General features: G+C 37.7%; 1 protein-coding gene and 1 long non-coding RNA gene across 2 annotated transcripts; one reads left to right on the top strand and one right to left on the bottom strand.

Annotated features, from left to right (window-relative positions):
- Positions 1–64,046: 64,046 nt before the first annotated feature.
- On the bottom strand, positions 64,047–76,539 carry LOC146762360 (uncharacterized). The gene is made up of 2 exons (XR_014942997.1): positions 76,428–76,539; positions 64,047–64,307 (listed from the first exon to the last, which is right to left on the bottom strand). It is a non-coding gene; the product is annotated as an uncharacterized LOC146762360 (long non-coding RNA).
- A 7,533-nt stretch (positions 76,540–84,072) lies between these two features.
- On the top strand, positions 84,073–121,461 carry DCN (decorin). Its single transcript, NM_001323188.1, is given in 8 exon segments — positions 84,073–84,202; positions 88,314–88,543; positions 106,488–106,600; positions 114,954–115,167; positions 115,382–115,495; positions 116,767–116,860; positions 119,755–119,893; positions 120,667–121,461. Coding segments are annotated over 7 exon segments (1,071 nt in total). The 5' UTR covers positions 84,073–84,202; positions 88,314–88,341; the 3' UTR covers positions 120,862–121,461.
- Positions 121,462–140,379: the final 18,918 nt, after the last annotated feature.

Raw genomic sequence — 140,379 nt, 5'->3', positions numbered from 1 at the left:
ATTTGTTTATTTAGCCTGTAAGGAGATCCTTGTTGTGTTCTGTTGGTAGCCCTGATGTGCAAGGATTGGCTGTCCTTGGGAAAGCCATTCCCCAGATCTTGGGGCCTCAAGTCAGCACTTTGTGTCTCTTGCCTGGGGGGTGAAGCTGAGGAGCTGTTGTGTGACTGTGACTATGCATGGCTCTGAGGTGAGCTGGTAAAAAGAGATGCTTTTCTTTTTAAACCAGCCTGCTTTTGCCAGGTATTGTCATAAGACCTTTTTCTTTCTTTTTTTTTTTTTATTTTTTTTCCATCCCATCAGAGTTCCCCTAGACACCATTTGCATAATTTTCCCTGCTTATCAGCTTGACATCTTAATTGCAGAAATAGCACCAAAAGGGAAAAGCTGCTAAATAGCAGGTGCCAACACCACAGCAGGTAAAAAAGGGGTAATATTGTTGCTCAGAGAAGACCAAGTGTTGAAAACACTCCTCTCAAAAATCAAGCTGAAACCAGACACATTCCCATGCTGAATGAATGAAATCTCTTTCCAATTAGACATCTTTCATCCAATCCTGCAGCCAAAAAAATCCCTCAAAAACACAGCAGGGTGAACAAGGGGAGCTGGTGGTAATGATGACATACAGCATCATGGCCTGGGGCTGCCTGAGCCTGGTCCTATGCACTGTGCCTGCCCTGGGGAATCAGAGGAGCAGGGCAGGCACTTTCCAGCTGAAGCTTGGGTGTTTTTTCTCTCTGTCGGTAGCTGAGTTTGTGATGCTACCCCAGCCTGGTTAGGGGGAGGTTAGAAAAGCGATTGTGTTCCCATTAATGACAGCATAAATCCCATTTTAAATGTGAACTTCATATCCACAAGCCTTAAAGTCAATCTTGCCTGTGTGTTTTATGATGACTGATGCTAACATTGATGCTTCTCTATGCCCTATGCCTTTTCCTAAAATTGTCATTTGGAAGATGCTCATTCTTCTAATTAAGATCAAATACTATGTAGAGTGTGTCATATAATAGATTCATCATGTCAGAATGCGTACATCACTCTGACTTATGCATGGTGTGGTCGATCGGCCATATGAGTGGAGGATTTTGAACTAGCTTTCCGGATGCTCTGGGGCTTCAGCCCTCTGAGCAGCAGATCACAGATGCTTTCTGTCATATATTAATAGCTGGCTCAGGATGAGGCCTGTAATGCCAGAGCTGCCATAAATGCAGAAAATGTTTCACCTCCAGGACATAGAATACATAACTTAATGTGCTGCTGAATGTTCTGGAAGTGGTTTTCCTTCTTTTTCTCTTAGCCACTTCTAAGAGGAATTTAAGCTTATAGGAACATTCATGTGTCCTAAAATTTAAAACCAGTATGGCATTCTGTTTTATTCTTATTTATTTATTTATCTATTTATTTATTCATGGAAGTGTAGTAACTGGTTTCACAGTCAAAATGCATTGTTTCAGTTTTCTAAGAAGAAATGCCTATTTCATGTTTGTGGTAAAGCAGTAGGAGATGAGTAAACCCTGACGTGCTGTTGATTACAGCATAGGTTGTGCAAGCCTACAATGGTTTGCCTTTAAAATGTCAGTGAGGTGAAAGTGGCTTCTCTGATGGAGTCCCTGGTGAAATGAAGTTATAGGCCATTAAGTCAATAGCTCCTTGTCCCAGTCCTGAGTCATCACAGCACAGCGTGAGAACTTGTTAGTGTCTGCAGCCTAGGCCTTGGAAGATAGAAAATACTCCTGGTTTTGTTGTTGGTTGTTTGGCTTTGCAGTTATTTAGTGTGTGTTTATCAGGGGCATAGTATCAGGGCTTTGTTGTGACCAACTTGGGCTTATTTTCATTATTGCCTTGCAGGATGTCTCCTGAAGCATTGATAAGCATTTAGCGAAAGCAAACATGGATCTCTGGTTGCATTTAGACAGTTTGGTACTAAAAATGGAGCAGTAGAGAGGAAAGGTAGTTTCTCCTCTTCTCTTGGCACACAGTTCTTTGATGGGGGAGTCACATCTCCTGGAGAAATCTAAAGATGCGTGTTCAGTCCACAGCCCTGATACACAGCCAACAGATTTGGCCACAGCATCTAACTATCCTCATTTGAGTGTGTGTGATAGTGTGCTCCATGTTGCAAACTCGGAGGAACATTTGGGTCTGGTCCTGTTTTCAGTGGATTTGAGGAATTTTTCTCTGTAACGTGTTACACACGTATCTGCTGAGCTTCCAATCTATCCTACTTTGCTTAGGGCGTGCAGAAGCAGATTCTTCTTTGAATGTCTGATCATACTCCTTTCTTGCCAGTATTTCTTTTAATCAACAAATAGCCAACCTACCTTGCATCTCTACCTTCCTTCCTTACTGCTTTCATGCATCCATTTGTGAACTGAAGAGGAGGGTAATCAGACCTCTGGGTGTATGCTTCCTTAATCTGCAGATGACTTTAGGCAGAAGCAGGGCACACAGTCTCATGTGGGTTGTGATATATCATGCTACACCATATGGGAGAGGCAGCTGTACAGCAAGGTAACAAATGAGCTGCAGACAAAATCCATCACTATTGCCTGTGGTGCTGTGGGTCTGGCAAGCTCCTGTCCTCCCCCTGCCCGTGAAACATCAGCTTTTAGCCACTGCCGGGGGCACTGTCATTGGGCTTGTTTGTCATTCTTGCTGCTGTTCCAGGTCAGTAGATCCTGTGTTCTCCCAGCACTCTAATAAATACGTTCTTTCCCAGAACTGTAGAAGTCTCCTTGTTTTTCCTTCAAGTTTATGGTAATCAAGTGAACAAATACCAAAACTTTTCATATTGATACAGTTTCTTAACTCACTTTTAAGACTTGCTTTGGCTTCCACACTTGCTTGAGGTGGGATTATGCATTATGTATTCCATGGAAACCAATTAGTTCAGATCCTGCTGTGTTGCTTTGTAGGTGTTTAGTCCCTAACTGAAACAATGATTATGTAATTACAGTCTTTTTTTCTGTGACTTTCAGTAGTGGTTTTACTGTGAAGTGACTATTACTTGTGAGAAGGAAGCAGTCTATTTTAAGGATAATGATTACACTAAGAGGAAGAGAAACACAATTACAAATAATGTTCCAAAAGTCAAATATATCCTGGTTTTGCTTGGTACTTGAAGATACTTGCCCGGCTTCATTAATGTCTGAGCAATTAATAACTGTATCTGTTACTCTAAGAGAAGACACGGGGGAATTCTCTCTGGATGTTATTCATCTCTGGATCCAGGTGACCTTTAAAGATAGTTTTGAAGAAATGGCTATTCAGACTTCATTTCATTTTCCCTCATTATCTCTAGTACTGTCTTGCCCTGCTTTAGAATGTAAGCTGTGGAAAAGACTCCCTTTGTGCCCTTTGAACTTCTAGCTAGAATGGTCCCTTCCTTGGTACAGCAAACCTTGGAGGGTCCCTAATTTATTGTAGTCGTGTGAGGCATGCAGCTGGAGAACTGTGGGTGCCTCATCCCTGGAGGTGTACAAGGCCAGGCTGGATGGGGCCCTGGGCAGCCTGAGCTGATGGGAGGTGGCCCTACGTGTAGCAAGGGGGTTGGAACTGGATAATCTTTAAGGTCTCTGCCAACTCAAACCATTCTGTAATTGTGTGGTAGTTGAGGGTATTGAGCTCATAAGTTCTCTATCACAGCGTGTGATATGGAGAAGAATGATATTTAAAAACAAATGAAGCTGAAAGCAGCCGAATAAACAACACACCTCCCACCTCGGCAAATACAACTTTGAGGTGTAAAAGGACTTAACAAGTCCATATGTACTGGTAAGACAGCATTTGAGTCTTTAACGCTTCCTCTGTTATTTGGAAAATGCTCTGTATTCCACATTGACGGTATCTCTCACATATCTCTGGTGTGATTTTCATAAATACATCCTAATCACAGTTTTTAAAAGTGCATGAGGGAGGAAGAAGTCAGTATGTTGTTAAACAGCAGACAGAGTCAGAAATTCATGAAGTAAATGATCACCTTAAGCTGCTGCTTTGAAGTTTCACTGCAGTTTTCCAGCTCGTTTCCTACTGATGGAAAACTTGCCAAAAGTACTCCCGGCAGAGATAAAAATTATTTGGCCTGCTGAAATCCACACACTTGGAGATTATCTGCAGATCAAAGCAAAGAGTCAAACTGTGTGCCATAGACATTTTACATAGAACTTGTATATTTATGAATAACTGCCTGTGTATCTCTAGCTAATTAATGCATGCATTACTTACATTGGTCGGTCTAAGCTGAATGTGGAAAGATGTGCCAGTGAGGGCTATAATATGAAGAGCATATTTCAGATGATTGCTTTAGACTTGAAGTACTTGAGACTGGTCCTGTTGTGGTTTTATTTTCTTCCTTCTGAAAACTGATTCTGAAGTACCTCTGTCAATTTTGTTGTAGTGGTTACAGGGTTTATAACATCAAGAGTGTGACATGTTTTATTTTGCTATACAAGAGCATCTGGATGGTTTACCTCTCATTAGATCATGGTTATTTGGAAAGTATGCATTGCCCAGAACTAACAACCAAAAATGAGTTTTTTATTAACATGAGTGTTTGAACTGATAACAGCCCATTGAAGTTCATGCTTCATTAATTTTCTGCAGAAGGAGGATGTTGGTAGAAGTTGGTCTTTCATGCAGATGTGTTTGTAGTTTGTACCCCTTCTGCTTTACTGCGGCCGGTGGTCTCATCACAAGTGGGTCTGTGGGAGTCCAGGGCTCGGGTGGTGGGGAACAGTGAGGAGGTGTGACACAGATGTTCCCCCCATCTGACCAGACCCCACATGACAAAACAGATACGTACAGATCTGCTCTTAAATTGAACTCGAAAACAGTGTTAAGCAGTGAAACACTGAAACTTTCAAAGTTGCTGCAAATTGGCATTGTCTTCGCTTACCCTAAATGCAGCATGTCTTCAGACCCTCACCCCTGGCTGGGTGTTGAGAGACATAAAAAGAGCCAGAAATAGAACAGATTGGAACATTTCAACAGAAAAAAAGTAATTCTACTCAAGGCGGTGCAGTGTGAAACAATCACACATCTCTTTAACAGTAAAACCAGAAACACTGCATGCTTCCTGCTCTGTGTAGTCAGAATAGTCGGCCCTGAGTTTCTGCTCATTACTCGCTATTAGATTGGGTTCGGAATCTGTAGGAATTTGTTGTTCTGTTTTTGTTTTGTTGTTGTTGTTATTTTTTTAACTTGGGTTTCTCAGAGCAGTGCCATTTTGTCATATTTCAGTTTCAGTTCCTGCACCTATTTGCTACACAGTCGGCTGAAAGTACAGCTAAAAATAAGCTGCTTTTTCCCTCGCATATGTTATATAAATTCAGTCTCTAGCTTTTACACAGTGCTTACCCAACGATGCTGAGCTGATTTCACTCATACCATTTGTAACTTTGATGAAACCAACTGAGACAAAACACACCAACTGTTCTTTTTCCAACAAGTATTCGTGTCAGATCTTTTCCTCAGTCTTTCCCCAGCTCACTGCCCAAATCAAACACATTTTAAAAGCACAAGGGGCCCTCAGTCTTTTTTGATGTGGTTACTATCATTGCATGTAAGAGAAATTTCATTTTCATCCCTGGAAACTTCTTTTGGATATCAGTTATATTTAAGCCAGTCCTGTTTGAGCTGCTCCATGTTATTGTTCCAGCAGTTTGAGCTGCCCTCCCACAGCCTGGTTTGCTTGTTGGATCCTTCTCTTCCATTTTTCTGTGTGGCTGCTGAGAACAATGTTCCTGTGCATTTCTTCGTAGAAAGTATCAGGTGAGGGTCTTTAGGACGGTCATTGCATTCTGCTGAACATACTGGCCTTCGCATTCTTTTCAGATACTTCTGAACTTCTGATACTTCAGATACTTCTGACTAATGCATACAATACGAATGAAAATAAATAAATAAATAAAATAACCGAGTCAATAAAATACAGGTGCCACTGCCTTGCCTCTGTGTAGATATAAAACTTACATCCTTAAAATCCTTGCTCAGCTGCTGCTTGGATCCATGTGCTTTTTTGTCTCCACTCTCCATAGGCACTCATGGGGAACACTAACAAAAGGTGTTGTCTTGTGAAAAGCCCAGGGCTTGCTGCCAGCTCTGTAGGCTCAGCTGCTAGAGGGCTCATTCGGGTGTGGGCTCCAAATTTTGTTGAATCCTTGGCTTGCAGGAATAGAGTTTATTCAGCTCCAGACCATCTGTTGAAATTTTCCATGTGGCAATAATTAAGTAATTATTAGGGCAGAGAAAGCATGACTCTGTGGCCTGGGGAGATGGATGGGGTGACTTCTGCTGAAGCTCTATTGAATACTACACATAAAGCACTCAGACACTTGTGGGAGAAGAGGCAGCAGCTCTGCCTCTCATCTGTAACTCGGAATATCCCTTTGGCTAGAGCATCCATCTGCCACTGTTGAGATGGACCTTCAGATCTCTGCAGGCACCAGAGAGTGGTACGCCCTAGGTTCTTCCTGCTGAAGGAGAGCCAGGCAGGGAATAGCTGTGCAAGCAAAAGAGGCATGTTCATTCATCCTTTTGGCTTTTTGTACATGAGATCAAGGTCGATACTCTACATCATTATCTCAAGACCAGCACCTCCTGCCTGCACCAAACAGCACCATCTTGCAGAGAAGTTTGGATAATGCACCCGAACAGCTCAGGCTTGTCCTCAGTCAGCCTATAACTTTTCCATTTTGCTTCTGTTCATAGGATGCCTAAGTCATTACCCTAAGTTCAGTGTGAAAAAGGTCCAGGAGGTTCCTAAGTTCCTTTTAACAACAACAGCTGGTCTCATAAAAGATGCCCCTTTCTCTCTGAGCCCTCCTCACTGTGTTGTTGCACTACCTGTCTGATTCTGGGCTAGGGATACCACCAAAGAATTTGGAAACTGACCTGAATTTATTGATTAGGATCATCTTATTCATGACGAAATACCAGTGGCAGATAAAAATGGTGCATGGGGCTGTGAAATAATGGTATTTCTGGAAGTTTGATTTTGCAGACCTTCTTAAAATTAATTTTTGTTAACGCTGTATCACAATGTAATATGACTCCAAAAGATAATTTAATAAAGCCAATGCAGCCCAGATTAATATCAAATAAATGTACAAACTGTCAAATCTTCATGAATTAATCAACTTCTTATTTTACTGAGGGGAGGTGATGTCAGTCCAATTGTCGTAGAAACAATTACCCTGAAATTATAGAACTAGGGACATAGGTAGGAATGCTCCCAGTTCTGTAATTTGGGAATAGAATGAACTAGTATACCTCAATGTTTTTTTCACCCCTTTTTTCTTGAGTGATTTATTAGATTTTTGTTCATGAAAGATTTATATTTTAAAAAATATTCCTATTATAAAAGCACTGCACATATTTTCAAAAGCTGTTTGAGATATAGAAGCCTTATTTTATTTTATATTATTTGTTCTTAGCTTTAAGAGTCATTTGTCTCCAAGAGACCTCTCTTCACTGAAAGCTTGGTAATCCTCCTATACAAATAACTTAATAGACCACTTGATGTCACCCTTGCGCTCCCCTGAAACAAACACAGCAGTAAAAGAATGTAGTTTTAAAGTCCTGGATGTGCTATGAGAAGGCAAATGACAGTTATTACCAGAATATGGATATTCTAGGATAGTTTATATCCAACATGTGAAAAAGTCTGCTTTTAATAGCTTTTATTACGTTTTAGATGAAGAAATCTTTGACCCCCAAACTTCTGTTTGTTCATTTACTTCTACAGTCCCTGCAAAAGTGGCACTGTAAAGTTGGAGCCTGCAGAACCTTCTGTAACTCAAATAAAATTTGGGATTCAGCGCAGAGTCGCCACCTGCTGATTTTATCTTTTGTTATATGTATTTTGTATAAGTTACGCTTGAGTTACCATTAGGTAAAATGAGATGAATAGATTGTAAGCTAAGGCAAGATATGTCAATTTTCTTATTGTAGCCACTCAGTTCAAATGTTGTCTAATAGAACTAAACTGTATATATTTTTTTCTATCAATGTCTGCAGTAGCATCCTATCAAAAGATTTTGCTCTTGTCAGTCTTCTGTGCCTGTGGTCATCACTGACTGCTGTTTCATAGCTGTCAGGGGGAGTCCTATATGATTCAGGAGTGTATGATATGAATTAATTACTAATAACTCTCTGCATAAGCTGACTGGAGGAAGAGAGGAGTTGCATAGATTTTGTGGATTGTCCTAATTCCATCAGAGATGAGCAGATAAACATGTAAGCTAAGAGTCTGGCCCAGGAAGTTCAAACAAACGTGTTTAAATTTGCCTCTCTGAAACATCCTCAAGTTGTTGGCAGGTTGAAGATAGCCACGACAGTATGGCCCTTTCAGGTTCCTCAGCATGATTGCAAACAGGGATGGGCTTTCAAGAAGGTTTGCACTCCTATTCATTACTCATAAATTATCCTGCAAAAATATTACAGTCCTTTTGAGATACCTGTAATTTGATGAATCACTATCAGCAAGACAGAAATGAAAGATCAGAGAATATTGGCCAGCACATAGAAATGTCCATGAAATATTTCAGTTAGTTGTGCTTCAGAGACGCTGTCCCACACTTAGAAGAGAACAGGTTGTGAAAGTGGCACTCTAGCAGTGCTATTGTTTTGTAGTGATTTCTTTGCATGAACATAAATGTCTTTTACAGAGGAACAAAAGCAGAGGTCATTGAAAATAGAAACTACTTTGTGAATACTTCCGATAGCACTGATTATCCATCATCCCACAAGGAGTGAGATAATGAAATAGAAATAGCATTTTGCATTCAATTTTACAGTACCTAGTGTACTGAGCAATCTATACTGTATGGATTAGGTAGGTCTTAAGACTAGTATACTATACTACCCCAGGGACCCAAAATGCTCTAAAGTGAGGCCAGAAAAGAAAAAGAGGAATCTAAACAAAACCTTAGTGGGTCTATACAGAGGTAAGGCACAGTCCAAAGCCAACAGCATTAAAGGCTGTCATGATCTTGAAAAATGATGAGAAAGAGGCAGTAGAGAAATCATATTAAGCTGGTGTGTTATCTGTAATGACTATATATATATATATATATATATATATGTATGTGCATATATACCAAATTCTTTTTTTCCCCTAAATTTCTTTCATCAAATAGATTTTTCGCATTAACATGAAATCTTATCGATCATGTAAGTCATATCTCCTTCCCTTGTATTTCCCAAGTTTGAATATAATACTTTCTATTTTCAGAATTACAGTTGCTTGCGAATACTGAATTCTTCCTTCATCCACTAGATGGTACTACAGCTTTAAATCTACCATTCGAGGCTGAAATTACAGAATCACTTTGTTTCTGTTCAGCCCAGGTTACTGTTTTCAAGGGCTGCATTACATTGCATGTATTTTCCAGTGTAAATTAATTTTAACTCTGCTAGTTTTACATCAGTTTCTGTAGGAACATCCACGCATAACCGGAGATACTGGTGCCAGACCTTATAATGAGATAGAGACATTTCTATCACATAGGAGTGTTTGCAAGCAGATCCTATAGTTAATAACCTTATGTAGTGAATCACAGTTAAACGACTGGCTGCAAACCACTTCTTCCTCAAAATTCAGCTATGAACCACAAATGACTGAGAGTTCTTAACCTTTCTACAAGTGGGAAAGCATTCTCATTGCAAATGAGATTCAATAGCCCTTTTCGTATAACTATGCTATTTTGTTGTCAGAAATTTCAAATAATCAAAATTGAATGTGAGCACATGATCATGTCTAATTGATAGTATGAACAATTAAGATCTGATTTTTATATTGGTTTTAAACACTGTTTATTTTACCAACCATCATAATCCCTATAAACTGTATGTTCATTTCTGCAGATTTTTTTTAGGGATTAGCAGAAAAGAAGGCCAGAGTCGCTCTTTGAGTCAAAAAACTAAGCCATCATTACTAAACCTTTCCCTCTGTTCTTGGTTAGAGAAAAGTTATTCATCAAAGGAGTGAAAGCTGCTCCCATAAATCTTCATCGTAATGCATGTAAATGAATTTCAAGTCATGGAGCTGAGGGGGTTTAAGGAGCAATAGGAAATAGCAGAATAGTAAAACTCAGATGTCAAAATAAGTCACCCTGAATCATCACTGCCCTGGGAAATGGGAAATATGTGACATCTGTAACAGGAAAGACAATCCATGGGGATATGAACAGCTGCATAATCCTGCATATGTGATGCAATAGGAAATATCACAAACATATGCAATGTGTGCAAAGGCTTTTTTTGTTTACTGTACTCCATAGAGTTATTGTTGCAAGGTGCTGTGAAAAATGATATGCCAGTGAATAAAAAAATTAACAGATTATTACAGGTAAAACAGTAAGAAGAGAAAGGAAGATGCCAGAAGTATATGTCTCAGTAGAAGTCATATTCCGTCGCACTAGAAAGGAAGGTGGAGAGTCAGGAAGTGAAGGCCACCAATTAACTGTCCTCCAGAATATCCATGCTGTAGTGCTTAGGTCTTTCTGACAATTCATGGAGTTCATCCATATTTAAGGGCTAGAGCATTTCTTCTATGAAGAAAGGCTGATGGAACGGGGCCTGATCAACCTGGAGGAGTGAAAGCATTGGAGAGACTTCATTACAAACTTTCAGTACTTAAAGGCAGCTTATAAACAAGATGAATACCCAACTGTCTACACAGCATGACAATGATAGAACAAGGAGAAACAGTTTTAAACCAAAAAAGGATATTTAGATTATATGGTAGCAGGGGATTCTCTACCCAAAGGGTGATGAGGCACAGGCACAGGCTGTCCAGGGAAACTGTGGTCGTCCCCTCCATGGAGCTGCTCAAGGCCAAGTTGGATGGGCAGCCTGATCTGGTGGGTGGCAGGGAGCTGGAAATGCAGGTTCCTAAGGTTGCTTCCAACTCACTATGATGCTGTTTTCACATGAGACAAATGTGTTGGCTTTGGGAAAAGTTGCAGTGGTTGAACCCCATAAATGTTGATACATTCAATGTCTACATCCCCCGTTCTTCCTGAATTTAGATCCATGACATAACCTGCATCTAGACGCTTGACTGTTCTGTGCTCTGCACATCAAATTATGTTTCTTACTGTTTGTTTATTTTGTGTAGCTTTCCCACTGAGCAACCATTGCATTTGTCCTGGTTTGATGAGAAAAAGTGACTTGTGCACAGAAGCTGAAACAAATTACAAGGCATCAGTAAAAACTTATGCTCTTTCAGTCAGGAGAAGACACAATCCACAACCTGAAAAATACAGAACTACAAGAACTCTTGAATCCAGATAATGTATTTTTAAATTCAGTTTCTGGTTGTTAGAGTCTGTTAACAATGTCTGTGAACTGAGCTAAAGTTGAAAAGCACCTTTTGAGGTGTGGCAGACACCATATGTTTGATAATCAAAATAATTTTTCAGGAATATTTTAAGGTTGCACACAGAAAATAATTTTCTGCATTAAAAGTATTGTTAAAGGGCTTATTTTCTGTATTGACTGTGGTTTGTTTGTATTCTGTAAAGTGACATTGCTGGAAAGCATTAGGAGGAAAAAAACATTCCAAGGGGAATTTCCTACTGGATCACTAATGTTGACCTTGATTTTCTTGCTCAATAATTTTACAGATATATGTTTTACACAGTAGTCGTATCTTTTACAGTCATAATGTAATTCTTAGAAATCACTCTGTTGAACACAAAATAAAAATTAAGTCCAAATTCACAATCACTGCAATGTTGTCAGCTTAGTACAGAAACAAGTGAACAAAACCATTTGAAATTAAATTCATTAAAGAATCACAAGCTGGAAACTTGGACTTGATAGGGTATGCTGTTATCAGATGAGAAAAAGTAAGAGCTCACTCCTGGAAAGTTCATTCTGTGTTAAAGAGACTTCAAGACCACCTTAGGAAAATATACACATTGTTATTAGTTTTCCATCTGCTTATATTGAGTATGTTCAATTCATCATGTACCTTTAGTACAAAAAGATTTCAAATTATCCTGTCAGAATTGGATGAATATAATAGATTTTCCATTGATATATATCTATGTATTTTAATGATATCTTCATATTTCCAAGGGTGCAGTGATGGGTGTACTAATATTGAAATAACACCAGATATTGGTTATCATTTTATGCATCTGTGATGTAGCATAACTGACAAGATTAAGGCACTGGCAAAGAAATCATTGTGATCTCCATCCAAGCAGACACCAGCACCCTTTCAGCCATTCTTTACAGCTTGTCACATGAATGATGACAAAGTGGAACTAGTTCCTTACTTGATGACTTTACCTTTAAGCAGTGGGACAGTGAGTGCTGCTCAAAGCCGATTTACACAGGTACTGTTAATAGACAAGTATACTTGTATTAATTCTTTCACAGCAGTTATCATTGGAGAAACTGAAGCTATTGTGGACAAGAGATGTAGTTTCATTGAACAGAAGTATATAGAAGAAATAAAATGTAAAAATATATTTTAAGTGTATTTGCCATATTAAACAAATCATGACAGTTCATATTGAGATTATTGTTTCACCACTTGGATTTCCCACCTGAACGGGCTGGAGCAATTTGTATAAAGAGATACAAGAATATTCAGTTCAGAATTGAACTTGGAGCAGAGGTAAGAAGTTTTTCTAGATGTTTAGAATAAACTTACCCCAGTACTAACAAGGGCTGTGAAAACAGCCCATAGAAATAAGTAACTTCTTGGCTCTCTTGTCATAGATGGGAGCTTCATATTCTTTAATTTACTATTATGTGGTTCATTAAAAACAACCTCATGAATTTGGATCACAGACACTGAAAGTAGATAAAGCACACAGAAATATGAGATAGTGTCAGTTGTATTCAAAGAGTTGTCCATAGTCTGTGGTCCAACATCTTTCTGCAGGTCCTGAACTTACCAGTAGTAAACAAAAGAATAATTTAGTAGAATATGATGGAAAAAAAGGTACACAGTGCATCTCTGTTCCAGGTATGTGTTGTCTCTCCGATACTTTTTATGAGAGATAATAGGTGTGCTTTCATCAGCTGGAAACTAAACAGATGAACAGACTGAAACAGTTAGGAAGGATCCATAAATCCTTCTCAACTTGGAACTTTCCATCAGTTCCAGAAAACTGGTACAGCAATACCTCATGAGGTGCAGCTGGTAGATTTGGCAAACTGATCTCATATTTAACAAAAGAAAGGTTATATCTTTTAAAGTGTCATCCAGAGAACGATCTTTCATCACCTTTTGCCTGGCAGTAACACATCACTGATGTAGTGAAAAAGGAAAAAATGAATCAGGTTCTTCAAAATCCATTATTTAAACTGATGTTTCATTCAGGAAAGACACTATAAGCTTAAAAACTGTGTTGGAAAGATGTTGGAAGTTTCTACCCAAACTTCAAAGAACAGAACAATGTACTCTATTATAAATTCAGCAATAGATCTTAGAAAGCATTATTGAAATAGAGAATAAAGGCTCTGACCTATAGGAAACAACTAATTGAAATTACTTTCCTTCCAGATTCCCTATTCCTCATAATTTTTCTTGGTATTCTTTAGTAGTAAGATGGAATTCTGATCAGTATTTCTGTACGTTTCTTAATCTCTCTGTTTGACCTTGGCTGAAAGATAATGTGATGCTTCTGTGAGTCAAATGCCTTACTCATTAGTGGAGTTTTATTGCAGCTGTAGAAGATGGTTCAGTTTGAGGGAGGAGCTGTTCCAGTTGTGTGGACAGCCGTGGTATTTTATTCAGCTTTCAGATGAGGTATGGCCAAAGAAAGAAAGATGTTTGGCCAGTCCATGAATATCTGAGTAGTACACAGATATTCAGTGTTTTTTGTCCTCTGAGAAAATTCAGGCAGCTGTGCCTGAATTATCTGTGGTTCTTGGCTGGGAAATTATTTGGACATTCTTGGTATGGCAAGTACAATCCAAGGTTATGCCTTGATACATGGGAAAGAGCAGGCCAAAATAAGGAAATGGTTTGATGGGTCATTTGTATTGGTCAGCTGACAGGAAAAAGGAGGAGAAACGGAGGACTAAGGATATCCCCTCAGACTATTCATATTGATTTATACTTCAATTTAGTGCCTAGAGGGAAGCTTCAGGTGTCAGTAACAAAGGTTACACTGGTCAGGTAGATACAGCTCCATAAGACAACCATAAATCTTACTGTGATAAGGAGATACAACTAAAACAAGTGAAGGAAAATGAGAATACATTAGATCAAACAGAAAGCTGAAGGGGAAGATAAAGTGAATTAACTTATCAGTCCTCAATCACTACTCTAGAAAAGACTCAATAGACTGGAATGTGGACTTTGGTAAAAGCAGAACTACTTGCCAGTTAGTAAGAGTTAAAGCCAAAACACGATAACCCAATACTTATAATGGTGGAATTGAAAATTCTGAATCTCAAATAAAGTTTTCTCAAACTTTTGGACCAATTCTTTGGTTCTGGTTTTCCTCTGTGTCTTCTAGGTACAAAAGAGATGATACGTCTAAGCTGCCGAGCTGAGATCTGATAACAACAGAAGTCATATTATGGCCAATATAATTATAACTATAATATAATATAATTTTATTTTTTTTTTTTATCATAGATCAAAAAGTTGTCTGTTTGAAGCATGAGTTTTTCAATTTAAATAGCTCTGCAGATCTCTGCTGATTTCTTCTACATGTCCTCAGATGCATTAAACCAGTTGATTTTGTAAGATTATATTGTTAACAGGCAAGTTTCAGTGCACTCATTCAATAGTCAACCTGGATTTTTGTTCATGATGTGTCGGTTTTGTTGCTTTTTATTCTTCCTTTGAACTTATTAGATACAAAGAAACCCATTATAGGATTACTGTTGTCAAAACATCTCTGGTCATTATTTGCCTGATAAATAGAGAAGCGTTAATTCTCATTGGTGAGTGTACCAAACTAAATGACTGAACTAAGCCTAATAGATTTTACTTACATTTGGCAGCTCAAACTTACTCTGAATCTTCAGAAGTTCATTGTGTTAGATTCTCATTTTTTTACATCTGCGTGCTTTAAGCTTAAGGCCTCTCTGAGAAGGAAAGTGCTATCATCTCTTTGAAGCTCTGGCATGCTGCTGAGCAACATTTAACAGACTGTTTTCTACTGTCAGGGAGCTTAATGTGCTGCCTCTTTGTAAAGAAACTGGTGTAAATTTCTAGGTTCTTACTTTTTGGAGAATAAGTGTTAGACCTGAAAGAGGAAAAAAAAGGAAAAATAAAATCTTTATTCTACTGTTTGCACTGACAAGCACTGGGAATGTGGAATAAAATTGAAGTTAAATCTGCTCTGTACTCTGGTATATTGATACATCTTACTGCTCTACACTCAAAAAAAAAAAATGTGGACGGATGTGCTCCCACACATGCACACTCATACTTCACTTTATAGTCATTTGTGTTGTCTGAAAGCCTGGTCCTGGACCAGACAATGCTGTGCACAGCATGCACTGCACAAAAAGGCATTTAGAGTCAATAAAAAAAGCCCAACTGATTTATAGGAGTGAACTAAGAATACTTTACCTGGTAATGGATTTGGTAGTGGCTTCAGCACATCATCAAGGTAATAATTTCCAATGCTTCAAACTGATTTTGAAGCAAAGTTAGGCTTTTAGGGAGGAAAGAAAATGATGTAGATTTATATATAACTACTGGACATGCTTCCTTAAGATGAGGCTCAGAACAGAAGAAAACTGGAAATGCTGGCTTGAAAACTTTTCATCTGGGCTGTGGAGACTGACTGTAATGAAAGGGCATTGCAAATGATGAAGTGATGAAGAGAACTGAATGGAGATAAACCACTGGGGTCTTCAAAAGTGAAGATGTAATTTGAATCATTTCAACTATCCAAATTTAAAGTTGTTTAAGAATGCAGGTGGTTTCTGTGAACTTATGTGAGTCTCAGTATCTCACACACAGAAGCAGAAAACACTCTTATCACCCATTGCTTGCAGCTGTTATTTGTGGTTAATGATTTACCTGCCACAGTACTGCAGAGGTATTAGAGATAATTCACTCCTCTACTAACATCTCAGAAATCTTCATGGACCTCTGGACTAAAGAAGAAACGCTTCCAGTCCCTGGAAACAAACTAATAATCTTATCATGAACAGCAGCACAACTGTTATGAGAACATCTGCACCACTTCTGCCCAGTCACCTACTCACTATCAGACTCATTTTTCAGGACTTTTCTTACCATATAGGAAAAAATACTGTCTTTCTATAGGTATCTCCTGGTAGATTCACTCATTCATAAATGTTACCATTCATCCCTATTCCCCATCACATGCAACTGTTTACACTTGTACAGACTCTAGAATCGAAATAGTTAAAGTGATTTAATCCTGAGTTTTTAGTATTTCTGTACTTCTTCATACTGAGTTATTGATATGCTTAGTGACTATTTCACAGCTGAAAAAAAAAAAAAAAAAAAAAAAAAAAAAAAGAAGAGTAGACACTTGTGTGACCTCTACACCTATTTTAGATTTGGAACTAAAAACAAAATCAGACGTGTCCAGATGGATAATGGAAAGCCCATGGGTAACATAGACTTTCTGTGTAAGTCTGCTTGATAAATTTATTCTATCTGAAGCTGAATTGGTTCAGCCAAAACCACAAGGAGGAGAGAGAGAGCTGATACAGACTACTATGGGCTTTTTGCATCCCATATTTGCACAGATGTGCATGATTACACAATTCTTTGGCTCAAAAGACAGGAGGGTGAGTAACCAAAAGTGGAAGGAATACAGGTGGTCTTTTGCTCTAACATCCCCATGCAATTGCAGTGGATATTTCTGTCTTTCTGTCAGCAGCGGATTTCTCCAAAGCTGATGCATGAGGAGGTGCTAAATCCCAAAAATCTTTTATGAGATTTATCAGTTGGAAGCAAATTTTGCTCGAGTGGGAAAGAATAAATGCGGTGATAAAGTGCTCAGAGCTGGAAAAAAAACAGCTGTGGCAAAGCAGCTATATAACACACCATTTATGATGGAGAAAGCAGACTCAGAATTATATAGTAGGAGTTGCCATGGACTATATTTATTTTCATTTCCATGAGTGAGCCACAAGGATGATGTAGGCAGTGCTGAGAGGAAAGTGAGCAAGCAGAGGCCTTAAATTTATTCTCTGAGTTGGGGTCAGTGGGATAGCTATGTTTGAGCACTGCTGACTTCAGCTAGAAGATCTCCCCAGGGCTTTGGAGCCTCTAGGCTGGCAGATGGGTTTCTATGCTAAGCTTTGGTCTTAAATCCTTTCTGTGCAATCCAAGACAGTGTGTGAAAGCAGAAGACTTTCATCTGCCAGAGAGGTTCATTTTTAAAGGCAGGGAAAAGTCTGTACACTGTAACTGAATGGTAAAATATGATTTTACTGTGAGCCCTTAGCATATCCTGGAAAGCAAGACAAAAAGAGGGCTGTGGTTAGTAAAAGAAGTTTTGGAGCGAGGATGAGTACATTAAAGGAACTAGTTATGATCTCTACAACCGGTCTGTAGTATTATGACCCTCAAATTTAAAATATATAAATTTGCTACATGGAGTAACATTAAAAAAACACACATGACTAAAAAGGCTAATGAACAGGGTAACTTACCCTGTTCAACAGGATAAGACTGAAGTTTGAACTCTTGAGATTTCTGGGGAGAATTGACTTCAATACTGTCAAAATAAGCCTGGAGATGGTTGCAATATGTGTAGCCAGGGTTGTCAACATGTAAACAATTTATTATCCTGAGATTTCAGTGAAGAGCCACGTCGTTGTTATTTACTTATTTTTTTAATGTTATAACAAAAGTAAACAAACAAAGACACTTAATACGGCAAAACAAAACCTCAGCAGCATCTGAGAAATACTTTGCCAGAACCATATGTTGGATAGATGCTGGGAGAAGCAGGATCAAAGATTAAAAGAAATGTATGGATCTGAGGGAGAAGAGTGCAGTTGTCAACAGCAATGGAGAGAAGGAGGAGGGAAGATTTATAAAGAGAGATGAGAGGTTTAAATAAGATGAAGTTCAGCTTGTAGCAGAAAGTTCCAAAACAGTAGGTCAGGAAGACTGCTTTGTATGATATGAGGGAGGGGATGGAAACTGTGGGGTTCATTCCTTAGGGATAGGTGTAAAAAGCTTAGAATGATCAAATGACACTGATGGAAGGGGAACTTATTACTGTGCCTGTAGAAAGACTGGTAACAAGACAGCCCAGAAGGCCACCTATGTTCTGGGCTGTGTTAAAAGAGGAGTGGCCAGCAGGGAGAGGGAGGTGATTGACTCCCCTTTACTCTGTTCTTGTGAGGCCTCATCTGGAGTACTGTGTCCAGGCGTCAGCATAAGAAAGATGTGGAACTCTTGGAATGAGTCCAGAGGAGGGCCACTGAGATGATTAGGGGGCTGGAGCGCCTTTCCTAAGAAGGAAGATTGAGGGAACTGGGCTTGTTTAGCTTGGAGAACAGAAGGCTCCAGGGAGACCTCATTGTGGCCTTCCAGTATTTGAAGGGAGAATATAAATAGAAGTGGGAATGACTTTTTACAGTGGTGGATATTGATAGGACAAGGAGGAATGGTTTTAAACTGAGACAGAAGAGGTTTAGGTTAGATATTAGGAGGAAGTTTTTCACACAGAGGGTGGTGACACACTGGAACAGGTTGCCCAAGGAGGCTGTGGATGCCCCATCCCTGGAGACATTCAAGGCCAGGCTGGATGTGGCTCTGGGCAGCCTGGTCTGCTGGTTGACGACCCTGCATATAGCAGCGGGGTTGGAAATGGATGATCATTGTGGTCCTTTTCAACACAGGCCAGACTATGATTCTACAATTCTGTGACATATGGGAAGAGTATTGGCCCTTAGATCAGGAAATAAGACTATGGGGATCTCATAAGACTATGAGCAACGCATAATTGCTCATTAAATTAAGAGCTGGTGAATGTAAGTTACATTGTTAATTAAAAATTGAAAAAAAGTTATAAAAACTTCTCAAAGTGGACATGGTGATATTCCAGTGCCTTAGAGAAGTACATCAAGGAACGGCAGATTTTTGGGGCACAAGTTTCCCCTGTGCCAGTGAATAATGGCTTGTAAGGAACTTATGGTTCCCAAGTAACACCAAGGATTATATAATCAGGTTTCTAAGAATGGAAACATTGTGAAGATCTTATCAGAACTATTCTATTACATGAAACTTCCATATTATCTTGTATGAAACAGACTGTGTCTTGTAAAAAAGCATCCAAGTAACACATGGGCCTGGTAGGGTCTTCCACTATTCTTGTTTGATTCTTTTCTCACTTGACATATGCTGCTATAGACATGGTGTCTTGAGAATCTGCACTTTGGCAGAAACCTTTCGGAGAAAGACCAAGATGTGTGAGCATCCCACACTACATAGACCAATGGCATTTCACAGAGCCCTGTGTGATTGTGTCATACAGCAGTAGGGAAATACTAAGTGGGATAGTCTGTCTTTAATAGGCTGAAGTGTGATGATTTAATTTTTACTCTGTTTCACATCTGGAAGTTCTTCAGACATTAACATTATCTAAGTGTGTGAAATAACAGCTAAGATTTTCACAGCATTTAATTGTGCTTACCTTACTGGTATCATTATAAAAACTTACTTCTCTGGTCTTTCTTCTATCATGAAGTACATGTAATTTTGGGGACAATTCTCTTGTTAAAGAAGGCAGAAAAACATTGCTGTCATGCTAAGCACCATCATTAAACAAGAGGTGCTTCTGATTGCTAACAGCTCTTAACTAAGCCAGTTTTAATCCCAGCAAAGAATATTATCAGACCAGAGCATGCTCCATTGTACAACTCAGGCAGAGACATTAGAAAAGTAACAGCAGTAATAGCAGAAGAATTTAGCCTACAGTGAAAAAGACAGGCAGAGCTAAGAACAGGCTGAAACATATAACATAACGTGTAAATGTCAGCACATAGTTGACGTGGAAATGATTATAAAAATAATACACAGTGGAATAATTGCAAAGTGAAACCTTGAGGCAATCCTCAATCCTATTTCAAGCATTCAAGAGGAAAATTACTGCTGGGTTTTCATCTTACCTGAATGAAATCAAAACTGTTTTAGGCAGAGCTATAATTAGTTCAGAATTATTTCAGTCGATCATTTATATATATATATATATTTTAATGGAGACATGCAGTTGAGAAAAACATGTTCTTTTCTTTCTTCAGTTCAGTGACAACCCATGCAAAGATTGAGTGAAATAATATGTGAAAATCTTGCTGATCTTCAACACTGACAAAATGAACCTCTTTTGTACTTACAACTGATACATTCTGAAGTTCCTTTTTTCTCCTAGTCTGGTCTTTGGATAACCTGCGTTTAAGTTAGTAACATTAGGAGTTGTGCAAAAATCTAACCATAGCTTGTAGTTGAGGATAAGAGTTTTCAAAACAAATTCATGGGTGCAAAGAGGAAAATGTTATGGTTCATATTCTGTTTAGTTTGAAATCTCATCACAAAAACTGTTTTAAACAATCTTCTTAAAGGATAATTCACTTGGAAGAATTTTCTCAGCTTATAATAGAATTGTATAGATTAACTCCTACCAGACAATTGTGTCTTTTCAAATTCTCTTACAAGACTGCAGTAATTACTATCTTGCTGCACATCCTTAACAAAGGTGGTGACGTCACTGTACCGCTTTATTCATTCTCCAGCCCTTCTTGAACTCCTAAGTTTGTTCCAAGTCAGCAACAAGGTGAGCCAGTTCCAGGCAAACACCTCATGTGAGTAGGGAAGTTCAAAGCACATGCCCTGTGCTGTCTATCCATGGGGCAACTGGCAGTGCCAAGCAGCACTCTGCACTGCGGTGACTGCAAGAAGTTGCACCCATAGGATAGAAGTAAGAATGAAATGAAAGGAAAAGGTTGTAAGAAAAGTTGTCCTAACTGCAGGTGTAGTCTAGTGAACAGACTGTTGTCGAATGATGGATGAATGGATGGAAAGACAATGGAAAAAAATAGAAAGTAATAATTTATTAATTATAACTTTATTTATATCAATAATTAGCTGCCATAATTTTTTCATTCTTTTACTTTTCTGAGGTAGGCAGATAAAACAGATGTGGATAAACTATTTTAGTTCGGCACGTTTTTACTAAATCTACACCTCCTCTGGAAATCTGTCTCTCTAACACAGGAATTCTCACATGCCATTTGTCTAAAGGCACTGAAACTGTTCCAATGTTAAAAGATGGATTATACAGAATGTCTAAATTAAAGAGCCATGTTATTCTGATTCATACTGAAATACAAATGTATTGAATAGCTTAAAAAATCCACTGGCATTTACAGTGGAAGAAGAAATTATATTCTCCATTACTGGAGGATCCATGTCTCAGGGGCTGGTATCAATAAAAAAAAAAAAAAAAAAAAAAAAAAAAAAAAAAAAAGGAGATATTAAGCAAAATTTTCTTAATTTAATTAAAATTTAACATAAAAATTTTCTTAATTAACAGATCAAAAGTTTAATCCACAGGCTTTTATCTAAGTTAATATGTTTTATTGTTTATGTATCTCTTTTTTTTTTTTTCTTTTTTCCTTGAAAGAGACAATGGGGGATAAACAGGAAAAAAATGTGAAAGCAGGAAAAACTGCAGTGAAGACATTCGAATCAGTTCATAAGTTCAACGAGGAGTTTAATAATGCAGTTTTGCCTTTGAAACACAACAGCATTCTTTCAGTCTTAAAATGCAGTGACAGAAGCTGCAGAAGATTGTGGAGGTACAGTGTGTGTGTTGCTGAGTGATCCTCTGGTTGCTGCCACATGCTTGATGGATTCTCCTGCAGAGGTCAAGGATGGCCTGTTGGATAGGAGCGCAACTGGTGACATCCAAGGAGAGCAAAGAGAGAGGCCTTCTGTCCCAGCATACCCATGGACAGGCAGAGTGCCATGCAATCTGTCTGAGGTATGAATCAGAAACCAGGCCAAGATGTGTATTTTCTTGCACCAGAGAGTCAGGCTCAGTCCAGAACAAAATGTTAGGAGGGAAGGGAAGGGAATGGAAAGGATCAGAACAGAAGGGAACTGAAGGGAATGGAATGGAAGGGAACAGAAGGGAATGGAAGAATTTAAGGTTTAAGAACTATTAAAACAGAAAAAGCAAAGAGTAACATCTTTGAAACTAGAAATAAGCTTGCAAAGAGTGTGGAAGACAGAAGAATAATATAATGAAAAGCAATCATATCACTATAGGGAAGTGGAAGATAATACAATCAGATTGACAACATTTCTTTGGAGATCAGTTCTGCCCTGCAGAGTGTGCTTGCTCTAGCAGTTGAGTCCTCCAGATAAAACAGGTTGGTTACATTCAGAGAGTAAACTGTTTGAAAATAATTGTCATAAGGTATTTGTGTAAACATGTTGAGGATATATGGTAGAAAGTCAAAATAATACTTGTTCCATAGGATATAAATTGGTAGTGCCAAATTAATATGAAATTCCTGTGCAGTTATAAACCACATGCATGTAATCAGCAAATGAACAATCTGATATTCAGCAATATCAGCAAATAAGATCAGTGATGGAAATACAAAAAACCATTTGAAGGCTTGCAAAGGCTCACAATAATCCTAGGAGCATCCCAGCAGATCCAGCAACAGCAGAGCAGACTTGCACTCAGTACAGGAACCTGAGTAGTGCTGAGTTTTCTCAGTAACAGGTTATCCCACCAATCCTCCTCTAAGGAGGCAGTTCTTTCCCTGAAATCTTTGCATATTATGACAGTGACCTTCAGTCAGCTGAGGAATAGTCCAACAATCTTCCATCTATGACTTAAGAGTTATATTTAGCAGCCAGCAAAATGTCAGTAATTCCTACTGATGTCTTCTGAGAACTGTCAGAGCTAGAAAAGCTTGATCTCAGTCACAACCAAATTACTGGGAAGAACACTAAGAAGGCAGCTTTTGGTAATGTGACCAAACTGGAAAACCTGAACTGGGCAGAGAATTTGCTCACTGGAGCACCACAGCAATTGCCTTCTCTCTGAAGGATGTCTTTAGTGAGCCAAGAGGTATTTTTAAAGCTGGAAAACTCACTCGTATTGATCTGTAAAGCAATAATATACCTCACATAGGATCCAGAATTTTTCAAGACAGGGAAGATTTATTTCCTTGAGAGGTATGATGTAATATGTTATCATAAATACTTCAGCAACTTCCTATCACATCACAATTTCTTTTTGTCTTCACTACACATATTCAGTCTATGCCAAAGGACCCATTCTGTGGCAGTCATAATGCTGAAAACATCGTTTTCTTGTACACGTGAACCTTGATAATTATTTGCATGCACTCATATGCCTGAAAGACTAAGCCCATTTTTATTAAAATACATTAAAAAAAAGCAGAGAGTTCACAGAGAGCAACCAGAGAGTGGAACTTCCTTTGGGTAGAAATAATAGATAGATATTGGATAGATGTTAGTTTTTGACCTCTGCCTATGCAATAATGAACTGCAATAATACATGAAGTTAACCATAGTCACAAGAATAAGAGAATGCTGTATGTATTTTAAAGAAGTTAGAAGTAGTTTGTTTTTATAAATCTCTGTATTCACAATCTCTGTGAAGTAGCTAAAGCGAAAATAGCAAAACCTTTTTGTTCCTTGGTGAAAAAAGACCTCCATCATGTTATCAATACGTTCAGTGCTGCAGTATGTCATTGCACAGATTCCTGAGATTACTTTTTTACTGCAATTTATTTTCTGTTCAGCTTTTCAAAGTAAAAACAATACATATGGCAGGAAACTGTTATAGTAGGAAATATTCCAGACTTGTCATGAGTGCATTTGATGCTTACAAAAAATTTTAGCTCATTGTTTTGTAAGCATTTCACACACACACATACACATAACACACACACACATAGTTATTTCAATTTATCTGTCTTCTCTATGATGCTCTCCAATACATGTATCCAACACTTAAGCCTCATGCTTCCTGTAGTAGGGCACTTGTCCTCCTGTGTGCTGCTCCTCCAGCTCCAGTGCCACCTTGCTGGTGCAGCCTCAGACGTGCTTTTAGTTCCCTAGAATGCAGTTAATTTCCAGCACCATTGAGCAGCAGGGGGATGCTTTACTATCTGCTGAGAATTGTTCTGTTTGCCATTAATATAAGACATACCCTTTTAAATATGCTTTGTGAGTGTCTGCACAAAATATAAGATGGAACATCACTTCTGGAAAGAATTAGATATGCAGATAGATAGACATAAATGGTTAACTGGAGATTTACCTGCCTAGAGGGAAAGCTGGTGGGAAGAAAGAACCTTTGTGCTGTGATTTAATACCCACAGGAGCTCAGCTCTCAGCAGTTGTTCCGATCGGCTGTAATTCTGCTTATTTTGCAGTCTGAAGCCAGGTCAGATTCTCAGGTGCAGCTTCAGATGCAGGCAGCAGAATGGTGTTAAATAACTCTCCTTGGTTTTCCTAAAGCTTGCTTGGGTGCAATCTTGCTTTTTGATCTCATACATAGACTGGATAGAAAGAAAAAGTTTTTTACAATTAGGGTAGCAAAGCACAGGAGCAAGTTGCTTAGAGAGGTGGTGAATGCCCCATCCCTGGAGATATCCAAGTCAGGCAGGAGCAGATTCTGAGCACCCTGATCTAACCGTAGTTGTTTCTGTTCATTGAAGGATAGTTGGACCAGATGACTTTTAAGGTCCCTTCCAATTTGAAAGATTCTGTGATAATGGTTCTGTAATACCAAAGAAAGAAAACGTCCCAGGTTCTCCTATCCACTCCCACAGGATGGGTCTGTGCTGTGCAGGGCCCTGCCTCCCCTTTGCAGCCCAGTGAGAGCCTTCCTTGCCAGTGGTTCAGAAAGGAGTCCTTTGGGATTTACTACACCCCATGCTTATAAGCCAGTTCTCATTTGCCCTTCCCCACAAAAGCATAATGTAAGGAAACTTCAGCAGCCTCTGCAGACAGAAAAACCTTAAGACAGCCAATATAAGCTGTTTTGCTAGCCGGCTGCAGGGCCTGGGAGAAGACGGGTAACATACTGGAGGCAAACAGAATGTGTGCAGCACTGCTGAAGTCTATAAAGACTGGGAACCTGAGCCCGGAGCATAGAAATGGTGGGGTGTTGAAGCTAGTGCACCCAGCTCCACTTCTTCACCCTACCAACCACCACTGACTAAAAACAGCAGAGCTGCCTCTCCCTTCTTATGGGGTGAGAGATTTGGCTTTCGTGTGTGCACTCCTCCTCTCCTTTTAACCTTTGACATGGGCAATTTCTGTGTGCCTCTATCTGACTGGAGATGGAATAAGCATGGAAGGGAAATTGATTCCTCCTTCCCCAACAGCAGGTGGTGGTGCTGGGTTGTGCAAACCACTGAGAAACTGCTTACAGATGTTCCTTCTTCACTGAAAAGATTGGATTGCTAAACATTTGTCCTCTGCTTTCCCCTCCTCATTGGAGGGTCACTTACTGTTTATCCCTTTTCAATAGGCAGTTTAATGAATGTTTAGAAGTGTGTTTTTAAAATGAATCTTGCTAAAATAAATACTCCGAGGCTTGGAATAAATATAGCTCACAGTATAATATGTCATTAGTCCCCTAAGGATCCTGCATATTGTCTGTCAATTTTGTGAAAACTGACAAGGAAATTTTGTGTTTCTTAACTTCTGGAACAGTTTGATTACATTTCTTTTTTCTTATATTTTTCCCCATATATTTATATGTATAGTTCAGATTGAGGCTGTGAGAAATGAAATGTATTTGTTGTTCTCCTGTCTCATGTCACTTACAACACTGACACTCTCAATACAATGCCTTTTCCTAATTAAATATAGCGCAGCAATAAACCGAGTTACAAATCAGTTTTCATCACAGTTTCTTTTCCTGTTACTTCTGACTGATTGGTGCCATGTTGTTTCTCACCAGTATCATTACTTCAAATTAGCATTGCAAGCATGAACATTAAAACAAATTAACATTGTAATATTATGAAGCCATGCCTGGAACGTCACAATAACCCACCAATCAGCCAAAATACTTCTGTTGCTTACAATAGCTGTTCCAGTTACAAAGTGGTTGTGCTTTAATAGCCTACTAAGGTACACATGTGATTTTACTTACACCTTTTGTATTACTAATAATTCCCTCTTGCTTGGGAAAAGACAGCGATGAAAATGTACATGTGCCTATGTTGGGCTTAAATAAAACCCTTGATAATAAACTAATGTTTTCAGGAAAACACCTCAACAGTGATCTATTGGTGCTAAGCTGCTCCTAGACAGTATTGTACAGGACAGAGGCAAAAGGGAAAACAGATCTGATCTGTAAGATTTTGACAGACTCTTCAATTGACTCTGAAAATTGCTTATCTGTGTCTCTGCTTAGAATACATCTGCAAATGCAACAATCCTCTATTTTATATATATTTTTGTACAAATTAATGCCATATGCAAAGTAACCAGAGAAAGGCAGCTTTGTCAACAACATAAGCTAATGCCAGCATTCCCTGCGTTCAGTCATTCACATAATTTCATCATTGCTTTGCCAAGAAGTTACAAAGAAGTTACCAGAGACTCCTGCACCAGAGCAACGTGTATGCAAGTTACAGGCAGACAGGAAGGAAGGAAGGTCCTAGGACTCAAGCCCTGCAGTGTCCCAGATGTGGCACAGATGTCTCTCACAACCGACTTTATCTTTTTGGGCCATGTGTTTGGCTGGTATAAATCAGCACAGCTCCACTTAGCTGCCCATATTTTTTGCAGCTAAGGTTTCTGACCTCTGGTGAATCAGCTGCTCATCTATAAGGCAGAGATATTAACGCTTCCCTATCCCTTATGCTGCAAAAGGATTGGCTCTGAGTTTGCAGCTCACATAACACAGTTTGAGAAGCTACAGAAATACCCTCACACCAAGCAGCTTGGCATCCCAAGCAGGTCTTGAAGAGGTCTGCTGTGGATGTAGCTAACATGGGGGATGATGATGGCTGCATCCAAAAATATCCCCAAACCTCCAGAACTTGTCAGTTGGTCATTGTTCAAAGGTGGAGGGGAAAGAGAACTTTAGGCCCCCAGTATCCTGATTAAAAATAAGTGCTGCTGAACATGGACCTCAGCAGGAGATGCAGCCAAATGCGGGCTGATGTAGGCAGAATTTTAGCAAAGGGCAGCCATCCTGTAAGGCTGCCTTTCTTCCTTGATTTGGCTTGGGATCTTGCAGAGTTTCATGCTGGCAAAGCCCATTTCAATATTGAGTAATGCAAGGAAACCCGATGTCCTTTTGCAGCAGTTACTGAGCAGTAAAAGCCTTAATTCTCAAAGGAATTGTACGGCAGCGGGTGGTCTCATTGATTTCAAGTCTATTTGTGTGCTTTTAAGTAGGCATGCACATGTGTAACTTGTCCAGCTGAGCCCTCCTAGATCTGCTGGTGAGATTTCCATTTCAGAATCACTTCCCAGTCCTTAAAGTTATTGCTGGAATGGCTTCCTCCTCTGGGCATCGCACACACCGGCAGTCTGCCTCTGCTTTCCCACTGATTTAATGCTGTGACACTGAGGCACAGATTCATGGCAGCATTTCCACTAACTCCGCACTGAGCTGCACATTTCCCAGTATTCAACATTAAACTGCCACAGCCATTCCAGATTATGAAAAGAAATATTGAGATTGACTTTCTTTAAAAAATGCTTATTTCACCTCAAGCAGGGCAAAGGCATGAAGATACGTATGCATCAAGTAAAACAAATCACCTGACAAATCTTTTGCTTCCTTCAAAAAGTTAAATGTAGCTAAACACAAATTCCTATGCGGTTAAGTGTATTATTGGGCTTTAAACCGGTGCACATGGAAGAGGCTGAGCTTCAAGCAAAGAGAAAACTTTGATTACGTATGTTCAGGTGGCAGTGTATGCTTTTATGGTTTCCAGTGTACTGCCGGCTTTCTAAGAAAATATTTACAAGATGCAAATAAAATGTAAACGAAATCATGTTTCCATGAAGAAAAATGAATGAACAACATCCATGCAGCTCATACAGCTTTATACACTGCACCAATGTTGCCTTATGATCCTCAAGGACCTTTCTTTGCACAGAAATCTGATTACCTGAAATGTACTGCTGCTTCCTCATCCCTTTTTTTTTTTTTTTTAAAGCAGACATTCTGTTCGAGATTATCTTGCCTTGCAACACATGCCTTTAGATTTTATCTCTTCATCATGGAAACAAACCCTGTTTTCTGAGATGGCTTTCCATTTCCACAGGTGTTTCTTATCAGTTCCACATTTTCTTCTGACAATGTGAAAAAAGAAAATCATATGTCCCTGTTTAGTAGCTGCTGCCTGACCCAGCCCTGAAAAGCTTTCCTGAACCCAGAAGTGTGTTGCGTGGCTGCTGTAATATCTCCATAGCCCAAGGGTCTGCTGCTGCTCTCTTTTACAGCTACAAACAGGTCACATGCCTGGCCCTAAGCTCAGAAGAAGATTGGATTCAGACTGAGAAGAAAGATGTGACCTATTTAAAACCACCAAAAAACAAAACAAAACAAAAAAAACCCACCAACACCCACAGTTATTAGGTATTGTACCTTATTATCTTGCCAATCCACTTATTTATTTGCCACATAATGGGCTGTGGAGTATCTCTGTTGCTAGTGCTGCTTTTCCTGTGTGGAAGCACACTCTGTACAAAGGCAACAAACCAGGTCTTAACAGCAGCCACATGCAGTTTGACCCACCATTACTTTAAAGGTTCAAGCTGTTTTCCTGCCCCAGTCGTCCCTCACCTCTTGGTGCCTCAAATCTTCTCCTTCCATCCCTCTGAGAACATAAAAAGACCACTTCATACAAGTGACCTGATAGATTCTGGGTTCTGATACAGCAACTGCAGTGAAGGACACAAGGACCAGTGACACCACTGTTTGGATTTACAGCATCTGTTATCTCTGAACATTCAGAGTCCCCCTTGAATGTGGTAAGAACTGTTGCACAATTTGGCACCAACAAGCTGAGGAAAGAAGGGTACTGTAACTTCCAGTTTGAAGTCTGAAAACTTTGTTGTCATTTAAGATCCTTAAAATTACTTTTGAAGTTGATTTGGTTCATTTTAATATAAAAAGAGGAGGATATATTTGGAATATGCAAGTCTTCAAATAACTTTTATATGATGCATATTTCCATCTCAGGTGATCTCTAATAAAAATACAATTTTAGAGAAAACTGTTGTCTATGCAGCACCTGAAATTCCTTGTGTCATTTTGAATCTTCGGCATGTATTTAAGGTACTTACTAGGGTATTTGTCACTGAAAAAAGACTGCAATACTCTGTTATAACTTTTGGAGTAATACATCTAATTACACAGGAATCTTCTTAGAGCGAATGCTGGTTTTACTACCAGTCGTAAATACCTACGAGGCTTCAGCCCTAAAGGGGGCCCTAAGCTGCTGCGCTGACTGAAACAAATCAACATTCTCACTCAGATCACACTCCTGAAGGTGAAGTCACAGAAGCAGTGTTGCTACAGTACAGGCAGGGCTGCAGGCTCTGAGGACAGCCATCCACCCTGCCTAGCCCCATGCTGCTGCCCCATACATAAGTTCTCGCAGGGGCAACAAGAAGGGGGCCAGCAGGTAAAGCTGCAGGCTGCTGTTAGCTGCGTGATGTGGCTTGCCAGGATGTACAGCTGGTTTCTGTGCAATTCTACAAACCTTGCAATCAAATTTGCTGTACCCCATCGTTTAAAACACAAGAAGCGCACTGTTTCTATTGGCTGCGCTTTCTCTGCCCACATATTAGTGTCATAATCTCTTTACACACAGCCGCCAGCAGAGGGTGCCCGCGCAGCCCGCTCGCCTCCTGTCTCGGGACCGGGGGAACCAGGCGGACCCGGGGCCGCCGCCAGCCGCCAGCCGCCCGCGGACGTGGCGCTGGGCGGGGCAGAGGCTGTTGCAGCCGGGCGGGTGGTGGTGTGAGCGGCAGGCCGAGGCCTGTCCCCTCGGCTTGCTTTAATTTGTTTGATAAGAGCGAGCGGGCATGTTTTTCATCCTTAAAATAAACAATTAAGGAAAGCTAAACAAACAGAAGGGAGAGACAGAGCTCCTTCCTGTTCTCACAGCTAATCTCTGTGAAAGTTAAACATGCTTATCGGTCAGCTGCGCTTCACTGTAATCTCCGGCTTCCATCTTCTGTCCCAGGCTTCAGCAGATGCAGGCCGTCTGCTCTGTGTCACCCAGCAGTCGGCTCTGGCTGGGCCTGATAACGGAGCCATCAGCCCTTGTCTTGAAAAAGGGTAAATCTGATAGCACAGAGCCTGCTGCAAAGAGCAGCACAGTGGTGATATACGGCCCCACTTGGGAGTAAGGAGTGCTCCCACCTGGGCTGGCAACGTTGCTTCTTTATGTGTCGGCTCTGTTATTACTCCCTTTGCTGCTGCTCCACTAACAAGGAGCGTGCTGTGCTCTGCCTGATCCCGAGGCTTGGCCACATCTGGTTGCTCTACACATGCCCAAATGTTTGGGATTCAATGGAGAAGTGAGGCCTCAGAGGACCAACTGATCACCCTGCCTTCGTACACATGGCGGTGACTGCGTGACCAGTGCTGGTGGCCCTTGGTGACTGATGTGTGCATCGACAAGGAGAGGGAAAATGGTCCTAGTGCACACAGCATCCTTTGCCTTGCGGTCATGCTCAGCCTGGCAGGTGGCTGTGTGCAGAGTATTCTTGGCTGTTGCAAAACACAGAGCAACTGTGGAAGTGCTGTGATTGTAGTGGGGCCATGCCAGCACTGTGAGGAGGTACAGAGGTGTGGTACAGGCACCTCTGCCTTGCTCCATCTGCTCCTCTTCCCACCTCTCACATGTGCACTGAGTCTGCTGACTCCACATTGTCTGGGGAAGGAATCAGTTATGTACCTCAGCACTCCCTTGCTTTTCAGTTAACAAAATTAAACTCATGCAGTGCACTAAAGGAATTGTGGACCAGGCAGCATGTCCGTCTGTGTGGACCAACACATGGGTTCAGGGTAGGGTAGGCAAAGGCTTAATTCGGTGGGAGGGCACAACACATCCTGCTGAGTCCAATCTCATGCTGGAATTCCTTCGGGATGATGGGGGAGCTTGCACCTTCCAGGAACACCCTGGTGTCCCCCGTGTTGCCGTGGTATCCCGCATGAGGCGGCTCCAGCCACCAAGGGGCGGTGTTGGGGCTCGCTAAGCTCCAGCGTTGCAGCAGCAGATCTGGGGGAGATGAGAAGGGGAGATCATTGATTATTCCCTCCTCCAGTCAAAAGAGACTGCTGTATAGGCAGTCTGGGTCAGAACTGAAACAGTTTAGAGGCATGCTGAAGGTTTCGTGTGCGGTATTACAGGTATTAGCAAACTCAGGCCAGTTTGCATCTTTGAGTGGAAAAACCATTCTCGGGTTTGCTGCTGGAGAAATGTCTGAAGTTGCAGTGGGGTACGGGTCACTTAGTGGGTGTTTCTGTGGGGGTGATGGTTTTTTTTCAAGCCCAGATTATTCCCTTCGCATTTCAGGGTTAAGCAAAACCAGACCTCAGAATGAAATGCGGAGTGGGAGAGAGCGCACATGAATTTCAAACAAAAGAGGAGAAAATGGTTCTTTAATACTCAAGACTGCACAACTGTGGTATCCTGATGAGCGCCAGAGTTTTCCAGCCTGCTGTAGCTTCTACCTCGGTGTGCTGGTGGTTGCACTGAGCCAGGCTGGCTCAGGTCACTGGTGGCCAGGAGCAGCTGTGTCAACTGCTCAGAGCCTGCTGGGCCCTGGGCAGCAGGAGGCAGAGGGCAGTGAGATCCTACCCAGTGCTGCATTTCTGGCATTGACTCAGCTTCTTGGTGTCTTGGTGTCTGATCAAAAATCATAAGTACGGATATCTGAGCTACACACTTCTTTGGGTAGAGCTTTCAAATTCTCTTTCAGAATTTTTTATACCAGAATTCAGTGACTGTTTGTTTGTTTTTTCCTGTAGACTTTTTCAGGCATCTACAGCTGTCCAGTTTTACCAGCATTGTAACCTCGCATGCTGTCACCCTTCAGTGTATTTTATAGTAGGCCTTACAGTCACCACATGCAGCAGAAACACTGTTGACCACGTTTAACATTCAAACAAGAGAGACTGTATTCATCATCCTATTCTGGGAAGACCTAAAGAATGGAGAGGTCACACATAGTCTTTAAAAAGTGCAGTTTTGAAGTGTGTCTTACCACTGCTTTGGATAGAAAGGGATTGTTAATATACCACGTAGCAGGGGCTGGAAAGAATTCTACATGAAATGACAGAGGAAGGTTTCTGATAAATTGCCGCCCATGTTATAACTTTGTGAGATAAATATGATGCTTTTTCATGTGCTCTTTCTTTGAAATGTTCCATGCATTCAGCTTTGGAGAGCTTGTAAACTACCACTTTATTCATTAGTTTACAGCTAAAATAAAAAGAAAGAAAGAAAGAAAAAAAAAAGACTGTAATTAAGCATGCAGTTTGAGAAATCCTCTTCAGCAAATATATCAAACCCCTGGTTTCATCCTGCTGCCAGAAAAGTTCTTTCACCCTGCACCAGGAATCCAGTTCTGTTGTAACTACTGCTAGCAGTAGCTGAAGGGTGATCGTGGTTATCTTCAGAAGAGTGGTCTTTTTACAGGTCACCTGCAGGATACTGAGAAGGTCTGAGGATCAGAAGGGAAGAAGGGATAGACACTGCTGTCTGGTGCTATAGGCGCTCCATGTCCATGGAAAAGAAATGTTTTTGTGTATGCATCAGTGCACAGAAGTGTGCATCTTTATCTGGGAAATAAGACTTCATAAAACAAAACAAAACAAACATGAAAAAAAGCACAAGAAAAAGTGTTGCTGGGTCTGCTTACTTACGTTGATGTGTGGCCTGGTGGGGTTACATGCTACAAGAAAAAGGGTGCTGTGAAATCCACCATTGTTGAGAAGGCTTTGTCATTGCCATAAGATTGACAAAAATAATAAATGAAAACACCCAGACCTGCAGATGAAAATTTCTTGTGGTTGTTCTGGCCTTCAGGACCCTGCCTGCAGGGTCAAAGCAGGATCCTTCCTGAGGAGCAGCCCCAGACATTCCTGTGGAGGAACTGAAATGCAGAAAGTTCTCTGTGCCATGCTCAGTGTTGCTGCTCAGATGGATTGATCAGGAATCTACACCAAAAGGAAAGGGCTTTCTGACAGGTGGCATATCAACCAGCAGGCAGAGCCAAACCTCTATAGCTGAAAAGATTTCCATGAGGCCAGACTCCGGCAGCCAGCTCTTTGAAGATTTAGCAAAAACAACAACAACAACAAAAACAAACAAACAAACAAACAAAGCAAAACACAACAAAAAGCCAAGTATGGTAATTAGGTGTTTGAGCTTCAGAAATGCATAGGGTGTCAGTGTAGATTAGACTTTGTTTAGAAGTGGTACAAACATATTTGAAACTAAAGGGTCAACATATATATTTTTTTTCATATCTGATATTGTCTAATTAGGTTTGTGAATATAGTTCTTTAAAAAGTCATTGCATCCACTTAAATGGTTGCTGTCATCTCCCTGCTCCCTTAAATATTCAGCTGTTGTGAGCATGCTATGATCATACTTAACTCTTGGTTAAGCTGACTCTTAGATGGTCTCTTGGTTGGCTGGATTGCAGGCTTTTCTGGGCAAGTGAGTGTAGTTCAGATATGGATTTGCTAGAGTTAAAGGCGTAGAAAAGCCATTGTTTCTCTCAGCATAATCACCTGTTACAGTCAGCTCAGCTTGGTCCAACAGACCTGCCATATACTTCAATACTAGAACAGCATTTTAGATATCTTAGTGAGCAACTAATAGTTTATGCAGTGTTATATTTTTGGAGGAGAGCTGGAATGGTATCCTTAATGTCTTGAAGTCTGTTGGCAATGTCTGTCTGTCTATTTGTCTTTAGTGTGAGAGCTGTCATACAGCTTTTTAATCAACATCTGACTAACATGGGCCTTCCAGGCACTTCAGGAATTTTTTTTCTCAGTCACAGTACACAGAATTACATCCATGACTTCTGAAGAGAAAATAAAAAAAACATCTGCCTTCCCCAGTGGCAGTTTTTGTTTACGGGATTCAGAGCAGGCTGGAATCTCTTGAGGAAACAAAACTCAACCCAAGTGGCTTGTTGCTATGTGTTTAGACTCTACTGAAGGCCTAAACATTTATCTCCAGCTTTCTGTAGATGGATTTTTTTATTATTATTTTTTTATTTTATTTATTATTATTATTATTATTATTATTTTCTGGAATTTCGTCACATAAAACTGACATCAAATGGAAACAACATCTTCCTCTGAGGGCCTGTGAAGCCTCAAGCCCAGAAGGGACTTAGAGCACTCCTAGATGCTCTCCTCAGGGTGTTCAGTCCAAATAACAGAGTCTGTCCAGTCAGGTGAGTTTTGCTTCCTGGTTATTTGAGCAGGGTGGCTGAGGGCCAGGAAGGGATTGTCTGCAACGTGGCCGCCCACCAGCCTCTGTGCCAGTCCTGAGCAAGAGGAGAGCATCAGGACTTCAGACCATCTCCCAGCGCAGCCCATACTTCGTCTGGGCATGTATTCAGACCATGAGTTTGGAAAGTACTCCTTGGATCTGCCAGCAAGGGCTAACCACTGCCTGTCTGGGAAGGACTGTGTGCATTTTTGAGAAGGAGTGGGTTTATTCTTATTTAACCATGTCTCACATATGGGAGGCTGCATAATAGCACAGCATGGCCTAATTGCTCACATCTGGATCCCTGCTGAAATTGTACAGTGGTGTACATGCAGTTTCACTGGGAGAGGCATGATTTACTGAACTGTTCTTGGAAGCTGCAGGAAGGTTAGCGAGCACAAACCAGACGTACTCCAAGAGGCAACTGCAGCCCAGAGCTCCTCTCCTCCCTTTTATTCCATGCACACACACACTCGCACAGGCCCTGGCTGCCATAGCGGTATTGCTTTCACAGTTTTGTTGTTATAGTAAAAGCAGACAATAAGTGCCCGTTCAGAAGTTACTGTAGCCACTGTAACTGCTCATCATAGCTGTGTAGCTCTCAGTCTTGAAATTTAAACAGAACAAAAGCACACCACATCATTCTTACTGATTCTACTAGTGTAAGTCTCCCTCTAGCACCTAATTTTCTTCCAGAGTGCCTCTGTGAAACTGGTGCAAGCTTCCGTAGCATGTACAAACGAGACATTTCATCTCCAGTGCATCCACCCCATGCAAGTAAAGCAGCTGTTAGAGGGAAGGAGTGTGGGAATACAAGAAAAGCTGTTCAGAGCAGCAGCTGTGGAGCAAGATAAACAGCAAAGGAGAACTTGAAGTTTTGTGTAACCCATGTGTCAAATCTTGAACACTGTTTGTTTGTTTGGGGCCTTCGAGAGTTTGGAGGATCTTAAACTTGTGTGATCTGTGTGAAACTGAAAATTGTATTTGTTTGTGTGAGGGATTGAGGGGTGGGGAGGATCTATCTTGACATCAGTTCATTTTATGAGTGAGTGTTAAAGACTGAAATTAGATTGTTCAGTCTAGCAGTGAAAATTGTATTTGAAAGCAGGAGCATCCTCTCCATCCCTGTTTCAGTGTGTAGATGAATGCTCCTCCCTTTCCTCTTCCTATCTAATCAGTCCCTCATGAGTATTTTCATAGTCCCATAAATTTGTTTAGGTACACACTAACTCCACTCTTAGTTGTCTACTTAAATCTCACTTGCTTACCTGATTCTCATTGTCTTGTTGGAGGACAAATTATGTAAGAGAGAAGGAAGGCAGTGGTTAATAAAAGCGTACCTTAGTTGCAAAACTGTTTCAGAGATGAATTTCTAGAATATTTTGTAACCTTTTTTCTTGTTGTGATATTTGGAACACTATTCAATACATCAGTTCAGACAGCATCTGTCTATACAGTCGAACCCTCATCCCTGCAATCCAACTTTGTTTAATAATCAGAAACTACAAAACCCATCCTGCCCCTGATCTCTCCTGTCTCATCTTTCACCACCCATATTTGTCTCTTCACCAACTGCCAGATTTAACTTTTGACATATTAAATTTTTCTGCCTAGAAATCTTCCAGGAGTGACTTTTTAGCACAGAAATTCTACTTAAGATCATAATTACTACAATCTCTGCAGCTAGATAGGCTGGTTTTTTTCTCTTTGTTTTCTTCAGGAAAGTCCTCTCCCAAATCTTTGAGCTGTACCTCACACAGAGAGAGACTTTTGTTTCATTTTGTTTTGACTTATTTTTGTATAGATGTCAATCCTCCAGTTGTATGCTTAGGTTTTAATAATAATTGTCCTTATGGATTTCTGTTCTTTCTTCTTTTAATGTTTTTTTTTTCCTTTAAATTCTGCATTTGGCATTAGACTCTAGATGGAACGTACACATGAATGCAACCGCTTATGTTTTTGTCAGTTGTTTACTGATTCAGGAAGAGTCTGTTGACTTGGGTTGCTGTGTAGAGGATCCTCTGGCAAGGAATTCACAACTTTTCAAACACCCAATAAATAAATAAACAAACAAACAAACAAATAAATAAATAAATAAATAAGGCAGAAAAAGACAGGCCAACATTTTTTGTCTGTCTTCTCAGCATGATAGCAGCACTGCAGAGAAGTAGCTAGAGATGAAAGAAACAGTGTTAGATGCAATTTTAAAGCTCTTTAATCTTCACTTGCCAGTTATTTCCCCCTTGGTCTTCCTGTGGTGGCAGAGACAGGAAGGAGACTGCCAATTGCTTGTTTGCAGCCAAACAAATGATGGTGCTGCTGTACCCACTGCTGTAGAGGACTTCTTAATATTTGTCACTTCACCACTGCTTTGTCCAGTTTCTCTTCAGTGAGGACTGGTGGGGAGCAGGGTAGGTGTCACCCAGTTGGGAGTCTCCTGTCCACAGAGGGCACTGGGCAGTGTGTGCAACAGATTGCAGTGGTGCAGACCCTGCTGAGACCTTGTCTTATGTATCTGTTCTTTATTATATTCTTTCCTGCAGCTCTGAGTCTCATTTGGTGGAGCTCTTTGTTATGTCACTACAGTTTCTTTTTCACCCTCTATCCTTTCTTTTTTTTTTCTTTCTTTCTTGTGTATGTAGATACCCTCATCTGTCTCCCCACTAATTTTCTGATTCCTCCAAAGTTTAGAAATTTAGTGCTTGATTACAATTTATTGTTGCTAGGGTCACTTTTAGTGGTGACTGCATGGTGAGTATCCAAAAGTACCATGGGACCAAATTCAGCAGATCCTTTAGGTTTTATTTCTTTTTTTTTTTTCTTTTTCTTTCTTCAACCATAGTTTTGGGTAGTCTAAGACAAACTAAAACCTCATAAACAACACTTCTAATAGTGACATTTAATTAAATAGTCAATTTTATGGATAGTATTTAAAAAATAGTTGTTTTCAGTCTCAAGGGCCCTGAATCCTTTAAGCAGTACCAAAGAGAACACTAGTTGCCTGTTTTTGGAAATAAAACAGTTTTCCAGTGACAGCTATTCCTGGCACTTACATGACAGTTATCATCCAGTGGAAGAAATTCTGCCTCTAACCGGCATGGTTACTGTATGCAGTATTCCCAGATGTTTCTTTCTTCAGATGTGGCTTCCTCATGAATGTGTCCCATTTGGCAATAGGTAAAGCAGTGGAGGTGAGTTCCTCTGTCTTCAGCTGAGCAATAGAAAGTGCAGAAGACCTCACTGCATAAACTGTAAGGGTAGTTCTGGCAAACCGTGGTCATGGTTGTTGGTGTTTCTGTTTGTTTGCTTGTTTTGGGGCTTTTTTACATTTTAATAAGACTTAAAACAGTTCAAAAATCTTACTCATCTTTATACAGAAAAAAAAAATCATGGGTTTTGGCTTAGTTTTTAGAACTGGATTTTTGCAGCGTATACTGGAAATACCAGGCAGGAACAGACAATCAAGACTGTGAGGCTGGAAGCCATCAATTCCCTTCCTAAAAAAAAATAAATGATTGAAAAAAGAACAAGCTATTGATAAGCTAAGTGTCATCAGCATACCTAAAATAAGCAAGATCTTTTTATCAGTGAGTTCAATTGTTGCTAAGTGTAGTTGAGACTTTATTTGTTCTTGTGCCCCCATAGGAAAAAGCAAAGCAAAACAAAAAGCATTTATTCTATCCGGTGTAATAAGATTGGAAGCATTTGTTTCTTGGAGTGGAACGATTTTCAGTTCTTGTACCCTTCCAAATACTACATTCCACAAATTTGAGAACACCAAAATTGAATGACTGATATTTATTCAAGAAACCACAAATATGCACAAACCTTTCAGCCACTACTATTGTGATCAGTGCGAGTCCTATCTGAGTTCTGATGGCAAAAATGATTACTTATTTTTAAAATAAAAAATAACATTCCATTCACTCCCATCTGGTTGAAAATAAAGAGGAATTGCTGCTTCACTAAAAGCTTCAGTTAAAAATAAGCCTTCATTTTCTTACCATGAAAGGCAACCGAAAAGCTCTCCAAGGGTCTTAGCTGATCATTTTTTTAAATATTTTTTATTATCATTATTATTATTTACATACAGTTACTTAGTAAATTTGTTAAGCTGGTCTCCTGGGAATTGGATTTGTATCTTAAATATATATGTATATATATATATATATATATATAAGGAATATAGCCTATTTCCCATGTACTTCAGAGGAATGACATTTCTGGTGAAAGAATGATGAGACAGAGAGGGAGAGGAAGAGAAGGAGAGAGGCTTATTCTAAAATTGCTTGTATTTGTTTAGTGGAGGGTTAGCATTCTGCAGACACATGGTAAAATATGCATGCATAACTGAATGCAGTAAGGTTCTGAACTATGGCTTTATACACTCAGTTGCATCATCTAGGCCTGTTCTCCAGGATACTGTAAGTATCCCTATTGATCCCAAAGAGCAATGTGGAGAGAATGTGCCTTGTTGACTACCTTTAGAGGAAGCTTAAGAACAGAAAAGATTAAGGAAACCGAAGTGTTTATAGAAAGCTCTACTTGGTCTTCAGTCACTTTTCTCCAGTGAGATTAACAGACAAAAGTAGCACATCCACATCTGAAGCTGCACTGAATTTTTACAGTTTTGTTGTTGCTGTTGTTGTTGGTGGTTTTTTAATTGAATAAATACATTTTAAATATCATTTTTGAATGAGTATTGTGACCTTGGGGATACCTGATTTGCTGTACAGAGGACCGGAAGAAAGGTCTTGCTGTCTTGGCCTGAAAGGAAAGAAAGGGTGAGAGAAGAGAGATTTTCATTGTTTGGTTTCTATTCTCTGTCTTTTCTCAATAAAGTTTTTCTGATAGTCCTGAGGTCTTATTTCATGATAATGATACGGTATAAATGCATACAATACAGTATTTTTTTAAAAAAATATTTTATATTCTTTAATCTGAGACCATTTATCTTGGGTTGTGTTTTGTTGTTGTTGTTGTTTTTGGTTGTTACTGTTTGCTTCAAACACCCTTTGGATACTTTATGATACCATATTCAAGAAATAATCCCACTTACCTAATTAGAAATGACTCAATACTAGCCATTGGTCAGTGATTCTCAAGCAATCATAATATAAGAACATTAGAAGAACTTTGTTCTGCTTTACCATTTGTATCACTGTATGGAAGATGTTCCAGTTGTTCTTACAGCTTTTTAGACATAACAGCAAAATATAACAATGCAAGAAAGCACTTTAAAGAATTTTAGGTAATTGTTTTTGGTTTTTTTTTTTTGAGGCACATTGCCATGAATGAATGATATTTTTCTTTATTAAAACTCACAAGTTTTGGTTTTAAGTAGATGCACGAAGAATAGCTGCATAAGCTCAAATATCAAACCTTTAGGCAAGTATTTAAAAGTCTGCTGGCTATGCAAAGCTTACCCTTCACTCTTTAGATATGCCCTATGTATTTTTTAAGCACAGCACACTTTTTGAATTGTGATTCAGCCACAGTCAACTTTCCACTAAGTTCTAATGATTCATCACTTAACACTTTCTATTTTTTTCTCTTCTGCAGTCTCTGGGGATCACTCGCTAGAATGTAAGCAGAAATGTACTCTAACATCTAAACAGTAAAGACATAACACCTAGCTTGGACTACATTCATATTTCTCTTAAAGTGACACAAAGTCTTAAGTTTATTTATTTGCCTTTCTTCATACTAAATTCTGTTAACAACCCCTTCATGGGATGAGTTTTGAATAGAATATTATTAATGAATTGTTTCTGCTTTTATATGAGATATTATTTCAAGATTTTTGATGTCAAGCAAGGTGACCTTCCTCAAATGCTGATGCCACTGTATGACTCGAAGAAATGATTGAGGATGATGCAACTGAGTCCAGCTCCTTATGTTCATGTTCAAAATCCAAATGCAAGAACTGTAACACATATTGCTGCCATTGCCTGAAGAGATTTTTAACAGGCTGCAAGTGAACATGCATAAATATTTGAAGTGGATCATTTTCCTGCAACCTTAGTTAAGTTATCCTTTATAAGAGGAAAATTAAAGCTACGTTTCCACTGAGTTCAGACAGTATTTCTGGAAGTATGTTCTTATAAACAAAATTACAAGGATTCTTCCCACCTGCTTCTACTTTTACTACCGATTAAACCCTAAGGTCACTTATTTGCAAACTTGAGGAAACTTCTGAGTCAGTGGTTGATTTAATTCCAGAAAGAGAAGAAATCCAAATGGGAAAAAGAACACATGAGACAAACCTGGTAGTGTTGATAAATAGGTTGGCTTTCTTTAATGTAGTCTGTCAAATTAGGTCAGGGAAATTGTGATGCAAGACAAACGGAAATTGTTGGTCATAGTATAACTTGACATTTATTTTAAATTGTTGGAAAATTTCAAAATAAGCACATTTGCCCACATTTTATCCACAGTGCAAGAAAGTGAGATCCAATTTGTCTTCTTGTGGACAAAAAGATCCTTCTCTCTGCTTTTCTGTGTTTTTCATAAGGGCTGTTTCACTTAGACATCTGGTACATTTATCATTAAAATTCTGGATGAAATGTTTTGATTATCTCTTATTATAAGATGACAAACTGAAGAAAAATATCGTGTTTCAAGACAAGAAACTTACTGGATTACCTCTTATTGAATATGAATATATGTTGAAAACATAAGAGCATCCCTCTTTTAGTATGAATAGTAAACACTGGCTTCAAAGTGTTTCAGCCATCTCATATTCTTGTTCACACCGAAATGACATGCCACAAATATGGGTGTATATTTGATGGAACTTGGTTGATAAGTCACTCCTAGATACTCTTGCTACATCTATATTTGTAAATAAAATGGGACCAAGATCCTGGAAAAGCCTCTTCAAGGGGTGCTCATTTGAATTTCTCTTGGGTAATTTCATCAGCATCTCCTCAAGAATGTGAGAGCCTGTGGGACAGCGTGGGCTAAAGCGTGTTCTCTGTAAACTGTCTCCATTAATCTACACACTTGGGGGGAATGGAAAATGTTTCTCTCCATGGCCTCAGCAGTACAAATGATTTCAACATATTTTACAGCTGTCATGACAGTAGGTCTGTAGAGCAGACCACTTCTCATTTTAGCAGATGCAGCTCCTAAGGCAGTGCTGCCCTTGAGGGTCTTCTGTACCATCTGGAACTAGGCATTGAGATACAAAATATATAATGGAAAGGAGACTGGTAATTATTTTTCGAGGGGATATGAGTGATGCAGATGTGTGGTACATTAGTGGTCTTGTATCAGCTGTCATCTTCAGTGGGAAAGACACAGCCACAGATGATCATGGTCTGGTTTTGTTCCAAGGCCTATACTAAGGTAAACTGAAATCTCAGATAGATCTTTAATAGCCGTTGTGTTAACAGGATGTAGTGTGTTGCAAAAGCTAACCAGGAACAGAGGTCTAATATTGTTGTGGGAATTTACAGTATTCTTCTTGCTTTTCATATGAGACATATTTGCTGGATCTGGGGTGCTAAACTTGAAATGCACTGTTGTTTTTTGTCAGGTCAGTGGTGGTAGTTCATGTAAATACCATGCAGGCAGGTGTCTAGTCAAAGGTCCAGGATCTGATTTCTTTTAGAGTCAGACTTTTCTAAAAATATTTTTCTTCTTACTCTTCTGCTGATGTATGCTTAACAACAGAGGTGCTAAACTGTGGAGTAACCCTGCTGGCTTAGTCCTGAGTACTGCTTCATAAAGAAAGAAAAACGCTGCTGGCATACTCTGGCATGCTCAGAAGTGTAACACAGAAAGAGCACACCAAATCCAGATAATGGGAATGAAGAAAACATTCAGTGAGACGTAGTAATAATATTCCACAAATTGGAAATCCCATCAGATGAAGTCAGTGAAATGGAACGTATGTCATGAGACATAAAATGTCTGCTGAAAATAAATAGGGTTTAAGAAACTTATTGAAGACGCTGAACAAAAATATTTCTGTCTCAGAATCAGGAAGTCTGAGAGAATTGTCGGGTGTACTGGAACCTCAGGAATCTTAATAAGCTTTTAAGGAGGGGAACAATTTTTATGGAGATGGTAGGTGGCTTTTTAACATCTGTTTTTGCCAGTGATAATTCAGTTGAGACAGTGCCTGAGACGTACTTTTTAGAGGGATTAAGTGTGAGATCAGTGAGGTGCAAAAGAAGAATGATGGAATAAATTAACAAATTCAGGAGATACAAAGCTTTATGCACTTAGACATTGTGGAAAGACTGAATAGTGGATTTTCTGAGATGCAGACAATAACAGTTCAAGCTGAATAGCATCAGATGCTAGACGAGGAAGTGGGATTGTAGCAGATGTTTATCTTAATGCAAGTGCTAAAGGATATTTTATAATAAAGAAAATGTTAATTAAGAAACTGTAAAGAAGGAGATTAAAAACAAAGGAGTGCTTAAGATATTTCTGTAATGCAGCCATATTATTTTTAAATTATCTTTTGCATGTTTTATCACTGTCTAAACATCTAGTCTTGTTCTGAATCTGTAACTGACAATCCTGAGACTTCTTTTTTTTCTGTTTGTCTGAGGTGAGGGTTTTTTTGTTTTTTGGGGGTTTTTTTGGTAGTTGTTTCCACTTGTATTTTTTTGCTTTGCATTCCTTTCGGTCTGTCTCTAATAGCATCAGTGCAGGAGAAAACCAAAAACCTAGAGAAATGAATGGGAAGAGCAGTTGATTAAAGAGATTATATCTGTATCTGGGCACGTCTCAGAAATCTGGATTAACCTTCTGCAAATGAGAGTAGAAACAAGCTTTAATTTTGTTCCAAGAGTAATAAAAATGTTCTGGATGGAAATGTGTATCATTTACCAGCACACCCGCCTTCTTACTCACATAGTCTGTATATTGCATTACTCCCCTGGGAACACATTCCTTCACATTTTTCTCCATCAAAGCCAGATTGTTACAATGCCACGTAAGCTGAGGCATTACTTGAAGTGAAAGAGCTGATGGTTCATGGTTATATAAACCCGTCTCACAAGTTGAGAAGCAATGGGCTTACTGTTCTTTTCAGTTCTGTTTAGTGATGGGGATTTCGGTGGCAGGCTTCTGCTTTTGCAGCATGTTTTTTGATGGTAGTTGACTCTGGTGTCCCCAGCCTTGATGCTGGGCTCTGCATGCTTGCCTGCTGTCACCTTTTAGCCCAAGCCCAGAACTACCAAGTCTATTTTGCAAGCCAGTTTACAGAACATCTTAGATACGTTGCAAACAACAGGCAGGAGGGAGCCTTCCTAAAGCTGCAGCATGCACGGAGCAGCATGTTGCAGGGGATCCTCTGCCCAGTACTGGGATGTTGCCTTCTGCAACTGTTGGAGCATTTTCCCTGGATCACTCTTGTTTCTTTGATGACGTTCCTGTAGGTGATATTCACTCATGTTACAACCTCCCTATTCAACAACTATCAGCCCAGCTCACTACACTTAGATCCTGTCTTAGAGTCCAACCATGCTAAGCCAATCTCCACTGTTCTCTCATTAAGAAAATAAGAAAGTCAGGATCTTGACAGGAGAGGAGTGAATCCCCCAAACTGATGAAAGGTGACCACATGCCCATAGCTACTTTTTTCCTTAGTCTTCTTGTTGAATATGTGAAGCAGTTGGCAATTATTCCTGAAAAACAAGATGAAGATGAATGAAAAGACAGTTTGGTAATTAAATATTAAAAGCTTGGGAACATTTTATAAATTAGCGAGAACAATAATAATGTTTTACTGTCTTCTGTCATTCTACATAGAAAACTTTGTGTTGGGGAACAGCATGGTCTGTCTGAGATGTACTGAGGGGCAGTGTTACTCCACAGTTCTAAAACATTTCCATTTCTCCATGACTCTGGACTTCAGGAGCTTCCTACGATAATCATATGAGAATTCCTGGAGCCAAAAACATTAGCTCCAAATGCATGTTTTTAAAGCTAAAAGTAAATAGCACCTTTTCACCAGCAGCTTCACTGCTTCTGGTACCTAGCAGCTGGTCTCAGTCCATGAAATTGGATCTCAGTCCAGCTCAACAGGGAATGAACAACAGACATTCCAATTTTAGCTTGAAAGAAAAAGAAAAGTAGAAAAGTGTTTTGAGAATGGTTTGGTGGTAGTCAATAAGTATCAGGCAACAGAGCATCTGGACAAACACTGAACTGCATAATGCAGTGACAATGAAGTGTTATTTGCCTTTGTTTTCTCTCACTGCTTATTTAAAGCTAGTAATTTTCTTAGCTTCTCACAGCATTTTTCTTTACCTTTTGATCCTAAGAGACCAAGTATTGCATTATGCATTCTGACCTCTTCAACTGCACAATATAGCTCTGGTTTCTACAGAAGGTCTGAAGGCTGGAAATAAAAGGCTGAATTGTCCTAGAGATTTTGGATAGATATCACATGTGCCTGTCCCAAGCTCAGTGACCACACGCTTTATAATAACTATTTTGTGGCCCTGCACAAGCAAATGACAACGTGTGCTGTTGTACTGAATTCTCTCTCTGCTCAGTGCAACTTACTAACACTTGCTTTGTAGTTCCCAACACCAGGACAAAAATGAAGCATTAATAAATTAATTAATTAAATGTTATTCTCCTCACATCACAAAGTCAAGCAAGTGCCCAGGAACAGAAAACAGCAGATATATACTGTGGACAAGAAAAAAAAGTCTGAAGGCCGAAGAATTACTTGCTGGGTTTGGGATTTGGGAATCTGATCTTTTCCCAGGGAAGCCAAAAAAGCACTCTATGAGCAGACAGAGTACAGAGCAATGACAACAGTGCTGTGGCATTTCTATGGTGAAGAAAACAACAACAACAACAAAAAAAAACCATAATTATTTTGTAGTATTTCCAAATATGTCTAAGCAGAAGCTATCTAGTATCCTAGATAAGCTGATGGGAACTGGCATTGAAAAGGTAGCTATAATACATTATTAAACACCTCTGAATATGGCTGGATGTAGGTGTGTACATGTATAGAGCTACTGCTCCTTGGAATTGGCTTCCTGTTCACTACTGAATTAGATACAAGTAGGATTAAACAAAGAAGTTATGGCAGAAAAAGTGACAGGGGAAAGACATTTGACTGAAAAGTAATCAACAGGATGAAAGAACATCTACTCCAAACTTTCTTGTGTATAGATTTAATAAACATTGTGAAATGGTCCATGGTTTTTTCTATTATATATATATATACTCAGAGGCCTTTGAATAACGTAACAGAATTGCATTTTTCTGTAGTAAATGCCACAGCAGACTGCAACAAGAAAAGAAATATTCTAAGGATATCAGTGTTGTGTTCACATTTATCTCCTGGTTTCAGTACTTTAAGAGTGCTTTTGAGTTTTAATCTTTTTTTCTTGAGTGACAGCATCCAAAAATTATCTTAAGAAAAAGAATGCAGCTCTTAGATGATACTTCAAAGAACTCAGATATTAAAATCCTTACTGAAGCTTCCCAGAGACCATCAAGTATTGTGTGCTTAGACTAAGACCACAAAAGCTGGACATCCTTGAAAATGTGATGATCATTATAAGTCCTGTGTCTGGAGATCCCAGAAGGAAGTATGCTTGTGCATGAAGGGTACTGTTGGCGTGTGAGCTGATATACCAAGTGAAAATTCCTAATAGAGTAGCATAATCTGGAAAGTGACATTAAGTTCCCTTACACTCATAGAACTGTCGGAAAACCTGTCTGACAGCATAAGTTTTTTTTGTTTATTTATATCTTTTGGAACCGATCTGCTTCCTGACACTCATTCTTTCCACAGGAATGTCTGATTTAAGCAATTTCTATTTATTTATTTATTTATTTATTTATTTCAAAAGCCTTTTCTATTTTATTTTATTTTATTTTATTTTATTTTATTTTATTTTATTTTATTTTATTTTATTTTATTTTATTTTATTTTATTTTATTATTTGTTGTTCAGGATAGAATTGCTGATCAAGTATGAGACTGAGATCACATATGCTCAATTGCCTGGTGTCACTGCAATAAGAGATCTTCTTGCTAAGACCAGAGTAGACTTCACTGGTACTTTTTTAGGTGTATCAAACGAGAAGTGATTGCCTCAGCTGTCCATAAGGTGACTATTGTGGGCAATAGTGTTTTGTGATTTATTGTTCTTTGGCATAAGGATAAAAATAGACAGTCTTTTCACCAAGAAACACTGTTCTAGTTATTTTTATTTCTGAGCTTGCAATTTGCAAAATACAAAAGTATGTTGATTGCTGAACTGGCACCATCTTCACTTTCATGGAAACAGCAGAAGTCGTGAGCCAGTACTTCAACATTAAGGACATAAAACCAAAGGCCACAGATGACAATAACTGTTAAATTTATGATATCTTGGGTGTGTTTTTGCAAATTCTAAAGATAAAACAGAATGTCATCTAGCAGGCCTAGTACCTTTGAATGTCTCTGGATTCTGAGAGGATATTTGGCAGATGAGTCTGGCTTCCTTATGAAGAAATTCATAAAGCACAGCTTTGAAATGGATCTTAACTATAGTATACTCATATTTTGGAAAACTGACCCAGGGACTGGTGTGCCATGGACAAGCAACAGCTTCACAGTACTCCCAAGCAAAAATACTCAATTATCGCTCCTATAGTATCTTGCAATAAGTGAAGATTCTGGACAAGAAAGTTGTATAATTTCTGATTTTCTTTAATAAATGGATGAAGGCCTTTCTCTTATCACTGAACATGTACAACATGGGGAAGAAACGGTATGCATAAGGGAAAGGCTGCAAGGTACATATATCGAAGTAGCAAATAGACCTCTTAGCTCAACACTGTAGTGCTCGCTTGGACTACAGGATTGTGCAAAGGACAGATTTTAAAGGCTTTGCAGTACTTTAGGGTATGATTTATGGATCCTAGGCATCCATTCTCAGCTAGCCATCTAGACTCCTTCCGTGGTCTGTGGAAAGAAATTGCATAGCCACATGGTCTTGGATTTATCTTAATATAGTAACCCATATGATTAACGGGATGAATCACTTTCTATAATTGCTGGTCCCTCTCCACTCACTAGTGAGGTTACACACATAACTTATTACCTAAGGTACTTAATTTATAGAGTACAAAACTTAGATTAAGTGGAAGTCTTCTCCCCTTAGCACTGTAAATAACCATCTAGTTCCTGTTGAGTATCTGGAGAGGGTGGTCACTTACAGTAATATACAAAACAAACTCCCCATACTGATTGTACCACACTGTTACCCTCAAACAAGTAAAATCTCCTGGGATATGTGCGTGGTCAATAAATATTAAGTAGTACAACATTAAAGTGTTCTATTTCTAGAAGCCCAGACCTGGAACATCCATTTGGGACACATAAACGTTATTCTGTCTTAAACATCTTCAGTGGTAATCAAAAGTGGAAGAAAATTGGAGTTGCTCACTTTCAAAACTGCTTCAATACCTGGATCAAGAAACAAAGTGAATATCTTTGCATGAGAAATAATTCCTCCTGTTTGCACTTGGCTAGCAATCTTAGACTGTAGATTGAAGGTCTGTACTCTCCTTGAAAATGTATACCTCATATATCCTCTTCAGGCTTTTGAATACTGCCCAACACCTTTATGTCAGAGTCTGACATAAAAAATCTATCCCTATGAAGATAAGATACAAAATCTCCCTGAATGCAGTAGGCTTTTCTACTGAGATGACTCTGAATCGTGTTCCATGGTCTGTGGTGGAAGTCAGATTTTTCTCACTCTTTGTGAAACAGTTTATCCTCTTAGCTCCTGCAGAAAAAAATCAAATTATTAGTAGCTTTGAGACAGACTGATAATAAGACACAACCCACAGTCTTAAAAAGAATGAGCTTTACTAAATCTTTCTGGGTAGCTTTTCCTATTATTAAGCAACTATTACTAAAATTCTAAGGAATTTAATAGTGAGCAAGAATGGAGCCAGGTGGCTGTTGTAATCCTCCCTTTCCCTTCCGTTCCTTTCCCTTCTGCAGGATAAGTGAACTTTTGCATGCAGATTTAGGGGCTTTTTGTCTGAAAACATTAGTGAAGAATGATAACAGAGCAGAGCAGAGCCCTACAGGCTGCACTCAGTACTTACTTCTCAGCATACTCCATGTACTGGTATCTTGCTGGGGGATTCACAGCACTGGGGCCCAACTGTGTGTTAAAATTGGATGGTTTCAAATCAATTCCTCTTTGACATACCTTTCAAGTCTGAACAGATTGGAAGCCCTCAGGGTTATGAATTTGACCTTCTCTGGAAGATGTTTATGAGATTAACTCTCAAAGCACAGCTGGTCTCTGTCTCCCATTATGCTACATATTAATGATGCCATCAAACTCTATTTGGAAAAACAGAAAGTTCTGCAAGTCTGAACTCAGATCTGGCTGAGTAAAGCTTGTACAAATTCCTTATGTTTCCCTTCACTTTATTCAGTGTCCTTCATAGAAACAAAATCCAGAAAGTATCCCATCTGTTAATGTAAATTATTTTGCATTTGAAGGAAAATATATACTCTTTCAGAAATTCTGGAGAGACTTGAGGCAGTTTCACTTATGTACAGCGAGCCTCTCAAAATCATGGTAAAGGAGAGAAGCATGTTTTTCCCAGCATTTGTACAGAGTAATTTTAATCAAATGGAACTGATTCCTAGCACTGACAACAGTTGCTGAATATTGTTAGGAAATAGGATTTAGAAACTAATCTAAAGATATGAGAGACAGAAGTTCCCTTAGAGCTCACAGCGTGTTATTAAATGCCAAGATCAATCCATGGAGTTTTCTTTTAAACTGGATTTATTCAAATGTCCATTATATAAACAGCACAGGAAGAACAAAGACTCAAAATTTATTACTTATATCATATTTACTGTTTACTGGAATTATGTGGCTGTCATACCCAGAGCAAAAATAAAAACTGATTTCATTCAAGTAGTACAATTGGCGAATGTCTGGACCAGAGTGGAGGGAACCTAGATCCCCCCCCCCGGACAAAAAATGGTGCTACTTTCTGGTTGATATACAGGGCCCTCTATCCTCTTGTTACCTGATTTGAGATGGAGTCCCTAAGACAAATGTTCTTCTTGATTGGCAGTTGCTGATTCAAACACAAAAGTAGACATAGTAAAATAACTGTCAAACATTCCACTGTTATGCCTAAGAACCTAAAATGTTCTACCACTTTTGCCTATATGCTACTTCATTTATATCTGAATATAAGATTACCTGACACCAAGGAACATTCCCCCAAAACCTGGTATATGAAAGTCTTCTGGCAAGCAGTTTTTATCCTGAAAAGGTTACTGAGAGGGAGCATATTTTCTTCCATCAAAGAAAACTATCAGTGGGTGAATGAATAAGGAGTAACATTTGGACACAAGCCTGCAAAAAGTCATGAATTTGCAGAACAACTGGTCCAGGCTGTACAGACACAGTGGGTGATGTAGAGCAGCTGCCTCAGCCATATTCAAATAAAAGCCTCAAGTGCAAGTTTGTGTTGCTCAAACTCCTGGAAAACTGCATGGTTCTTATTTATATGTACTAGTCAGTTTTAGTCACCCTTGGCTAAAGTTGTGCTGAGTAGAAAAAGTTCCGGGTAGCTCTGCATAAGGTGTATTTTCATTAAGTAAGTGATCACATTTGCTTTGACCAATTGCACCATTTTTTTTTTCCAGTGAAGCAATTACAGGGTTAACACTTCACTTTCTTTTTGAAAATATACATTATATATATATGTGTGTATATATGTATATTTGAGAACAGAGAAGAAAAAAAGCCTGGAAACTTCCAGAGAAACCCACGCAGCCATTGACGTTCCTGGGCCAGAAACCTTCTGATCAATGTTCTTTATAATGTTCTCATAATTTGGGACATGTGACAGAGCAAATGAATGACTGCACTGGAGAAAGAGAACAATCAGCAAGGATGCGAAATTACACTTGGCACCATTTCATTTGCCTCAGAGGTTACTAGAAAAATCAGTCTTTCATTTCAGCATGAGCCCAAACCCATTTTTTTCATTTTTCATTTTTTAAGAAATTTTAGGTTTTCTGACTGGTTGCTCGAAACATGGGTAAAAATGAACGCTGAAAAATGCTACACCATTATATTTCCAAAAGCTTCATCAGGCTCTGAACTGCTTACTTTCCTGGGGCAGGGGAGAGGAAGAGAGAGAAATGATTATAATATTTTGAATATTTTGTTCCTTGCATTTATGCGATTCAGGAATAAAAAACTCTAGATCAAAGGAGTACTTTTAAACAACCTCCAAGTTCAGCCTCAACTAAAGACAGATCCAAACGGTGTTCTTTTGATCTATTTCCATTTCATTCCTGAATCCACTCCCTTGGTGCTCAGCATACCTTCCTTCATATGAGCTTGGATGGTAGTAAAGACTCCCCATTTTCAAACAGGGTCTGATCAACAACACTTTTGTGGCAAAAATCATTATCAGCATCTTTGAAGGGAAGGTTTACATATTGAATAACCTTCCCTGTTCTGCCATTGTAAAACCAGCACTATGGAAGAGCAACTAACAGCAACCTTTATCTCTGTGACACAATCTAGACCAGTGGGCTGAGTAAGCAGCTGTTTTCAACATTTTTGTGGAATATCTGTAGTCTTTCTTTATCCACATCTTTAGTTTTGTGAGTTGGCTACTTGAAGAGAGTTAAATAGCACCAGTGATCGGGGTCTTTCTCTTGCCTCTGAACTTTAATTAAAGTAAATATAACTGACAGTGGAATGCTTGGGTTTGGTTTTCTTTTCTTCTTTTTTTCATATTACAAACAAAAGCAAACCAAAGTCATTGTTATGTGAGCAGTTTGACTGTGAAAGTCTTTCATGTTTACTGCAGTGTAATTAGAGTTTCATCAGGTATGTTCAAATATCCAATCGCAATCAAGGAAAAAGCAGAATCATTGAGAAGGCAGTGAGGGAAATATACAAGCAAGGGCTTTGTTTCCCATGCTGTTATCTGAAAAAAACTCTACCCGATCACTGTGGCAGATTGGTGATGTTACGAACCAAACCTCAGAGTTCAACTTTGAAAAGACATGCTGTAAGTACCCTCCCTTTCCCTCCTTTTTATTTTTTCCCATTTCACAGTTAGAAGGACTTCATTGCTTCAGAATAAGAATTAATGGTAAAAAAAAAATATTAATGGAGAGTAAGAATAGTTGGCCTTTATAGCACAGACCTGTCTTCAAGGAACAAAGCTTTTGACAGTATTTGAGAGTTGTTATCTCATTTGAGGGCAAGGCGCTTTCTGATAGCGTTCTGAAAGGAGAACCATTCTTGAAAGAAACCAAGGTGCCACAACTGTGAAACCAGGTTATCAAAGCCTGAAAGTTTTTCATCAGTTCCATAAATGAGATCATATCCACCATATTTGTCCTTGGTGCAAATGACTGTGTGAATTACAATTAATGTGCGAATGAGGCCCTAGAATATATTTACATATATACATACACATATGCATATACAAGGGCTGCTCTGAAAGAAATGCCTCCTATTTTATTATGTTGGCCCACAATGTCAGAGGTGGATGTTGGTGGTACAGCAGTAGAGGTTGAACCTTCCAACCAGTATTCCATTTCATTTTGTTGCTGTGCGACAGATGGCAGCAGAAGCGTAGTCTGACACAATGGTGACTAAAGTGGAAGTGTGGATGAAGCAAAGATGTGTCACTGATGTTCTCCATGCAGAAAAAAATTGCACCCATTGACATCTGTTGACACTTGCTGAATGTTTATGGAGACCAAACAGTGCATGTGAGCACACTGAAGCAGTGGGTGGTGTGTTTCAGCGGTGGTGACAATGACATGAAAGACAAGCCACATTCTGGATGGACATGCAGATTGTTACAAGCGCAGCATGTGGGCTCTTGTTTATCACTGGTGAAAATGTGTAGCTAATGGTGGTGAATATGTTGAAAATCAGTGGTTTATAGCTGAGAATTTACTCTATGAAACAGTGTTACTGTGCTCTTCATATCTATTCTAGTTTCAATGGAAATATAAATGAGGCATTTTTTTCAGAGTGATCTACATATATATTTGTTTTAAGTGCTTTCTTGCAGAACTGCACTTACCAGATATATTTGTGCCCACCAATAAACAAACAGAACCACTGCTTTCAGATGTCACTGGCTATACTTTAAAATCACAACTGGCAATCAGGCCAGAAGAAGCTGAAGAGCTGCTTTAAATTAACCTCTGTGCAAGACAAGAGTCTTTCCTGTTACATGAAGATGCACTGATTCAGAAAGAATTGAACCCTAAACACTTCAATAATTTCTTCAGGGAGGAACTGCAAGAAATGCCAGCAAAATCATATGTGAGTCATTAAGAAGAGAGAAGCCTCTATGGAGGGTGGTCTTCCACGTCCCAGATCACAGAGAAGGCCGTGACAGAAAAGCTATCTTGAACACTGTACTTGACACAGAGTCCATATTGGGGTAGTAGTTACAAGACAGTACCACTGTCTTTTCTGGTGTAGCCTAGGTTTTCTTAATCAAATACACACTTCTAATAGCTCTATTATCCACTACAGTATCATTGTCTTTAAAATGCTTATGTTAGAAAAGAAGAATTGCATTTATATTCCAGCCTTGTGACTGCCAGAACCCTCAAGTATTTTATTATAGCACATTTCCAGTTTTATTGTAGCTTAGGTGGAGAATTCCTTACATTTGCAAGCTTTTGTTCCATATAAGAACATAAACTCATGCTTAACTTGCCAAAAATTGTACAGCTTTGCTCACGATGAAGAACTGATTTAGTGGTCCAGACCTTGAATTCAGCAAGATGTTCAGAGACATAACTTTCTGAATAAAACATCATTTCTTGGAGGAAATCCAGTTCTGTGTGTATGTATGTATAACTCTGCTCCTCCCAGTGAAAATTCACACACCCTTGATTCACCCTTTCCCCAGGTATCTCAGACATTCTATGCAAAACTGCCATTTCCATAGAGAACAAGACAGAGGAAGATGGTTTTTGTTTTATTTTCAAAGAAAAAGACAGAGATTAGTCTCGGCAGTGAGGTATGCTTGATTGTCAGGAACCAGATGAATTAAAGTGCGCATTGGCAGGCAGAACATCTAGTGAGTCCCTGCCCATGAGCTGGAGGTTATGTGAAATTAATTGCTTGAGGACACATACTTTGGTTGCTGATTTCATGTCACACCCAAGCAGTGTAAATCTAAACCTTGCTCGCTGATGAAATATGAGAAGTATCTGCAGGCGTTTTACTAAAATGCAGCTCTGCTACAGGGGTGTGTGTGTATGGAAGAATTGTAATATTGTAATCACAGTCTACTGGCTAACCAGGAAAGAAAGCGAAGCATGTCAGTGCTGGCTGGGGGTAATGGGGGAATATCAGGCAGCGGCTTTGGGAAAGAAATAGTCTGGAGAGGGCAATAAACAGAATAAGAAACTAGGGAGCAGTTAAAGGGCAAATGGGGGCTGGGAATTCAGAGCAGCAGAGGGAGGAAGGAAACTGGGGAGGCATGGGGATGTCAGATGTGGCTGGGACCAGAGATCACTTTGCTCTTCCTTCGCAGATGTGTTCTGGGTCACAGAGCCTGGTCATGGGTCAACAGGGTCCTCATCCTGTCTCCAGATTTAGTCAGAAATTGGGGCTAGGTGGAAACAAAGAAAGTGATCGTATGGATTTAATCCTTATACAAGAAAGGGCATTTAAGAATAAGGCATGGACTACCTCAAGTGTGAGTACTGCTGTCCTGGGCAGTATGTCATGAACTGAGGAAGGCCTTAGATATACATGGATCAGAACAAGCATTAAGTTATCTGAAAACAATGCAGGATTTCATTTCAGTAATGTCCTATAGGTGATCTGTTTGAATGACAGCTCTGCAACTCAGAAAAAAACCTTAAAATCACTGTTATTTTCAGCATCCTATACATCAGATGATGTGCAGAAGAAAGTTGTGTGCAGGCTGGTTACCACAGAGTTAACTGTTAAGTAAGATGGAAGGAGCAAAGGAGGAAGAGAAAGAGGGAGAGAACTAACTGCAAAAAAGAACAAAAATGAATTGCAGGAACTTGTATGGAAGGAAAGAAAGACATGGAGAGACACCACTTGTTTGTGTACTCCTTGTCATGTCTAATCTTTAGCCTGTGAACAGTGTTAGTGCTGGGACAGATCCTACAGATTTTCTATATTTGTTCTATATTTGTCTGGTAGCACTGGCAGATGAGATGTGATTGCTTTTAGTCAGAAATTACAGTCAGGCTGCCACATACCTAAAAGTCTCAAGTATGTCCCTAAGAAATTATATACTATATGCTATATACCCAGATGGATCTGGGAAGCTTTGGACTTGCTTTGTATCTGCTTCACAGGCAACTGTGCGACCATGCTGTTTTGGTGTCTTGAAGTCATTAAATGGATTATGAACAAAATGATAGCATAAAATGTGTGTAGTAAATAGATACAACACTTCCTATGTGTATCACATTTTTGCATCACATGTCTACAGCAACATGCTATAGGCACCAGAAGGAACTCTGTCTGCTCTTGCCAATATGGACACACATGCCATGTATTGCGCATGAATTATGGACAAGAGCAACATTTTAAAAGCTGAGGAAAAGGAGAGATCAAATGGGAAAAAAATCACACTTTTCAACTAAGGCTGTGAGAACGGCTCTCTGTCAGTATAGCTAATTGCTGACATTAGTGATAGTACCTGTGACAAACACCTCATTCTGAATCAAAAGAACAAAGATGCTGCAGTGTGTGAAGCAACCCTTGCAAATGCTAAGCAAGAGACTTGCTGTAGTATGGACAGTTTAGGGGCAGGTTAAGGAGGAATGGATCTGTTCCTCCAGCTTGTCACTTTTCTGCTTTCAGACATAAGTTTCCTTTCCTTTATGCAACCGAAATTGTCTAGACAGCTATGGAGAGAGACAGGAATCTGGGAGGAGGGATTATTTTTCAACATAGTGACTATGGTATTTCCAGAGTTCCCTTGTATGTTCATCATCTACCAGTCTGAGACAATCCAGAGCACTAAAACTCTTTACACTTAAGAGCTTTTTAGGTGCTGTCAAGCTATGAAATCCCGTTCTGAAATTTCCTGACAGTTATCTTGCAGTATTTGATATTACCTTATTATTTGTACTACACAGATAATAGAAGCTTAGTACTGGATTTCAAAGTTAAGCCTGTAAGCTGTCCTGCGGTTTCCTACTAAAAAGACATTTGGAAAATAAGACTTATGTGGAAAAGCTGAGAGAACTGAGTTTGTTTAGTCTGGAAATGAGGAGCTGAAAAGGCAAATGATAACAGGTTTCAGGTATGCCAAGACAAGTACAGAGAAGACAGTGAATGATTTGGATTCTCGAACTGTGGGGGATCGGACAAGCAGAAACTGGCTTATTTTGTAGCAAGAGAGATTTGGATCAGTCATTAACTGAACACTGGTATAGTTTCTTAGAGAGACTGTGGAATTCCTTTAATATGTATATTCTTTCAAATGTATGGATATCAGTGTGGTGTATCTATGTTTAAAAATGCCCTTGAATGCATGGATGGACTGAATACCTGACCCCTTCCATTGCCTTCAGCCACATATTTCTGTGATGTTGCCTTAGGAAAAGGAATAACATCATTTTTCTCCCCTTCCTTTATTTATCAGCCTGATTTCTTTGAGGAGTTTTGAGGGGGAACTTTTCTGAGTACTGTGGAGAGCTATCTGTGTTGGTAACCCAGCAAAGAATGGAAAGGTGGTGGGCAAAGACGAAGAGAGACAGAATATTTTCAAAATCTTCCACCAGACAAGCATAGCTAATGAAACTGGGTTACCAAGAACAGCCCCTGAAATCTGCCAGTGCTTCAAGAGGTTTGTTTCCAAATGCACTGCTGGTACCCTGCAGACATCAAGGTCTGATCATTAGCAGAGGCTGAGTGCTGAAAATGTGGAGGTTTTGGAGAAAATAATTCTCAAAGCAGTCAAAACTGTGATCAGTGAGAGCACTACCTGCAGTGGTGTCCGTGACATATGGCAGTATTCAAGCTTGCTATGGGTATGCCAAGGAGTAGGATGCTGTTGGTTTGCAGTCCCATGGAGCCTATCTTGGCCACAGCTCCTCCTGCCACTACCACATATTGAGGGAGCTGGGTGTAGCCAACCGAGCTCTTTAGGAGGAGGAAGACCACTCTCTCCTAATATCCTAGAATGTGACTGAAACTCCCAACAAGCTGTTCTACTGCCAGAAGAAAGAAAGACCACTCTTGCTGTCATTGGGCAGCAGTAGCTGTCCCATGATCTTCACCCGTCACTTGGCTCCCCTGGCAGAGTCGTGTTTCTTCACTTTCTCCACTTGCTGAGATCCTGCAGCCCCATATGGAACAGCCCCATATTTTCTTTTTGTGAATGCTCTAGATCCCAGCTGGGCAGAAGTCCTTACTATTGCCTCACTGTAGACAGTACTGAAGCTGTGCTGTTACAGCAATGAGTTACAGAGGTGTATGACTGACATGCACTGGATGAAGAGTGACTCAAAACTCAAGCAGATTTACAGTAAAGAAATCTTGGTGTAAGGTTCTTGATACTCTTGTTTTTCTCTGTGCTGATGGTGGCTCTGTATTTCCAAACCATATAAAGAAGTGGAAATAACAAAATCCTCATGGAAAAGTTTTGTTTGTGGTCTATGACCAAGCCATAGACATAAAGTACTGGAAACATTGTGAGAGTGTTTTTACTCCTGAGCTTGGCAAAGGGAAGCAGTATTTATTTATTTATTTACTTATTTATGGCTTAAACTGGTTCAAGCATTTCTATGGTAAGCACCAGGTCTTCCCAGACATTTATTTATAGTACTTTTCTCTATTTCATAAATAAGAGAGTTTCTATTTGTGATTGCCAACATATCCTTCTACAGTTTTTACTGGTTCAGAATTCTTTTAACAAATGACTAAATAAATCAGCCTCTGAATTTCTGAACTAACTTCACTTCCTACTCTTTGGCTTTTTGTTTTGTTTTTTATTTTTTATTCTTCTGTTCAGTGGGACTGTGTCTTGAGAATAAAGTGCATTCAGCTAGATTCATACCTGTGAAACTTTAGTAAGGTTTCAAAACAAGAACAAATCTTTCACACTTAGTAAAGGGAGAAAGCTTTTTCGGTTTCTTTAGTCTGAAAAAGACTATCTAGGATTACTGATATATCTCAGAAAAATAATAATAATAATAATAAAATATATATTAAAATATTCCTTTCTGCTGAATTTGACACCAAGACATATTATATCTGAGCTTTGCACTCTGAGTTTGTGCATCCATTTCCTTGTTCTTATATACGATCCACCATTTTACAGTCATTTTCTTGAGAATGAGTATTCTTCCTTTCCCTTTAAAAGGTAATTAGAAGAATTTAAATTTCATTATCTGAGAAACACAACAAAATACTCCGTTTTTACAAGACATTTATGGACATACTTTTTTTACAGATGATCATTCCAAATTCATCTTCACATACATTACAAAGAAGCAAGTCTCTCACTTAAAGTTGGGACATCTAACCATCTATATTATTCACAGACTGTGCAGTACTGGTTCAGTGCTTATATGCAAAATTGTGAGACTTTAAATGTTTTGGATTGTCTCTCACACTTCTATCTGTTTGTTCATCATCAGTGTTTGCTTGCTTCTATATAGTAGTAGAATTGGAGTCTCAGCAGTAATATAGTTATTATCAAGGCCCTACAGGTATCCCAGATGCTTGGTTCCACTGAGCTTTTGTCAAGACCTTCTGGATTTGTGTCATTAATAACTGTTCTCATGGCACTGAATGGCCCAATCACTTGGGTTAATGTTCACTTCCTGACCAGTATGTACAATAGGGAGGAATAGGAAGATTTGCAGGCAGCAAAATAGGTTTGACAAATGAAATAGATCTGACAATAGATCTTGACTGTGTCAAGAATGAAAACAAGAGCATGGTCCTCTGAGTGGACTTCTGAGTGGAGTAACAACTGGCATATGCTGCTTACTTCCTTTCACCTTTGCTCAGCTAAGCCCTTCAGGATAACTTTGGATCTTTACCTGTAATACCAAGATGACTACCTCTCATAAAGCCAGGTAGGCAACACACTGTTAGGTATTCAGGCGTTCTTCAAACATTAGGGATATTTCTTACCTTGCTGGAAGTAATTGAGAATTTGGCTTTTGCTTCAGAGTAACCAGTGTTGCATATTTATCTCGAAGCCTTCTAAATGAGACTGAATTTATAAATGGCAGCTTATTCTCTATATTTCCAATTGTATTCTTATAAAGTAAGAACATTCAGTGACTTTTTTTTCCCCTGAATTTTAACTTATTTTGAGTTCCACGTATAGATATTTCATAGTACTATTCCTACATCTTTCTTAGTCCAGGGTAAAGATCTTTAGGATTCACTTTGACAGCTGCTCTCTCATTCAGCCTATCATCTGTATTGCTACAGCAGAGAGGTTGCCTAAAGAGCTGATCAGAGAGGTTGTAGCATTTCTGTCCTTGAAGTTATTCAAAGCCTGAGTGGACCTGCCTCTAGACAGTCTGCTCTGGAGGGGTGAGTTAGGCGGTCTCTAGAGGATCCTGCCAACCAAAAAACCCCACACTCAGTGAGTCCATGAAAATGTGGACAACAGTTTTGTTTCCTTCCTGACAAGCTCCTTCCCTCTCCAATAATTTGGTGGGGTGTTCACTGGAAGTTTTATGTTGCTCAGTCTCTCACTTTCATTTGGCCTTCAGTATTGTCTTTCTCTGTTTCTCTGTTCTACCTATTTAAGACTATTATTATTGTTAATTTTTTTTTGTATGTATTCACACACTATTGTTGCACTGCTTTATTACTTTCTGTAACAAAGTTTGCTGTTGCATGTAACCTGAGTAGTCATCAATTTTCAGGACTTTGCATAGTTCTCAAGTGGTTTTCTTTGTTTCTTTTTTTTTTTTTCTTTTTTTTTCCTTTTTTTTTTTTTAATTCAATAAGAATAAAATAATGAACGTAATTCTTTTTTTTTTTCCTTTTTTTTTTTTTTTAGTACAATCTAGTTTACTTACAATGAATACCAAGTTCCATTCGTTTGGAAAAGAAGCAAACAGAGGCTGTTTCCTTGTGCAATTTTTTCAGATCTTCAGTCTTTGTCTTTTAACACCTTCTCAGGGCCACGCTTGTTTCTCTTGCTGCTTCCAAGCTGTAATTCCTCTCTGCTTCTGACAAAGCAGCCAATTTAAACAGCAGGGAAAAAGAAAAAAGAAAAAAAAAACCAACAACCCAGATCTCATCAGTTTGTGGCGTCAACTCCACCCATGTTACTCAACTTCTGCTGAGACATTGCCCACATCTGGAGCTCTAGCTATGAGGATGCCAGCTGTCTTATTCCTCCATTTGACCAGAATGAAGAACACTTCACATATACATGGCTTATAAGCATATTTGCTGGCAGCTCTCTGTAATAGCTATATAATTAGTGTATAAAAGATGTAGATTAGGCTGACAGGTAGAAAGCTGACACATAATTTAGCTTTGAAAGAAATGACTGTATGGGCTTCTTTTCCAAATGGAAAAGGTTAAATATTCCAGTTCAGGCACAGCTGATGAACAAATGCAACCTTTGACTCCAAAAGCATACAACCACCCCTTACTAGTCATATAAAAAAGCACATAAAAGATAGCTTGGGTCTGATTTTCCTTCAGAGTGTTTCATCATGTGAATTAAAAAACTACACTCGCATTTCACAGATGAAAAAGGAAAAAATGTGATAATTAAGCATTTTAATATAGCAGTCAAGTTTCTTGAAATCATGCTGAGTGCTAACAGTTAGAAACTGCTATTCTAACCTCCACTGCTATGGAAGCAACTAATTGTCATTTTAGGCATTAAGTTGATACTGTGGATCACAAAAGAATGAGACAAACTCTGAACACAGATTGAATCTATCTCTGGAAGCTTGCAGACGTTTCCCTTCCTCAAAAACTGAGTTAAACCAGCAAAACTGCAATTATATATATATGTGTGTGTGTGTAATATATATAATATATATATTATATAATATATAATTTTATATATATATATTCTGTTTTTTGGAAGATAAACCCTGTCTTTTGCATAACACCGCACTGACACTTCGCTATGAATGCATTCTTATTCTGCTCTGTTTTTGAAAAACAAAGGAAATGCATTACCAAATGACTCTTGCACCTTCTTTCCCTACACAAAACATATGTTCTGAACTCTAATAGTAACATTCAAATTAACCTATTACATTCATGGGAAACAGTTATGAAGGCCCTGCATTCCAAAGATCTTTAACAGCCTGAACTATTTTCCTCTGTCAGAATGAGACACATTATTTTTCTTTCTCACAGAGGTCACTGCATATGTAAAACATCACTGGAAGTTCCTTCCTTTCTTCACGCTGAGTTTCTCTGCCTCTCCCCATCAGTTTGACTATTCCAACACTTATAAGGCACTCCATATGTTGATGAATATACCGTCATTTCCCACTTGTAATGAGATTACTCAGTCCTTGGGAGCAGATTTATTAGCTACAGTTATTTCATGTCTAATCACATCCTTGCTTTCCATGAAGAAAACGAACAGAGATGGATTGAATTTGAGAGCTTGGAGTCCTAAATATTTGAGTTAGAAATAAGTAGGCTTTATTGCTTGGAAGGAAAGCAAAAGGAAACAGTAAAAAGACAGAAGGGGAGAGTTTTTTATAAACTTAAGTTAATAAATGCAAAGAGTTTGTCACTGGACTTACTGCACATGCCTTGAAGCTTTTACACACCTTCACCATATATTTGTCCAGTAACTATGTCATCTGTTATGAATAAATGATGGGTGGGAACAGAAAAAATGCAATGGAGGGAATGAACTTCAGCAGTGGAATAAACAGTCCTTGCAGTAAATGCGTGGTGAGAGAGGCTTTGTGGGAGGTAGAAACCACATTTCCACCAGATGGCATGGGCAGCTCTCCTGGGGGAGAACGGATATGATGGAGTCCAGCTGTAATCTTACTCTCCCAAGTATCACCCTGATCCCAGCACCACAAAAACAAAACAAACAAACAAACAAAAGAAAAAAACCAAAAAACAAAACCCTAATATTCAGATCTTCTTCCTTCTTTCCTACCCATCCTTCAGAATGAAATTCAAATGGAATATCCAGTCTGAGGCTCCAGCTGCAAGGGCAGCTCCAGATGTAGCCCAAGGAGAGTCCTTTGCATGTTTGGAGAACTTCCTACCTAGGGGGCCTGTCATTACTATGTCTTGACTCATCTCTTGCCCCAAACTCCCCTCCTGGCTCTGATTCATGGTAATCTCCTCACTTTGATCTAACTGCCTCCCCTATTTTCTTCTTCCCTTCTTGTAATCTTGTTCTTTTTGATTGTCCTTCCTCTCCTTATCTTCTGTTTATTGTTTTCTTCCAAAGTAACCCTACTCTCCCTGAAGCTAACAACAACATGATGCCTCACGCTATTCCACACAGCTCTTGTGTTATGTCAAAACAATAATGGAGTCTATCTTGACTGTTTAGGACAGAAGTAATTTAGAAGCAAGTTGCACCCATGAATGCAATTATGATGAAGTAACAGAAGAGATCATTTTCAGATTTCAGATTTTCAGAGCATATCTCTTGGAAGTTCACTTTGTAGTGTTTCATTTCTCAACAAATTTGTGGCGGTTGCTGTAGATTTGGGGAATTATCAATAATAGTTACTATGTAGTAAATGCTTCAATCTCAAGTAATGAAATTTTAATGGATACCCTGTGCAGATACTCAGCTTTGGTTCTTAATCAAAGTAATGTAAGTGTGTGAGAGAAGAGTTGATAAAATAAAGTAGGAGGGAGGGAGGGAAGGAAGGAAGGAAGGAAGGAAGGAGGGAGGGAAGGAAGGAAGGAAGGAAGGAGGGAGGGAGGGAAGGAAGGAAGGAAGGAAGGAAGGAAGGAAGGAAGGAAGGAAGGAAGGAAGGAAGGAAGGAAGGAAGGAAGGAAGGAAGGAAGGAAGGAAGGAAGGAAGGAAGGAAGGAAGGAAGGAAGGAAGGAAGGAAGGAAGGAAGGAAGGAAGGAAGGAAGGAAGGAAGGAAGGAAGGAAGGAAGGAAGGAAGGAAGGAAGGAAGGAAGGAAGGAAGGAAGGAAGGAAGGAAGGAAGGAAGGAGGAAGGGAGGAAGGAAAGAGGGAAAGAGAGAAAGAGAGAGGAAGGAGCAGAGCACAAAACCTGTAGTGACATTGCTTTATTCACTTTTAACCCTCTTTACTTTTAAGAATTTTTAGCATCTTAAAACTGTAGTCCAAACTCCTTAATTTTCCCTTATATCTTTTTGTTTTTAGTCTACTTGAGCTCACAAATTTGGAAGATCCGAAGCTGCGATTTTCAGCTTTAACATGTTAGTATCTTCTAAGCACCAAACTGTGACCAAATTGTCACAGGTCACAGCTGTAGATACATTCTTCTACTTAGAGCATGCTTAAATCTAAAGGTAATGCAATTCATATCTTTTTTTCTTTTTCAGTTACAAGCTCCAAACATATATAAGCTCCTGCTTACAAAAGTGCATTGAAGAACATTTAAAAAATGTAATTATTAAATACAATTCAGTAATGTAAGCCATGTGCCTAGATACCTGTGGCTATGTATTTACACAGATACACAAGGGGAAAAAAAGGAAACCATAGTAACAATGTTGCTCAGGAACAACACAGATTGGAATAATCAGGTTAGGATGGAGAATATAGCAATAGTTATGCAACTAATATATAGGCTAATGTATGATCTGACAGAAGACAATGTTTCCCAAATCTATGTAAATATGTATGGTTAATAACTCGATTACCAGTAAAACTCTTTGACAAGAGGTACTATAAATAAGTAGATAGATAAATGAATGAATCCAATATCTTGTCAGTTATAGTACAAACAAAGTCTCCTATTTGCTTCATGTAATCCTCACAGAAAAGTACATTTCTAGAAACTTGTGTATGAATGGCTTTCAAAATTACCACTGATAGGCACTATTCTAGACTGGACATTTTTTTTCACACATCAGCATCTAAAAGCATCTGAAACCTAAAGCAGTGATTTTAGAGTGCAGGTTTTAGTGGATTATGTTAACAAAGGAATGAAAGAAAATAGTAAATACGATAGTGAGTAATGTTAAGGAAACTAGTATCCTGTTTCCACAGTCTGTTCAGCAAAACTGAAATTTCTAGCTGACAGGAGAGAAAAAGATACTAGATGGCATGACAAACTGCAAATTAATTACAATGCAAGAATCAAATTAATAACAACTGTATGATTGTTTGCCTGATTTTTTTGCCTTTTCCTCATTTTCTCTGTTTTTCCAAAATCCTGTACTTTCTAACACCATTGTTTGAAATATTTCAATGGGATTTTAGAAAATGAATAAAGATCTCTGGCACTGAAATATTTTTCACATGATGAATGTTTTTCAAGAACGTATCTGGTAAAAATTTTCATACTGGCATATGAAACTGAAAGAAGGCTGTAAATATGATTCCTTTTTTTGCTCCAGGAGAAATGAGGCAAGAAGTGTAAAGGGGATTGCATTTCCCAAAGGGATTGCTTATGCTTTATTGTTTATGAATTCTTTTGGTTAATTTAATTAATACTCCTCATCTTCCTCCTCATCTTCCTCCTTGTTCTCTTCTTCCTCCTCCTCCTCCTATTCATGTTACATCAACAAATTGCTTGATTGGCATGAGAGGCCACAATTTGCTTCTGCTTCCAATTTGCTCCTTTCTGCCGCAAATAATCCTTCTTCCCTATGCAAAGAATTTCAATGTTATGTGAATCCAACTAGGCCTGGAAAAAAAAAAAATAAATAAGCTTAATTAGTTTGAGACCAAGAAAATAGGAGTATCTCAGTTATCAGTTTCTTCTTCTTTTACCATTTTTTTTTTCTTATTACCTTTTGTTACTTTATCCTTATTTCTCATTAGTTTTCCACCAAAAGCTCCCTTCCTCGCAGTAACTTGCAGTTTGGTAGCCAAATATAAGCAAAAGGCAAATAAGAGAGAGTTCCTGGAAACAGCAAGACACCTCCCACTTTGTCTTCAGTGTAAAAAGCCTGAATATCCAGATGTTTTTGATGATGGTGAAGCATATGAAACACAATAGTATTCAAGTTTTTAAATAGTTGAAATGCTGTGCAAGTAAGTAGTAAGAGCAGTCAGTTTTTCATTTGGCATTGGACCAAACAGCATTTACAAAAAGCTTGTGCCTACGCTGCTGCCTTTATTGGGCTTTCTGCCTTCATAAGTCTACTAACTGACTGGAGATCTTACTACTAACATGGAGGAATCAGCTGAAATTTTCATTTAAAACAACATTTTTGTCCAAAGACATCATGTTACTCCATAGAGAATGTTTTCCCATATGCTCTTCAAATTACAGCTGCTCAGACAATCCTCCTACATCTAAGTCATTCAAAACAATGAATATTGTACTCATTCTATTGAGGCACAAAATGTTTTCATACTTCATCAGGAAATATTTTAAACCAACAGAACATTCATAATTAAAGCTGCCAATTTATTCCCAGTTCACTTTTTTTTTTTTTTTTTTTTTTTTGACAAAATATACTATGCTGTTTCTCTGGAAAGAAACAGAAAGATTGAGCAACTAAATGTGAGTTCTGAGATAGCTGCAAAGGAATCTGAAGCTGGACCTTTTGGAGTGGCAGGTAGCAGGTAGATACAGTAATTATCACTACTGCCAGATTCCCCTCCTCCCACAGGCTCAAAAATGCCCTTGGCTTTCAAATGATAAAAGCACTTCTGCTGTCAGAGAAGTTTTCTATAACTTCTTTGTCACAGGAATGCAACTTTAGTCTCCTTTTAAACAGAAAATTTACTTGGTCAGGCTTGTGCAGTAGTGCTATCTAGTCATGTTTATCTATGACTTTTTTCTGGGCAGTGAAGAAAATGAACCTCTGATCATTATTATATAACAGGAATCCAAAAACTGCTTTACTACACTGAAGAAATAGAATCTCTCATCATTATTATATAATACAGCATGAATCCAAGAACTGTTTTCCTACAGTAACTAATATTAATGTTCCTTCTGGCCTTATGTAAGGAGAAAAAGTTGACATTAAAAATACATTTTGAAGAGTATTCAACTTCACAAAGTCACAGAAAGTTTCAGTCCCCTACCAACATTGATAGCTTTGCAGTTTTGTTTCTGTTTTCCTGTAGCTGAAAGATGAAATTGTCCCATTTTCCATAGCAACACAAAACAGTGGAAATTAATGTATGCATACACTGAGAGAGACGGAATAAAAACATTTTGAATTTAATGATGGAGAACTCTGAATCACTAATCATTAGCACAAGTGTTTAATGTAAATGATGAAATAGCTCACTTCCTATGGCACCAATCCTAAAAATGACAAAAACGTGCAGACCTCTACATCCACAGAGTCCAAAGTCTCCTGCTGATATCTGTGTGTGTAAAACAACTCCCCACTGGGAAAGAGGACAATGGCACATCTCCATACTTCTGGCTTTAATTTAAATTGCTTTTTTTTTTTTTCCTTGTACAAATTTCAGTATAATTTTCCAAATGCAATTATATTTATACTCTCTTCTACCTCAGTTACATTATTATACTAAATATTTAAGCAACTGTCAAAGTGCTAGTTATATTTTATGACTTAATTGTAGAGAGAGGAAAACAACTGATTTCATTAGCTGTCTCTTACTCTTTCCCACGTTTTTCAGTTTGCTCTTGGCTTCTCGTGTCTGTTATGTAGTTTTAAAAGAGCTTCACTTTGGTGTCCATTTGTAGATTATGGTAGGATTATCAGCAAAATATTTCCAGAGGAAGTTTATTGTGATAGCATTTTCACTCCACTGACTTATAAAGGTGTTAAACCAGGCATTTTACCATTTTACTGAAAAAACTTTAAAAGGTGATGATGGTTGAAAAGGTAAGAACATGAGGTCAATTTGCTGATACAGCATGTTTTGAAGACTTTGTTTTCAAATAGATTTGTGAATATAAATTTTGGTATATTTATATGTTAAAGACCATAATGTAGATTCAATTATTTCACCATAGCACAATTTATCTGGTCAACACGTTAAGTATTCACAGTAGCCTGAGGAACAATTCATCAGTTCTTAGGTAAAATAAAGAGGAACAACAGGAAGCCCTGGGATAATAGGACATTAAGAGGTATTACTTCTCAGAAAGAGTGGTCAGGCACTGGAATGGACTGCCCAGGGAGGTGGTAGAGTCACCGACCCTGGGGGTGTTCAAGGAATGATTGTATGTTGTGTTGAGGGATATGGTTTAGAGGGAGCTATTAGTAATAGGTGGACAGTTGGACTGGATGATCTTTTAGGTCTTTTCCAATCTTGGTGATTCTGTGATTCTATGATACTATAATGCCCTACTAATCAGATTCAAACAGATTGCAAGGGCCTACTGAATTCAAACTTAAGTTGCATGAATTAGAAGAAACACAGTTTAAGGAAGCAAGTGGAACCCGGTACTAAAAAAAAAATCTGGGCATAAGAACTGTGCCATGATAGAGTAGGAAAGACAAAATAAAAATAAACTGAGGATGCACATACAGGATCACTGCCTGTGAAAGCAATATTTTCATAATCTATGTATAGTAAATAATAAACTGTAGATATATCTCTACTGGAGTACAGTTTTGAGTGGACCCATGGAACAGAAGCCGCAAGGAAACACTGAGACAAACCAGAGAAAAAAAATAATAATAATGGTCTATGAGGAAACTGCTGGAACTGGGGGCTAGAAAACAAAGTCCTGTACAGTCAAAAGGTTCACTAAACTACTGAAATTGCTAAACAGACTATCTCCGGCCCCCCTTCTCAGTGGTTGTAGCAGAGGAAGTGAAGAGCTTCACTGCAAGACTTCAGGGCAATAGTGGGAAAAACAACCAACTGCCAGAAAAGGTCAGTTTGTTGCTGCTGGAGAAGCTGTAGTACTGCTACTGCTGATGACCCCATGTGTCCTGAGCAGCATAAGGGCATCTCACAAGTCAGTGAACTCTTCTTTGGATCTGTGTGGGTCAGTGCCATTTCTCTCAGCTGCAGGTTTCTCTGATTGAAGTTCTTACCGGTAATCCAGGGATCACTGTAGAAATGACAGTAAGGGATAATGTTTGTTTGGGAAATAACATCAAAGAGCTAGGTAGAAAGAATTTCTGGGACACTTTTTGATGCCTGGAGCAGAAAGGCTTACTGAGTTTGTTACAGGTTCCATAACTTTTTGGCTTCTCTGTGCTACTTGCTTTTGGCTGTTGAGCTCAAGAAGCAGACTTCAAGAGTTTGATATACTGGTTCATTGGGTTGGGTTTTTTTTTTTGTTTGTTTTTGGTAATGAGAAAAAGAAGTACCCAGAGTTAAGAGTTCAGAGAATATATTTGATAAAATGTGTTCTATTTATTATTATTATTACTATTATTATTTCTTCTAATTCCTTTTTCTTTTGCTGAAGAAGAAAGTATTCCCTATCAACTATTTCAATTTCTTATTACATCCACACTTTTTGGATTTAGCTACAAGGTGCATTAAGAGGCATGAAAGTGTACACCATGACCAGCATGCTATTCACAGTTGGCATATTTGCTATTATTTATGGCCATCTTATAGTCATCTTCAAATTTTCATCTATAGTCCATCTTCCTTTTGATTTCTGTATTTAACTGCACTTCTATACACATGTTGTTTCAAATAAATAACTTAATGTTATATCCAGTAATTTCTCAGCCCTTTTCTTAGCAGAAAATACTACAAATGCTAGTATAATTTAAAATCACTGATAATAAACAACTTAAATACAGAATGGTCCATTTTTCAAAGGTAAGCTACTTGCCAAGAATGAGTTCTTCGAGGTCAGTGACTATTGTTGCCTAGTTGCTATTTTTATCAACAAACCTATACTTCCTGGATTGCTAAGTGCTTATGAACATCATCTTTCAAAAAGATATAGTGAGTGAAACATATAAATAAGCCTTTCAGATATCATTTAAATGCATGTCATTTTAATACTAAGATTTGTGCCACAGCTCTTATGGATGTGGAAGAGCAGTAGGCCTTATTTTCTTCTTATGAATACCTTATATGAAACATTTTTAGTCAAATTATCAAAGGATATACAGCCTCAATTTTTCTATTGTTTCAGCTGTTCAGAGTGAAGAAGTAAGTTTTCAAGTCTATAAATCTGCTGTATTTGATATTTAGAAATACTCCAAGTATATTAAAAAGCAATAAGTGATATTAATAAAGAGGAATGCTGCCAAGAAGCCTGTAAATTGTTAGGCTAATGCACTGAACATTCACTCACTGTGTATATTACAGTGCCTTCTCCAATACTCTGCATGTGAATTACCATTCACATAAGACAAAGCTCCACAGTAACTAATGTGCAATAGTATATTATATGCTATTTCTGAAATATCTCTAGATAAAAAATGTCAGATTGGTTCCACGCCAATTAAAAAACAGTATGAGATACTGGGGCTGGGAAATTCTAAAAGGCTTTGCATCATTAGAGCTTCTTATCATTAATGGAAATATACACCGTGGACAAAATCCTACTTAGTGAAAATAGTGGTCCATCTAAATATGTTCTGCAGAAGTAAAACTGTATGTCAGCCAGCGATTTTCTTTTTCAGTAAGTGAAATATCTGGTTACTCTTCCTGCAATATTTTAGTCATTTTTGATTTCACAGTAGCTTAAATTTTCTCTAATAGGTCCAAAATTATATACTTAAGTCCAGCTATGTGGTCTGATTCTAGAAATGCTAATTTCCCACAGTTTTCACTGAGCAAACACAACTGAGTTGATGCACAAAATTGACCTGCTTACTTATGGTCATATCCAACATCCACAGGAATTAGAAAAAAAGAAAAAGAAAAAATGTCCTTATATGAAGTAACATGAAAGAGCTTGATTAGTCCTTTAACTTTAGGCACTTATTAAAAGAAGAAAAATAACCTTTAAAATGCCAAGAAGATTTGGTAAAAAAAAGTTTGATTTGAGAGGAAAATATTTTCTTTTGAACATAAAAACCTATTTTGGCAAACATGTTTCTAAGTCCTGTACTGTAATAGCTGTTCATAAAGAACAGTGGCAAAGAAGCCTCTATATTACAGAATATCTTAGTCAAAATATTACACAAAATTATCCTCCTGAAATATTTCAGTGAAAGAAATTGTTATTTTTCAGTGTTCTGTCATAAAGTCAGGTATTTGTTTCTGGAGAATAATGCAAATACCCTCAAGCAAATGCACTGTAATAATATTATTCAAACTATTTTTGTATCTCAGCCTATTAATTCAGAAAGTTTTCTCATGGCCTCTCATATAATCTATTTATACTGTGTCTGCCCGAACAATATGTGACTGAGAATGATATTTATTTTACAGCATACTGGGAAATGTTCATTGCCCTCTTTTAAACAATAATTTAGAACTTCCTGTCTCTCCCCCCACCACACACGCACTCACATACAAACCCCCCTTCCCCCCAAAAAAGGAGGAGCTTTCTCTTCAATTATGTGCAAGGCTGGCAAAGCTGAATGAATTTGAAAGTGAAAAAAAAAATCAACTGTTAAATGGCTTGCTCCAAAGAGAAGCGTTATTTGTTAAATAAAGCAAATAAAAATGGTTAAGTAAAGCAAATAAATATTGGAGTAACAAGTCTTAAGAAAAAAAAAAGAAAACTGCAGTGCATATCTAATACACAGATCTGCCTACTAATTAGCTGACTCAGGCAATTGATTTTTAAATATCTATGGGCCTTCTGCTTCCCCTCTGAGCGGCACAGTCTTTTGCACGTACCTATGACAGCCTTTGCTCTTCTACCCTTGTCATGCTCTGCATAACCCTAGAACTACACTAGAGTGATGACACTGAAACATTTAGTTGAAACCCCGTCCTGCAGTGGCCACTGAGCAGTGAGACTGCTTGTGCCAGAGAGCTAAAAGGCTTTCCATGACCTCTGTCCAACATGTAAAATTGAAAGGAGTGCAGTTATGAATGATGTTAATTCAGCATTCAATCTGCTCTGCCTACTTGTTCAGAAAAATAAATAAATAAATTAAAATAGTCCAATTTTTGAATTAGGGAACTCTGAAAGCAGAATTTTCTAGAACAGACTTCTAGTAAAGTTATTCTTCTAGAAAAGATTGAAGAAATATCTCAGCAGGGGAGAAAGTGAAAAAAATATATAACCCTGTGGGAATGTTCAAGTGCACGTATTTCTTAGGTCTTGGTGAAAAATGGGAAGAGATGTCAGAAAAATATATGTGCTAGGGGAGGAAATCTCTAAGTGGTTCAGTCTGGCAAGCAACAGGCGTAGCTTGAATTTTAATTTTTCTACATTTAGCATTATCCTGCCCACATTCTCTAAGTTTTATTTGTTGTTTTTTTGTTTTATTTTCCCATTTTTTCCCCTAAGTTCATTTCACATTCCTAATAATTCACACTGAATCTTATATGGCTATTGCATTATTTTTGTAGCAAAAGATTGTTGTTGCTGTTGTTGTTGTTGTTGTTCTTTTTTAAAAACATTACTAATATTCATAGCACTGTGTGCACACAAGGTTTTCAGATATTGAAAAGATACATTTCTGCATATAGGAATTTCTTCAATTTAGTAGCATTTAATACAGGAAATAACAAATATAACTATTTTATCTTTTCCACATCCACCCTCCAAGAATATCTGGACTACTAACACTATCTTCAGTGCCAGAAAATACTCTGCTCTCTCTGTGCAACTCTACAAACCTGTTGAACTGCAGTTTTAAAGCTGCCTGGCTATATTTTCATGCCTACAGATTGCAGTATTGTGTGTCCCGATGTTAGAAGCTTCTTCAGTAACATTTCTCTGTGATCAGTGGATCATGTGAACTGGGTTGCTATAACATTTACTTCCATATTTCACTGTACTAGTGAAGAGGAAAACCCAGGCTGAACTTCATTGTTATTTACTCCATCATTTCTTACTTCTTTGCCTCCAAGACACAATAATATTTGGTTCCATATATTTGGAGCAGCCCTTTCTGGGTGCTGTTTGCATAGACTGATGAGTCCACACAATAAGTATGTGACATAGACAAATGTAATTGAAATAAAACATTACCAGCCTTAGTTTCAAGACATTTTTCAGAGCTTTGGTACTGATATTTGCTGTCATACCTGAAGAAGGTATTTCACCATTAGCTTTTGCATGACTGGAAGCCTGTTTGTTGATGCAGGCAATCCTGAAATCTACAGAAAAAACAGGAATGCAACACTCTTACATTGTTTGAACCAGAAGATGATGTATCAACAATTCCTTCTGGTTTCAAGGCATGCAGTCACCTGTGTTTTTAGAGGAGCCTTTTATTATTATTATTACTATTATTATTGGTGAATTATTTTATTGGGTTCTGAAGCAGGAAAATTAACCACTGCAAGTAGATCATGTTTCATTACTATAATTCAGATAGTTAAAGACTGTTAGGGAAGGCCAGGTGCCCAAATAATTCACATCATTACTCCTTAAAATAAAATTATATTGCTATCAATTTGTATAAATCCTCAGCCTATAGGAGGGGGAACCAAGCAACAAGTTCTGATGAAGTCATATGAGAAAATCTGTAATTTTCACATGGTAGGTGGTTCTGTGACTTTGCATTGGGCATGAAAGTGGAGGTTCATACACTTCAACAATTTATGAGAGCACATAACACCGTGATAACAGCTCATTCAAAACAGATTGCTTCTTCAAAACCGGTATTTCCCTTTGAGAATTTAGCTTAGAAGAGATTTAATCACTTCCAGGAAAAAGGTAACTGGGCATTTGAAAAATGTTATTAAAATATATATAAATAAATAAATAAATACATTTACCAACACCACTTTAACAGAGTTAAATGCATGTCACTGCAGTAAAAGACTTTACAGCATAGGAGACAAGGCACAGAAGACGGCTGTTCCACTCTTCTGAGCTCTTGTGAATCTCATGCAAGGTGCTAGGTACCCAATTTAAGTATTAAATGGAGAGTGCCTATGGATGAATAAATGAGTCATCAGAGAACTGGAAAAAAGTGGATCAGAATGCATTTGTTTAAAACAGGAAATTATGACAGTTTTCAAGCACGCAAAAAGTTGTTACAAAGACCATGGTGAATTATTCCAGAAAAAGCAGAACAAAGAGTAATTGGCTTAATCTGCAGCAGAGACTCATATCCAGTATTAGGAAAGCTTTAATAACCAGCAGGACAGATGAGTAATGGGATCCATTGCTGGGGAATGGAATACTCTTGGATCTGCCTGTGCTGAGGGAGCAGAAATGTCCACAGGAGAAGAATCAACATTTCTCAGAAGTGTTTTGCTTGATGCCACCTCATAGTGGAATAATGAACAAGATGGTCTCTTTCAGTGTCTCTCCACATTGCTATTAGTGATATGAATTTCATTCTGTACTTCATCACAAGCTTGCAAAAGCATACAGCTATTCTGAAAATGTTTGCTGAAACTTCTGCTTCATAGATGCTACATGCATCTTTTTAAACTAAAAAAAGAAAAAGGTTCCAACTGTGGGGTGACCTCATTACAGCTTTCCAGTACTTAAAGGGAGCCTTCAAACAGGAGGGGAGTCAACTCTTCACAAGGGTAGATAATGGCAGGACAAGGGGAAAGTATTTTTCATTGAGGGAGGGATGATTTAAGTTGGATGTCAGGGGGAAGTTCTTCACAGAGGGAGTGATGAGGTGCCGGCACAGGCTGCCCAGAGAGGCTGTGGTGCCCCATCCCAGGAGGTGTTCAAAGCCAGGTTGGAAGGGGCCCTGGGCACCTGGTCTAGTATTAAATGTGGAAGTTGGTGGCCCTGCCTGCTGCAGGGGGGTTGGAGTTTGATGATCTTTGAGGTCCCTTCCAACACAAGTCATTTTGTGATGTTATGACTCTGTGATTCTATGATGCTATGATCAGCTTTAAAGCATGCCAGTGCCGAAAGAGTTTTAGATACACTTGTGCCTACATCTTATACAGACCTTTAGCCCATGACACTCATGTCTAAAAGTTAGCTTACCTTAGGTGGTATATACTGCTTTTTATAAATTAATGAACACTGAAGAAAACTACTTCATTTTGCTGCACCCCTGTAAACACTATGTCATATTTACTATAATATGTAGCTAGTTAGTAAGTATATTTAAATAGAAGAGATATGGAACTCCAGTTTACAGTCAATCTTATTGAAAATTCTTATTGAATTTAAAAGGAATAAAATAAATATGCTTTTACAGAAATTACTAAAAACCCACAAGAACCAAATAATGAATAAGATCCTTTCAACAGTATTTTTATGTAACAGGATGTAGAACAGAGATCTATTGCTGGAATGTAATTTTGCATAAATTTTCCATGTGATTGTGTTGACTGTTTCAAAAACAGTAACTGTTTTGTTTCCTGTTAAGTGCTTTTGGAGTGTGCCATAAAAACGTATATACACTTTTCTATTACTTCCTATCTGGTGGTTTTTGTTCTTTTTCTTTTCAATGAGCTTAGTAATTACAAAGACAAACAAAGGATGTTCTGATAAAACAATTTCCTTCATAAGCTTCTAAATAAAAAAATACAAGTGGTTATAAAGCTATTGCTCATGGTGATAGAGAATATCCCTGTACCACTTTAAGGTTTCTAGTGCGTATGACATTCTCCTAAAGCAAAGAGACTGGAACAATCTTTGCTCTCTATAACCATGAATACACTAGTCTTGGACTACCTCTTGGACTTCAGAAAAGCAAATACGGGAACTGAGAATTAAGTAAGCAGTACATCTAAACCAGAGTAGAGCTTTTATACTTAAACTAATTCTGAGAGGAGACTTGATAACGGGCATAGTGTAGAGGTCACAGGGCACAGGTCAGAGACTGGTAAAGGTGTTGCTTATGTCACATCAGTCCCATCTGTTCACAGCCTTTACACAAACAAAACATAACTGGAAGAAAAAAAAAAAAGGATGTCAGCATTCTTCATGTATAGAATTATCGTGTTTAATTAAGATAATAATAAGTTGCCCTAACTTAACAGTTTATAACCAAAAGAATCATAATGTTACGAAAATATTGCTTACAGTTCCACTTAGCACACAGTAAATGCTTTATCTATCTTTAGTGTCAAATAGCAACTCCTTCTTTTCTGATATAGAATGCCAAATTCCTTTTTGCACATAACTGGACAAGATGAGGATACACACAAATATTTACTTCAGTATATATAGTAAAGGGGAAATTCACAACTTTTTCAAAATAGGCTAAACAATTCTTAGACTGGAAACTAAACTTAAGCTATCAAAAATATTATCCAAACTTTCATTATAAAGCAGTAATTTGACTCTGTTATTCCTTGATGAAAGATATCTGGCATTATTTTTAAAAGCTTCAGACCTGAAATACAAGAATATCAGTTTTAATATACTACAGCCCCTGGTCTTTTATTGTAAACATAAGGTCATACTATGGTTTTATTTTTAATAAATAAAATATTCTCAGACATAATCTCATAAGAGAAGCCACACAAAAATAATAATCTCAGATGGACTGAAACTTCTTCTGAGGTTTAAAGAATACTTTCAAAAAACATAGAAAACATTTTACTGTCTCCAGTGTTAGTATTATTCAATTTTTTTTTGTCATTTTCTAACGAATCAATTTTATTTTTCTGTAGTCTGAAACATATCATAAGAAATTATGAATTCACTATTTGCAGAAGCAACTATACAATGAAGCTGCTTGTTTTAGAAAATGCCACTCATCTGCCTCAGTGAATAAAAAACTGTAGAAGTCAATGGAAGACCTGCAGGAAATGAAAAGGAATTTCAGTAGATGGTGAGAGTTCTGTAACTGTTCAAAAATCACATAAAATACCTGGCAAATGAATCTGTGGGGAAGAGATGGTAAGAACTTGAGAAATGAGGCTACCTGGTTGCAAGGGATGAAACAGAAATCTACTACTAGTGCAACATTTTTTGTTATCATTATATTTGAACACACATTAGTTGGACTGATCAGGTCATCAGGCCATTAAGCCCAGTAGTGGCCTCTCCTGCAAGTCCTGGAAACATTTATAATGAAGGTTTTGGGCAGATCCAGTAGTTTCAGGTAACATCAAGTTTAGCACTTCAAGATCAATGAAAGCTTTATAAATATATTAAAGTAACAACTCAAACTGAGAATTTCTTGAATGTATTTTTAAAGCCAGATTTTCTATCCTACCATTAAAATAAATAAATAAATAAATAAATAATATTACTATTATTATGCTTATTTTTGTGCCTCCATTCCAACTTCTTGCCAAATACTTCTTATTTTAAATTGACACAAAAAAGGCTTCAACTGCTGTGAAAAGGTAACGCGGAATGAGAACTTCTCACAGAGCTGAATTTTTTAACTGTCACTGAAATAAAGGTACTTTCTCTTACAGAGCTGATTCAAACAATTTGCAGTACAAACACAGTGCAAGAACACAACTGAAGATCTTTAACAACATAACAAATGACTACCTCAAGCTGTCCAAGTCTCAAGATCCAACTTATAGTGGTTTTAGTCTTACAAATCAAGAGCAGGCACTGAGCAGATTTTTGCTTGCAAACGTGTGGCATCTGACTTCCTCAGATGTATGTTTTTCATTTCATCATAAGAGGCTGATGCATTCATTGCAAAACATCCTATTTTGTGTCTATGCATAAGGCAAAACAACCCCCTCCTTAAATTTAGTCGATATATTTAAACTTAATATAATGAGGTCTTAAAGGTGATTAGTCAGTTTAGTTGCCTGTTTTAATCTGAGTCCTATTTTCCTATAAAATACTTGATTTTCAGTAACTGCTCTTTGAAAGCCTCTTTAAAAGTCAGATCCATTAGACATATTGTAGAAAACTTACTTTTCCAAGCCTTGATTTAGATCTCTGAGGGATATGCTTGTATATTACTGTAGATCAAGATGAGTCAAGAGATTCAGTGGCCAGATTTTGAAATGGTGTAAATCACAAGATGCTGCAATTTCAATAAAATTATACGATTTATGTCCACTGAGGGGTGTCCGATCATGTTCATAAATCCATCCATTACATATACAAATCTAAAAATAATTAAATCAGATGAGATAAATAAATGCAAACCAAGCACCTTCCTAACCAAAATATATTCTAACTTTTATTCAGCTGAGATATAATAGATTGCCTGTGTTATCCTCTTAATTAAAACATAGATGATTTTGCTTGGACACGGCATAAAGTATTAAATAGAACTAACTGATCATCATGTTGCAAACATAAAAATAAAACAATACATAATTTTCAATTAGAATAGGTTTCAGTTTTTCTCATTGCCAATACATAATTAAATAACTGAAGAATGAAATGTTACATTAAAAATGTTTATTGTAGAATTAAACACTCTATGGTTTTGTTTTTCCATTTATTTTTTTGTTGTTGGCTTGTTTTACTTTGTTTTGTCTTTTTTTTTTTTTCTATGATAAAACCCACACTTTCTCTCTTACTTCACTATATTTTTTCAACTTGAGTATGGAAAAGTGCTGTTGAGAATCATATATGCAGTTAGTCAGAACTGTTGTTCTTATCTATAACAAGAGCTCATTCATTTAAACAGTTTGTTTATAGGAATAAAAGTAGAATCTGCTTAAAATTGTAGGGAAATGGAAGGAAGGAAGGAAGGAAGGAAGGAAGGAAGGAAGGAAGGAAGGAAGGAAGGAAGGAAGGAAGGAAGGAAGGAAGGAAGGAAGGAAGGAAGGAAGGAAGGAAGGAAGGAAGGAAGGGAGGAAGGGAGGAAGGGAGGAAGGGAGGAAGGGAGGAAGGGAGGAAGGGAGGAAGGGAGGAAGGGAGGAAGGGAGGAAGGGAGGAAGGGAGGAAGGGAGGAAGGGAGGAAGGGAGGAAGGGAGGAAGGGAGGAAGGGAGGAAGGGAGGAAGGGAGGAAGGGAGGAAGGGAGGAAGGGAGGAAGGGAGGAAGGGAGGAAGGGAGGAAGGGAGGAAGGGAGGAAGGGAGGAAGGGAGGAAGGGAGGAAGGGAGGAAGGGAGGAAGGGAGGAAGGGAGGAAGGGAGGAAGAAAGAAAATTGCAAGGTCAAGGCAACCCCCATCACCAATACAAACTGGGGGATGAAAAGACTGAGAGCAGTCCTGCCCAAGAAAAACCTGGGTGTATTGGTGGATAGCAAGCTGGATATGAGCAACTGTATCCTGGGCTGCATCAAAAGAAGCATGGGAAGCAGGGTGAGGGAAGTGATCCTGCCACTCTGCTCTGTGCTGGTGAGACCTCACTTGGAGTACTGCATCCAGATGGGGAGTTCTCACCACAAGGAGAGACGTGGACCACTTGGATCACATCCAGAGAAAGGCCACAGAAGTGATCCACATAATGGAACACCTCTTCTATAAGGACAGGCTGAGAGAGCTGGGGCTGTTCAGCCTGGAGAAGAGAAGGCTGCCAGGTGACCTTATAGCAGCCTTTCAGTATCTAAAGGGGAGCTACACAAAAGAAGAGGACAGACTCTCCAGCAGGGTCTGCTATGATAGAATAAGAGGAAATGGCTTCAGAGCTCAAAGAGGGTAGATTTAGGCTAGATATAAGGAAAAAATCTTCTACAGTGAGGGTGCTGAGGCACTGGAACAGGTTGCGCAGTGATGTGATTGTTGCCCCGTCCTTGGAGACTTTCAAAGTGAGGCTGGATAAAGCCCTGGGCAACCTGATCTAGCTGTGGTGTCTCTGTTCATTGCAAGAGAGTTGGACTAGATGGCTCTCTGAGATCCCTTCCAACTCTAACAATTCTATGATTCTACAATTCTACAAAAAGCATATGTGGTCTACCCATTCTTGTGTTCCAGGCATCAGCTAAAGTTAAAGAGATTTACTTTTCAAATACTTAATGAAAATCAATGGATTATTACCTGGACTATAGTGTAACTCTCTTAATTTCAGAAATAGTTAAAATTTGAGTGAAATGTCCTGGATGCTAGATATCATCTGTACTGTTTGGACTTAAAATCTATGCTACTTGGACTCTGCTCTCACATCATTATTTTTCTTTATTGTGTTTTCAGATTGTCACAAATGCTTACTTATTCCTTTAAAGGTTCAAGAGGAGTGTGTCTTTTTCATTAGAACCCGATGGGGCACACTCTGTTCAGACAGCTGGTGTCTTTGTAAATCATCACCATCCACCTTCAGGTTCCCAACAGCGCTTCTCTGTAGTGAGTGAGCTCATACAATCCAAACAAAACCAGTAAGTTTTATGATGCCATTCCTTGTATATTCAAAATCACTGTTTCATAAGTTTAGCAGAAGTTAGAAAGTACTTATTTCTCAGCAGATTGCCAATGAAAAGAAAAAAAAGACCATTTTAATACAGAGACACTGACACAAATGGTACTACAAATGTCCTCTTTTCATCATTACACTCCTTTTTTCACGTCTTTCCTGAGTAATACAGTCACTAGCTTCCTCTGAAACAGTTTGATCTCTGTGATGACTAAAATGGAAAAAAAAAAAGATGGGCTGACCATTCACATGGTTTTCATAATCGGGGAATAAGCTGTTCAGAGCTTCACAGGATGTGTCTCATTATGAATGCTGGTTCATAACCTCTGACTAACAAAGGACATGCAAGGCGCATAGTTCCAACTGCATGAATTACTGTCATCCTTTTCTAGGGCATTGTGTAATCCAACTGAGATGATGAAAGTTGTCCAGGGCATGATCTAAGAGCCATCAAAATGAAAATTAAGCTTTGGATTTTCCATCAGAACCTTGAAAATGGTTGTAGTCCAACTCAAAATAATGTGAAATATAAAAGAAGCCAAAATCTCAGGAAACAGCTGCTCACTTGAAATTTCACCTCCTCTTGCCTAAGCTAGTTACCTCTCCTCTTCAGACATCACTTCCCCATTTCTGGCCCCCACATCTAGAGTGACGTTCTTTTGTGGGAAGGCCTCTTTGCATAGTGAGCTGTATCTTCCTAGACCCTTCGGTGAGGTGGATGCAGTTGCATACTCTTTCCTTCATGTTAGGGATTTTCTGGACATGGGACAGCTAACCCTCACCAGAATTCAGACAAGAAAAAAATGTGATGTTATCAAGCACTGAAAACTGCAGAGTATCTCAGTACTATTAGCAACACATATTAGTGCATATGATAACAAATGCTATTGCACATGCTTTATTTATAATTAAACAGTCGAAGTGAGATTCTGGGGTCCTTGGTTCCATGGTCACTTTTACTTTTCCCTCATTATTTGCTTCTAGAATGGGTAGCAGCTAGGAGGACTCATGTAAACCTGATTTTATCCATTCACTTCTGAAGGCAGTAGGTAAAAGAGATCACAAAATGTACATCTACACCACAGGGGTGTGAGGAATAGTTAGGACAGGCTTCATCCTCCACGATGAAAGTTAAATTCAGACCATTTGAAATTATCATTGAGTAGTAAGGCTACACTGACAAACAGATAGCTTCTGCATTTACTGGAGGTACTTGGACAAAACAGTTTGATTCATGAGAGAATAGAAAGGCCAGAGGACAGGACAGACAGTGTCAAGTGTAGGAAAAGACTGAGATTTCCATTGAAAAAAGGTCAAGGTAAAGGACACGATCACATGCTGAGTCGTTCAGTGGAGGACAATTTGAATCTGTTTCGTTTAGTGACCTGCATGTCTCACAGATTCCCTTCAGAAGAGAGCAGGAAGAGGACCCTGAGCAGTGGCATGAACAGCGCATGGTCCTGATGAGTGGAAGAGGGAGAGAAAGACAGACTTCACAGAAGACCCTCCGCACCATTGAGAACTTACTATTGGAGCTTGTTTGCTCTTAGTTCAAGCAGTTGTAAAGCAGTTCATTCACAGATATAGAAAAATAATGCTTCTGAGAGCACTTGTGTAGAATCTGATACTTTGGTCTTTTTGATCTGTAGAAATGTTGAGAACTTCTTGACTGTAACTTGTAAGGTCACAGAAGACCAAAGGAAAATTGGTATTTAGAATATCCAGAAACGACATTTCTGTCTCTTTAGCTACCTTGTCAGTCTGTGTCTGGGTCAGTATTTACCTGGATCAGTGTTATATTGGGTCAATGTTTACTTTAGTTTTTAGTAGAGGAACTCCATTGCAATGGTAAGGAAGAGCTTACTACAGGAGTTTGAGTATAGAATCACCAAAGCTGGAAAACACCTCCAAGATCATCTAGTCCAAAATAATAACTGTCACTCCAAAGAGTGACGTGCAACACCACCACAGAGGAGAGGTTTAGAAGAAATTACTGTGTGCAACATAGAAAGGAGAGACAACCAGTGGTATATTAAGGGGCATAGTAGATAACATACTAGGGAGCTAGTAAAGGCCAGGCATGAGACACATAGCAGGTGGAGAAGGAGTCTGAGAAGTAGCCAAACAAGGGATCCTGTTTCATTCTTTGCAACTGGGGATGGACACACTTGACTAGCTGTTTCATGAGGCCTTTGAAGTGGATTTGCCTGCTCTTCTTCCTTACCACAGCAACCACAACAACACTAACCACACACTGGTCTTCAAAGCTGACAATCTTTAGAAGGCAGCCCAAGAAAAATTCCTTTTTTAGAAGACGAAAATTAGAATGAGGAAGATCCTGAATCACTGGGCCACCAAGTCCCTGCAGGACAGATCCTGTCTTCTTGCTTTGGTTTCATTCCTGCAACTTCCTGGATTGTGATAAAGGCCACACTCCTTCCCCATGCTTCCTAAAAACAGCTCTCCTTTCCAGTCCTTTGAGAGGAGATTATGACAGCTCTATGGACTTCTAAGGAGCCCTGCAACCTGTCTGAGATCTCCTGATGCCTGCAGGTCACGCCTCGTGCTCCAGAAGCTCTTCCTCTAGGGTGCAGGGCAGCTGTATTTCCCCTTCCTGCACAGAATTCCATCTGACCCAGGCACAGGCATCAGCAGCAGACAGAAAGCTCTCCTGTCTCCTGCCACTGCTATTTGAAAGATCCACAGAATAAGCTATGAGCAAATGAAGCAGATGCTATCCATAAAAATTTAATAAAAATACTGTTATATAAATACCATTAATATGCAGTTGCCTGTAACTTGCTGAGAACTGGTATTTGGAGCAGCATGTATCTGTGTAAGTTAGTTAAGCTGAACTAATAAAATCTTATATAAACAAACTGATCTAAGCTTGCTTTCATTTATATTGATGAAGTAGTTGTCAAAGCAGATCAGACCAAGAAGATCAGTTTATCAATGCTAGGCTTTGCATATGTTTATGTTCCTTATAAAATAACATAGTAAATTGCTATTTATGTGTTTTTTCTTGTTTGTTTGTTGCAAAGTTGTTTTTCTTGACTGATATAACAGGAGGCTATGAGAAGGGGAAAAGGAACACTTGTTTCAGAAGGGATCCTACATCCTGTTATAAACATGCAATTTACCCCAAAAATGTTGTACATGGACACTTAATAGGATACGAGGAAGAAAGTCATCTAGTTGATTCTGATGGAGAGTTCTGAAGTCCACCCAGGAGACACCAAGTGCTCCACTTGGACCCATCTGGCTCTTTATATTTTATTAATGCTCTAATGCCAAAGACAGAAAAGAAAAAAAGAGGTGGCCATTCATCACCTCCAGTGCCTCCAAGAAAAGTGATGACGAAGCTGTTTACATATAACCACTTTCAACCCCATAACAGATATCAGTTCAAAAGTATTTCAGTTTTAGTGGGAAAGGATATAAATGGGTTTTGTGAAGCAAACTGACAACAAGTTTACCCTGACCTGTTCCTCGTCAAAACCTTGCTTTGAAATGTTTTTTAAACAAGCAGATGCAGCTGGTGACCAAGGTTCAAATAACTGACATTACTAAGATACAGCCAAGACTTCATCAAGCCTCATGGTGACACTTCTGGACAAAGATAAGGCTTTGTTGTAAGTATAAAAGCTTGGAACATTCCTCATCATGTGTAGAAAAATGCCACAACAAAAATCATTAACAGTCTTGAATACACTGGAGAAGCAGGGGAAAAAGACAGAGGTAGCCTCAAGGTCTAGGGTGGAATAAATGATCCTTACTTTAAGAGTAAATATATATAAAGAAGCTGTAACGTAAGGTTAAATGTGATTGCATCGTTTTGCAAATCTGACCAAAACAAGCAGTAAATTATTCCACTATGTTTTCTTTCATCAAAGAAGAACAATTGTAATAGCTGTTTTCTTGGCTCTTGTTAAAACCAAACTAAAAATAATAGCTAAAAAGTCAAGATTCCATTGTGTTTCTAAAAAATCAGATTTCTTTTAAGCAAACTTTGACATTTTACATGCTTTAATTTCAGAATTGCACCTGGTCCTAGCCTAGGGGCAGAAATAAAAGGATACAAGTCAAAACACAAAGACATAAACCTCCATTATTTTGACGGGACAGTTAACAGCACAGGGAAGCTACACATGTTCGCAATCTGTTTGAATAACTAAATAAATAGTAATTATTCTATTTACTCCCTTTCAGTTTGCCTGAATTTTTAAATTGTGCAACAATAGAGAAATTGCATTGCAGCTTCCGCTGATATTTGGATCAAAACAGAGATTACTGATTAAATTTTGAATTTGGTCTATGAGTCAAATACATTGTTCCATTCATGTTTAAAAGAGCCCAACAGAATCTTAAAAAAAAAAAAAAAAAAAAAAAAAAAAAAAGAAAGAAAAAAAAAAAAGCAAAAAGAAATAGAGTTAAAACTAATTTCCCCTCTGCTTTGCTGTCCTGGTGAGAAAGCAGCAAAAAAAAAAAAAAAAAAGAAAAAGAAAAAAAAAGAAAGCAAAGTTTATATAAAGCTGTTTTAACCACAAATGCTGGAATCATTCAGCTGGTAAAAAAAACATGATTTTCATATATATCAAAAACATGCTGACGTTCGAAGAAATCTGTAAAGCTCTTTTTTATACAAGATAATAAGAGTATATTACACTATATGCTGTTTACTTAGATAATGATTATAGCATAAGCAGAGGCAGGTTAATATCTGTATAAATAGTTTTACCTAAAGCTACCCCGTTTTTTTTTCTGATGTTAATCTCCACTTTGACTAGCTGTAAGATTAATTTTATATCCTTTCCTTGAATTACATCTATTATAAACCAGAAGAACAGCCAACCTTTTTATTTTTTTTCTCAGCAATGAGTCAGAAAAAAGAAAAAAAAAAAACATAGTTAAAACCAAGAAAACTTTACTAAATATATGTTTTAGAAACCAAAATAAAATAAGTGAGATGATTTACTGCAAAGCATCTGTCTTAAAGTGTACAAGCAGTTTGGGATTCTAAACAGATGAAAAAGGAATAAAGCAAATGGAAAAAAAAAAAAAAAGAAAGAAAGAAAGAAAAAAAAAAAAGGAGGAAAAGAAAGCAAAAGAGCTGATAAAGTTTCTGGCTACAATACAGGAGACATATCATTACCATATGATCTAATGTGGGTGTCAGCCTGGATTGTGTTCATTGAGAGAAACCTTATTTTTTAACTGTGCTATGGAATAGAAGCAGGAGGGTTTTCCACCAAGTGACAGTCACTGAGCTGAACTTACCCCCTCCTCCTTTCCACACCTGCAAAGCCCTTTGCCTGGGTTGAATATTTAGTTTAATTACATCTCAGCTTTGAGAGCTCCTGTTGCAAATCCCTGGATTAAAAGGTACGGTTTTCGGTAATTCTCCTGAACTATGCTGCACTAATAAAACTTCAGGCAAGTCTACGGCAAGAAGTAGATGGATTTTAAGAGAAGCAAGGAAAAATCCTACTAAATGTTTAGCAATGTTGAATGTTGTATCCAGCACTTTTGTTTCTCGAGAACATGAGAATGCGTTCGTAAGGACTGTACACATTTCCTACTGTTTATTTGACTGCTCTGTCTCTTGTTTTGATTTGTATAAGCGCTGCTATAGTCCTTTCTTTTTCCGTACCGTAAACTTTTGCAGCAGCATGTTCTCTGTTTGCAAGTCAGTGTTTAGAATCTATGATGTAGAAGTGTAAGGGTTGAGTTCATGTATTTCTCGTTTAAACTGCACTCTGAGATATATTTTTCTTCCGTTCAGGTTTCTTTGTACTTATTACAAACTCTAATGAGTATAACTTTGATTTCAGAGGAAAAGATATGTAGTATGTAGTTAAACAGGATCAGTGTATGCCTTTGTGATGTTAGAAAGCGCTGTGTTACAGTGTGCAAATGAGGAACTTATATTTAAAGAAGCTGCCTATGAATGAAACAGGGGGAAAGAAAATCCTTGGATTTAAAGCTCCTGTTAGCAGAGTTTAAAGCTCTTTTTGACTCTCAACTGCACTTTTTCCATACTTAGACTTTCTTGTAAAAAAAAAAAAAAGTCAAACATATAATGTAGGAGATTTTTGTTTGAAGCTGCATGTGTTTTTTAACTCGTCTTTTGTGGTATTTTGAGGGATTTCTGAGAGTGGATGGACTAATATTTAAAAGATAAGGTTAAGGCAAGCTGACAAAAAGACCACCAGTACTGTGGTGACGTGAACTGATGAAGCATATTTCCAGGGCTATTTTGAATTGAAATGTGGCCAATTCTATGGTATAGTTTCCTCTGTTTGTGGAAAAGTCTTACTCACTGTAAACACATAATTAAAGCAAATTTAAACAGTTCTGTCTGCAGACATAAATATTTTGTCACAGACCTTTAAGAATTCAGACTTTTTTTCCTTCCTTATTTTTTCAAAAGTGAAATGTAAACACTTCTTGCTAGAACAATTTTATACTGTTTTATATCTAACTTTTTCTGTCCATTTAAATGTGTAAAAAACAGAAATATATGTACCTACAGTAGGAAAACATGAATGAAGACATGCACACGTCTACTCTTATTTCCTTATTATCTGCAGTTTGCTGTTTGTGTTTGAATTAGATTCTTGATATCCTTTGTTGTCATACATTCCTCCTTTATACACAACTTTTCTTTTTTCTGAATTTGTTCTAGTTTTGACAAAAAAGGGACCAAAAGAAAAGGTCTACTATGGGCATAAAATTAGGTAAATTAAATTTATCAGTATTAATAAATGTGAAGATGCTTCCAAAGTGTTATTTATTTATTTATTTATTTGCCCCTTGGGAGAAGAGTGTTAGTAAGATAACTTCAGGATAAGATCCACACTGTGCATTCCTGGAGGGGGCTTTCAAGGGGAGGGGGAGGAGAGGGGAGTGGTGCTTCTTTAGTGACACTGGATAATTCAGAAGCATTATTATTATTATTATTATTATTATTATTATTATTATTATTATTATTATTATTATTATTATTATTTTATCATTATCATTATCATTATTTTAACTTAGCAAAAGGGATCTGAGGAAGCTTTTTAGAAAAATACCGATTGCCGGTGCCAGGGGTGGTGTCCAGCTTTCCTGGTGTTTATTGGGCATTTTGAAATGGGCATCTTTAAAAATGCTCTGTACTTGAGTAGTGTTTTATTGCTCATTTTCACAAGGCAGCTTATTAAAATAGAAGTTTTCATTCTTGTTTCAAGCAATTAATCAATTGCACTGTTATTTTACAGTCTATGATTATGCCAGGAACTTGAATTAGGTTAAACCATGGCAAGAACTTGCCACCCTGTATTAATACCTCATTGCTGTGATGTTCTTACTTGTCTATCAGTATCGTATGACAGGGCTGAATGCTGGGCATAGGACGCCCCTCGTGTTGGTGGGGGCTGGGACAGGAGGATGCAGGAAAGTGTCACACCCAGGAGCATGGCCCGTCCCAGCCACAGGACGTGAGATTCCATGATGAGGGGCTGTGTGAACAGGACAGACTGTGACAGGCTGTGACCCTCCCTCAGTGCATGCACTGGGTAACATGTCTGTCTACTCCTGGAACAGAAGGTATATCACAATCTAAGAAACTGAGTATGTTTCTGATAGTGATAACAAAAACTATGTTTTGCTCCATGTGAACTCACTTGGAAGTCTTTGGGACATCTGAAGAAGTTAGATGCTTGTCTTTCTGCTAGGTGAATGACAGAAATGTCAACTCTGATGTTATAACACTTGCATGATTGATAAGGTCACCTTCCCATCCTCTCGTGACTGAGCCTCAGAAATTTCTGCATTTTTGGCATCTGTATGTAAAAATTTGTAAAGGAAATTGAACCCAGACACAGTACAGATTGTATCTAATTCCAGGCCTGTGATTTTTATTTATCTAGCATTTTTTTCTACTGACCATTTGTGCTAGAGTACCAGCATGTTCTGGAAAGAGAGGCCTCAGTATGCAGCTGTCACCTAGTACCAACTGTCCATGTTAACCATCTAGTCCTATCTAACATATTTCAATACAGTGAGGGAGATGTTCGTTTTCCCCTCCTCCCTCTCAGTTTCTTTTAATCTCCATTAGTCAAAATGGAGCTGGAAACTGCTATGTGGCACTCTTAACTGTTAGCTAGCTTCTAGATAGGACAGAACCCAGTTAACACCCAGAGAAGGCATTTCAGAGGCAAATTTCAATGACTTCCAGCTATTGACCTGAAGAAGCAATTGGACATCTTTGCTTTCACTACAAAGAGCAATATCTGTAATCAGAATTGTGCTATTGATTTTAAGAAAAGTCTCCTAAATAAGGAACAAAACTGTCTATCATTTGATGACTTGAAGGCAGTTTTCTTTTTTATTTAATTGTGGATTGTTTATACACCAATGAAAGGTTGCAAAACATAAGCTTCCTCATGTAAATTAAATAGTAAAAGAAGGTAATTTTTAGAAAGTAGGGTACAGCCTTGGTACAAAGTCTGGAAAAAAAAAACAACTGTTTTGGAATTTTTTCCTAGTGTACAGTAGAGGTAGCCCAACATACAGTGTCTTGAAATGCATTTTAGGCCTAAGTCCTGAGAATACATGCTTAGCAGTTTTCATTATTATTATCAATGGCAGTTCACACTTGTGTGAATGTACTTCTGTGCATGAAAATCTGCAGGATGAGGCCCTGAAGTACCATTTGAACATGTGCTGACAATACTGAAAGCTCCAGTTCAAATGTCTAAGCAGTACAAAGCAGAGGAATTTCAGAGTGCATTGTTATGAGGTAAAATCCCCTAGCAAAAACCTTGGAAAGAAAGCCAAGAATATCCAATGTAATACAACACAGTGTTCTTTCTTATTGTGTTGTTTAAACTGGGAATTAAGAATAGCTTACTTAAAAAACTAAAGATCTTTCTCACTCTCTCTCCATCCCATTTCTAGATCTCACTCTTTCTCAGTCAGCTTTACTAGGATATAATTCAAAACACACAGCAAACTGGCACTTAAAAAAATAGATTTCTCAAGATACAAAATACTGCATTACAGTGAGTTTGGGAACCTCAGGTTCATCCCAAGGGAACAAACTCACTGCCATGAAACAAATGTTAATGAAATCAGACTATTCTGTTGGCAGAAAACATACACATGGAAAATGTGGTTATTGTGTTGACTGTTTTGCATAACAAAATTGACAGTGCTGCCTGTTCCTAATAAATATTACTCTAAATATGCAAACAGATGTATCCAGAGTTGCCTTTAAACCATCTTTTGGAAAAAAAATTAAAAAGGGCGGGGGGGGGGGGGGGGGGGGTGCTATTGACAAGTAGTTACCAGACTGCTATCATATAACTGTCCTATTTTCACCATTCAGTTTTCATTTGTCGAAAGGAATAGTTATGCAACTGTGGATATGTTGGACCTCCTTCAGTAGGAACTATGCAGCTATGGAAAACTGCTACTTTTGTTTTAAATCCTCTACTGTGGTTCCTAGGTTCTGCCTGGAGTTGATGAACTGAGCCATGAGGCTAGTTCTCTTCATCCTACTGCTGCCAGTATGCTTGGCCACGCCGTTCCACCAGAAGGGCCTCTTTGACTTTATGTTGGAGGATGAAGGGTCAGCTGATTTGGCTTCAACAGATGATCCTGTCATATCTGGATTTGGGCCAGTGTGCCCCTTCCGCTGCCAGTGTCATCTTCGCGTTGTGCAGTGCTCTGACCTAGGTAAGCCCAAGAGTGTCTTCATAGGGTCTGGCCTGCGAGGCTGGACAGTTGTGAACACAAAATATTTTTTATATTTTCTGTATATTTTATGCACATACATTTCATTTGCTCTTGGAAAACCACAGTTCTCAGTTGCAGGGAAAATCGCTTTTCAAGGTTGTTTCTTCAAAAGTGTATTAAATAAATTCAGTGAGGTTAAATGTGGGGATGGAAACATTTTAAAAGTTCTTAAATTGCGCAGTCCAGACTCCAACACTCTTAATCATACTGTCGAGTACCTCAACATAGAAATCATCCTATTTCCATAGGATTACATGAGCATGGAATAACGAACACTGAATCATGGAACAGTCAACCTTGGAACCAGCTCTTTGAAGGAAAGAGCTTGGAAACTCTCCAAAACAATGAACACATTTTGGAGCGCCTTATTAAATATCTTTCTTAGACAATGTTCAAACTGAAATCATGAGAACCTTTCTCACAAACTTTCCTCACTTCCACATGTACAAGGGCTTGTCTTTACAGTAAGACCAGCAGAATGTGAAGCCATGCCATCTGTCACTGTATTCTGACTTTATAATGTAAAAATCACCAGTAATGAAGTTGACTCCAGCAAAACTGCTTTAGGTTTGCACCAGTGTTATTTGGTGAACGTGTAGTGTAGAAAATTAAAGGTTTTGTATGTTTGTTTGTTTGTTTTTCCTCATAAGGAAATTAGGCAGTATATTCAATGGACAGACAAGTAGTTTTCCCTATAATTATAAATATATATATATACATTATTTTTTTAAATGCATTTTCTCTGTTGTTTGAATGTATTTCTGGAGTTTCTATTTTACTAAGTTATTGCATTATCTTTGATAATTACTGTAAGTTATGACAGAACTCTACCAAATAGGACCTGGGTCTCATTGTGGTGGGTGTTGTACAATTATAAAATGAGGGGAAAACATTAGTTACGTCCCTTGAAACTTCTGTGAATTTTTAAAGTAAGCCACATAATTACGCAATAGATATGTTTGGCAAAGACCCAGTGAACAAAGCAAGCCAAGTTGCACAAACTAGCACAGACTAACCTACCCATGCATTCACAAAGCTTTTACAGTAATGGCTCCAAAGAAAGACACTTTTTCACTATTTAGATGATAGATAGTAACAAACATGGAGTGTCTAGTGGAGAGGAGGTTGCACCACATACATGAAGATCTCAGACTTTTATTTTCATACAAGCACAGAATCAGAATTGTTTGAGTTAAAAGAGACATTTAGAGGCCATCCAACTCCCCTGCAGTGAACAGGGATACCTACATCTAGATCAGGTTGCTCAGAGCCTGATTCAACCTGGTCTTGAATGTCTCCAAGGAGAAGGCATCTACCACCTCTTTGTGCCATCTGTTGCAGTGCTTCATTGACCATTACTGTAAAAAGCTTTTCCCCTATTTCCAACCAAAATCTCCCCTTTTCTAATTTGAAACCATTTTCCCTTGTCCTATCACAGAACACCAACACCCTGCTAAAGCATCTGTCTTCTTCCTTATTACTATCACCCTTTAAATACTGAAAGGCTGCTATTGGGTTTTCCTAGAGCTTTCTCTTCTCCAGGCTGAACAGCCCCAGTTCTCTCATCTTGTCCTCATAGGGAGGTGTTCCATCCCTTGCATCATTTTTGTGGCCCTACTCTGGATGTGCTCCAACAGGTCCACACTTCTCCTGTGCTGAGAATTCCACATCTGGACTCAATACTCCAGGTGAGGTCTCATCAGAGCAGAGTAGAAGGGGAGGATCCCTTCCCTTCACCTGCTGAGCACCCTTCTTTTGGTGCAGTCCAGGATACTGTTGGCTTTCTGAACTGTGAGGCCACATATCCATCTTGCAATCCAACAGTACTTTCAAGTCCTTTTCAGTAGGGCGGTGCTCTATCTTTTTGTCCTCCGGCATGCACTGGTAATGGAGATTGCTGTGACCCAGGTGCAATATCTTGCACTTGGATTTCTTGAATCTCATGAGGTTCACCTGGGCCCACTGCTCAAGTTTGTCCATGTCCCTCTGGATGCTGTCCCATTCCTCAAGTATGTTGACTGCACCACAGAGCCTGGCATCATCCACAGACTTGCTGAGGATTCCACTCTCAGTGTTACTGATGAAGGTATTAAAGAGCATTGGTCCCATTACTGATTCCTAAGTACCACAGATTTCCATCCATACATTAAGCCATTGATCACCACTCCCTGGGTATCATTTTGCAACCAGTTCCTCATCCATTGAACAGTCTACCCACAAGATCCATATCTTACCAATTAAGAGAGAAGGATGTTATGAGGATCATATCAAAGGCCATGTTGAAGTACCAATAGAATACATCAGTAGCTCTTCCTTTGTCTACTGGAGCAGTTACATGATCATAGAACGCCACTAGGTTGGTCAGGCTTTGATCAAGCCATGTTGGCTGTCTCAGATCACCTTCCTGTCTTCCATATATATTAGCATAGTTTCCAGGAGGATCTTCTCTATGATCTCTGTCAGCACAGAGATGATGCTGAAAGGTCATTAGTTTCCTGGATCGTTCTTTCCACCCTTCTTAAAAATGGATGTGCCGTTGACTTTATTCCAGTCAGCAGGGACTTCATCTGGCTGCTGTGACTTTTCAAATATCACTGAGAGTGGCTTAGACAGTACATCAGCCAATTTCACCAGGACCCATAGACTTACGGATGTTCACATTTCCCAGGTGGTTGTAAACCTGACCTTTGCTTACAGTGGGAGGGACATTGCTCCCCTTGTCCCAAGATTCCAGCCCATCCACTTGAGGGGTGTTTGAAGAGCAGTTGCCAGTGAAGACTGAGCTAAAAAGTTGTTGATTACCTCAACTTTGTCCTTGTCTGTTACTCATGTGCCTGTATTGCCCACTTGTGGGAGTACACTGTGTTGGACTTTCAATTTCTGGTTGCAGCTGTAGAAGCTTTTCTCATTCTTTTTGCCCCTTGCCAAATCCAGTTCTGACTGGGCCTTGGTCTACATGACCCCATCTCTTCACAGACTAACAGCGTCACTATACTCCTCCCAGGTTACCTATCCCTACTTCCACTGCTTTTGCATTTTTTTCCTGCTCTCTGGTTTGACCAACAGGTCCCAGTTCAGCCATGATGGACTATTGCCTTCCTTTCCTGATTTCCTGTATCTGGGATGGAGGATTCTTATGCACTAAGGAAAGCTTCCTTCAAGATCTGCTTTCTCTGCTCAGCTTTCTTGGTCTTGAGGACAGTTTCCTGTGGGGAGGATGTCTTCCCAGGTGACTGTAATTACTGTTATCCTGGATAACACTGTTAAAATTTAAGATATTTTAGGAACTTTTCCCCAGTCTATTTCAATTCTGCAGAATTGAATTCAGTTAAAAAGTAGAATTATTCACACAGGAGCCCTTTGTTTTTATACTTGCTCCCACATTCATTCAGTTCCCCTTCACAGACACGATTTCCAAAAGATTGCCCTGCATACTGCTGCTTCTGGGTTAGTAAAGTTCCATACTGTCAAGGAGCTTTGAGAATAAAATGATTAAAGCCCCAGTTCTGTGTTCCCCAGATAACTTTGAGAGAGATGATAAGAAATACATGTTCAACTTGGTTTAAGCCCACACAGTGCAGATACTGGAATGAGAAGACAGCGCTTTTGAAGCAGCTGAGCTGATAACATCCAGCCTCTGGGCACAGAGGAAGAGACATCTCCCAGGGGTTCAAATACACAGCACAGCAAAATAAGTAATATTTCCCTGGCAAAGCTCAGGGAATTTGTAACCATTCAGTTTTCCATCCTCAGCTTGAAGTTTCATCCATCCCCACCACATGTGGTTATAACAGCCACTTCTGGGCCTGGCCCAAATAAGATGCTTATCAGGATGCAGGCTGCCCCTGAGAGCAGGGACAGGACAACTGAGTATGCCTCTGCTCCACACTCTTTCAGTCTCAAGTCCATTTCTATGTGACTCAGTCTCCATCTAGATCAGATTTATCCAATTACTCTAGGAAAGCCAGGAGCTGGCTCTAAGAGCTCAGCATTTCTTTGGGAACAGTTAAGGTGCTGCCAGGATGACCTAGTGTGCTTGTTGGCTGTCAGTCGGGGTGCAGTGATCAGGCTGGAGCCATAACACCAGCAATGAGGATTGCACCTCCCTGCAAACAATCACTCCTGGCTTGCCTTTCCCTACAGCTTAAGGCATTTCCTACCCAACCAAATTAGTTATCTCTCCCACCTAAAATTATCACATTTAATCATCTCGTCCCACGAGTAATAATTGAAGAAAAGCTGCAGGCAATAACCAGACTCCCCCCAAGGACATATTAAGAACATACTGAATTAAATCTCTGTCCACAGAGGAAAACTGAAACCTGGATCCTGTCTTGCACTCTCACTCTGGCCTGGAAGAAAGGGGCCCCTTGCAGCTGGGTGCAGAGGGCAGGTCAGAGCAAGGCATCTGAGAGATCTAACGTGGGCCTTCTCTTCCTCTGTATACCTCATTTGGTCCTCAAAGGGGCATTTACTATTTTTAAACTTCTGCAGCGTAAGGAAGAAACTCACTACCTGACTTAAACTTATGTGAAAAAACAAAACAAAACAAAACAAAAACAAAAAGACAGCAGATCTATCACAACCAGGATCCAGAGTTCAGGTTTGTTCCTTTGATGGTTATGTTTTTTTGTCCAGTTGCCTCTTCTCATGAGGATTGGAAGGGAATATTAAAAAAATATATAAGAAGAAGAAAAAGAATCCAAACTCTGAAAAAAAAGAGGCCTGGTGGTCCAGTTTCACTAGTGTCAGCTGAATTTTCTCATTCTTGTATTTTCAAGCTTCAGTCAAATCTTCCCAGGCACATACCTCTGAATTAATTTATTTTGCCTCCAAGCCAAAAGCTGAACTAGCAGGAAGGAGAGCACTGTCTTCTCACACCCTGAAGAAGAATTCTCTCAGAGGTGCAGTTACTGACATATTGAGAACAGGACCCAGTGTGCCTGCCTTATATGAGATTAATTACCTTTGTGCATCAGGCTCAAGGATCTTTGTGATACTTTTATTAACGTGCTGCCTTTTCTGAATTTCCATCCTGTTGCTAAAAGGAAGTTGTAGGTTCACTTTTTAATCATGCTTTGGTGAAGACATTACTGTGCCATAGCTAGATTTTCCATAGAGGTTACTGACTTTCTTATTCACATACACTGCAGAGTGACCAGTACAGCTAGTCAGACGAAACTTGCTATGCTGCAAAATAATAATGGTAGGGAAGATATTGTAGTTGAGCAAATATGCCTCATGAAAGCCCTAGCAAGGCTTAACAGTTCAGTTGAAGTCCTAGATTTCCAAAGAGTGTCTCAAGCAAGGGTTGCTCTCAGAGAGTCCTACTAGGCAGGAGGATGTGTATTTATTCAGCCCTGTGGCAGATGCAGAATGCTCCCTAAGCATGTTCAGTGACAGTGGACAGAGCTTTACTTGACCTTCAGATGAGTCTGACAGCCCCTTAGGAAGTGATCAGTGTAAGTGTTCTGCAAAATGCAGTAACATTGCCTTTCTCAGAGACTTCAACAGGTTGAGGGTTCCTCCAGCTTTCTTGTTGTGAGAATCCATGCAGGCTTTGTGGTCTCCAAAAGGTGCAGGAGAGATGAATGTCAGTAATTAAAGTTGAAGCAGTATTATATCTTAAATGGGATCCCTAGTCATAGCCCAGAAAGGCAATTTTTCTCTAGCTGTAAAGAAGGGTGTATTAAAGCTCAGTATGGGTGCTGGATTGTCTATCTGAAGAGTACTTTGAGATCAGCAGGAGAAAAGCTCACAGATGTGTAAAGCATTATTCCAGGGATCCAGTAACATGAGTCAGTTTATCTGAATTTACCAAGTATTAAATGATGGCTCATAATGTGTCAACGTGTCTACAGCTAATTTATTTGTTGACAGAAGGAAATTTATCTCCTTGTGTAAAATATTCCAGAAGCATCTGAGCGCTGGTTTTCTGATCTTCATGTGTTTTTCACTTCATTCTTGGGATCCTCATCTCTCTTTTTTAAGGAAATTAACTCCTTTGAGACATACTTTGATTTGAACTTCCATAGTCAACACTAAATGCTCTTAGAGAAAATAATACTTACCTTATTGGTGATCCATCCCAATCATTTTATGAGTTCCAGAAAACAGATAGAGTTACTCCTTGGTATTATTTGAATCTTTATCATCTTTTCAAAAATATAATTCTTAATGCTAAATGTTTAGCTCAAAATCCAGTGAGTTTCTGAAAGTGCAGTAAGAAATATCATGAATCCATAAATAACAAGATATTTAAAAATACACTTTTTAAACAAATCTTTTGTTAATTGACATTTTAATTGATGAAACTTTAGGCTACGTTATTCCATATTTCATTATTGTCTTTCTTCCAAAAATAAGGGCTGAAGATTTATTCCTTTTCTGTTTAACAAAAGCTGAAACTCTGAGGAAATTTCCTAAATCTATATCTAACAAGTACTGGGATCAATAAAAATGGTACTGTGAAATCTAGGAGAATATATTGCTGCTTATACAAATAGTAGTCCCTGTGTAATAATATAATGGCCTTGGAACTCAGACTAAATGCCTTTCCAGACATTCTTTATCAAAACACAACTTATGCTGCTTCACACAGAAAGCATTAGGCTTATTAAAATTATTATAATAATATTCTAAACAATAATTGGGCTAAAATAATGATAACATTATGTGATAATTAGGTGAATTGTAAGACTGAGACATATTGGAGATTAGACTGCAAGACCTATCTGAAGAATTACAGTTAAGATATAGAAGTGATTTCAGGTTATGTTCATTACCTAAGAGTCATCTGTTCTCCTTTCACAGTCATAGGGCATGGGGCAGTTCTTCCAACCTAGGGTGGACAATACTGACTGAAAGTAGAAATCCTTCCTGGAGAATTAGACTATTAGACTACTGTTAGAAGGCCTCAGTGGTCACTTGAGGGTATACAACTAATTTTCAAATTAATGAAGAAATGTGTGATGAAATTAAAGATTGAAGAAGTCCACACAGGTTAACAGCATTATTATTATTATTATTATTATTATTATTGTTGTTGTTGTTGTTGTTGTTGTTATTGTTGTTATTGTTATTATTATATTCCTTGGAAGTCAAAGAAAGCAAAAAGAAAGCCCTATACTCAGTAAATCTTGAAAAAAAAAATTAAGAATAAAATATTTAGAACACCATCTTGAGAAGTTTTCAATAAAACAAACAAAACAAAAACAAAACTGGCTAGATGTAGGATTTTCTGTATTTATAAACTATGGTTAGGTTTCTCCTGTGCAAGAGCAATAAGCAGGCCTTGTTGCATTGCCACTAGTTTTACAACCTGAATTGCTGATGTTCCAGTTCCAGTTGACAGACATGATTCTGGGTGAAAGTTAGACCATTCTAATTATATGCTTTATTTTTTCATTGCCTGCTCCAAGGTAACAGTTACCACTCATCTGTGCCTTGGGGTTTGTTTGCTTGGTTGACTGTTGTTTTGGTGAGGCTTTTTTTGGACAATCTTACATTTGTTTGCTTGGTTTAGACTAGGGAACATACTTTAATATAGCCTAGTAGAGGGAATGGTAATCTTGAGTGCCAAATACAAGCGGTATGAGAAGTGACTGTTTTCTGCATCAGAATATGACAAGGGCTGGTTTCTAAAATATCCCTGTCTTCAAATAAATAACTAATAGATGGATGCATGAATCAATTGTTGTGACACTGCAAAACATAGCAGGTGATTGAAGCACTTGAAATGTACTAAAAATCATTAATGATATACACTAATGCTATTGAAATCTATATTATATGTATTAAATTCTTAACATCTCCATTGGATGTAGTGTTTGGTAACACATATAACTATTTAGGAACTATTCTTATTTTCAACATAATTATGCCTGTGCTGTTCACCTGCTAAAGACTCTCTGCCATGTCCTAGGAGGACCTAAGGACTCCAAAAGTTCCTTCCCAGTGTTCACTGTGCAAATAGGAATGTGATCTAGGAGTTTGTGTTCTACTTGAAGCCACCAACGATAATAGTAAGAAAATGCCATTCTCAGGAAAACCTCTTTTACAATGCCCAACTGCTGTGGTATTTAGAAAAGTTCCTGTTTTTAAACAAGTCTTCAAAACACCTCTTTCTAACCAAGCTTTGACATTTCTAACCCTTCCTTATTAACTTTGGACTCAGTAGTATGTGTATTACTTTGTCCATATCCTGGATCTGTCATGTGGCTACAGGAATAAAAGTTGTTTTTCTTAAGGTTTCAGTCTTTTCTTGAAGTTTAAGTCTACAAGTATATGCTTTTTAATTTCTCATATGTTCTTTTTAACTTATTTCTCCTGCTCTTAGTGTTCGTTCTGACAAAAAGTATTAGCAGATGTTAGAATTCAAGTTCTGTCCAGTTGTATTACATTTTATAGTTTATTCCTGCAAAGCATTTTTGTACTTTACACTAGGAAAAGAAAACAGATAGGTGGAGTGGAAATTTCTTATTGGCTTCTCATCAAGGAAAGAGATGGAAACAGTGAACACAGAGACTTTTGAGACCAAAGACCGTACTTGCAAGGGGTTGTGATGTTTTGAATACTTGTGCGTTTTGTGCTTTGGGTGCTTTTGTACAACTCATGGGACTTAACAGTGTTCACCAGGTCTATGTCCTGTTGTCAATAGGGTTGCATTTGCTATGCAGTCAAAACTACTGACTAAGGCATTCTATAAAGAAAGAAAAAGGTGAAAAGCGATATGTAAATATTCTTTGTGCAGTCTCTTTGCATGCTTTTAAGTGAGGACACCCAGGAGTGCATCCTCTATCAGCCTTTTGCTACTGATTATTTTGATTTGCTACCAAAAAAAAAAAAAAACCAAAAAAAAACCCCAAAAAACAACAAACAAACAAACAAACAACAACAAAAAAACTGATGAGGAGAAGATGTTTGCAGTTCTTATTTTACTATGAAAAAGAATGCAATAAATATGCAATGCTGTGAAAACCAGAAACCACTTCTCACCATCTCATTTCTTGTCAGCGTTATGTAGTTAGTGGCAAGGTAAATGGGCAGGTTATTTATATAAATGCTACAGTATTTAAGTTACACAAATATGAATGACTTTGCAGCCTGGTCCTGCAGTATATCATCATCACAATAGAAATGTGCAAGAGGTCATCCTAGAACCAGCTTCTTCTTCATTGTTTACATCATCTAACATGCGAAAGCCCAGGATAACCTCAGTTTCTGTGCTGGAGAATTTTCACTTTGAACACAGCTAATCACATACTCCAGAAGTTCATTTTCCAATAAATGTTTTCCCTTATACCTCTCCAATGAGAGCCTCAGAAGCTAACCTGGCTCTCAGTGAATTCCTATTTAAGGTTAACATGGAAGAATGGTGTTTGTACTTGTGCAACATCTACTCTCTCAAAAAAAAACCACTGAATATCTTTGTATAAGATATGTATGAACAAAGACAAAACTGAATTAGCCAAACAGGACTATGATGCAGTTTATTTCCATAAGCTCGATTAGGATTTACATGCCTTCAAACTGAGGAGATCAAACTAATTCTTTACCAATGGGAAGTACAAATGAGAAAGAGAAGGGAACAGAGCTAGCCATGTCTGTATAGTGGCAGCAGGTCATAATAAAACTAGGACTGTGCAATAGCCATGTGGTCAGGGAAGAAAGGTGTAAGTTTACTGGAAAGTTGAAGAGATCTCCCCAAACTGCTCTTTATTGCTGCCTTTTTATGTTAGTGCTAATTCTGTTAAATTCTAAAGCAAGGATTTAGAGTGGTATCCTTAGATTAGTATCTATTGCCTGCTGATTGAACCATTAATCAGGAAAACAGCCTTACTCCAAAGGGTTAAAAATTTAGTGTTAGATAGCTTTCAGTTTTCCCAGTCATTGAAATGGTCTCTTTTGAGTACTCTAAAGACATGCAAGAGGTACATATTTCACATCAATGTGTGAGTAGTCATGGGTAGTGCATCTGCATTATATCCACAGTGATTAAAGACACAATGCACAATGTGCTAGCAGATTACACAAATCACACAGGGCTGTTGCTGTTCTCTGATGGGATGTTTTATGTCAGTAACCATGACAGTAATGTCATGTTGGCAATTCTAGCAGTTACTTCAGAAATCTCACGATAGTTGATTGTTTTACGTAATGTCTTCAGCCCTGAAGGCTCATGATTTTTATTTTTTTTTCAAAATACTTTTCTGCCTTTCTAAGATAAATCTCTGCTTCGTGATAAGGTGTACATCTTCCAGACCTTTGAATTTAACAGTCAGTTAGAAAGAACACAGAAAAGGAATTTGCTTGATTTTGAGTATTAAGGATACATCATTACCTCTCAGTATTAGTTTGGAGACAGGAGACTGAATCTATCTGTACCAGAAATGTGACTAACACTGAAAAATGATTTATAACAACTGTAGCTTGCAATATCCTTTATACTCTGAAATTTGTGTTCAATACATACAGTGGGTGGAAATGGAAGCAAGCAGATAAGCTATGCATTCATTTTAAAACCTTTGCTGTGACTTTTTCAATTGTTAGTACTATCATAAGAGATAATTGAGCAGTTGATCACAGTGTGATTTTATTACTTTTTTTTTGTGTTCTTCATTCTATTCTGGGAAGCAGTGTTATAAATTGTCATGATTCTGTTATTTTGTGAAATGTTTTTTGGGAGAAAAAAATAAATAAATACAGGGTAGTGGTATATCTGTAGATCTACTGTGAGAGGCCTTCCCAGCAGGGGATGGGTTTCATTTTCTCATTCTTTCATAAGGGAAGGGTCAGAGGTATACAGAAATAATCTGTGAAGAAAACAAGCCCCAAATGGATCATAATGGATCATGAATTGTATGGACTGAAAGCAGGAAAAACATCTGAAAAAGGTTATAAGTCCCTTTTAAGAAGATGCATTTTAAGTTTCAAGTATTCCAGTGGACACTCCTTTTTAGAACAATCACACGAGAAAAACAGTACTCCACTTTTTCTGATTTTTTTATTAATAAAGTAGTCATTAGTACTGATAATTTCATAGGGAATGAGAAAGGTGGGGAACAGACTTTTACTTTGAAAGTGGGAGAGAGAAGGAGTCTGGGGATACTTCTCAGCAAAGAAAGGCATTTGTTTCTTATTTTTCTGGCTGGTAGGATGCAAATTATGAAATTAATCTTATTTTCAAATCCTACACAATAGAGAACATATTTCCAGTAAATACTCAAGTACAAAGCCTGGGAAAGCTTCAGTGAACTTTTCTACGTCCTGTTATTTTCCACGGCCAAGACTGCTGAACCCATAAGCTTTCCATTCACCCCATGCATCCCAGAATACATGCAGGGCACCACCAAGGGCATTCACCCCAGAGAGGGAGGGAGGCAGGGAATGAGGGGTGCTGCCTGCTGTGGGACGAGGCAGAGCCTGGCTTGGAGCAGGGAGAGCGTGCAGCAGAGGAAGCACAGGCAGCTGCCAGAGAGGCCTCCTCTGCTGGGAGAGCAGCCACTGATGACCACGGCTGGGAATTACACGTAGCTCTGGCCAAATTCCTCAGCTGGCAGCAGCTGTTAGTGGAAACTGAAGCAGACTTGAAAAGAGCCCTATTTTATGGCCCCTATGATAATAATCGTGAGTGTTGGGATGTAATAACACATGTATCTGAGCTGCAGAGTTCAGATCTCCTTCTGCCTTTTGACCCCTTCTCCCAGCTGGGGAAGGGAAGGATTTTCCAGCGGAATGAGCCCCATCCTCAGTTGTTATAAAATGGACAGGAGAACATGGGGGGAAAAAGAAAAAAAAAGAAAAAAAAGAAAGAAAAAAAACCCAAAAACATAGCAAACTGCTGCATTAAGTAGTTTGTAGTAAGCACAGTTCTCTTTTTGTTATTTTGACTATGTGGTCTCAGCACTACAAAGACGCAGTTCCCAAGGAAGTGTCCTCATCTCTGGGCTACAGACTCAGACTCTCATTTGCTTCGTTTCTCTCACTAGCCTCATAAATCTTGCATTCCTTTTCTGTAGAGCTGTATGGCTTCAGCAGAAATGTGGCTCCATGCCAAGCTGCAGACTCTCACTTCTGAGAAACAGAAGGAGCAAACTGAATCCCCTTCAGAGTGAGTGGGGTTCAAAAGCCATCCCTGTCATTTTGAGGGTTAAACAATTCCACAACTGCTTGATCGCAGCTCCTGAAGCTGAGTGTGTAATTCCCTGTGCTGCAAAAGTAATGAAGTTTGCCTTGTATACTGAAATCCCTAATCTCCCTTAGTCCACAGAATATTCCCAAATCCCTGATACATCTCCTACACCTGCTTAGCCAGTTAAATGGCAGCATATGTGAGTTGGGCTGGTGTATCACCATGCTGGAGATGACTGTCCACTGCCCGATGCTCTCTCTGGGACTCAGTAAATGCTGAATTATACCAGCCTTAGCCTGTGTCATTAGCTTGGCTAGTTTCTGCCTAGTTTCTGGTTTCATAAATCTCCAGACCCATGGGACCTGTGTCTTCTCCAGGTGGTGAAGCACAAACAATCAGGCAAGCATTATAATTGCGCAAATGTAATTTACTTAAGGAATCATGACAAAGCACTACATACCAGATAGACAGAATCTCATTGAGACAAGCCTGATTTCTCAATCCTCTCACTAAAGAGGGGTTCCTGGACCTGAGAAATGCTCTCCACTGAACATCTTCTATATGGTTGTAGTTGACCCTTTCCTTCACTACACTTCTAAAAGTGAGTGAGGGTCCTTGTTGTCTTGTGTGATTGAAATCTGCTGATCATCCAGCTCTGCTAGCCATCCCTCTGATGCATTTGATCGTATTAGTTATTCCAAGCATCTGTGATATACTGACTAGAGCAAGAATAAGTTAGGAAAGCTTCTTCCAGGGAAAATAAAAGTGCAACTGATACTGACTATCAAAAGGAAGTATTTCAAGCTTAGCAACATACTTCTTTTCTTCTTACAGTCCTCTGGCATATTCTGTTCTGGAAATATTATCAAATAGATATTGATATACATATATACATAAATATAACTGGACATGAGCCAGCAGTGTGCGCTTGCAGCCCAGAAGGCCAACTGTGTTCTGGACTGCATTGAAAAGGAGTGTCCAGAAGAGAGTAGGAGGTGATCGTCCCCCTCCTACTGACTACTGCATCCAGGCCTGGAGACCCCAGCACAAGAAAGATGCAGAGCTCTTGGAATGGGTCCAGAGGAGGGCCACTAAGATGATCAGAGGGCTTCTTCTCCTATGAAGAAAAGTTGAGGGAACTGGGATTGTTTCGCTTGGAAAAGAGAAGGCTCCGGGAAGACCTCATTGTGGCCTTCCAGTATTTGAAGGGAGAATATAAATAGAAGTGGGAATGACTTTTTACAATGGTGGATATTGATAGGACAAGGAGGAATAGTTTTAAACTGAGACAGAGGAGGTTTAGGTTAGATGTTAGGAGGAAGTTTTTCACACAGATGGTGGTGACACACTGGAACAGGTTGCCCAAGGAGGTTGTGGATGCCCTGTCATTCAAGGTGAGGCTGGATGTGGCTCTAGGTAACCTGGTTTGGTGGCTGGCGACCCTGCACATAGCAGGGAGTTGAAACTGGATGATCATTGTTGTCCTTTTCAACCCAGGCCTCTATATGATAGCATGATTCTATGATAAATACATTATAAGAATGTATACTGATGAGAATCACTGAGTGCTCATAGGTTGATGAGGTAGAGATGAAGAAAAAATCTACTTTATTGAAATCTGCAAAGAATGATACTGATCTGGTCCAATTTGCAGTTGATAATTGGAATTGATAAGATTTTTAGCTTCCAAGAGGAAGACGTGTTTTCTCCTGAAGCACTGCTTTAATGCCAATGACAATAATTGTCTGACTAAAAGAAACACAGACTGGTTTGTTAGGTTCCATATGTTTTGAGAATCCGTAGGATCTTGATTTCAGCAAAAGCAAGCACTTTGGAAGGGTGGGGCTGTACCATTTTTGCTTATTTGTGAATTTTTGAAATACAGTTTAAGCACAAGCTTAAACAATAACTGATTCACTTTTATTCGATGAAAATAAATAAAACCATACATTTAACAGTTTAACAGACAGTAGGAAAGGCAGGAAAATCTAAATCTTTACTCAATTTTAAGTTAATCTTAGAAGCCAGAGAACTGAAACATTTCCAAATTGCCAAGCTGTATAGTAGTGATTATTTGCATAAAAAGTCAGACTGCTATGTAGGGCTGTCATGTAGTTTTTTAAGAAGCAAGCTTAAGTACATATATATGTATTTATTAAAAAATAAAACTAAGAGCTGGAATACTTGTGTGAACTGGTTTTAAAATAATTCAGGAAGTGACTCAGTTGGCATTTTCCTGTACTCATCCCCCTTTTGCTTGGTACTACATAAATTTCACTGAGAGGCAATTGTAGGTGGACTTAGAGTCACACTAAAACTTGTTTCCAGAAGTATATGGACATCATGTGTGTTTCTCAGAAACAAGTAATAATTACAGCCCACAGTTAACCTCTTAACTCCTTTGTCTTCCATCCAGAAGAATAAAAAAATCTCCCTGGGCAAAGGTAATTCTATGTGTTAACTCCTACAAGTACCTATCTGGAGATCTATCTGTCTCTGTAGACTTGAAAGCTCATGTAGAAGTGACAAGTGCCAAAACATTTGGATCCTGTCCACAAGTCAAACGCAATTTAATCCTGAATTATTTAGCTGCTGATTTTATAAGTTGGTGTCCAGATCCACATATTTACAAGCTTTTATTTCACTGTTGAGATCCATTTTATGTGGCTGTCAGTTGGTGGGTGTACCATACTACTTAAAACTAATATAACATGGCACCAGAGGTGCATCCTGTGTTCCTCTGCACAGTGCATGACGCTCTGCTGTCCCATATTCAAAACTCAGACAAGACAAGGAAAAACCAAATGTCACATCTAGAACTGTTTTCTGAACAATTTTAAAAAATGTTTTCAGGAAATAAATAACAGAATATGTGTATGTATGAATGTAAGGTAATGAAACAAGTTCATATTTTAAGGGATAGAAGTTATATTCTTTGTATATGGAGCTACATACATCCTAGTTTTTAATACAAGATAGGAAGCTTTCATAAAATCAGTTTTCACTAAAGGCTATTTGATTATAGCTGTTTTATTGTTATAATATGAAACACAGATTAACTTCTGAGCTCTGTGAAATTATTAGTTCTACCTTATTCACAGAAAATGCTTCAGTGTGTAGAACTGGCCACGTGAAGCTTGAAATGTACAGCTGGAAATTTAATTTGAAGCTTAGTCTTCAGCAAATCAACCCTTTCATGGCAATCCAAGTATTCTTACGAGGCATGTTCCAAGGACATCCAATAATGAACAGCTGTGCAACTCTCGTGTACCCCAGTTTCTGCCACAAGCACTTAAATTACAAATGCCAGTGTTTATAATATGAATGCATTGACAGCTAGAACATACTAATATTACTTTGTAATATTTGTAATATTTGTATTCAGTAATTTTTTGCACTTGTATGTTACTAGACTAGAAACTTTTCACAGCAATCATGATCTTAAACAAACAGTGCTTTTTGGGAGAGAATTTTTAGTTGCTGACATCAGTGTTGTCTGCTGAGGACATAAACTGTCCAGAAACAACATGCAAATTATATGGTATTACATTTGTGTATATTTGGAGCTACACTTCTGAAAGTAATGAGAGTTTTGCCTTCAGAAAAATTGAACTCCGTCTCTAAATGAGAAAACATTATTTTAGGAATATGAAGAACCCTAAGCTCTGTAATCTATTCATGTGTTGAAAATCAGTAAGGTAAATAGTAGGAGATATGAGTTTTGTCATTTTATATGCAGTATATACTTTTACTCATTCACTCTAGGCTGGAAGATTCTTTTAAAAACTTCTTGTTATGACGTGATTCAGACAGGTTAACCTACATTATAGTCAGTTTTACTAAATATTTAACCCATATATTTTTATACTTCATTAGTTAATACTTGAGAACTTATGGATGGGGAAAAAAAGAAAAAAAAAAAAGATTGGAAGAGTGGTTAGGATTTCTTTAAATTCAAAAAACAACTTTTTACAACATCAGGACAATAGAATATGTTCTGAACAGACTTACTTATCACTTAAATCTAGGAAGCAACCTCTTCAAAAGTTGAGATCTCCTACACTCATGAGTAAATTCAAGAAGGCTTGTTTCCAGATTTTGCCAAGCATTGAACATCAGTTACAGACAGCAGTGGGATGTGTCAACTACTCAACGCCTTGGAAGAGTCTGACAAAGTTCCAAAAGACAAATTTGAGGTCTCATCTGCATGGAGTTATTTTAAATAATGGGACCAGATCTATAATGAATTCTTAGTGAGCCACTAACTGTATTAAAATGTGGTCTTTCAAGAGCTTATGGCAGTTTTGCAGTATTAACCAGACAACAGTGCTCTTTATGTGATTTAGAAGCACTAAGTATGGTGCCAAATGCACCATTCTTTTAATGATTAGCCATAATAATTCAAAATAAGACCTATTTTATTTTATTTTATTTTATTCTATTATTTTATTTTCCCCCCTCTATTAAACACCTCTGAATCACAGAATTTTTGAGTATGGAGAAAATGTCTTCAGATGGTATCCTGTCAATGCAAGATCCATTACAGCAGGTAGCTCAGGGCTGTGCTTTGAACACCCCCATGGATGAAGACTCAACAGCCTTTGTGAGCAACTTATTTGGACAAAAATATCTTAATGTCTTTGAAGTCCCATTTATTAGATTAAAATACACTTAATTTAAAAGATAGTCAAAATTTTTAATCTGAGAACACTGTTTCTTATGCAGTCCACAGACATGTTCAGGAGACACTTACAGACATAATTCCCAGGAAACTCTGTGTACAGCTTCAGAAATATTTCTTGAAAAATTTATTGGAATCCTACCTGGTGATATTTACTGCTGTCAGCTGTCCATATTGAGACTTCATTAATGTCTGTATATTTACAAGCTGTTCATTTCTTCATTTAACATTTCACGTTCTGGTTTTTTTTGTTTGTTTGTTTGTTTGCTTTTTGTGTTTTGTTTTGTTTTTTTTAAATTGTGGTTTGTTTTTTTCATTTATTTTTATTTTGATTTATTTTAAAAGGATTTATTTTAAGGATGAGCTAGGAAAGAAACATTAACTTTGTGGTAAATCAGAATGACTATTAATTTGCTGTATTCCAAGTCACACTATGAAAGGAAAGCTGGGTAAAGTGAGTGTTATTTAACACTAAATAATTTAATTTCCATTACTTCATTGGACTTATATATCAGCTATTCAGAAAATAGTCCCAAAGAGAGTCTTTAATTTAAACTGTCTGATGTTCTTTTGGCAGCTGTAGAGAAACCAAGAGATTTGTTCTCCAGAAAACTTGGACGCAGTTTCAGCTGACAGAAAAGTGGGGGTTTTGTGTCTTTTCTTTTTTTTTTTAAGGTGGACTTCACTGAAGTGCTCTCTATCCAATAAGACTAAGACACAGTGAAATCAATAAATGCAGTATTTCTTTCTGAAAGCAATTTTTATTCACAAAAGTCAGTAGGTTAGAATGCATTAGAAATAATTTTGACAAACTCAAGATATAGCTCAGATATATTTTCAGAAAAGGGCATAATGGAAATGTTAATAGGTAAATTTCAATTTGACATAGCAAAATAAAACTCCCTCTAACTCTTCAGAGACAGAAATTCTGTCAAATAAGTTTTCATAAGCTTCTTCAGGAAATGAGTTCTAGAAATGTTTACTGAAAGGTAAATGTAACTAAGGGAAATACTGGTCTCTGTTGGAATTTGATTTCAAAGTCAATTGTTTATTCTTTTTACTGATCCTAGGTCTGGAAAGAGTGCCAAAAGACCTTCCCCCTGACACAACTCTGCTGGATTTACAGAACAACAAAATCACCGAAATTAGAGACGGAGATTTCAAGAATTTGAAGAATCTTCATGTAAGTGTATAGCTGAACACAAACTGGATGAAAAAAATGGTGATTTGGGCCTAGTGCCTATGTTTTTAAGGAATATTGATTAAATATTCTGTGATCTTCCTCCACTGTCCCAGTCTCTTTCTAATTCCTCCCCTGTAAACTCTTTCCTCGTGCCACTAAAGATCTTCACTAGTTTTCTTCTATTTGTAACTGTCTCCCTTCCATTATGTTCCTGTTCTCCATGACATCCTCACTCATCATTCACTCATTACTGTATTCCTTCCCCTCCTGCCTCTGAGCTCATGGAGTGTTCTTTGCACTCTCTATGATGTCATCAGTTTTTTGTTTTCTAATTTTAGCCCAAGCATCCTTTCAAGCCAAAATTATGCCTGCTGCACTACAATGACATTATGGTTTTGCCAATAATTGCCTATTAGTAAAATTCTACCCTTATCCATCTACAACTGCCAACACTATTCTTCCAACACTACTGACTGCTTTCCCTTTGCTATCACCCAAACAAGCATTTTCTCCCTCTTAAATTTCTTTGAGTGGTTTTGAATAATTACTAGGGATACAATGACTGGTTGAAATGGAGGGAGATGCAAGAGTAGATCATGATGAGGTTCTTGTCATATAATTTTAGCAACTGTTGCGTAGATTTCTACATCTGACCTTGAATGAGAAGATCTATGCCCCCAAATTGTTTGTTTTTTTTCCAGTTCTTGTGTTCTGCTACTGAACAGATTTGACAATCTACTTCCTTCCTGCTTGTTTTAGTTTTCATCCACTTTGGAAGTGTCCTGTTTTTTTTTTTTTCAGTGATGATTGTCTACTGGATGTTGAAACAAACAAACAAAAAAAAAACAACAACAAAGAAACATTTTCAGTGAAACTAGTCTTTTCCTCACAACACTGCATGAAATGGTATTTCATATGAAAAGCACTGGCACCAATAATATCTTCCTACTTGGCACACAGTTCAGGTCTTCATTATACTCTGTGCTGTGAGTTAAGCTGTTGTGAGTGATGTCATCTCGCCAACTTTAATTCAATGGATATTTTTCTTTCTCTTATTAAATCAGATATAATTTAATACTGAATTAAATAGGTAACACTTCAGGGGAGACATTATTTCTTTACCTTACTCCCAAAAGTAGTCAGGCATTTTTAGAGACTGGTGGAAAACAAAGAATGACAACAGTAACATAGATTTCACTAAATTACCTATAGAACATTCTGATTTTCTTAGATTTTCTCAGTAAGGGAAAAGGATTCCTCTATCTCCACCAAAAAAATTGATTTACCCATGTACATTTATGCAACTAAGCAGCACCTATATGCTTGGCAGGCATCATTTTTCTCGTTGTGTAAGATGTGGGAACAATTTTTATCCTTCCATTTAACAATATTCTTCAGAGTCATAGTAAAAGGAGAATATTGCTTTTAGATAAGCATACCTCAAAAGTTTCGCTCTTGAAAGAGATCTTTTTTTATTTTAAGGATATGTGTGTGCATGTGTGTGATATATATGTACATATCTCACATATAAACATTTAAAATCATATTCTCAGATACACATCACAGACTTGTGATAGCCTTACACTTGACAGTGTGATGATCAAAAGTTTCTGGACTTCTACCAAAATATGAAACCTTTTAAGACTCTACTAAACCAGAAATAGTTGCATAAATTATATCTATTACTGTTCCAAAATCTGAAATAATCAGGAACTGCACAGTCTTTTGCATAAAATTACCACTTGCATAAGCATTTAAAGAGCAATTCTCTGTAATCCTAATTCATACACATCTTGATAAAGAAAAAAAAGATGGTATATTCAGTTTACTTCTTTGAACAACACTTTTAAATTCATTTCTCATTCCTATAGACATGACCTACCATAGATATAATAGTTTTAGAAGAGATTTTCATGAACAAATCAAATTGCAATTGAATTTGTGCTAAAAGCCATGATAAGGAGCAAAGAGATCTCTTTATCTTGCCCATGTGTTCTCTTTCAGTACAAATGTAACTAATTAAGCTCTTAAATGACGTAAAAGAGGACTTAATAACTACAAAGATGTTCAGTGTAAATTAAATTTTTTGAGAAGGTCAAAATGCAGTCAAAATTTGCAGCTGGGAAGCATGGCAAACAAGTAGAAAAGGATTCAATTAGGGGAATATTTAAATGCAAATAATATATGCCTGCAAAGGAGGAGGCACAAAAAGCACCAAAGTAAAGGTGGTGGTATACCTGACATTTTTATAGTTTTCAAGAAAGCCAGGAAAATGTGACTGAGTTGTCAAAGTTGGTCTAAAAAAAATCGAATGAGACTCCATACTATAAAAATGAAACATGAGATAGACTTTGATTGAAGGTCTCAGAACAACAATTAAAAAAAAAAACAAACAAACAAAAAAAAACCCAAAAAAACTTGGAGAAAGACAACGTTTTGCAGTTTCAGAAAGTTGTGTGACTTTATGTAAATTATTTGCTTATGATTTAAACTTGTGACAATACATTTAGAAATGATACTGGAAAAGGAAGAAGAAATCTTTCTATGCTGCTGTCATAATTTTCCAGGCAAACGGAGACTCCTGGTGAAAGTACAGTGCTTTGACTCCATGGACATTTAAAAAAAATCTGAAATACTACATAAGTAAGCTGAAGGAGGAGTTTAGAAAAACAGCACATGAAGTTGCATGCTGTGTGGCAAAGCCAAAACAAACCAGCATAATACCTGGCACTTTGGAAAAGAAGTAATAGAAACAACTGTGTATGACATCAGCGAAAGATTGCACAAATAACATGAAAGTAACTGCATGCTTTTCCAACAGGAATTTTTCAAAGGCATTGCGTTAGTACAGTAAAGGAAGGTGAATATAATATTGGGCTGAAATCAAATGGAACATTGCTGAGTTGAAACTGATGGATGAATACGAAGCCATGGTTCTGTGTACAACAGAGCCCAACCTATTTTCATTTATAATAAAAGCACAGAGAAGATCAGAGCAAGGGACTTAAATTTACAACCATATCCACAATAAGTAATGATCAGTGTTAAGTGCATGGTCAAATAAACTGAGATACTCTTTGTAAGCAATATTTTATGGAAAAAAATAGTGTTTTACATGAAAAATGTTTTATGCCCTCAATTTTTGCTTATTTATTTATATCAGAAGAGGGCTCTCTATAGAAGGATAAGAAAAAAACAACTGAGAATAAGTCTAAAAACACCTTCCAGGGATACAGAAAATTTCCTGACAGATAAAAATATTAATGAAAGAACACAGACTTTGAATGACTTATCACCGCTTCAGTTTCCTTTTCACAGGCGCGATCAAAGGAGAAATTAAGTAAAAATGCTACTCTTTGAATCACAAATTGTAGACTGTATAGTAACCACTAGTTTACTGTAAACTATAGGCAGAAGTCTCTGCCCAAGTTCTACTTCCAAACTCAATTCCCACTATCACCTAATAGATATTCTTGATAGGACTGACAGACACTTCCCTTGTCTCCATTTTAGAACTTCTTAGAATTGCGGAATATCCCAAGTTCAAACTATATTTCTGTGAGCATTCTCCAAATGCTTCTTGTAATCTGGTGGGTCCCTGACAAATATTCAGAGAAAGAACATGTTAGTCTATCTGATCTACAGCACTCCTTTAGAGGGATCCCATTTTTCAGACTCTCTTTTGCACTCTACTGAATGCACAATGAAATTTTCCACAGAAACAAGCAATGTATGACACAAAACATGCATGGAAAAAGATTTTTTTTAATGTGCAGAAGACAAAGATCTTTTTGTGTGAGCACAAAAACAGCAGGAAAAAGTAGTTTTAGGTCTTCAAAAATTTGGAGAGTTTCAGAAAACCAAAAAAGCAAAGAAAAATAGAATTTTAATAGAACACAGCCATAACAGAAATAAATAAATAATAAATAAAGTAAACAAGTAAATTATGATAAAGTGAAAGACCTAAATGCTTGCCCCAGTAGACAACAGTAGTGTCAAAGTGTTCTTTAGAATGCCAGAACATTAGGATTATTTTTAAAGGAGCAATAAAACACAGAGACAGCTGTTCTCTGGTCATCTGTGTAAGTCACATTACACAATACTTCCCAGTGACAGCTCAAACTCTGTGCAAGCTACAGCTGCAGTAGACTCTTTGGCTTGGTGAGATTACCCAACAAGGTGCTTTGGATGTGATCAAACTGCTTTCCATAGTTTTCTTTCCTGTATACTAACAGGTTTGTTTCAGTGCCTTGCCATCTCCTTCTTAACAGTTCATCCACCTCTTCCCTCTCCTTTCCATGCCATCCCTTATTCCTTGCCTTTCTTAGCTATGGCCACTTGATCCACTTTACTGAATCTTATCAAAGAATTTAACTTGAAACCTAAAAAAATATCATTACACCACCATGCTTTTTAAATACCATTATCTTTTCTCTGCATAAAGACTGTAGATTGTATGTTCCCCATCAGATAAAACATCTGGAATTCTGTTCAGAAACCTCCTTGGATTCAGGGCCTCTTGGTTCCTTCAACTTTACCAATCTTTATGATTTTTAAAATGAATGCTTATTTTGTAACATTCTGTCTTCCAGTAAAACACAGAAAAGGAAGTAAAAAGGGTTTTTTGGGTTTTGTTTTTGTTAGTTCGTTTCCCCTGCACATGCACACTCACTCTTAGTGTTTGGCAGAAAAGCTTGACTACACACAAGTAGTCCAGCATACAAGTATGCATTAACAACTGAAACCATCAGGCAAAAAAAATGACTGAATTTATTAATATTTTTATTTGAATGCTGACTCCTGAGCTTACAGTTCTTAAGGCATTACTGTTCCTAGCAGCACTACAATAAAACAACAGGTAATAATAAAATACATAACCCAGGAAATTAAAGAAATTCCATCAGGCCTGCAGATTGATTTTTTAGTTTAAACCCTGAAGGCCGCATGCATCATTAAAGATTTGATGTTAGGTAAGAGCTCCATACCCAGCTGGCAAAACAGATGTATCAGCACGTATTAGGGTTGATAACAATTTGCTGATTGTTCTACAGTTCATTTTGGATTTTGGCAAGGCTCTTAATTCAAACTGTTTTAAACTATGAAGGACAGATGTAAGGATGGTAACCCCACAGAACCCTGAGGTTCTCACATAATGAAATGACACCAAAAGATATATTTCCCCTCTCTTCACCTCTGGCCAAGATAAAAATCTCAGGTTTTTGTAACCCCTGGAACACTACGCTAGTTCCTATATAATGGCCACATATTCACTCTGCTGTTTGTTTTTTGACAAGAGCATGCCAGCAAGTGTTCCAAACTCTGCCTGAACTGTGAATCCGTTTTTGTTAGGGGAATGAATATTTGAGGCAGAAACCAGGTCAGGGGGAGGTAAATGGCCAGACTCTCATGGAGGAGCCTGCATCTATTTATGTCATCCAGCCCTTTTCCCCTTTTATTTATTTATACGTGTATTTTGTTACTACACTAATGTAAGAAATGTGTCAGTAAAAATTAAACTATCTTTGGAGCACAGCTTGTCTTTTTACTCTCTAAGCACTGCTTGAACTACCATGATGCAGTGGTCCATAGGTATTAGTGTAGAGAAATTTACAGTAATAAATATAGCCAATGCTTACCATGCAGGAACTGCATGAGAGCTGTCGGATTTATGATATGCATATTATACTCTATATAACAATAGAAAAAGTCTTTATCTCAGAACAAGAGAATAGAAGCTAATTTTTCTCTTATTCATAACAAATTTCTGTGTCGCCTCTGATCTCAAATATGCAATGTCTTTAATGCTTCATATATTTGTGTCTCTTTCTCTTTCTTTCTCAACTCTTTTCCTGCCTGTGGCTAAATACCTCAGTATCCATAGCAAGTCATGCTAGAACATGTGTGTGCTAAAAGCCTTTCATGTGGGCATTGGTGATATGCTTCAATATTGGTGATTTTCTTATATACACACACATATGTATATAACTATCTCTAGTCCCTCCACCAAATAGGGAAAGCAGAGAAGAAGAGAGATTTTTGAAAACAAATTATTCCTTTGGCTGTCTTCAGGTATTATCCTAAGGGATTCTTCAATCTGCAAGATCATTTTATACAAGCAGCACTACAATTGCTAGCTACAGGTCAGGCTCTTTCAGTGCTTTCAGATTGACCCTCATTTTTCCCTCTGAGCATTATTTAGCCCTACACAAACTTACTACATGGAGCTGTTCTTTTACAAAATATGTGTCATGTCCCACCATGCCATCTGGGCTATATTCAGGAAATAGTCCATGTGGCATTTTTTTTTTTTTTTTGCCTAACATCCCTTCTTCAGTAGAACGGCCTGCAGATGTTTTCCCTCAGCTTTTCTCCTCTAGTTCCTGTTTTCAATGACCTCTAAATTCCCCAGAGTTTTTCATTTAATTTTATTGTGTTTTGTTTAAACTTTTGTTACTTGCAAACCATACGGGGCACATTCTGAGGAAAATAAACAGCAGTGCTCAAAGGCTAATAACTTCTTTCTCCAAGTCTTGCGTATAATAGAGTTATTGTGAAGTGGGAAAGGAACCCATGGGTACGGCTGGCCAGGTGCTCTGCTGGTGTGTTATCCTCATCATTTGCTGTTGCTCTGGGAGACAGTAAAACTTCTCCTTTCAAACTCTGATGTGTGGGCTTGTTTTTACTTCCTTAAAGCTGCACAGCAGTGTGAGAAATAATGTAGGTTCAGAATAGCAGGACTCACACAGCAGGATGCAAGTGAAAACTGACATTCTGGTGCAAAAATAAGTTGAAAACTACAGGGTCGTGATACTTTTCCAGCTTATACCACCAGTATGTATGTTCCCACTGTGAAAGCATTTCTAAGCATACTTTTGAAAGATATCATCATTTCTAATTGAGGTAGATACTCTGAATCTTTGAATAAAACAACTCTTCTGTATGTTTCCTCAAGATGGTTTTGATCAGGACAAGCAGTCCTCACAAGAGCTTTAGCTGTTCTCTGAACATTAACTACTCACAGGATATTTAGATTACAAGGCAAGCTGAATGTATACTCATCTATTTTTAGTGAGAAATATTTTACATCAGAACATCAGCTTTGATAGTCAAACCACAGATATTTTTATTGAAAAGTAAAAAAAAAAAAAAAAAGAAAATCTGAAAGGAGATAAAACAATTATTAAAAGATAAAGTGAAACTTTAGCTGAAAGAGATGACCAAGTGATAAAAAGCAGATGTAGGTTAAAAATTTCACATGCTCATGGGTCAAAACTCTCTTACTTAGTATTGGTTTAGATTATCTACGGAAAACTGTTAAAATCAACCAAAAGGATTGTAAAGCACTAGTACATTTAGTTATTCTGTCATGATTAAAGCAGTGAAAGAGACTAACGTGCATAATTCAAGCTGTACCCCTCTTAATAACTGAATGTTTCCCATGTCCTAACACTGTGCAGGTAGATTTCTTACTCTAAGGAGAGAAGCTGCAGCTGCTTCCAAATTCTGGCAGTTTTCCCTTAGAAAACAAAAACTATTCTTATAGCAGTTCTTATAGCAGTCTGAAATACAAGAGAGCTGTGGCCCTAGCTTCCACTGACCAGTATATTTACTTTGGGAGAGACTTATTGTTAGTGAAATGCTTTGCTGAACTGTGAGTGACCTCTTCTACCTCCTTTTGCAAATGTGGTATTGCTAGGTAGCATACAAAATTAAAACCAGATTTGCTCTACTTTACGCATACTCAGTGAAAGCACATAGAGATCACAATGCTTGCTTTCCACAGGATAAGCTCAGGATGAGTCCATTAGGAAAAAAGGACACATCAAATATTATCTTAAACTATCTTCTTACCTCTCAGTTTTCTAGGTAGGTAGTCCAGGCACAATGATTTAGTACTTACTTAACTTATTATGGTTGTGCGATGATGGACAAGATATAAATTTTTGCTCTGATTAAACAAAGCTACTACTATACCTCCTATCTAGTCAGGAAAAAAAAAAAAAAAGCAAATACTACTGATGTTAATTTTATATTCATGACTTACTCTTCACAGATTTCATATGGAAGGATGTTTTGGATATAAATTAGGATTCTTCTGGATATTAAGAGAAGTTGCATATAACTCAGCAGTGAATTGTCATTTGTAGTTATGTAGGTCTTGCTTATCTTTCTCTATTTCATGAGTCCTTAGTCTTTTTATTTTCGTATTGCACAACATTTTCTTCAGCTCACTATATTAGCCATCAAGTGACATAAAAAAAAATGCTAGAAAAATAATAAATATTTTTTAAATCCTTCATTCTTTAAATCATTTTCCCAGTGATCATCTGAGATTTCTGTCATTATTCCACAGGCATTGATCCTTGTTAACAACAAAATCAGCAAAATAAGTCCACAAGCTTTTGCTCCTCTGAAGAAACTGGAAAGACTGTACCTATCCAAGAATAATTTGAAGGAACTTCCAGAAAACATGCCAAAGTCTCTTCAGGAGATACGTGCTCATGAAAATGAGATCTCCAAGTTGAGGAAAGCAGTTTTTAATGGACTGAATCAAGTGATTGTCTTAGGTATGAGCATGGTAATCTGTAAATAAATCAATCCAGCATATTGCATAATTTTTCAACAAGTACTTATTTCTCTTGGTAATTTTATGTAGAAAGCCACAAAATTGTGTTAGTAAATTATACTATTAAATTAGCTTTCATCTGATAGAGACCTGAAGTTTTATGTGTATTGATACGTCCACGACAGTACAACTCACTGAACATCTTTTGTCAACAGAACTAGGCACCAATCCTCTCAAGAGCTCAGGCATTGAAAATGGAGCTTTTCAAGGGATGAAGAGGCTTTCCTATATCCGTATTGCAGACACCAACATTACCAGCATCCCTAAAGGTAAGAACTTCAGTAAATATTTGACAGATTTACACAAGTGTAAGGCAGTGACTTCTAGCTAGCTAGATAAACTTATAAAGTAAATAGATTAGGGACTTATTTTGTAGAATATTCACTAGCTGACTACTATTAAAGAGATACAAACAAACAAACAAACAAACAAACACCAGACAAAAACACACACTCAAAAAATTAATTCTCTGGTCTTTTGGCTTTAATTGGTTTGGAAAATTTTGTTTTACCCTTATGGGAAGCTCCAAAAGTGGTGTACTTTAAGAAGTAAGGCATTTTATGTTACTTTCCTTTCTTTGTCACATTGCTGAAATATAAAGCAGAAGAGTGTTTTCCTCCTCTAAGCCTGGTTTGTGAACCTGCTCAACACTGTACAAATGTAAAGCCATGCAGAATTAACTGAAGCTCTGCAAGCATAGAATCAGCCATCCATGAACCCAGTGAATTGAAGCCAAAAGACCATTCCTATGCAAAACAGAAATATTTGCCATTTAAAAGTATTTCATTGAAAATCACTACAAAGCAAAAACAACTTTGGTATAAGCATTTTAAAAAGAAAAGAAATAAAGAATGTCTCCAATGCAGAGGAAATTGTATTCAGTTTATTCATACTTCAGCCAGCAAAATGTTTTGAAGTAGCTCTACTTCTTTGAAAGTTTAATACTAGTTGTTATTTCTTTCTTGCAACGTTTCCTGTTTTGAATGTTTCTTTGAATGAGCTAAGACAGATAGTTAAAATATTTGGTTCCAGTTTCTTTTCCTGATAAATAGAATTTGCAAACTAGTTTGTACCTCATTAAAAATACAATAAAACTTTTTTTTTTTTCCTCATCTTTAGAATGTCATTTCCTGCTGTTGTTATTTATATATAAGAATGTCTGAGAAAAAGCCTTCATTTTAGTCAGGCTATTCACATGTAGCACAATTATATGTGTCCCTTTTATGTAATCACAAAGGCTAGAATATCTGTAAAGAACTTCATTTAGATATTTCTCAAGAATGAACTGGTTGTTTTGTTTTTGTTTTTTTTTATGACCTTAAGAGATTCATTTTATTTAATGGCAAATAAATCCTTATCAGCTGTTTTCAGTTTACCTGAGCGTGAAAGTGTCCTGTTCCATTCATGGAACCAATCTCGGCCATATCTGGCAACAATCTTTAACACACCCTCCCCTCCTTTTTCCCTACCCCAAAGAAAGAAGCAAACATAAAATATTAAAGTTTTATCAAAAGTAATTTGATAATGTTCTCTGTCTCAGGTCTTCCTCCATCTCTCACTGAACTTCACCTTGATGGAAACAAAATCAGCAAAATTGATGCGGAAGGTCTGTCTGGACTCACCAACTTGGCTAAGTAAGTGTTTATTGTTTTCTTTTCACATTTAAATATTAGTTGAAATAGTAACCATTACAGATGCAATTGAAAACATAATTCTGGGCTTGTAAGCATTATCGCTGAAGCTTTAAATAACTTAGAGGAAAAGCTCCTAAAACCTGCACAATGAAATAACAATACAAAAAACTTTATTTCTGAGCACTCTTTCCAACTATCTTCAGTTATGAGTGATGTACACCAGTTTGTTCATGTGATTATTGTTATATTTTAAAACTCTTTTAAGAAAATAGAAACATTATTCACTATCACTCAGATTATTGTGTCTAATTCCTAGATCTTCGTATTAAGCATTCAGTTGTTCATAATGAAAAAAAAAAAAACCAAAAAACAAACAGAAATCAAACAAAGACTGTTCAGCAAAAGGATTAAAATTTACCAATGTTTGGTAGCTTGGGCTACAGTTTAGCACAGCGATAGAAGTAATAATTAATACACATTCACAAGTTTTGAAGCTGGCAGTCCCAAGTGATGAGGTTCACAGCAGCTTTCTACAGCTTGTAAAACAAGACATTTTGATTCATGTCTGATATTCATGTTTGATTAAATTTCCATCCTTGATTAAAATAAGTCTTTTCCTGGATGTCACAAACAAAATAAAAATGCCATAATTATGGGTTACAGCACTAAGTAGCAATTATTGTTAATGATAGCAGCTTAGCATGAAATCCTTCAGGCAAATGGTAAATAAAACTTTAAGTAAAAAAAAAGAAAGAAAGACCACCAAGTTCTTAATTACTCAGGTAGAAAGTAATTTACTGTATGGAAACGTATTGTCCTGCAGATGATGCTGTTTTTCTGCTTTTTGATGTTAATCTCTGAAGAACACTATGGGCAACATTACGTAGTTAATACTGTTGCAATTCCATCTTAAAGTTACATGGAGCAAGTGCTAGTGGACCACTCAAAATATCTAACCCTGGGCTGTTTCCATTGTGGTTGCACTGTACCACAGTGAGAAGCAAAAAACTCTCTTGTGGTCTGGAAATGTGGAGCTGTGCAGAGTGGGCACCAACTTATAAAATTGTTCTCTCTGGCCTGTGGTTGAGCAAGCAATGTAAGCAGAGTCTGAAATCTTTTGAAAAGATGAAAAGTAAGGCAAAGTAGAGATCTGATGAAAAAGGAGGGTGCTGGGTGTAACACAATGGACACGTACAACAGAATGTTACAGGACAGCATTTGTGATAAATCTAAAGGGCAGTATGTATCCCCCTGCAGTTCCACAGAAATAAACTACCCACAAATAATTTTTATTTACAAGGGTAAGACATTAGGAACATCAGTATGGAGTCAGATTACCCCCCGTCTGGATTGTATCAACAGCGCTCAACAACATAATAGCTGGTCTTAACCAATAATTGACCTGTGAGAAACAGGTTGCTCTCCTGACTCTGGTTTGAACTATAAACTTCCATGGAAGAACTTGATGTAGTTTTTCCACTTATTCTCTCTTGAGTGCTTGAGCTTTAGTATACAAATGATATTTTTCCTTTTTTTTTTCCTTGTAAAATTACTCACAAGTCTTTCAAAATTTTACATGTAGTACTTCAGTGAAAAAAAAACACAATTGTCTCAGGAATGTAAAGGGAACAAAGATTTTGCTGGTTTCATGCAGGAAGAAGCTTTGCACAGGAATATACGCATTATACAACTGCTGATACTAAGGTCGCTAGATCTTGTTAAAATTTACTGAAGAATATCAATGTGCATATACCTGTGGTTACTTCAAGCCCTGCATAAGGCAGTTTGTTAAAGTGCAGCTAAGAGAAGTGTGGGCTATTGAAGACAAAACAAAGTGAAAATGATCTAAGAACTATTTCTATGCTTAGATATGGTTTTGATTATGCTTTTCAATTATGTCATGACAGCTAAAACACTGTGTTATCACTTTATTAATATAAAAGGAAATAGAAATTGTCAACATTGTAAGCAATAATCATTTTCAAACTCTTCTCCTTTGTTCCCATGGGAAAAGAGGGAAGATTCTGTTCTGCCCTAACATCTTAATTATTCTGTACTTTCCACAATAATCCTTTTTTATTCCATTTTTAAGCATAACCTCAATTGAGTTCAAAAACCAGTTAATAAGGAGTTAACAAAGGACAAAGCACCTACTCATAACTGCTGAATTACCACTGAATTCCTTACTGCAATATAGAGCCTTGAGACTTAGGAGAGACTTTCTCATTTTCCTAACCGGACCACAGAAACTGTGTTAATAAACCCTGATGTGGATATATGGATTGGGAAGGATTCCGTGGCTAAGATTCTGGTCTGGAACCCAGTATAAATGTGCAAAGTCCCATTTCTGTGTTCTGCTGAGAAGATCACTGCATGACTCAGCTCCTGTTTACAGTTTGCTACATGGCTCTAACTACATGTATACTTTAGAAGGATGTGGTGAAGATTTAAAATTAACAGTTCTAGTCATTGTGGGTCTAGTTTGACAAATAAAGTTACAGTTAGCAATCCTAAAGTCATTTGAGAAACTCTGAGTCAACTTTTAAAGAAAGGCTGATGGCTATGTGGATATACAGCATGTACTTACAGTGGAATCAGACATATACACAATTTACAAAAGTATGCAGTACTGTGGGTAAATTAAGTGAAGTCACGATAGCAGTAAGTATGATAGCCCACACCAGATATCAGACATTTTAATACATTTACCTGAACTATTTCTCAGTGGTGACTATGAACCTTATGCATAATCACGGTCTTTTCTACTATAGTAGTTTGTAGAAGTAATCACCCCAAGAAAGATGATTATGTGGGAAAGATTACTATTGTTTTCATTTGTTTATTTTCTTTTTTTTTTCTTTCTTTTTTTTTTTTTTCTTCTTTTTTTCTTCTAGATTGGGTCTCAGCTTCAACAGCATTTCTTCTGTTGAGAATGGTTCTCTGAACAATGTACCTCATCTGAGAGAACTTCATTTGAATAACAATGAACTTGTCAGAGTACCTAGTGGGTTGGGTGAACACAAATACATCCAGGTAAGGCTTATCATACTGCCTCAGATAACAGTGTTTGGATGATTATAGATTATATATGAATTGTTATTCAGTTTTGAATGAAAACATATAGTTCTGAAAAAGGTAACTTGATACAAGTTTCATTTATCATTGAATACACACGGAAAGTAGAAACAGCAGGACTCTGTTTGACTAGATCTGTAGGCATGAATTTGTATCTTGGTGTGCCTAAAGAGACACAACAAATATGAAGACCCCCATGGTGTCCAGGGAGAAAGCTTCCCAAGAATGAAGACTCCTGAATGGAAATCACTGTCTCCATGTAGCTTGAGAAAACTCATTGGGAATGGTCTCACTGGAGCAAAGTAATCATCAACTATTTAAATCAGTATTAGCAGTTACTCTGGCTCTGAGTCCTGTATAGTTGCACTCATGAGAGTGAAAATTGAACAGAAACCAATCAACAGTAAATGCATTCTTTGTATACAGCATATAATTCTGAACCACAGTGCTATGTTAATAATTTCACATTTGTCTCTTGCTTCAGCTACAGAATGATCAAATTGTACTACTACTGTATTAGCGTGCACAATTTCTGCTCTTTCTCCAGAAATTATTTCTAATTTGATAAATTACAGGTAATTTAAAAAGTAAGAAGAATCAGATATTTGTCTGGAGAAGTGGATGTGTTAGCCTGAATGATATTGCACAATACTAACTGTTTGACATGAAATTGTTTTTGTTATTTGCCACAGCATCTCTATTTCTCACTTCTCCAATTCTATAATTTTCAGGTGGTCTATCTTCATAACAACAAGATTGCTTCCATTGGTATCAACGACTTTTGCCCTCTTGGCTACAACACCAAAAAGGCAACCTATTCTGGTGTGAGTCTCTTCAGCAACCCTGTGCAATACTGGGAAATCCAGCCCTCTGCTTTCCGGTGTATCCATGAACGCTCTGCAGTACAGATTGGAAATTACAAATAGATTTCTAAAGGCGGGTTTTGGTTGTATTTCAGCTAAAGTACGTGTTGTAATGGGCCTGTTCAAAAAATTGTTGCTAACAGTTAATTCCAAATACCAGAAACTTCACTGTAAAGTGGAGATGATCCAATTATGTAAAATAAATTAATCATTACAGATGAACAAGATCAAACATACCATCAAAAAGAATTTCTGTCTGTGCTTTAAACTGACTTATCCTTCTTTTCCAGCATGCTTTCTGTGGTAATTTTTGGTTTGCTGAATGCTACAGGTTTTCAGATTCCACTGTATATGAGATTCGGAGTAAATATTTGTCAAACTATGATTTAAGAAAAAGAAAAAAAAAAAAAAAGAAAAAAAAAGATAGCAATTGAGCATATTTTTATAGCCACTGAAAAAAACAGTAGAGGAAAAAAGGACTCTCAAGTCATCTTGAAACTTGAGGAGAGAGTTACCTCCTTTAAATTTATTTCAAGCCCTGGAGGTTTAAAAATATTACTATAACACTAAGCTAATTTTGAATGTATCTATTTAGCAGAGGCAAATAAAATTGTTGCTGATGTCATTATTTTGGGAAAAAAAATAAATTCATATTGTACACATAGTTCTTTTAAGTTTGCCATTTTTTTTTAGAGCAGTGCTATTTGGGATTAGTCTAACATAATCCTAGTGAACAAAATAATGAGTAGTCTGCAGTATGGAACCTATAGCCTATGTCTGGAGCTCAATAACTGATTTTCTCTAGGGCAAATCCCTCTCACCTTAGTCGGAAGGGCAGCTTGACTGATTTTCAGTGAAGTGACTTTGCAGACTAAGGTATTAGGCTTTAACCTTTGGTATCAATCCATGTATATATCTAAAACAAAAATAATAGCAGTTCACTGTTCATTTCTTCTACACTGTACATTTGTCATCATCCTTTCCTGTTTTTGTTTTTTAACACTTCTTAACTGTCAAGTAGAGATATGCAGGCTCCCCATCAGATGAATCTGTGAAATTTAGAATATGAGCAAAATCCTAAGTATAGCAAAAAATGAAGTGAAATGACAGTAAGGCCTAATTGAAAAGTGCTGGGACATAATTTGTAGAAATATCTTCTGAGAATGTTCTGAAGTTTTCTGCAAATTGAGATTCTTCAACACATTGTAATGGGTAGCAAGCACATCAAAGGTAGGCTGCACATTTCTACTGTCAATCTACAAAGCTAACCATTATACTCAATCAAAATGTCACCTTAGAAGAATCTTCTGCAGCCTCTTAATTCTCCAAAGCCAATCTCTCTAATTTGTAAAACATATATGTCATTTATATTAAAGGATAATGCAATACAGGCAAATTCCAAAGTGTTTGTCTTTATTTTCTGTTTTGTTAGCATGACATGCTGTGAAAGAACTTTAACTGTGATTAAGCCCTGAAGAATGAACATCTTTGGCATGGTGATAATTAAAGTACGAGCAGATTACTTGCAAGTCTTCTGTCTTTAGAAAAAAAATCATTAATAGATATTTCTCTTTTAGAATATTAACATGTTCTCTTAATAGTTGGCATTTATTTATGTAATTGGAAATTATAATGAGTCATGAAAGCCATTACACAGAAACAAGGTATTGCCACCTTTGTGTGTTATCTAATTCAAAGAAATAGCTGATGATTTTCTGTATTCACATCTTATTTTCTAGGTTTCAAATTTTCTGAGCATTATTTTTTGGAAAACTAACAATATTTTATATCCTTCTGTCATTGGGGAGAAAACCCTCCAGATAATCAGCAGGTTATTTTTTCCCATTTGGCTTTTGGTTGGCAATATGATAAAATCTGATATTACTAAGAGAGACTTCACATGGAAAGCTGAGCACTGGCATTACAGTAAAGTACATATGCCTTTTTTTTTTTCTTTCTTTCTTTTCTTTTCTTTCTTAGCTTGAACAACTTGACATATACACTTTACAAGAAGAGATTCATATAATAAATAATACAAATAACTTATTATATAAAATTTCACATAAACATGTGTAAAAGCTTTCTTTTCTCTCTCCATAGCTTAAAAATCTCTACAGTCTAAGGATTTTCTTTCAGATTAGAAACAACCTTAAGTCTAGAAGAAAATATCTGAGCCTGGTACTCCACTGTCTACAGAATATATATGTGACATCCAACATAACAAATTTGCCCGTCTTCCGATTTTAAGCACAGAATATATTCACTGCCAACAACCAAGGTCTGGAAAGATAATAAGTCTTTCCCGATTCTAAGCCCTGTGGAGTAAAAGCTAATAAGCAAATACTGTAGCAAGATCTTTACACTGACCAGTTCAGAAAGCAAACACATTCTTGGTTTTCCAGAAACTGTACAGACAGTATATCTAACTAACAAAACCTTGTACTGAGACCAACCAACATGAAGCATTATGAAACTCTTCACAGCGTTGGTTCACTGGAAGCTTAATTCTTTTAAAACTGTTTTTTTGTTTGATTGATTGTTTGGTTGATTGGTTGGCTCTTCTGCTTTTGGAAGGAGGAGAGAAAGCAAGGGTGGAAGGAAGGAGGGAAGGAAGGAAGGAGGGAAGGAAGGAGGGAGGGAAGGAGGGAAGGAGGGAGGGAATGAAGGAGGGAGGGAAGGAGGGAAGGAAGGAAGGAAGGAAGGAAGGAAGGAAGGAAGGAAGGAAGGAAGGAAGGAAGGAAGGAAGGAAGGAAGGAAGGAAGGAAGGAAGGAAGGAAGGAAGGAAGGAAGGAAGGAAGGAAGGAAGGAAGGAAGGAAGGAAGGAAGGAAGGAAGGAAGGAAGGAAGGAAGGAAGGAAGGAAGGAAGGAAGGAAGGAAGGAAGGAAGGAAGGAAGGAAGGAAGGAAGGAAGGAAGGAAGGAAGGAAGGAAGGAAGGAAAGGAAAAATGAAGGAAAAATGAAGGAAAAATGAAGGAAAAATGAAGGAAAGGAAGGGAAGAAAAATGAAGGAAATTAAGGAAATGAAGGAAAGGAAGGAAGGAAAGGAAGGCAGGGGAGGGAGGAAGGGAGGGGGGGAAGAAAGAGGAGAAAAAGATGTAAGGAGTGGAAAAAACAGAGGAGAGGGGAGGGGAGGGGAGGGGAGGGGAGGGGAGGAGAGGAGAGGAGAGGAGAGGAGAGGAGAGGAGAGGAGAGGAGAGGAGAGGAGAGGAGAGGAGAGGAGAGGAGAGGAGAGGAGAGGAGAGGAGAGGAGAGGAGAGGAGAGGAGAGGAGAGGAGAGGAGAGGAGAGGAGAGGAGAGGAGAGGAGAGGAGAATAATTATCTTAAATTATCATTTTATTATCATTATCTTAAATAATTTCTTGTAAAATCAAATACTAAACAGATTGCCTTGCTCTGATTTCTGGGTCTATAGTTTTATTCAGAACCTTCCTCCTTGGGCTGCTTCTCACATCTTCTAAATTCAGTGTCTGGTAATGGCTCTATGGCTCATAACCTGGCTTTTTTAACCTACTAGTGAACAAATCTGGTACAATTCCTTTCAGCTGATATTAGGTACTAAAAGAAACAAACAAACAAAAAAGAAAAATAAAAAAACCCTCAAGTAATGTTAGCTACTTCATAATCATTTGCAAAAAACAGCAGAAAACTGAGAAATTACATTTCTGTTCGAGGCTAGCATTACTTTAATGAGTCTGTATCATCATAACGCAAAATACCTAAAAGAGATCATGGGAGACTTTCTGATCTCAGCACTACTCTGAAGTGCCACCTAGTGTCACTGAGGCATAGTAACAAAGATGCTGATCATGAATTATGAAAACCTGGAGGAAAGTGATTCTTGAGGGTTTATGAAAAGAATTTATGTTGATGCATTAATCAATATGCTTTGTCTGCTATGTTTTGTTTTTTGGTTTTTTTTTGTTGTTTTTTTGTTTGTTTGTTGTTGTTGTTGCTGTTGTTGCTATTGATTACCTGTGCATAGCTGTGGAATCAATTGCCTGTTTGCATATCTCCAGTCAAATATTCTTACTTTGCCCATGGATGTATAAAAACACATCCTCTCTGAATGCACATATTGTTGTTATGTCAACTTTGCTGCAGGCCCTGGTTTACATCTCCATTAAAAAAAAAGAAGTAACCTTATTTTTCACAGTCATCACCAGGCTGTTGCTAATCGGTAGTGGGTTTTTCTTTTCATCCCAAATTTTAAACTATCCAAGTGTTGTAGTTGGTGCGACTTTAATTGAAAATATTCAACGACGTGAAAAGGAATTAAGGAATGTGCTTGTGACAAGTTCACAAAACACTCTGAAGGGAAAAACATGGGCTGCAAAATAGCCAGTACTAAATGGATTGTCTTCAAAATTAAAAAGTAAAACTAAAAATAGCTGATGCATTTTAGAATGAAATATTGCTGTCATTGTGCAGAAGCAACAGAACCCAATGCTCCAGCAGCTCCAGCTGTAACATAATAAAGTTTTTGTGCATCCCTTGAAAAGGCACAGAAATTGCTTTAGTGTTTGAATTAAACTCAACACAAACACTCAAATAGCCAGACTCATCAATGGATACATTTAAAGTGACATAAAACAGCCTTTGGTCTCCTGCCCTGCTTCCTGCTCTGGTTGTTAAGCACTGTTAATGTACCCCAAGTGCCTGAGGATCAGTCTGGCTGCAGGCTCTACGCAGAGCTGCTGACCCTGTCTGTTAAACTCTGTTGCTTTCCTCTCTGAGACAAAAGGAAGATGAGGTATGATTTTCTTCAAAACTATTTTGTCAGACAGCTCCCTTACTCACTGTGTACATTATTCCACTTGAAAGCTTGGGAGATTTCATCTGTGTGGGTGTCTTAAATCAACAGACCAGAAGAATGTTAATATTCTGTCACTGCTGCTTACGCTGGGGGTAATTTACATTGGGAATGGAGTTGGACAAAACTATGAAAACTGGTATTGTTTTAATTATATAACATATGTATGCACGGATTCTATTTGATTATAACATGAAATTGAAAATAAAATTAAAAAGTACAGGGAGCTAATCAGAAAATCAGAGCATCTGCAGTGTAATGAATAGCAATGATTCTGAATTCCTGAATCCACATGCAGAACAGCAGCAAGAAACACAGTGAAGAAGTTTCTGGAAAATAAGAAACGCCTTGGGCCCTGAGTCTGCAAACATTTACCCAGATGAATAGTTCCAATGTTCCCAGTTAGAGGAACTGAAAGCTACAGATGGGAACTCAGTTTTGGAAGGAAAATAAACAAAAAATGCCATCCACTGCCTGAATACAAAAAGCCATTTTTTATACAAGCAAACAACAAAATCCACTAACCTACCTCCATCCAGAACAGCATGATTCAAAGAGAAGTCCCAGGTGGTGTATTTGGCTCAAACCCAAAGTAAGGGAGTATGACTACTAGCAAATTACAATTTCTAACAGTACATGATATGATATTGTTCTTATTTTCAGAAATAGATTTTGGAATTGGTATGTTTTGTGTCTTCTAGTATCTGGCAAAGTATACAGTAGAAGACTTGCTGCTTTCTCTGCCTAAATTCAGAAGATTTTCATATGCAAATTTAAAACAAGCATTAATTCCAATATATATATATATTTTTAATTATTACTATTTTAATGACTCAACAGTATTAAAGAAGTGTATCCTTTAAGGTATATCTTAATTATACCTTGTAATTGTTTTCAGCTAACACATTCAACTATACATTGTACTTGTATGAAAAAAAGCCTTGAGGATTTGGATGCTGTTTTTGCCAGCTTCAGGTTTGGACAACTTGCATTATTGCTTCCATATGAAGACTTTAATTCAGATGAATTAGGCGAGTGCCTCTCCACATACCAACTTTTTGAAAGTGTTCAAATCCCAGCATAAAGGCATGGGAAATAGGAACCATGTGTGTGCTACTAAATTCATGTTAGAAAGAGATCTTTCAACTAGAAAACTCAGAACCAATTAAACTAATCAAATAGTATTTTACTGATGAGTCCTTTCATCTTTTAATTTCAAGGTATTCAATCTTTGCAGGAATCAAAAGATTATGACGAATAAACCAAATTCCAAAGTAAGGAAAAAAAGAATTGTAACTTAAAAATGCATAAAATAAGACTATCTTAGCATGAAAGATAGAATCATTCTAAATATTTATTGGCTGTGTTTGGAACGCTCGACAACAAAGTTGCTTCAAAAGGCTTATTTACTACTGAGAACAATCCTTCAGAGGTTTGTCTATACACACTGTTGTAATGTGGATGTGTCGCAATGGACTCTTTAAACCATGCAGCATATCTGAAGTATTGGCTAATGAAGAATGATTGAGAGATCCTAAATCTGAGATGAGTTAGAATTTAACTATGTCATCACCAAAGTTATGTAAAAAGATTAACATATAGGGTTATATACATTTTTCTTCTATCTCCTTCTGCTTATTCCAGCACCAAGCTCATCAGCTTGGACAGTGGGACTGTGTATACACTGTAGAAAAACTGAACTGCTCAGCGACTTCTGATTACTATGCAGAGCTGAGAAATAAAGAGATAAAGAATAGAAAAAGAAGTCACATCCCTTCTTGCCAATGCCTTGATGTAGAGAGGAGGAAACTGAAGAAGCCTCCCATACTTTCTAACCTCTAGGCTACCTGACAAGCAGCTTCTGGGCTGATATGAGGGCATGAGTAGTTGCACACAGTGTGTTTCTAGCATCATGATACTGCAAGACTAGTTGTATTGTTCAGTCCCTTACAGGACCTCCATCTACCTAGACATTTTCCACCATGTTGTGCAAAAGCCATGTTTAAGCTTCTGTCCTTTCATTTTGCCTGAGATAACTGTTTAGGAGCTGAAGGAGATAGCAGCTGCACAAAAGAAGGCGAGCTTGGAGCCAGTTGTCACTCAAGGCAGAACAACAACCTCATTAGTCAGATGCACAGTCCCTCAGCATCTGATCAAGAAGAGCAGAATTGTTCAGTGATTACAACCCAAAGTGGGCAACCGTCCAATGACAGATATGCAGTGAAGAGGCAGATGTGTGATTATGCTCAAGTGCCAAGTCAATAAGATAATGCCAGAACTGACAAGGTAGAAAACTAAGTACAGCATGACCAAAACTGGGTTTTGTGACTGAGATTAAATACAACTGCTGAGTCAATAGATAGAGGCAGCAGGGGCCAAAGAATCTGGATTGGGATGGCTGGGGCTATCAGAACCTGCTGGTGTGCTCTGGGCCTTGACACATGGCAAACTGGTGAGTACAGTCCCTGGAAAATTCCTTAGTCATTCCAGCAGCCTGGCTTGCAGGCTTGAAGCATGGAAGATCAATGAGTCCTTCTCTAAGGACATTCTTAGCTCAAAGTTGAAGAAGTAATTCAGGCATAGACAAGATGACCCGTCCATGTCCATGTCTAGAGGCACATAGACATGGGTTAAAATTTTTCATGTGAAAGAATTAGGAGCCCACACCTTTTTTTTTTTCTTTGTGGGACTTCATGTGGGATCCCTAGAAAAGTCACTAATCTGAGATAACATGAGTCTTCTCTGATGGGTTTGGACATACAGGACACAGTAATGCAGGCTCACACTTATGCTCAGTTCTAGTCTCGTTTATCCTTGATTGCCTGACTTAAAAAAAACAAAAACAAAAAAAAAAACAACAAACCAAACACCCTTTTTACTAAGGCTCACTAAGAGGGAAAAGTAAGCCTCATCAGGTTTACTCAAGGCAGAAAGGTCTCACCCAGTATCCTTTCAAATAAAATATGGGGCTTTCTGTTGTTTTACCCTGCTTATACTGTTTTTTGCTACAAACTTACAGGGTTATTCCATTGCTGTTATGATAAAAGATTTAAACACTCACATACAGTGTAAAATGCCTCTGTTTACCAGCAGAGCTATTATGAATGTGTAAGATCCAACTCTGGAGGGAAAAGAATTAAAAAAACAAAACAAAACAAAAACAACTCTCATTCTACATTTGTGATATTGGAATAAAAGTGGAAGATTTTGCTATACAGCAATGAGTTAGACGTTACTGAAGTTATCTATGGAATATGAAAATGACTTAAATTATAGTGTTGCACACTGGTACTGCTGTCACTAATCCCATGTCAGCAATTCTATGTGAAACCAGCTTTTCCATTTACAAATTATTACTCTGTTAAAACTTGGAATGGGATCTTATTTCTGGAGGTTTTTTTTTTTGTTGTTTTTTTGTTTTTTTTTTGTTTTTTCTCTTTTGCAAGTTAAAAATAAACTTTTTATCTTCAAAACTTCAGTGCACGGCAAGAGTGACACATAACATCAAGCACAAATGCAAGCTAAGAAAATTTGAGAAAATGATGAAAATAAATGAAATTGTAATTAGGTTAATGTCAAACTGTGGATCAGGTAATGTTAGCATTAACCTGAATGTTGATTTTCTTATTAATGGTCTTGGTTATATTCCAGAGTCTGTTCTATCAAACTAAATCATTACATTTTCCAATTGTGAACTAACTAGCAAAACTTGACATCTATTCTAAGGCTTTCTCACTCTACAAAACATGATGGTTTCATTTAAACAGCCTGTTCAGAGTGGTAAGTAGCAGATCATGGCTAGGAATTTTTTGCTTCAGACTAGAGTTATAGAAAGATTCATTCTAATAAACTGATATTATAATAAATGTCTAGTAAATGCCAGAAATTTAGTGTAGGTACAGACTAAATGGGAAATTTGACATCCATCTGCTTATAATCAATAATGTTAAATGGGATGTCATTCACATTTTGTATAGGCCTATCCAGATATTGACAATCCTATTGCCTACTCACTACATGAATGCTTTCCCACTTTTTTCTTCTCTGTCAGTTGTAACACCTTCTTCAGCAAAAGTTTACATCTATAGTTTTTCATCTTTGACCAGCAGCTAATATAATGAAGTTTCAATCTGATTAAGTGTTCAGCGCAGTTACAGTATTTGACTGCAGTGTATTAGTTTCTATAACTATGATCCAAAACTAATTAAAACTCGGTTTTTGAAGAGAAGGAAAGAAATTAGCTCTAGGTTAAATGCATACTGTTGTTTCAAAAAGCAAGGTGCCTTTGCAAATGTTGTTTCATTTTGTTTCACAATGCATATCTGCATATGCAAAAGTAATTTCAAGTATTATTAAGAAATATGGAAAGCTAAAGAGATATTTGTTGATTCCAATTCTGAGGCCAAATCAGTTTACCAATTAACAAATAAACATGCATGTATAGAAATATACAAATACAAAATTACCTCAAAAACCTTTAATATTTAAATATTTCCTGAAGTTTCAAAAAAATAAAAATGTAAAGAGAAAAAATCGTACTGAATAGAGAAAGCTCTAAAATTTATAGGAGGTAAAGAAGAATACTTAGAAAGTGATCCATTATTCTCCATCAAAGTAAGATTAAGAAAATGGTGTCACTTATCCCTTCCAAGGTTAGATGAAGAACAAATTAGACCTCAAAATAAATTCAAAATAAGCCCACGAAAACCTATGATACAAATCTCAGAAGCCTCTAAAATTTATTGGTTTTGTTGTTTTCTTTCCTGGCCTTTCTAATGTCTATAACTTACACTATTATGTATGACATCTCTTTCAATGCTTTGATTAACTAAAGCAAAAAACAGACAAACAAAAAAACAAAAAACAAACAAAAAAAATTTAAAAACCAAGACAGATATTTGACTCAAGTGATGACTTAATGAAAGCAGAGTACTGTTTTTGATTTTGCTTCTGAAATAAAAAGGTCCTTGTTATGCCTTTTTTATTATTACATGTTTAAAAAAGTGGTAAGAGAATGGAAAATACCTTTGCGTGATTATATTTTGACTGTCTTCAAACTTGCACATCTCATTTTGCCTGGTGCTATTTCTTTGAGGTTTGTTTTCAGACATTGTGCTGAATACACAGCTAACAGAAGGTGGCAATGAAAACTGTTGGAAAGCACAAGATTCAGACAGTTTACACAGTGTGAGTATATTGCCTCACTTTAAGAGATTGGCTGTCTCATGGTCTGAAGCTCCAAGTGCATGATCAGGTCTCAAAACATGTGTCTAATGTCATTTTAGATTACTTAGACATACTTGGCTTTCATCACTCTTTCAGAACAGTGAAAGTTCTTGTGATCCTAAGCCATAATAGCCAGTGATGTGGAAGTGCTGGACAGTCCAGAGCTTATCAGACAGCAGTAGATATATTTGTATCACCAACTGACTGAGGCCCCTTGATGTTATTAGTAATGTCATACATCCCATAATAAAGCTTCAGTAAAATGTATTAACACGACTTTATTCCTAAGAGTAAAGGTATTGCATAAAACACGAGGTAAATGAGTTCTCAACCTCCTCCTCGTGAATAATGACAAGTTAATCACTGGATTGGAATCCGGTGGTTGCCAAAGCTACTATTTAATATAGTCAAAAGCATATTTCCAGCCAATATTTTAGAAGAGTTAACATCCCCAAACAGGAAAAGGATGAGTAAATTCGTCTGGGAGGAAAAAATTAGAAGAAAAATAAGAATAACTGTACTTAGAATTTAAGAGATTGTCCTGAAATACCTTTTTGCCCCATGATTTAAAACTGGAAAAAAAAAAAAAGGCAAATTGTAACCATGTTTGTTTCAGAAGAATAGTGAAATGCAATCAGAAGTGAAGGAAAATGAAAAGTATGGCAAATGAGGAAATATGAACTATATAAAGAACCATGGAATTATAGTCATTCAATTGCTTGGGTCGAAAGGGACCTTAAAGATCATCCAGTCCTAACTCATCTGCCATGGGCAAGGCTACCTCCCACTAGACCATGTTGCCTCATCCAGTCTGTCCTTGAACACTTCCAGGGATGGGGCATCCACAGATTGTCTGGGCAGACTTTTCCAGTGTAGCACCATTCTCATAGCAAAGAACTTCTTTATATCTAATATAAATCTGCTTTCTTTTTGTTTAAAATTGTTACCTCTTGTCCTAGCATTACTGTTTCCTATGGGCTCCACTTAAATACTGAAAGGCCATTATAAAGACTCTCTGGATATCTCTCCAGGCTGAATAACACCAGCTCTATATTGAGTGAAGAGGCGTTGCCTTAGGCCACATATAAAATATATAGTATAGCTAATATATGTAAGTGATAAAACCAGTTTCATCTTCTAATATTTTTATTATTATTTTCACATAAAAAAGAGCAGCGTGTACATAAAATAAGTGGGATATTTGGGCTTATTTTTGAAAAACTAATACATTCATCTAGTTCAATGGGATTGCTTGCAATTCTTAGTGAGTTCACAAGGTCAGAGATTTTTTATGAAATTTTACTTTTCCTATACTTCATCTTTAAAAATACTTGTTCACAAATGTACATGCTACCAAAAAGCAATGGCATGAATAAGGTGTGATTGTAAAGAGAAGGATGTTTCTCTCTGGTAAGACAGGTCTTAAAAAGCATAGTAAAGAGACATGATTGAATATTTGAGCTAAATATGTAATTGTGGTTCTATATATTCAACTGGAATTTTCACAGCTAATTTATGTTGGTGTTGTTTTTTGCATTTTTGAAACAAATTCTTAAATTCATTCATCAAAAATGGGAAGCAAGGCTGCGTATTTTTGCTGGTCACAGAAGTGTGTGTTTAGCCAATGTATAAAAATGCATACAATTATTTGTCATAATTTGAGTTTGTCTTAATTTAAGTTTCATTTTGAATGCTGATGTGGTTTGAAGCATACCAGAGATAAGTTGGTTTTCACCTTGAAGATCCATGTTGAACTCATTTAAAGAAGTGGTCAAATCTACCAAAAATCCTGAATCTGTGAGACTTCTTAGATCTTAAAGTTCTAGCATAGATTTTCCTTTTGAGACCATAAATGTATTGATTTCCTTTTGAAAATCGTAAAATATTTTTAGCATTTTAACACCTTGAGAAAAGTAAATGATGTCCCTGTAATCAGCATCCTTATCTGTAAGGAATTCCTGAAACTGGTGATGATTCAATCCTTTGGACTTTATGAAATTCACAGCTTTGATGACAATTTGCATGACATTACCAATTTTTGAAACTATCAAGCATAAATCTTCTTGATGTATGATGCAGTGATATTAACTAAATGTGAATTGCTGATGGCAGTTGAGTCACCATCTTCAGTTAACTTTATAAGTTCTTTTTTAGCAACCATTGCCAGGGTGCCACTGGTAGCTATACCAGATTCACTGAGAAAGATTTAAGCAAATAGCTTTAATGTATTTTTTTACTGTTTCATATGAATCAAGAGCTTGAGTTATGTCTTTTAATGGCATTAAATAAGCCATTTCTTCAGTGACATTATATTCATTATCAGTACCTCTAGTGGAACTGGCAACTTGAGCAATATCTGTAACATCAGATTTCTGTAACATCTGTTTCATCTATCATCAAAGCATAGCAGTAGAAAAGAGAAGCATTACTCTCTAAATTTATTTTGATATATTTTCCTTAATAAACTCCCTGTCAGTACATGGTTTTAATTATTTTTTTAATCAAATTTGCTATCATGCAACTAGCTTTCATAATAATCTGTATAACTTATATATACATGTATATATATGTGTGTGTGTGTGTGTGTGTGTGTATGTATGTATATGTATATGTCTGACTTTTTTTTCAGTTCTCTTATTTTGTCTTTTGCAAAAATTCCCTTGATATCCTTTTAATTTGGCAGCATGATTTTGCCTATAGTGTCTTTTCAAGTTGTAATCTTTGAAAACTCATACATTTCCCTTACAAAATAAGCACAGTGGCATTTTATTTTTCTCAACTAAATGTACTCATCTGTCCATTTTTCAGTGAACACTCCTCCCTCTTTCACATTTTTTTTTTAATTCTGTTTTCTTTTGAAATGTATTAGATATGCTGAAATATTTTCATCAGTGTTCACTGCATTTTACTCACCAGGCAGCACAACTGCATGTATTATGTAGTATGTATGAGTTCTGATTTGAGTATGTGTGGTGGGTGTGAGAGGTGGAAATTGGGTTAGTATGGCAGGACGTGTCTTTCGTAATCCCATGCTGATTGGGTCTAATCATTTGGTTTTCCTGTAGATACGATGTGATGGCACTAAATATTATTTGCCTCATAACTTTCCTTGGTACTGAGGTGAGACTGAAAGACCTGTATTTCCCAACTTTCTGCCCTTCTTGTAGAAGGGCATCCCATTTGTCAACTTCCAGCCAACTGAGATCTCCCCAGCTGGCCAGGACACTGGTAAATTAATGAAAGTGGCTTGACAAGCACTTTTGCAAGATCCTTTAGCACCCTTGGTTCATCCCATCTGACTCTATAGATTCATGGATGTTAAGCAGTGGAGTAGGTTGCTAACCACTTTTCCTTGGATTGTAAGGCTTCATTTAGATCCCTTGGACTGATGTACTCCATCTAACCCCAGTACACTGGATTTCTCAAAGGTAATCCCATGATTTCTGTAGCTGAATCCGTGGTTGCAGCACCAACTCTATAAGCATTTGTTGATTCTCCAGATTTGACTGGCTCTTTCAAATCCCTTTCCTTTGACAGGAAGGACTAATGAAAATATTACCTGCAATCCCGAGTCCCTTGCTGCTACTCCCAAGAATGATAAAATAGAATCGTAGAATCATAGAATTACTCAGGTTGGAAAAGACCTCTAAGATTATCAAGTCTAACTTCAGCTTAACCATAGTACCCTAACTCTAACAATCCTCTGCTAAATCATATCTTTGAGCACCACATCCAAACATCTCTTAAACACATCCAGGGATAGTGACTTGACCACCTCCTTGGGGAGTCATTTCCAACTACCCTTTCTGTAAAGAAGTGTTTCCTAATGTCCAACCTAAACTTACCTTGGTGCAACTTGAGGCCTTTTCTCCTCGTCCTGTCACCTGTCACCAGTGAGAAGAGACTTGCCCCACTCTCACTGTAAGCACCTTTCAGGTACTGGAAGAGGACAGTATGGTCTCCCCTCAGCCTCCTTTTCCCCAGACTAAACAGCCCCAGCTCCCTCAGCCTCTCCTCATAGGGGTGATTTTCCAAGCCCTTCACAAGCTTTGTTGCTATTCTCTGAACCTGCTCCAGTACTTCCGTGTCCTTTTTATACTATAGAAGCTACTGTTCCTGAGCAATGCAGTAAATCTGCAAAGTTCATAAATCGAAATTTGCATATTGTTTATACTTAAAAGAGAAAGAGAATAGCACTCGTATGAATCAAAGGTGCCCTAGGTATACATAGGTTGAGCAGGTCCTTCTTTCTATCAGCCTGGGAATGAGCCCTTCACTTTTAGGTGCTACCTGCTAGTACACAAGGAAAACTACAAAAACACTGATAAATAAACCTTGCTTTGCTGACAGTCTTATTGTCTGACATTGCCTCAGGGTATAGTCATCTGCCCACAGAAGGACAGCACTGATTACCCCATTATAACCTTCCAGTTCATTAAACCAGTTCCAGTGAGGAACACATAATTTCATAATATTCTGCAAGGAAATTCTGAGTTTCCAATAGGGAAAACTTGATAGGGGGAAAATGAATAAATAGATAGATAGATAGATGATAGATAGATAGATAGATAGATAGATAGATAGATAGATAGATAGATAGATAGACAGATAGATAGATAGATGGGGGGGGAGGGAGAAAGAAAGGAATTTTGATTTTATAACAAAGAATTATAAGTAATGAGAGGTGTTTTCATGGATGTGTAAAATAGTGACACATATAGTTGCAACAAAAAGAAAAATATGAAGAAAGGCTAAGGAAGGAGGCTGTAGTCTGATTTTTCTCTACTGATTAGTCTTTTTGGTGACAAGAAAAAATTAAGAAATGACTCAGCTGTAGATAGTATGCTTTAATGGTGGCATCACTAATAGCAAATTTTATCTATTAGTAAAAAGAGTAATCAAAAGTTGCTATTTCCATCCCAATTTTTGATTTCTTAAACCAATGACAGACTTTTGCACCAAACCAGAAAACTCTCAAACTTTTCATGTCGTAGATAATGGGTATATGTTTTCTGGAACAAAGACATTTTGCTGGACTTCATACAGCAGTAACAGAATGAAGACTGATGGACTGAGATATATGGTAAGTCAAGTTAGATGCAACAACCTTTCTGGCCTTGAACAGTAATGATGAGGAAGAAGAAAGACACTGCTTAATGTCTACATTAGAAGATGTTTAGCAGTCTGTGACTTTCAAAGGAGGTCTATGCTGACAGAGCATTATTACAAACAGCAGTAAGCTAGCCAATTTGCCATGTCTAGCTCTTTATTTCCCTATAAATCATTTGTGCTTGTTAAGATACAGAGCTGTTGTTATAACCTACCAACCCCAACTTTCCCAGAACACTGCCAACTCCTTGACATTCCGTTTTATTTTGCTGTATTAGAATTATCTGAATTGGTTTGTGTTCCAGAGCCAGATGTCTTTATTTCATACACAGACATTATAAATGTTAGAACACAAACTAGATAAATATACAAATCTGTTTAAAAAGAAATTACTAGTCTTAGTCCCTACAGTTCCTAACATACAAGAGATCTGATCAAACTAAAAATCTGATCAATTAAAAGGAATTTTGCCTCTGACAATTTGAGTCAAATTAAGTTCAGTCTGGTAAAAAAGTCTGAAAAGCAGTGAAGAGAAGATTAGCAGTAGTCAAATACAGACGCTGTCAAGTTTGAAGCAAAACAGTAAGTAATTTCTCAGAACCACAAAAACAAAGATACATACTCAACTAAAATATCTGTTGTGGTCTGCTAATACGTTGTACCACTAGTACCATTTTTGTAAATTTCCAAAGCTGTTATTTCCTTTTTAGGAGAAAGGAAAAAAGGTTTTGGATCACCACAAATTTTGTAATGCTTATAGTATGTGTGCTAACAATTTCCATTTAACGTGTAAGTGCGGTGTAGAAGCTGAATAAATAAAATTTCAATTTGGATGAAAGAGAATTTTCAGATGTAGAAATAATAAGCACCTACAGCCTTCAGAATCTGGAACTGAATTGTTTTTAGTGGAACTCATTTGATATGAGTCAGCTTTTAGCAATATTTTCAAAATGTTGCAGGACTTTGCAAAAACATTGAACTAAGTATTACTGGAAGTTTGAACCAATATCATATTTTTGTTTCTTCACTAAGTATAAGCTAACAGGCTGTATAATTACTACACAGTGATGTGGAAAACATCACACAAACACCATAACACCTATCTATAATTAAGCGGCTTGTGTTATAGTGCCCACGGAATGATCTTTTCTCTTAACGGACATTTCTTTACATTCTGTTACTGTAAAAGAACCCCATTAATACAAACTTGCCTTCATGTCCTGTTGAGAGTAACATTTAATTTTAATTATGAGGGAATAGTGTGAAAATCAGTTACTCCATTATGTGGCAATTTGAAAATCTTCATGAGTACTTTATCTGAAGCTATACACTTCTCTGACTCAGACATCCTATTTTTAACTTTGGGCACTCAAATCTTTTAGATCCTAGGGAAATGATACTTGCTTTTGAAAAGGTACTTACGGAATTGAAATTTACTAATTATTAAGCACTGATAAGATAACAGATGTGTGCTTTTTAAGACTAAAAGGAAGCATTCGTCTTGAGTAATATCTGTTAGGTTTCAGTGCATTTAATTTTTAGGAGAGATAAGAGATAATGACAAATAGATTAAGAGAAGTTCATGAAGAATTATGTAGAAGCTATTAAGAAGATATTTTTACTGGAAAGATAAGGCAGAAAGGATATGACTGATGCCTGAAGAATGAAAATAGTGGCATTTTAGCTCATAATACTTGAAAGCTATATCTGACTTACATCAAAGTTATAAGCTCACAGTGAGTTCTGATTTCAGATTCTTTCACTAAGACCTACCAGACTTCTTGGCCATCTGCATATCTGAAAATAAGAATTAACAAAAAAAGAGCCTTGAATCAAATAAAAGAGAAATATACGATATCAGGTTTTGATCACATTTTGACTCCATTTATGAAAAATAAATAAGAAATAAAGCCTACAATTAAATGCAGAAAGAAAACAAACCAACCAACCAAGATGGTTTTATTAGAAGAACAACTGCTGTAAATGTGAGAAATACATGCATGCCCAATCTGTTGCAGAAGAAAGACATATCTTCATCATTTGAAATATACTCCCATGCTCCCCAAGTGTAGGTTTATGAGGTATGTATTTCCTGAATCAATTAAGCCTTCATATAAAAAGATGCTGAAGGAACAGCATTAATATCAGAGTGGAGAGAAAGCAAAAATCACACTGAAGTAAAGGAAGATTCTTTATTTTATTCTTGGAAGACATGCATTTCTTCATCTTGACTGTGCAATTGACATAGCTTATTTAAAACAGTCAGCAAAATGGGAAATATATGAATGAAAATTCTTAGCTGAACTATATCTAACCCAAACTTTTACAACATGTTAATTGCAAGATATCATCACATTTGTTTAATGATGTTTTTCTACCCACTAAGGAAGGTAGGCATGTTTTGTATTTCTGTTTCAAGAATGAGAAAAGAGATGTAGACTGAACCTAGATAAATTGGAGTAATAAACATATAGTACATTGATGTACCTTTGCCAGAAACTCTTTGAGCCTTCGTCACCCTGTATTTCCATCAGTATGTAATTGTTTGTACTGCAAAATTAAAATCAATTCTATTGCTGAATGATCAAATTATGTATCAGTTTTTATGCAATACTGTGCTTGTCTTCATAAAAGGTTTTTAATCAGAGAATACAAATCCTTCTGGATTTTTTGATTATTTTTACAACTGTCATTCTCTGTTGCTCACCTTGCTGTTCCTTCTTTCCCAGAGTAAACCACAGGGACACTTTAAAGGGCATTCTGAGACATTATTTTTCTGTTCTCTGAATCCATTCTTTTTTTCAATTAGATTGTTTTCTGAATGATCTTGGTTTTTTTCCCCCTTCACAATCAAGGCTGCAGCTTACGTTTTCCTTGGTCAACTGAAAGTAATGAAGTAATTTTCAGAGAAGTATCATACTGAGAATGAGAAACTCCATCTGGTCTCCATTTGTCCATGCACAGGATTACAACAGCTTTGTCCACTTGTACATTTCCAGTCCCTATTCCATGCACATTTCACCTACTTAGCTTAATTCACTGTGATGATTTAAAAGATTTCAAATACTCTTAACCATTTAGCTGATCTGCATCATTCAGGACATGTAATTATGGCCTGTCATCAGCCTCTGTTTTCTAACATACAAATAGTTTTTTGATGCCACAGTGACAGGCATGGTGGTAGAATATCAAAACAATTAAATGCACTCCCTAGGGGCTGGACTGGCGTTTGGCACTCTGTCTTGAGTAATTTTGTCTGTTAATTGTGTTATGACAAAAGTACAGGAATTTGTAGCCCAGGGATTTGCAGTCATTGGGCATCTTTCTTGTTGTCTGTGAAGGGCACTGAATTGTGCCTGGCCTGTCTCTGCCCCCAGTGGCCCTTCTTGTGGAAGTCCATGCCTGAGTTCCTCTGCAGTGGAAGGCCACTCAGATTCTCCAGCCTACCTACATCCTGTTCTGTGACTTATCATAGAAGCAATCAACCTTGTTGCCTTCATGGACATGAGAGCTAAATCAAAACTTGTGAGTTAAAGAAGTGCAAAAGGAATGGATTGCAAGAAGTTCTGAAAGAAGTTATTTATTCTGTACAGGTGGCACCAGAAAATAAATAAATAAATCAATAAAACAAATCAAAACAAAACAGAAAAACAGGGCTAAAAACAAGAGTGTTTGCACTCTTGCATCAACAACAATTATGGTTAAATATAATTAAACATGTGAGATTATTTAAACTGCCTCCTGTATTCTTTCAACATGCATATTTCACATTTGTCCCATCCAGCTTTAGAACAGAGAGGTTGCATCTCATAAGAGAGGGAGACATCTACCATTTAGAGATAAGGGGAGATTCTCACAGAAAAGATAAGATCCACTTGAAACAGTTACTGTCTCAGTGCATTATTTTTTGGCGTTTCCTAGTGAAAATAGCATTCTCGTCCAAGCTGTAAGATGCATTCTTGAACTACATCCATGGAATAAGAAACAGACAATGTAAAGCTGAGTAGTTCCAGATTCTGAAAAGAAGGAGAAAGCCATAACTGCAAAAATGAACAAATGCATAAAGTGAGTTTACAGTAAGTGCTGGGGAAACAAAAAAATACAACACACACAAAAAAAACACCATTCCTGGGGATGTGTTTGTACTGAACAGGCATGCATTTAATCACCAATGAAAAGTTACAGACCAAGTAAATTACTACACTTTGTGGAAGAAACTTTGAACTCAGTATCTTATGTTGGGTAAAATGATGTAATTCAAAGATAATCCTGACACTTTTGTTCCTGTCTTTAAACTGAAAGTTTTATTAAGGGTGTTTTATTGTGGACATAAGATAGTTAAAAAAAAAAAAAAAAAAAAAAAGAATGAGTCATTTGGCTAAAGAAGTACAGCAGCATTGAGGTCTGAGAGCTATTTGTTAACTCATGTCTAGCAGT

Source organism: Coturnix japonica, chromosome 1, assembly GCF_054131305.1.
Source record: "Coturnix japonica strain WE chromosome 1, WE-NBRP24, whole genome shotgun sequence".
Lineage (NCBI taxonomy): Eukaryota > Metazoa > Chordata > Aves > Galliformes > Phasianidae > Coturnix > Coturnix japonica.
Note: the sequence above shows the minus strand (reverse complement) of the source record. Positions and strands in the feature narration are given on the sequence as shown.